The sequence below is a fragment of the Pantherophis guttatus genome, chromosome 2 (assembly GCF_059756535.1).
Source record: "Pantherophis guttatus breed Tessera chromosome 2, ASM5975653v1, whole genome shotgun sequence".
Lineage (NCBI taxonomy): Eukaryota > Metazoa > Chordata > Lepidosauria > Squamata > Colubridae > Pantherophis > Pantherophis guttatus.
The window spans coordinates 174,069,488-174,186,893 of record NC_142064.1 but is presented as its reverse complement, the minus strand read 5'-3'; the positions used below and the strand labels follow the sequence as shown (position 1 = coordinate 174,186,893).

General features: G+C 38.6%; 3 protein-coding genes across 8 annotated transcripts; 1 reads left to right on the top strand and 2 right to left on the bottom strand.

Annotated features, from left to right (window-relative positions):
- Positions 1 to 225: 225 nt before the first annotated feature.
- On the bottom strand, positions 226 to 29,863 carry LOC117658903 (CD209 antigen-like protein A). 2 transcript variants are annotated; one of them, XM_060688607.2, is made up of 10 exons: positions 29,694 to 29,863; positions 24,210 to 24,260; positions 20,435 to 20,524; positions 19,660 to 19,785; positions 17,347 to 17,409; positions 16,955 to 17,017; positions 14,473 to 14,562; positions 13,224 to 13,399; positions 11,056 to 11,159; positions 226 to 3,260 (listed from the first exon to the last, which is right to left on the bottom strand). In XM_060688607.2, the coding sequence occupies exons 1-10, from the start codon at positions 29,761 to 29,763 to the stop codon at positions 3,128 to 3,130; spliced, it is 966 nt and encodes a 321-aa protein (XP_060544590.2). In that variant the 5' UTR covers positions 29,764 to 29,863; the 3' UTR covers positions 226 to 3,127. The 2 variants fall into 2 exon arrangements, with proteins under 2 accessions (XP_060544590.2, XP_060544591.2); XM_060688608.2 differs by lacking the exon at positions 29,694 to 29,863 and adding an exon at positions 27,865 to 28,109.
- Positions 29,864 to 32,746: 2,883 nt separating this feature from the next.
- Positions 32,747 to 59,569, bottom strand: LOC117658893 (C-type lectin domain family 4 member E-like). 3 transcript variants are annotated; one of them, XM_087887343.1, is made up of 9 exons: positions 59,472 to 59,569; positions 57,923 to 58,081; positions 46,097 to 46,204; positions 43,750 to 43,803; positions 40,422 to 40,502; positions 38,662 to 38,787; positions 36,172 to 36,323; positions 35,134 to 35,243; positions 32,747 to 33,803 (listed from the first exon to the last, which is right to left on the bottom strand). In XM_087887343.1, the coding sequence occupies exons 2-9, from the start codon at positions 57,969 to 57,971 to the stop codon at positions 33,674 to 33,676; spliced, it is 810 nt and encodes a 269-aa protein (XP_087743469.1). In that variant the 5' UTR covers positions 57,972 to 58,081; positions 59,472 to 59,569; the 3' UTR covers positions 32,747 to 33,673. The 3 variants fall into 3 exon arrangements, with proteins under 3 accessions (XP_087743469.1, XP_087743470.1, XP_034262904.2); XM_087887344.1 differs by lacking the exon at positions 59,472 to 59,569 and having other exon boundaries at positions 57,923 to 58,089; XM_034407013.3 differs by lacking the exons at positions 57,923 to 58,081; positions 59,472 to 59,569 and adding an exon at positions 46,870 to 47,021.
- Positions 59,570 to 62,454: 2,885 nt separating this feature from the next.
- EVI5L (ecotropic viral integration site 5 like) lies at positions 62,455 to 113,931 on the top strand. 3 transcript variants are annotated; one of them, XM_034407050.3, is made up of 20 exons: positions 62,455 to 62,809; positions 74,075 to 74,301; positions 79,849 to 80,038; positions 80,640 to 80,864; positions 83,878 to 83,952; positions 86,838 to 86,963; positions 87,210 to 87,353; positions 87,925 to 88,014; positions 92,594 to 92,691; positions 93,033 to 93,093; positions 93,501 to 93,554; positions 94,504 to 94,536; positions 104,500 to 104,640; positions 106,289 to 106,417; positions 106,959 to 107,099; positions 107,692 to 107,850; positions 108,388 to 108,534; positions 108,900 to 108,995; positions 109,610 to 109,705; positions 110,305 to 113,931. In XM_034407050.3, the coding sequence occupies exons 2-20, from the start codon at positions 74,120 to 74,122 to the stop codon at positions 110,617 to 110,619; spliced, it is 2,502 nt and encodes an 833-aa protein (XP_034262941.1). In that variant the 5' UTR covers positions 62,455 to 62,809; positions 74,075 to 74,119; the 3' UTR covers positions 110,620 to 113,931. The 3 variants fall into 3 exon arrangements, with proteins under 3 accessions (XP_034262941.1, XP_034262948.1, XP_034262957.1); XM_034407057.3 differs by lacking the exon at positions 94,504 to 94,536; XM_034407066.3 differs by lacking the exons at positions 93,501 to 93,554; positions 94,504 to 94,536.
- Positions 113,932 to 117,406: the final 3,475 nt, after the last annotated feature.

The following is a 117,406-nucleotide window of genomic DNA, read 5'->3' as shown; positions in this document are numbered from 1 at the left end:
GATAGATAGATAGATAGATAGATAGATAGATAGAATGAATTAGACATGTGAGCAAAATAACAAAGATAAGCAAGTGAGAGTGAATGTTGGAAGGGACAGAGTGAAAAAGCAAGTGACAGAGATAGTCTGCCGGTTATCCTTGGGATCAGTGGTTGCTTCTTGGTAAAATAGAAGAGATTTGTTGGGAAGAATTTGTTCCTTAGGTTGGAGTAATGAAACCCACACTTTTTGTTTGGAGTAAAATCTTACTTTATTAAATGCACAGTATTGGAGGCAAGCAACAACTCAACCTACCTAGTTGAAAATGAAAGCTTAACATGCATACAGAGTCAAGTTGCAAATTCATGATATATGAAGGAACGTTTTACAAAGGTTGAGTGTTCTACAAAGGCTAATATAATTCATTTTACTAGCTTATCACTAATTCTTGCTTCTATCCATTGTCTAGCTAGCTTATCATACATCCTTGTTTGTTCCCAGTTCAAGCAACTGCAACTGGACTTTGAGAGTTGGGGAAGCACAGCTTTGCTCAGGCTAATTGTAACCATTCTTCCTTCATATTTTTTACTATGCTTTATAGGTAAGCCTCCACTTACCACAACCATGGGTCTAGCCATCTATAAAAACCCACCTCTTACCCTAGTCATCCCACAATAGGGAGAACAATTGGTGAATATTGTCAACCTGGCAGAAAATCTATCACTCACCGTACCTTATCGTATCCTGCAGTAAACTGTCAGGATGTCACACACGACCCTCATTACCAAAGGTACAGTAGGAATTGACTATTAGGACAGAGCAAATTATGCTGGCATTGATCCATGCAGTTCAGAGACTAGAAGGAAATATATTAAACTGGACAACTTGAAATGCCCAGAAACTGGTGCAGCTTTTAGCTCTAGTAGGTTACAAGATATTTAAACATATCAAATTATTGATCATGATACCTGATTTATCTAGAGTTTGGTAACAGATAATGGAACTATTACCAAGTTTGTTTCTTGAAGTGCTTCCTGGAGATACCTGGTTTTTAATTAAGGATATTATCTAGAGAACCTCTTTAGAGTAGGAAAGTTATCTAAAACTACATTCCAGAGACTTGGTTGTGGAACCAACAAGAATGGTTTTGATTAACTAATATGCATGTTCTAATGTGGTGAATCCCTATATTCTGATTCAGATCAGGAGTGAACTTAGAACACCTGATAAATTCATCCTGTGCCTGGAAGCCTGGAAGTGTCAACTGTTATATTTTGTTTTTCAATATACATTCAAACGTTAAATACTTCTTTATGGTATGTTACAGTTACAGTACTTATTTAGGTTATGTGGAATAAAAATGCAATTAACTAAAATCTTCATGTTCCATAAAACTGGAATGGAACTTTGGGGAGCATAATTATATTGTTCTATGACAGAGCTGTTAAACACTCTAGTTTTATAGCACAGTCTCTCCCAATACTGCTTATTTCCAAATAAATAGAACACTTTTACTTAGGTGTTCGCTCTATTGAAGTAAGATTTAGTTCTAAGTAAATATATGTGAGAATACATTGATTTGGCATGAACCTTTGTTACATAAAGATACATACTCTTTAAATCAACTCACAGGTTATTTGAATGCCCTTTTTTGTCAAATGTGAAGTAAAAACTAAAAGATTAATTTAAAAATACTACCAAAGAATATCAAAGAATGAACTACTCTATTAAACTATTGAGAAAGAAATAGTTTCAGAATATGCATAGGAAAGCATAAGGAGAGCAAACCCTGACTATAAAAAAATCAAGTGACTTGCATATTTCCCATGCAAAATTATGAAAACATTCATACAGTGGGTATTTTGAAAGTAAATTTGCTTCCCCCCCCTCAAAATCAACAGCAATGTATCTTACTGCTGAACTGCTATCTATGCAGAGAGAAAAACATAATAGCATATTTAAACTAATATAATTACTCCCTTTCAATATTATTATTGTTTTGATTTGCATTGTTTTCTAAAGACCTCCTAAAAAAAGAATAGACTGATGATTACTGGCATTTGAGAGTAGATTAGAGCAGAGAGTAACAAGTTTAGTTCTGTACAACCTCCTTTCTTTTGGGTTTGCCTTGACATCAATCTTCCCCCAAGTGTGTCGTTTCTTGAATTCCCCAGTCTGCAAGACCACTGCAGAGAATTTTGGAAGCTAAAGTCTACAGATCTGCAAGCACCCAAGTTGGCAACTAGTGCTTCACAGTGTTGCTGCTTCTTTTTCTGTCTTGATAATATATTTAAACATGCACCTCCAAAAACTGCATCTTGCATTCCCCACTCCACTTTCACTACCACCTTGCAATTGAGCTTGAGAAGCAGCTTAATGAGTGCTTGTGCATGTGAGGTGGAAGAAGCGGGATATGTAAATGGTAGGGGAATGCTAGGGCAGTTCTCAAGAATGGAACATGTGTGTGACCCTAGAGGCTAAAAGTTATATAATTAAGGAAGGGGCGGGGGGGAAACCTGCGCTTCTTAAAATCTTTAATATTTCACATACAACTAAAACTCAAGCTGATGAGTGGCTTTTTGGGCAGCCTGACCACTTCAAGTTCTAAAAGTTTTCTCCTGGTTTTTATACAAGGAATCATACTTTCTGAGTTTTGTTTGGGGAATTTTCCTGAAACTAATGTGTTCATTGCCTTGACTATTATCATGCGACATTCATGAATAATTAGGATTGTAGCCGCACCATTTTAAAAACACTGGGTATATGCTCTTTGTCAGAGTGCCCCATTATTATAGGCGACTGGAGGGCAGGAATTGACAATGTTTCTATGGACCAAAGTGCCTACTATATTAGTTCATTAATTTAACGTGTCTAATTTTTTGTTATTTATGAAGAAACTACAGGAAAGTATACCTGTTGCTCTGCCCCAAGTTTTATTATGCGAACTATGAGAAATATGGATCAGCTGCAGAGAAGGAACTATTTAATCATACAATTATCTATACATTTTGATATGGGCAAATATGGAATTGTGCATCACAATATGAATGATAAGAATATGCTAACTTCTGTCTGGTTACTAAGCATCTTCAGTACATAACTGATTATATAAATCCTGTATCAGGAGCACACAACTAAAAGAATTGTTTCAGCAGATCAATTTCTTTTTGCAAATCCACCTATTTTGAGCAGAACACACAGCAGATGCCCATGTTCCATTGGGATACATGATCCCACAGTCCTTGTTCTCATCCTTGCTTGGCTCTCCTCGATTCCAAAAACTAGAAAGAAAATAACAGAATATTTAATATTAACATGTAATTATCTATATTCTTATGAATATGCTATATTATTCATGCATTCTACCTTGAGATTATGACCTAGTGTTTCTCCTGCAGGGCGCCCACGGCAGTCATGCCTGGGTAGTGACACGGCTGTTATCCAATGACCGAGTCTTCTGGAATCTTTAGCACCGCCCCTTCCTGCTATGACCCAGTTTTTCGACTCGGTCTGTTCCATAACAGTCGTGTCTGTAGCTTCTCCAAAGCCTCTGCAAAAATTTTGTTCTAATTTCACCACCTGGATTGAGATCGCAATAGCGGAGCTGCCTTTGAAACTGCCGGGTTTCCACCCACGCGCACGAGCTCGCCTAGCTTGCTCCGCCGCGTTGCTGCCCCTTTCGGCTTGGAAACGGGGGCTGGAGCGCTCAGCAGCAGCGCCTCTTCTATCGGCCTGGATCGGCGCGCCCTTTGAAATTCCCGCCGATTCGAACAGCTGAGAGGCGCGAGAAGGGATTCCGCGCCGCTTTTTTTCGCCGCTTCGGAGCCGGCTACCTTCTTATCCCCGGGGCGATCTCCACCTCAGCGGACAGGCGCGGCTTGCTTTTTCGCGCCTTTTTGCCTCAACCAGGCAGCCACCTCGCCTTCCAACAGCGGCATCCAGGTACTGACGGCCCTATCTTCCGCCTGTGGTCCTGGTTAGCGCGAAGTTACATTCCGCGCCTAATAGTTCTCGCGCACAAGCCGTAAGGCTAGCGAGAAGAAGGGTTATTCCCTTGGGGCTTAGAACTCATTGGGCGCCATTTTAAGAGAGATTTGGGACGAGATGGCTGACAGACCCAAATCTAAGGGCAGAGGAAAACGCTGCCAGCAGGAGGACCCTGGGGAGGGTACCTCCACGGGCCACAGAAGCAAGATCAGGGCCCCAGCCCCCCAATCCTCGGCCCCCCATAAATCCTCTGCCAGCTCCAGAGACGAGGACAGGTGCCACAAGGCCATGGAGAAGGCCTTCGAGAGGGCTCATTCCAAGGCCGTTCAAGGCTCCTCTACAGCTCCTCCTTCTGATCACCCTGAACAATCTGGAATTTCTAGGGCCTTGTCTCCTGACAGGTCTGTCCAAGGTGATGTCATAGATACAGCTGAGGTGGCTTCGGTTTTTCCTTCTGACACTGGGCACAACCAAGACCAGGCCCAGTGCTCCCCAGATCCTGTTCAGGTCCCTCCTGCCTCACCTTCTCCTTCTACTGGACCTCAGGTTTCTCTTGGGCCTCACGATTTGCCCCCGGATATGCGGTCATCCCTGGCCGATCTTATCTCGGAAGCCATTCGCCAGGGCATTGCTCAAGGCCTCCAGCAACATCCTGCTCTGGCTCAGGTTTCGGCGGCTCCTAAGAGATCGGATAGGGCCATCTCTCGGTCTCCTGCCCCCCATTCTAATGAGGAATCTGTCGCTGAGGTCTCTGATCACGACTCCGCTAGTCAGGATTCGGTGTCAGAAGAAGGGGAATTGCCTGAGCAAGACCTGTCAGAGGACGAAGGGCTTGAGCCAGACCAGCCAGCCTTTGTGGGCCTCTTCAAGCCCCACATGTTTCGATCTTTACTGTACAAAGCCAAGACCACCACCCGACTCGGCATTGAGACTTCTTCTTCTTCCAACCCTCCTGGGCCAGCTGATCCTACATCTGTCCTTTTTCAGGAACCCAAGGTGCAATCGGATACTATTCCGGCTCCCAAACTTTTTTCGGAAGTCTTAAAACGCCAGTGGTCTTCTCCCAGCACCGGTCCGATTCCTAACAACTTGGACCGTAAGTTCTACAACATGGCTTCAGATTTTTCCGATCTGCTACAAGTTCCAGTTGTCGATACTCCAGTTGTGGCTTTATCTTCTACCTCTCTCCCAACGGGACCTTCGGAGGAATATTTGCGGCCTGAAGAGAAGAAGGCTGAAAGAACCCTCATCAAAGGCCACCAAGCATCTGCTTGGTCCATCCAAGCTTCCTCCGCTGCATCGTTCTTTAACAGGGCCTCTATCCTGTGGTTACGCCAGCTGCAAGACCGTCTTCCGGCTTCCGACCATCACGCCCATCAAGATATAAATAAAATAATTGCAGCAACCGAGTTCTCCGCAGATGCTACGCTTAATGCGGCCAGATTCTCAGCCAAGGCCATCGGCACCTCCATCACGTCGAGACGCCTCCTATGGCTCCGGAATTGGCAGGCGGACGCCAGGAATAAGTGGCGTCTCGCTTCGTCTCCTTATGCAGCCGACAAGTTATTCGGTTCCCCGCTGGATCCACTGTTAATCGAGACAAAGGACCACCGTAAGATCCTTCCTTCTGCGTCTCGTCGTTCTGAGACCCGACCTCAGGGCTCCTTTCGTCGTTCTTCCTTTCGAGGCTCCGATCCCAACTTCTTCCAGCACCGCTCTCACCGTTCCTTCTCCTCCAGACCTTCACAACCTTCCGGAGACCAGGTCAGACAGGGACCCCGGTTTACATCGAGGTCCTCATATCGTGGCGGGAGGGGTCGCCCCTTTAGAAGGTTCCGCTAGAGATCTACTAGCTTCCTCTATTGGAGGTAGATTATCCCATTTTTCCAACCAGTGGGATTTATCGGTTTCTGACTCCTGGGTCAGGGACACAGTTAAATTAGGCCTTAAGCTCGAATTTCAGTCTTCCCCTCCCAATCACTATTTCCGTTGCCCCGTATCTCTGGACCCTGTTAAAAGGGCTAGGTTTTCTCAGGCCATCCACCATCTTCTCGCCATCAAGGCCATTCAGCCTGTACCTTCCCACGAACGTGGCCGGGGTTTTTATTCCCGCCTATTTTTGGTCCCCAAAACATCAGGGGATTGGAGGGCTATCCTTGATTTGAAATCTCTCAATCGGCACATTAGATACCGCCGTTTTAAAATGCAGTCACTCCACACTATTCTGCTCTGTATTAGAAAGGATGACCTTATGTCCTCCATTGACTTAACGGAGGCCTACCTCCACATCCCCATTTTCCCGGCCCATCGCAAGTACCTCAGGTTTTCGTATAACGGTCAGCATTTTCAATATGCTGCCTTGCCCTTTGGCCTTTCCTCTGCCCCTAGGGTATTTACTAAGGTTATGGCAGCCCTAATGGCCCACATTAGTTCTATTCCCATTCGCATACTTTTTTACTTGGATGACATCCTCATCCTCTCTAAGTCTCTACCTTCGGCCCGAGAGGATGTTGCCTTGGTCGTCTCCACCTTACAAAAGCATGGCTTTTCCATTAATTGGTCCAAGAGCCATCTATCACCTTCTACATCCTTACAACACCTAGGGGCGGTTATTAATTCAACCTCTCTCCAAGTTACCCTGTCACCCGAGCGCCAGGCTAGTCTCTCCGTCATGGCTTCCAAGTTTCGGAGGCGGGGCTCCGCCTCTCTCCTGGACCTCTCTAGCCTCTTGGGTAAGATGGTTTCCACTTACGACATCGTGCCGTGGTCTCGCCTCCACAGCAGGGAGCTGCAGTGGCTGCTTCTTCCTTACCAAAGGCGCTTCACCAACACCTCGGCCTCCAGAATTGTCCTTCCTCCACTGGTTCTAGACTCTCTACGTTGGTGGACGTCGTCGGCCGTTTCCCTGGGCTCTTCGTTCGGAGACCAGCACAGGATTGTGGTCACTACAGATGCCAGCCTCTCGGGCTGGGGGGCTCATCTCGACTCGCACCTGGCTCAGGGTCTCTGGTCTCAAGCAGAACGAGCCATGAATATCAACCTTCTAGAATTGCGAGCTATTCGTCTAGCCCTCCTCGAATTCGAGCCTCATGTCCTGGGTCGGGACGTCCTCATCCTGACGGACAATGTCTCGGCCAAGGCTCATGTCAACCGACAAGGGGGGACTCGGTCTCGGTCCCTCATGGCGGAATCTCTTCGGCTGGGGCTCTGGGCGGAGACCCATCTGTCGTCGCTTCAGGCCGAGCATATATCCGGATCTGCCAACACTCAAGCGGACTCTCTCAGTCGCTCCCTCATCGATCCGGCCGAATGGAGCCTGCATCCCCTCCTGTTCGAAGATCTGTGCACCCGGTTCGGCCTCCCATCAGTGGACCTGTTTGCGGCCCCCGGCAACCAGCAGCTTCCCCGCTTCTTCTCTCGGTTTCCATGTCAGGGAGCGGAGGCGGTGGATGCACTCCGAAGTCCTTGGCCGCAGAATCAACTGCTCTACACTTTTCCTCCTCTACCCCTAATTTCCAAGGTCGTGCGAAAAATCGTAGCGGAGCGAGCGGAGATTCTCCTTTTGGCCCCACACTGGCCTCGCCAACCGTGGTTTGCCGATCTTCTGGGCCTGTCAGTAACTCCCCACTGGAGGATTCCCGACGATCGGATAACGCTCCACCAAGGCCCCCTGCTCCATCCGGATCCCCGGTCCTACCAACTGACCGCATGGCGGCTGAGCGGCTCCTCTTAGCGAAGGCCCAGGTTCCCCCGGACGCTATTCCCATCATCCAGGCCGCCCGCCGTCCATCGACGCTCCGGATCTACGGCTCCACCTGGCGCGTGTTTTCATCCTGGTGTCACAAGAAAGGGATCTCTCCTATGGACGTGACTATCCCTCATCTGCTGGACTTCCTTCACCAGGGCTACATTGCGGGTCTAGCTCCTAACACCCTACGGAGACAGGTGGCCGCCTTATCATCAATTCTGTCATGTTCGTCCTCCTCGCCCATTTCTGCTGATCCTCTCATTCGATCCTTTTTGAGAGGTGCTACCAATCTCCGTCCTCCCACGGTTCACCGGTTCCCTTCTTGGGATCTGAACAAAGTTCTTAGTGCCCTAACGGGTCCTCCGTTTGAACCCTTACGGGAAGTTGGTCTGAAGTTTTTGTCGTTCAAAGTTTCGTTCCTGGTTGCAGTAACCTCCGCTAGGCGGATTTCTGAACTCGCTGCTCTGTCAGTCCGCTCTGACCTCTGCATTTTCCATACAGACAGGGTAGTTCTTCGCCTCGACCCTGCGTTTGTGCCAAAGATCAACACCATTTTTCACCGGTCGCAAGAGCTTACACTTCCTAACTTCTGCCCTTCCCCTCGCCGTCCCCAGGAGTTCCTATGGCATAAGCTGGATGTCCGCAGGGCTCTCAAAATCTATGTGGCTCGTACGGCCACTTTCCGGAGGTCAGAGGCCCTCTTCCTCTCCTTTCAACCTGCAACTATGGGTTCCCGTGTCTCCTCTGTTACCATTGGACGGTGGATCAGAGCTACCATTGCGCTGGCCTACGAGGCACAGTCGCTGCCGGTACCTCCGAATATTACGGCTCACTCTACACGGAGCGCCTCCACCTCCGCTGCCTGGTCCACGCAGGCGCCTTTGGACGAGATTTGCCGGGCCGCTACTTGGTCGTCGGTCTCTCCTTTCATTCGGCACTACCGCCTGGATGTCTACGCCTCGGCAGACGCAGCATTCGGCAGGAGAGTTCTGCAGCAGGTCCGGCCTCTCCCTCCCTAGGAGACATCATGCTTTGGTATGTCCCAGGCATGACTGCCGTGGGCGCCCTGCAGGAGAATGGGCATTGTACTTACCTGATACGCCTCTTCTCTGTCCTGGCGCCCACGGCAGTCAGCCCCACCCGTTCCGGCCGTCCCTGGGTTCCGGGGGTGGGAATTTGTTACCTTTTTATTTTGTTTCTACAGACACTCCGGTCTTCTGGACAGCCTCGCCTCAAAACTGGATCATAGCAGGAAGGGGCAGTGCTAAAGATTCCAGAAGACTCGGTCATTGGATAACAGCCGTGTCACTACCCAGGCATGACTGCCGTGGGCGCCAGGACAGAGAAGAGGCATATCAGGTAAGTACAACGCCCATTTTAATCTTCCTCTTAAAATAATTATTAGCATGGTATTAATGACATATGGAATAGAATATAAGTTGTATCTTCTATATGGATGAGTTTGCTAATTATGTAGCTCATGTGGCCAGAGTCCCTCTTTCTGCTCTGCAGTTCTGGGGAGGAGAGGGGATATGCAGCAACTAAGAAGTATTGTCCACTTTTTTCTCAAGAGTTAAAGTGACAGAAGAGAAGTATGGACACAGACATCTGGCATTTACAAATTTTGACCTGGTTTCTAAAATCAAGCAAAAATGGTCAACACATGAGAAATTTGGTGAATGTGATGTACACAAACTTACTGAACCTCATCTAACTGAAAGATAGGGTTTATTTTACTGGGAAATGGATTTTATCAATTATGGGGAAGAATAGAATAGAAATAGGAATAGGAATGGAATGGAATGGAATGGAATGGAATGGAATGGAATGGAATGGAATGGAATGGAATGGAATGGAATGGAATGGAATAGAATAGAATAGAATAGAATAGAATAGAATAGAATAGAATAGAATAGAATAGCTTTATTGGCTAAGTGTGATTGGACACAAGGAATTTGTCTTTGGTGCATATGCTTTCAGTGCACATAAAAAGACAAGATACATTTGTCAAGAATCATAAGGTACAACACTTAATGATAGTCATAGGGTAAAAATAAGCAATCAAACCATACTAGGAAACAATATCTATATAAATCGTAAGGATATAAGCAACCAAGTTACAGTCATGCAGTCATAAGTGGGAGGAGATGGGTGATAGGAACAATGAGAAGACTAATAATAATAGTAATGCAGCCTTAGTGAATAGTTTGACAGTGTTGAGGGAATTATTTGTTTAGCAGAATTATGGCATTCGGGGAAAAACTGTGAGGGCATCCTAGACCAAGTCAAATCCAAAAACACTAGAGAAATATTGGAAGCTTGGCATTCAGACAAATCAGCTGTCAATAAACACATAGAAATAAAGGCACAATATAAAGCTAAGAAGGAAAAAAGGGGGGGGGGCAAACATATCCACTCCAGCAACCAACATCCACAAAAGCATGGATTAACACTGACAAACAAGCAGAAAACCATACCCTAATCAACCACACCCCACCAACACACACACACACACACACACACACACACACACACACACACAAGGAACAAGTCTCATTAGCACTGGATGATGTTTCCAGTTGGTTAATGAAATCTCTGCAAGCAAATAATCAAACTCAGAGAGCACCAATGAGTTCACCATGTTTGATCTGCAGTCATTTTGTGGTTTCTTTCTACTCTAAGATTGTTCAAACAGACTAGAGATGATGTTCATTTGAACCCAAAGATACAAACTCATTCAAAGGAAACAGATATTTTGGTATTCCCATTCCATTTCAGTCAGTCTCAATATTTCACCCGGACTTGTTATTTTGTCTTCACTGTTTCCTGGTGGAACACGTCTTTTCTGGGTCAAGAAGACTATACCAAATAGCTATGTCATCTTGCTACCTGTGGGCATTTTGCCATCTTTGCTGAGCAACTAGTATATTAATTATTTTCCTATTGTTTTGAATATTTCTAAAGGCCCACTTATTATAATTCTGGGCACTTGTCACCAACCAGGACTCATTCTGAGCTTTAGCTTTCACACACCATCTCTGCAGTTCCATATCACTCATATTCTCCCTTCCATCTCCTTTATATATCCTTTTTTTTAAAAAAAAATTGTGTAGCCCCAAGTTTTCTGCTGTCCTACATTTTTTCCTCATAGGAATTATGTGCAAATATATTTTCAAATTTTCTTTTTTTAGAAGCTCACACATATTTTGAGCTCTTTTTCTTCATAAATTTCCAAATCTGTGAAATCCTATTAATTTTTCCCCCTGAGCTTATTAAAATTTGTTTTCTGAAACATGGGGCTTAAAAAAGAAAGAAAAGAAAAACATCCAAAATATGCTCACCTTGTACTGATTAGCATACCACTGTCTTTCCACTTCCACGCTCCTTCTAAATCACTCATACCCAGCCAATAGTCAACTTCATTGAGGTTATTTGTCAGAAAACCCTGAAACAAAAAAGTATAGGCCAATCAGCTTGACATAAATACTTGGGAAAATTCAGGAAAAGGTAAATGTAGGATTTGTGAGTACCTAAAAATGAACAAAGTGATTACTATAAACCAGAATAAATTTGTCAAAAACAGATCATATCAGAGGCACCTTATATCCCTCTTTGATAAAGTGACTAAACATGTGGACATAGTAAGGCATTTGACAAAGTAGAACACAGATTATTTCTTGATAAGGTGGAAAAATATGGGATAGACAATACCACCACCAGATGTATTCACAATTGGCTGACCAACCACATCCAGCATTCCTTAATGGAATTACATCAACATGGAAGGAAACATGCAGTGGGGTACCTCAAGGTTCTGTCTTGGGCTCAGTGCTCTTCAACATCTTCATAAATGATCTGGACAAGGGGATAGAAGGGATCTCATCAGATTTGCAAATGCTACCAAGCTGGGGGGGGGGAATTGCTAACACTTTGGAAGACAGACTCAAGATTCAGAAAGATCTTGACAGACTTGAGCATTGGGTTCTATCCAACAAGATGCAGTTCAGTGGCTAGAGAGGTAAGTTCTGCACTTAGGCTGGAAAAACACCTGCCAAAAAGCCAATGCAATCCTGGGCTGCATCAACAGAGAGATAACATCAAGATCAGAGGTGGGTTTCAGCAGGTTCTGACCAGTTCTGGAGAACTAGTAGTGGAAATTTTGAGTAGTTCAGAGAACCGGTAGTGGAAAATTTGAGTAGTTCTGAGAACCGGTAAATACCACCTCTGACAGGCCCCATCCCCATCTATTCTCTGCCTCCTGAGTCCCAGCTGATTGGGAGGAAATGGAGATTTTGCAGTAACCTTCCCCTGGAGTGGGGAGGGAATGGAGATTTTACAATATCCTTCCCCTGCCACACCCACCAAGCCACGCCCACCAAGCCATGCCATGCTCACCAAGCCACACCCATAGAACCAGTAGTAAAAAATTTTGAAACTCACCACTGATCATGATCACCAGAAGTGATAATGGTGCTTTATACTGCAAGAGGGGATTGCAATATAGGGGATTGACTCCAAAGCACCAAAGGGCAGAACAAGAAGTAATGGATGGAAGCTTTTTAAAGAGAAGTAAGGATAAATTTTCTAACAGTGAGAACAATTAATGAATGGAATTAGCTAGCCTCCCTGAGTTCTGGGTGCTCTGTCACTGAAGTTTTCAAAACAGACTGGACAACCATTTTACCATGATGGTATAATCAGGGAGTTGCACTAGAAGAGTTCTGAAGTCCCTTCCACCCTATGGTTCACTGTTTTATGTTCTATTACTATATTGACCGAATAACAACAAAAAAATCCTAAGATTATTAAAATAAAAGAGAACTTGAAACAGAATAAAGCCAGCAACAGAATAAAGTAATATAAAACTGGGTAGCAGCAAATGAAGAACTTTAAGGAAAAAAAGGTTTTTCGGTGTCTATTAAAATGTCTACAAATAGGTGCCAAACATGACTCTTTGGATGCCACCTTTGTGAAAGCCTACTAAAAATTCACTCAGGGCATAAATGGATGCTTCTCAAAATGAATAGCAAGTATAGATGTTCGTATTAAAGATATATGGGAGATAGCAAATGAAACAACCCCAGAACATACCATACTGCTGGAACAAACCATATATGGATGAGACAAGAGAACCTGGAAATGATGGAATGCTACTAAAGTAGCAGACCTAATGAGAGAGGATAGATGAAATATATGAGAGAAGAACAACAGGAAGTGCAGCCAACAGCTGAAGCTGGAACATCACTACAACCCACTCCATTACAGAATCACAGAAGCTGGAGAAGTACCAGGGCCTGAAGAAGGAACTAGAGAGGATGTGGAAAGTAAAAAGCCAATGTGGTCCCAGTGTAATAGGAATGCTTGGGGCTGTGACTTCTAAATTCGGAGAATGGCTTCAGCAGAACCCAGGAACATCAGAGGTCTCTGTCCAGAAAAGTTCAGTGTTAGGAACTGCTAATTTTTTTTAAATCTGATTTCTTACCAGAATCAGCTATATAGGAGGACTTACCTGTTCATCATCAGATGAAATGCTAACCAGATATGCGTTACGATTAATACAATTCAACAAAGCATTAGTCCAGTTTGTCTTTTCAGTTGAAAAGTAATAACAATATTTCCTTTGATGCTTCCAACGGTAGGGGCATGAATGATCAATTGTGATTTTTCCCCAGCTGCAGACAGATTCTACAAGCAAATATGATAGAAGCCTCTATTAGTCTGCAATAGTGTTTAGAAATAGCTGAGATCACATAGGCATATGAAATTACAGTTTAAGTGGGCAGCACACATACAGTACTGTGCAAAAGTCTTAGGCCACTTCCCGTTTTGTCATTTTAGAAAAGTTTTAATGACTCTCCATGATTATTTTTTGGTCTTGAATACCACATCTTTAACATCCCATTTGTTTGTTGATTTCCTTTGAGAGTGGCCTTGCTGATGCAAAAGTATGCTTTTATGTCTGTCAAATTCTGTGATCTTTGATATTTTGACTGGAATGATATAATTGAAAATTGGTCTTATTAGCAAGCTTCCAATGTATTACAGTCGTACATCCTGTGTTTGTACTGTATGTAATGCTCAAGCACAAACCTGGTGTAATAGAACTTTTTGCACAGCAGTCATTTTGGCATCAAATAGTAGGATACATACTGGTGTTAACAATAATAGTACTTAGGGTTCCATTCCATTTATGTTTATGGGAGCCAGATGAGTGCTGTTGCTCAAGTGTAAGGGACGTCACACTAAATACTTGCCACTGTAGTCTATAGAAGCTGTTTTTCTGCTTTTTCCTGTTTTTGAATACTGTATACAAATTTCGTGCATTTCTGGTTGTGTTTTAATAAGGAAACTGAGACATGTACTTCTTTTTACAGCTTTGAAATACATCATGGACAGCATCATGTGGAAGCTTCAGTTTCCTGAAAAAGCCCAAACCCCTCCCCACAAAGGACCTATAAATAATGTATGAAAAGAGTAGTGCTAAGCAACTCTGCTCTCTATATTCCTAAAGGCCTTGTCTAGGAACCTTCACTTCCTCTAAGTGTAGATTTCAGATGTTCAGAACAGAACCTGGACAGGATGGTTCTTCCCCAATACAATGTTAAACAGCAAGGGAAACTTTGTGACTGAAAATATGTTTGTTATATGCATTTTCCTTGGCTTCCTGACTATTTCTGATATTCACATTTTCCAACCAGGATGACCCACTTGCCATTTAGAAGAATACAGATGTAGAACTTTTTTTAGAGGTGTCTTACCTAAAATGTCCTCAGTTTCAGTGAACCTGTTACTTGAATATTGTTCAGCCATCAACTGTGTTGTTTTAACATAATCCAGGTCTTTCATCACTAAAAGACAAATCAAAATGCTGTCGGATATGTCATGTCATGAGAATAAGTCATCTATTGCTCAGGTCTCTAACATGGTGGTCAAGAATTCCTGAGCTGCCTCCAATTCTGGGCTAAGCAAAATCAGATTGAAATCCCCCAACATAAGCCTGGGAAACTCCACCATCAGAATCAAGTATCTTTAGTAGGGAGATTGCTCAGTAGCAGAGAGTTTTATATATACAAGTAGCAATTCCATCTGATCTCTATGGCCCAACTTCCCAAACAGAGTTCTAAATCCAGTTATCTGTGAAACAGAGACCTGGAAGCCTCCAGAGTCTCCTGGATGACAGAGATCATACCCCTATTTCTACCTCAGAGTCTTGGCTAATGTCATACCTGAAAAGTGGGCCACATTTCTGAGAAGCCAGCTCCCTTCTGCATCCAGCCAGATCTCAGTGATATATTCCAAATTCACACTGTCATCCATGATTATATTGTATCATGGATAATGATAGCCTTATTACAGACCAACCTGACATCCAACAGTAGCCTGTGAAACCAGCGGCCACTAAAGCTATGAAGACCAGGCTTCAAGGACAGAATATATATGGTCTTTAGCAGCTGGGGTGTCAAGTTTCGAGGTTGTCTCAAATAAATTGCATTTCAAACAAAGTCTTTGAAGAAAAACTCCTATTTATTAAGCACGGCATTCTAAACCCGACTCCATCGAAGCCAACATTGACTTCCAGCCCCCAAACCCTCCCTTTCCGTTCCCCACTCCCCTGCACTCATTGGCCATCTTCCAAGTCATTCTACCCCTAATCTACTCCAGCTCAAAGGAATTTCCCCCCTCCCATCCCATCTCCTAGGGGATATTATCTCCAGGGAAAATAAGTAGGTGAAAAGTCAACGTCCCTTTCCAGACGCTTCTCCTTCTTATGTCAGCACTAGAGTAAATGCAGCTTGAAGTGCTGACATGGGGTCTATTAGCAATTTCACCCTAAAATTGCTGTCTAGTTTATCTTTGGTCTCCTTTACAAGATAATTAAAGATATAAATATTAAACAGATACAGTGAGCTACCTTTCATGAACTTCTTTGAGTAGTTTAGTTTAGGTTTTGGTTCTGTAGTTCCTCTAAAATTGCTAAGTCCAATGAAGAAAGATGAGACAAAATATGGACTAATGTCAATTATATTTTGTAGGCAATCTTTTATTATGATGACCATCCAAATTTGTGGTCCAAACACTGATGCAACAGAGGAAGTTGACCAGTTTTCTGGTCAAATTCAATTTGAAATTGACACGGTGTACTGCTTATGATTGGCACTGGAATGCCAAATTTGGAAATACTAAGGCGAAAAATGTAATTGAATTGTGTGATCTGGGAAACAAATGAAGGAGAAGAGCCACTTATCCATGTTTGCCAATCCAATGCTTTCTTCAATGCTAACACAGTTTTATTGTAACTGAAATGATGCCTATTTACATGGATATCACCAGATAGAAAACTCAAAAATCAAATTGACTACATTATTAATAAAAGAAAGTAGAAGAGCTTAATTATAACAACAAATATGTGGCTATACACTCCTGGGAACAGATCATGAACTGCTCTTGAGCAAGTTCCAATTCAAATTAAAGCAAAAGAACAAAGCCAATCAGTTTCCCCTATATGATCTGAAGCGTATTCCCATCATTTTCTAAGCAATCATCAGGAATCACTTTGAAGTCCTGAACCTAATTAATATGAAAGCAGAGTAAGTATGGAATGAAGTCAAAGATGTTGTTAAGGATGCACATGTAAAGAGACTGCCAAAGGTCACAAAACAAAATAAACTGGATGTCAGAACAAACAATAAAATTCGCCAAGAATAAAAGAGAAGCCAACCCCAAGAACTGCAAAGATCTCAGGAATGATCTATAAAGTCACCAAAGATGTAGAAAGACATGGGGAAACAAGCAAACCTGTCCCCCAAAAATCTACAAATTCAAAAGAAGGTTATGATTTCAAATTGGTATGTTAAAGAATATCATTGGACACAGAGTAACTAATTTAATCAAACAAAGAAGGAAGGATTATACTGTAAACTAGATATGTCAAAATCCAAGATATTTTAGTTTAGAAGATATTTCCTTCTTTTAAAAAAACTTCTAGTACTAGAAGATGAAAGTAGATCAGTGGTTATGCTTGATTATGCACACAAACAGCAACTAGAGACAGAACCATAGCAGAAAGAAGTTGAATATACTTATAGACCAAGAGTGACTATGGCCCTTAGCAGTTTGGGCCCTGCAGCTGATGAGATCCATTAGCAACTTCATATTAAAAGTGCCATCTAGTTTGGGTTTTGTGCCATTCACAAGATAATTAAAGACATACAGTATAAATATTTAAAGCAGAGTGCTTACTTTTTGCAAACTTCTCTGAGTTGTTTAGGTTTAAGTTCTCTATCTTCTCTGAAATTTCTGAGTCTGAAGAAGAAAATGAGACAAAATGTGGCATTTTTGTTTTTTACTGCAATCCAAAATAATCTTTGTTTAGAAATTGTGCAGCATTAAAAGGTAGATCAGTGGTTATGCTTGATTATGCACACAAATAGCAACTAGAGACAGAACCATAGCAAAAAGAAGTTGAATATACTTATAGACCAAGAGTGACTATGGCCCTTAGCAGTTTGGGCCCTGCAGCTGATGAGATCCATTAGCAACTTCATATTAAAAGTGCCATCTAGTTTGGGTTTTGTGCCATTCGCAAGATAATTAAAGACATACAGTATAAATATTTAAAGCAGAGTGCTTACTTTTTGCAAACTTCTCTGAGTTGCTTAGGTTTAAGTTCTCTATCTTCTCTGAAATTTCTGAGTCTGAAGAAGAAAATGAGACAAAATGTGGCATTTTTGTTTTTTACTGCAATCCAAAATAATCTTTGTTTAGAAATTGTGCAGCATTAAAATTATCATTATAGATGTTAAGCTAAGCCACACAATCCTATGAAAAACCACAGTTCCTTTTGAGAGCTGCAGACAGGTGCCACATTCATAGCCTTATATGCACTGAAGTACCATTTTGGATCTGAAACTAAAGCACCTCCCAATTTTATTTAATACTAACAAGATTTAATCAAAATTATATAAAACTTATAATAAATACAACAGATTTGCTTAAGAACTTTAAAATTAAGTAATTTCAGTACTGAACTTGATTAAGTTCTATTACAATCTTTGTTGTTCAGAATTCCTTTTAAATTTCTTTCAGCAACTCATCAAATTTTGACCATCAGATAATGCATTCCACGAAGATTTACATTACATAAGCTTTACTTCTTCTATATTGTATTGATAGATATATTATAACCTTTGATTGTAATGTTGTATTGTTCAATTTTTGAGACCTCTCTAATTCCTCATGACCCATTAATCAGAACTGTCTGTGAGTAATTGAGTTCTTGTAAGCTCATGTTTATGTCATCTGTAATAATTTCCAACCACCTTGTCTTCTGTTAGTTTTTTTTTCTATGGCATTCAATTTTTCTAAGCCTCGAGCCTCTACTCCAATTACTTAAGCTGTGCACGTCCAAATTAGGCTGTAGAATTTCCAATGAGCACTCTGATTTTACTTCGTCTAATATTAAATGATTTGTTCTTTTTGTGATACAAAGTGTTGTCAGCAATTTTCTCCATCCCCACAATTCAAAGGCAATTAGTTTTCTTTGTTCAGCCTTTATGGAGGTACAGCTTTCAGAACCATAAGTTCACCTGGAAAATCAAGGCCTTGAGAATATGAACGTTATTCGTCAGTATGGCGTCTCTGTCCTTTAAAACTATGTCTAATTCTCTCATAATCTTTCTCCTATGTAACAGATATCTCTCTATCCCAGGCTATAATTACCATCATTATCATTTTTTCAGTATAGGAAGATAAAATCTGTTAACTACCACAATTTCTTCTCCAAACTATTTGCATTGGATATTTTTATTGAGAAGTAGACTGGCTTTTGCATTATTTATTTCACCTTTATCCAAAGATACCTTAAGTTTTTCCTGTTTCTAATAATCATTCCCAAATTAAATTGTTATAATTTAATATAATGCCCCATATTCTGTTCCGAATAAACATGTTATTGTTACTTATTAGTCATCACACAAATTCTTCAGTAGCCAGATGAAGGGGCTTAGTATATCCATGTTTTAAGGACTAGCAACAATTGTTTATGGTCTGCACAGTTATAAGCCTCTGCTTAATTAATATGGCAAAAATTTGACAGCTTTTCCCCATCTCAGTTCTGACTATGCTGCCTCATAGTCAGGGAAGGGGAAGTGTTCTTCCTGAAGGCAGAAATAAAGAATACTGAGAGTGTATGTATTATACCTACATACTGAGTATTATACAAGCCTACATAGCATGTAGGTATATGTGAAGTCCCTGCCGGGTCACCCAAGGTTTCCAGTAAAACATCCAGGTATCCAGTTAAAACGAGCAGGCCATCTTGGGTAGGAGCAATATTGAAAATTGTGGGAGAAAGATAATCACTTTAGCAATGAGAAAAAGATATTTTATACTGTGCAGGAGATGTCAGTAGTAAACCACTCCTATACCTAACCAAGAAAAAAATGGACAGACAATGTAAACATAATAGTAGACCTGCAACTTCCCAAACAATGAGCTGACTGAGAATTCTGGGGAGCAAATGGCCGATATTAAGTGACTGGAATGGATGGAATACTTCTTACTGACTGGGAAGTATGCATTTTTGCCAGTAGAAAATATTTGTTTTTTCTCCAGTTGAAAACCAATGAGCCATTTTGAAAATCTACATTTTTAATCAAGTATTTTAAAAACAATTGAGACAGTTAAAGCTGGGGAATGAGCAGGTTAAAGTCAAGAATCAGTCACTAGTAGCAGTTTTAAGAACACCTGGTTAAGAGACCACCTGGCTGCCTGAGTATAAACATTTTATATCTCTTCCTATTGAGGAGATCCAATGGTCATTGCATAGAGAAGCTAATATGTACATTTATGGTAGCTCACTGTTCAAGGAATTCTTCACTGCTACAAGTTCTCAGTTCTCATCCTTGGAATTCCTAACAATACTATTGATACCAGGAATCACTTACATTTCTCCAGGACCAAGAAAAAGAAAGTAATCCATGTTGCAAAACCTATGGCTACTAGGACATAGAGAATGGGTATGTGAAGCTTTCTAGAGTTATTCTCTTTTGCAGGTTTACAGATGGAAGGAGCTGTGGAAGAGAAGATTAAAAACAAGGTTTACTTTACACCAATTAATTTTGTGGAGCACAAAGATGCAAATTTATGTAGACAAGCTTGTGCTTGTAACCTAAAATGGGACATGTTTCTTGAACTAAATAAAAGGTTGACTTTCTTTAGTAGAAGCAAAATATTAAAAAAAAATGTTTTACATTTGAAACTGACTCATAAAGGGATAAAGCCAAAGTAGGCATTTATAGACACACTACAAAAGAAACCTATAAGACATGAAGCTTTAGACTTAGGTAGAGCAGTGCAAAGCTATAGAAGCTACAGTAGTATTTGTCTGATTTTTATACAGGTGCTAGTTAAAAGAGAAAGAGATCCTTGAGATTTTCAATAATCATGAAAACTCTGTAAAATGGTAACATGGATTAGAATTCCTCTTCTGAAAAATGATTTTTTTTACAAGCCTCAGTACCCCTCCACATTATCTTTCTCTTCAAATCAGAAGTGTTAAACAGCCCTAAAAATAATTATTATCAGTAGCTATTTAGATATGATATCTAAATCATTCTGGAAACTCTAAAGTCTCTGAAGTATTTCACATCTAAAACTTACCAAATAAAACCCTCCTTTCTTTAACAAATATTACTATGGCTGCACTAAAAGAGACAATACCTTCTTTCTTTTCCATTGCTTTTGCCGGTAAAGATATTGTTACAGCACTACCATCATCATAATCATCATCATCCAAATGACTGGGTGAATCTAAACAGAAAAAAAGTGTTGGTTAACTCTTAATCTTTCTAAGTACAGTACAAAGTAATCCACAGCCAATCCAATATGATTTTATTGATTGTAAATGTATTAGAAAAGTTGAATCACCTTTAATTCAGTTTCTTGTTATTTTAATAAGCAAGTTTTAATGAAATTTGCAATCTAATTTTATTTAGTTGAAAAGACGTATTAGTGGTAGATACTTGTTTCATTGCTTCATGTTATTTTCATCTCATTGGCAATACCGCTACTTTGGGAATACAAACTGCTATGTCACCTCAATGTTGTCTCCTCCTTGGCAGCCTAGAATCTTCCTATGTTTTCTAATTTTCAACTTTCCACCCATTTCTCCACACAATTATACTGTATGCAGTTTTGTGGTTCAATCTTCTGGCTCCTACAAAATTTCATTCTTGCTCTAAAATGCTTACATTATCTTTAAGTTATGATCCATGAATATAAATGCTACAGTAAATATCTGTAATTGAAGATATAAATCAAATAGTTGTGCAAACACTAACATAGGGGAGTAACCAGAGTAGTTGGATGAAGCTTTATCACTGAATTTTGGATTTGGAGAAGAAAAGAATATAGTTGGCTAGGCATGCTACAGTATTTCCATATTCAACGCAAAGTAAATTTCAGATGCTTCCACTGCTGTATTGGGGGCAGGGAAGAGTATCACATGTAGCCATTTTAGACTCCTGTGGAAGAAGAATAGTAGGTGGGGGTTGGAATGTAATTTGGATTTCCAGAAGAGAGGGGAATTCCAAAGGACCAAGAGAGAGTGAAGTTTAGATAGTTTGTTTGGGAGAAAGAGGGTCAAGACAGCTTCTCCCTAGAACTTCTTAAAGTAAGAAGTAGTTGCTTTAGTTTGGCCAGATTTCTGTCTGTAGGTAAGGAATAATAAAGGAAACTGCTTGCAAGTGTCTCTCTTGGGTTTTGGGGTCTGCCAACACCTTGAGATTTGATCAGCAGTAATCCTCACAAGTTTCTGGCAGAGTAATTAACCAGGCCTGGTTAATCAACCAATTAACCAGGCCTGGCCTATCAATTAGGACTCAGCAAATATTCGAAACTTGGCCTGAGAAGTTGCTATTTTCTTCATCACATACTAATCCAAGTCAGTAAATAACAAAGAGAGGAAGAGATAGTACTATATATAGCCACTGTTTCAAGTTCTTTCTCAGTGTGAGATCTAATACTTCTGCCATCTATTCTTCATCCCCTTTGAATAATAGAAAAAAAATAAAAATATCCTGCCAAGCTAGAGCTGTTTTTTTTTGCTGAGGTTCATGTCCTTCTAACCATGGCATAAAGATATCCTGCTGCTTTTAAAGGACATATTCTCATGGCCTTATCCCATCCCACTTCAGAGGTAGTTTTAATTTGTATGTAGCTTTCCAAAATAGTGTTTCAGCTCTTCTCTTGATATATTTTGCTGTACAAATTATCTACTAGATTTCATTAAGCCTGTTAGTAGGCACAACCCTCCAGGGCCATTCTATGTTGGGTAGCACAGAAGTCTGGTTCTTTCAAACCTTGTTCACCAGGTCTCCAATCTCATGGATCAATTCATAGAGCCAGTGACCTGCTGAATAAAGAATTGAATCTATGAGTCTTCTCTTGCCCCCTTGCCCAGTCTTGGCAGTCTTAGATACCAACACTGAACAAGGAAGCAAATCAAGCAGAGCGGAGTTACTTGCCAAACCTATAAACTCATGGATCAGAGACCTGGAACCTAAAGAATTTGCTCATCGCCTATTTCTCTTGTACACCTTGCCTGGCTGACAGCTGATTACCTGGCTGCCAGGACTGGACAAAGTTGTTGGAAACTTCCCACTAGGCTGAAAGGACGGGCACTAAGCTTGGATTCATTGCACAGCTGTAAATTTGATCATGAGCTTGATCTCCTGCAAGATCCATTATCTGGTCTTTCCCAGTGGAATGCAAGCAGTCTGGGGAGATTCTTGTGACATAGGTAGAAGACATCTTAGCTATTTATAAGTGGCTCTGTTGCTCGCATCTGAGAAAGAACCTTTTAAATACAGATTTAACTATCGGCTAAAAGAGTACTAAGCTCATGTCAAAAGTAATCCCCCAAACAGCAGAAAAGCAGGGGGATAGTGTAATCAACAAGAAGGAATTCTAGTAGGGTCTGTGGCAATTTGCCACAGCCAACGTGCAACAGGCAACTAGCTTCAGCTAGCTCACCAAAGGACAATTCACCATGGCCAATCACGGGACAACTCACTGCAGGACAAGAGTTACACTAAGATTGAAGAAATAGTAGCATAGAATCATTAAAGGAAGGATGCTGAAGGAGGGACAAAATGAAATGTGAATGATAAAAATTAAAATAATGTTTAACTAGTTTAAATAATTAAATTGAATTGTTGAATTGTTCTTCAGCGATTTGTCTTGTGGCAATTTGGCTGTGGCAAGTTGTCCCATCCCAATTTCAGTGGGCTAAACAGTAGCTATTTTCCAGGCTACTTTTAATTTTGGGTTTAACAATCTTTCAAAACAGCTCCAAACCTGTCTTTAAAAATTATTTTAAAAAACAACTGACAGTGGGGAGATGTGGCAACTTGAAATTGGAAGATGTGTGACAGTCAAAGTTGCTACTGGAATGAGGAAATGAATTGCTGAAGCCACATGATATTGGTGGCATGACAATTAGGGACTGCATTAAACTTGAGTCAATTGGAATTAGGATGGATTTTCATCGCTTTGATATTTGTAATTGAAAGAAAGTCTTAATCTAAAGTTAAAAAATGAATTTTTTCCTTTATAATGCTTAAATAATTCCTAAAATTTGTAAAATATGATTGAAAGTGTGTTTGAAAATATCTATGTTAAGAGAAAGTTAAAGAAAAAGATGTATTAGCGTAAATAAAAATCTAGAGCTTTGAAAAGGATGTATACAACAAGAAGAAAAATTATTCTATGACGGTAACTTGGAGGAAATGATCTAAATTTAATGAATTTATTGGAATTAGTTGGAATTTTATTAGTCTGACAGTGAAGCATTAGAATGTTTTACTTTTAGAAATGTTATTAAAGAAAAGATTAATGCTTTAAAATAGATGAAAAAAATATTTTCCCTTTAAGAATCTGAATACAGTGAATTTTATTACTATAAATGGTGATAGTTTATAAAGATTATTAAGTGTAAATTGATCTGTTCAAAGAGGAAAATATATTTATGCTTTTTATTTGGATATCACTTCTGGATTTTGTGCTTGTAATGGAAAAAAGGAAACTGTGACTTTGGTTTTGCCGATTAGATGGATTTGTTGTTATACAAATGGCTAGTTATATACTACTGTGTAAAAGTAAAAAGTTGAAGTTGAGGTGGTACTGTACTAAAAAGAGTTGGAAGTCAACGCCTTTTTCTTTCTTCTCTGATACCTCATATTTTCTTTCCCCTTTTTTTCCTCCCTTAATTTCCTATTTTTATTTTTCTTTGTATTTTATGCATTGATAAAACAATAAAAGTTATAGACCATTTGAAGGGATTGCATTTTCCTGCAACCATCTGCCAAAGTCATGGTTCTCTTGGATGGAGAATGGATTAAAATTGACCTGTTAATCAGGAGGAAGAGGAAACAAAATTGAATTAATTAGCATATTCTCCAAGAATAGAGAAGTCAAAATAATCCTATTAACTCACCTTCTGGGGGAACAGGAAATGGTGTCAATGCTCCAGCAGACATATAAATCCCTACACAAAGAAAAAAATCCTATTTAGTATTTGGTATTCTCGGGGGTATGTGTTATGGCACCACAATCAGTACAGTAGAACCTCTGCAGTAGAATCAGTCACAACCATAATTTGTTCCATAACTTTGGTCGCAAACCAATTTGGTCGTGATCCAAACCTAATTTTGGAAATTTGGTGCTTACCAAAAAAATGGCACAAAAGGGGAAATTGGCCGCGGAAAAAAAATTGTGAATTTTTTGGTCGGAACCCGATTTGGTCTTGGTCAGAAGCGTTCGTGACCAGAGGTTCTACTGTTTAATCAGTATATATGTATGTCTGTGTGACTGTGTGTGCTCATGCATGATTGTGTTTAAAATATTGAATAGAGAGCTAATACATTTTGTCACAGGTCATATAGCCTTTCCATATATAATCAGGCACTTGGCCATCATAAAACTTTTTATTTAAGATGTAATCTTAGGTGGATTTACTGGAGAATATATCCCATTCACACAGCAGCATTTACTCAGAACTATTTTGGAACAGAACGGCATAGAAATACTATTAATAAAATAAACATGTAGAAATTCCATTTTAAATGTTCTCTAAAAAACAAGGCATGTACCTAAAAATTCAGATGATTTATTAGAAATAATCATAATTATTATAATCTCCCGGGGGGGGCAGTACCTTGATGTGATTGTGGATCTTGTGTGCTCTGAGGAAAATGAGAGCTATGCCCGAAGTTCAACCATACTGGACAGGTATCAACAGAAGAGCCAGACAAAGCATACCTCTCCCATAAACAATATGATGAAACATAATTTACAAAAACCCAAATTGGATTGGTCATCACCTGGATCAATAAGGACCACATTAAGTGTTGGAGTTTCTGAACATCTGGTGACAAATAGGCTACAGGACTCAGGAGTACTGGCTAAGCAATCAAGCCTAGCAGTTGCAGGACAACCAGAAGAAAAAATGTTTACCCGTTGCAAGTATACAAAGATTGAAAACAAAGAAATAATGATTTGTTATTAGAAATCAGTGTCAATGAGAAGAAGATATCTGAAAAGAATATACCAGTTCTGGAAAGAATAAGATCCAGAATTAAAAGTAAGAAATTAGAAAGAATAGAACAGAAGCTAGTAGATCAATGATTTTTATAATATAAAATAAAGGATTAAATAAATTAATTAAATAAATACATTTAATATTAAATACATAAAGAATCAAAGTTGCAGAGAACAGAAAAGATCTACCCAGGGCAAAGAAATTAAAGCCTTGCCAGAAGTAACTCAGGTTCTAGAGGCACACTGGGGTCTTGGTGATAGAGGAAGCTACTTTCATTGCCGAACAAGAAACAAGAAACCCTCTCAGAAACAACAAAGTCCTCTAACTAAAAAAACAAGAGGAACTGAAACAAAGAATAACTGAGAATCTCAAACAATAGAAAAACAACAGAATAGAATTGCTTGCATTGCAGCTTGCTCCAAAGAAACAGCTAATACAAGTACTAATAATACCAATACTGTTATATCAGATAAAAGCACCAGCTCACTGCAAGTAACTAATCAACCAATCTAAAGCCCAGCTGCAGTTATAACTGAATACCTTGGACTGATTTTGAATGCAAAATCAACAAATGGGTGGGTGGGGGAGCGCAACAGTGCACTAACAGAATTGAAGATCAGGTTAGAAAATAAGATCAGCATGCTAAGATCAGATGCAAGCAAGCCAGAACAAATGAAAGGAGGCTGAAGAACTTGAAGGCCAAAGAATGCCTAATCAAGAAATAACAACTGGAAACCAGGAAGATCAAGGAAGCACTGAAAATAATAAAGCAGTGAACAATAACTAATAACTAAAATAATAATTGGAAATTGAATAATATAACCAAGGAGATTAGCAGATATGAAACTTGAATTGCACACTGTAGTCAGACTCTCCAGCTTCAGTCAGATCAGTAATATTTTTCTACCAATCCATCAATTGAGAGATTCCAATGAACTAGTCAGCACCAAACAAAGAAGAAACAGTGTAATTCTGGATGCAGCTGCTGGACAACCCAAAGAAATACAACAAGAATGCAGCTTGTCTAAAAGAGGTGAACAAGAATAAAAAAGAAGCTGAAATGAAAGAACTTGTAATAACAACAGAAATGATAAAGAAAAGGGCAAGGAAGATGAAGTATTAGTCAGCCTCAGGTGAAGATGAAGTGCATGGTTTTTGGTTGAAACATCTGACTGCCTTCTACCCACTCACTGCCAAGCAATTTAACAGCATACTGCAAGAAGGTGAAATTGAAGATTGGTTAACATCTGGCAAACTCTGATAATGAAAGATCCAGCAAAAGGTCAATTAACCTGCTTACTAATAATTTTCAAACGGCTAACTGATGTCGTACCTGATGCAGTCCAACAGCATCTAGTTGAATAAAAGTTTTTTGTGCCTGAGCAGAAAAGAAACTGCCCAAACAGCAAAAGAACAAAACATCATCTCCTAATTGACAAAATGATTTTGGAAAACTGCAAGAGAAGAATGACCAGCTTGAATGTAGCTTGGATTGATTACAAGAAGGCATTCAACTTCCTGCCACATGATTGGATAATCAAGTATCTAGAAATACCAGGTATCAGTAGAAACATCAGAAACTCTGTGCAAAGATCAATGGCACAATGGAAGACACAGTTGCTGGTCAATGAGGATGGGAAAGGTTAATATCAAGAGAGGAATCTTTCAAGGAGACTCACTACCACCACTACTATTTCCTGTGTTGTCAGCAATACTGAATAAGTCAGGTCATGGCTATCAAACATCAAAAACATCTGCCAGGCTACTCCATCTCCTTACAAAGAGAATCTTCAGTTCAAATCCACCATCTAACATATGTCTATGGAGGAATGCCTCTTCTTTGTGCACATCTATTTGTAAATAAGCCCTTATTTATTTCACATATTTCCCCATCACAATTCAGAAAGACTCTTCATGGCTTGGATAGAATAGGTCATACAGTTAAAACATTCACAGTACAATCTAAAAACCTGAGAGTCATAAATAAGCGACAAAAACGATAAACAACGTACAGTAAGCAAAATCTCAGTAATACCAGAAAAATAGAAAATAAAAATGGTAAATCACTTAGATCCCCAGTATTTTCTCTTTGCAAAGATTAGTAAGTGATGACCTTGGGACATCTGACCAATTGGAAAATGGGGGGGGGATGCACCCCTTTGCAATATAGCTTTTTCATCAACGTAATCCTTATTCTCATAGAAGTTGCACCCGTGTAGTTACATCTAAGGATATATCCATATATATCCATAGGGATCTGTCACAAACTGTGATCTTGTTTCAAATACATATTGACACAATCTTTTGGCTGGTGTTCATCATCTTCAGCCTGACTAGGTGGCTCAGTGGCTAAAACACTGAGCTTGTCGATCAGAAAGGCCGGCAGTTCAGTGGTTCGAATCCCTAGTACAGGTCTCCTGCATGAGCAGGGGGTTGGACTAGATGACCTCCAAGGTCCCTTCCAACTCTGTTACTGTTACTATAGGAGCTTAGAAGGGAGAAGCTACAAATTTTAGTGATAAAAGCAACAGCTAGAAACCTGATCACTTACCTGAAATAGAGATGCCTTACTGAGTGAAAAAATAATAATTTCTTTGGAGAAGGAAGAAGATAAGAAATGAAAACACAACTTGGAAATTTCACAATTATTTTCCTTAGTTCTGCAATATGTCTGGCATTCCCCTTATTCAGCTCAGGCGTTGCTTCCAATGGTAAACCAAGTTCTTCCTCTTTGCAAATGATTATTAATGAGCTTTTAACACTGAGCGTCTTTGCGTTTGGATGAAAGAGTGAAGTAAAGCAGTCATGGGGCAGGCTGCCTTTTTATGGCCATGGAGTGCCACTTCTTGTGTAATATTGTGGTTTTCCAAGCAACAGAGCAAATACTTAGGAAAAACCTGTCAGTGTCATAAATGCTACTGAGATCACTACTGTAACATCCTGAACTCACAGCCGCCTACCTGATGGTGGGAAACATGGGAAAGAAGTCATGCTGGTTGGGGTCTTGGTATCGGTGACTGAAACAATAGCAATAGCAACAGCACTTATATACTGCTTCATAATGCTTTTTACAGCCCTCTCTAAGCGGTTTACAGAGTCATCATATTGCCCCCAGCAATCTGGGTCCTCATTTTATCCACCTCAGAAGGATGGAAGGCTGAGTCAACCTTGAGCTGGTGAGATTTGAACCGCTGAACTGCAGCTAGCAGTCAGCTGAAGTAGCCTGCAGTACTGCACTCTAACCACTGGGCCACCTCGGCTCAATATCCATCAGGTGTGACACAGTTCTCTGAGGGAAATTGAAACATGCTTTTAAGACACGTATAACTATCCATTTTCAGTATTAGATCTAGTGACATGCCACACCCATGCCCATGTAACACTAACACAACTGTCCCTTTAGGAAAGAAAAGTCATTTCCAATAAAAGCACAACAGAGCAAAAAGAGAAGAGAAGGATTAGATAGGCATTTTGCTTCCTGAAACCAGGATGGACATTTCCTCTGTTAGAAAAAGCACTGAGCAACTTTTTTATGAAGCTTGAAGGATAGAAAGTCAATTTATCTCTCCAAATGAAAATGATAAACAAATATATAGGTTGGGTTCACATACAAGTGTCAGTTTGGTGTAGTGGTAAAGATGCTGCCTAGAAATTGGAGATTGGGAGTTCTAGCTCTGCCTTCAGCATGAAAGGCAACTAGGTGACTTTCAGTCAACCACTCTCCATCCAACCCACCTCAGAGAGTTGTTGTGGGCAAAATAAGAGGAGGAAGCAGCATTAAGCATGTTGCCTTGAGTTACTTATAAAGTAATAGGCAGGATAAAAATCTAATTAATAAATAAGTTGCTTACCAAGCTACACAAACTAACAGGCTAAAATTCAATCAATTCATATAGCACGTGACAACATTTTGCAATCATATTGCAAAATCATTCAAGATGACTATAAATAACAAACTTAAGTGGTTTGTTTTCTGCAAAATTGTATATCCTGTCTCATAGTCCTTGATAGGTTTATCCCATTCTTAAAAAGGGACTAAGAGATATTTATCTGTCAAAGCATGATAAGAGATCATCACGATTTAGAACATATTTCCATTCTTGAAATGCCACAAGAGGTTATTCTTATTCTGGCACACGACAGGACCTTTTATTTTGATATGCATTCTAGTGTAAATAGTCATAATCAGATTTCACCAGTCTCACCACATATGCAAGATGCAGCTATTTAACTCTGTGGCTCTCCCAAGCAGCATGGTTATGAGAGTTCTAGGGATGGGTCACTGCATCTGGAGAAGGCTGATCTGGCATCCCACTTGTGGTAGGAATGCACTACCCGTAGCTTTCCCTTCCAGTCCTATCAGGTCCAGGTTGGTCCTACCTGTTGTCTGTGATGCTATATTTGGCAGTGGAGGTACCGGCCTCTTTGCATGTTGATTCTTTCTATCCATTCCTCCTGGCTGTGTGAATGTTAATCAAGAAACCTGTTTCCAAATCTTCTAGGTGCATTAAGCATTCTACTACTGTACCTTAGTTGTTACAGCTTCACTAAGGTTGAGTAAGCCTTACTTTCAGTTATTTCGTTTCAGCAAAGCTATTTTGAGTACCACTATGCAAATACTGTCAGATGTTTGAATATTTGGTAGTGTTAACAAGATGCTTCTTATTTACTTTGCAATTTTGCTATTTCTACAAAAGTTAACCTGTGGTAATATCTAAAAGGATGGAAATATGGCAAGTCAGAGTTTACAAACCACAGTAGCTCATTTATGCAGCTTGTAATTCAAAGACAAACAAATGATATTTTAGCTTGGCATGATATCTGAACCATAATTTTGACATTAATCTAGACAGATCAATTGTAGCTTTTGAATAATGAAATTGGATTATTAAATTGCATACATTGACTGCAACACACGTTTATACAATCATATCAGTCAACAGAAAAGATCAAGGACTGCTTCCATCAAGTGTAGCATAGAACTAGTGTGGAGAATGGTGAGACACATCCAGATACAAATCCTTATTTGGCTGTAAAATTTGTGGGGAGGCCAAGAACATAAGTTCCTATCTTATTGCCCAACCCATTTTAGAGTATAAAATAAGAATCAGGCAGAAAGCTTGAATTCTTAAACATAGGATGTAAATGTGATAAATATATATGTACTTTAAGAAATAGATTCCCACTCTCAAATTCCTGCCAGAAAACACACATCAATCTCTAACTATTGGAGCCACTCCGCCCAAGTTCTAAGCCAAAATACTCCGCTATTATCCTTCTCCATATGTACCAGGGGTGAAATCCAGCAGGTTCTGACAGGTTCTAGAGAACCAGAAGTGGAAACTTTGAGCAGTTCAGAGAACCGGTAGCGGAAATTTTGAGTAGTTCAGAGGCAAATACCACCTCTGGTTGGCCCAAGAGTGGGGAGGGAATGGGGATTTTGCAGTATCCTTACCAAGCCATGCCATGCCACACCCACACAACCGGTAGTAAAAAAAAATGGATTTCACCACTGCTATGAACTGTTCAACAAGAGTGGGTAATGGAACATTGTAATAAGTATCTCTATTTCTTTGCCCTTGTTGCATCTGCTGATAGTTGCCCAGTTGCCTTGTTTCGGGTGACTTGGTGGTCCCCCCTTGAAGTTCATCTGAATGGTTGCTGTGAGGAATATGCTGCACATCTGGCAGACAAAGTGACCCACATTTGCTCTACATTGGACTTCAGCTTTAAAGCAGAATCTGTGGTGGGGGGGGCTATTTTCTACCAGGTGACATGGGAAGAGTTTGAGCCATGGAATCTGAAGAAGTGGACAAGGCTTTCTCAGCTGCTAGTTTGGCCACTTGTGTATTAAATCCATGCCCTTCCTGGCTTATTAAAGTTGTGTGGGAAGGGACACAGGATTGGATCTTGATCAGTAGTGGGATTCAAAATTTTTACTACCGGTTCTGTGGGCATGGCTTGGTGGGCGTGGCAAGGGAAGGATACTGTAAAATCTCCATTCCCTCCCCATTCCAGGGGAAGGTTACTGCAAAATCCCCATTTCCTCCTGATTAGCTGGGGCTTCGGAGGCAGAGAATAGATGGGGGTGGGGCCAGTCAAAGGTGGTATTTACCAGTTCTCCAAACTACTCAAAATTTCCGCTACCGGTTCTCCAGAACTGGTCAGAACCTGCTGAAACCCACTTCTGATCATGATGGTAGTTAATTCCTACTTGAACGATAATGTGGTCCCATCAGTTCTTAAAGAGGTGGTGATGCACCCCTTCTTCAAAGGACAATTGCTCAACTCAACCAAGCTGGACAGTTTATGCCCAGTTTCTAATCTTCCCTTCTTAGGAAAGCTTGCTGAGAAAGTATGGCTGCTGCAAAGAATCCTGGATGAAGTTGATTATCTAGACCCCTTTCAGATGGTGTTCAGACCAGGGTCTGGGACTAAAACAACATTGATCACGCTATGGATGATGTCTGGTAGGAGCAGAATGGAGGTACTGGTTTTTCGTGACCCTCGCTGGCATAGGCCAGCTCCATGAATTGGGGTGAGTGGCATTGTGTTGTAGGAGAGCCTTTGAGTACCTTCCAGTAATGCGCCAGTTGTACCCATTCCTGGATTGGGAAGCCTTGCTCACCATCACTCATGCCCTTGTAACCTCTCACTTGGATTACTGCAAATGCTCTACATGGGGCTGTCCTGGAAGAGCATTTGAAAACTTCAACTGGCACAAAGTGCTGCTGCATGGGTAATAAATGGCAACAGCTACATGGCACATGTGAACTACACTGTGAACTACATTGTGAACTACACTGGCAGCCCGTGTTTCCAGATGCAACTCAAGGTGCTGGTTGTCACCTTTAAAGCCCTACATAGCTTGGGGCCAGGTTGCCTGAGGAAGCATTTTTTTCCCAAGAGTTTCTACCCATCCAACTCATTCCAACAGATTGACTTGCTGCAGATCCCATCAGCCAAAGAGTGTCAACTGGTGGGATATAAAAGATGGGCTTTCTCTGCAGTAGCCCCTGCCTTATGGAATAATCTCTCCCCAGAGATTAGAATGGCTCCAGCCCTGCTGGCCTTTCACAAGGCTTTAAAAACTTGACTATGTATCAGGGCCTGGGACTCAGAATGCATTAAGGATAACTTGCCTTTACTCTTAGAGGATTAATAATTATAACTGTGGTTTGTACTTATTTATTTTGTGGATGTTTTTATTTAAGCGTTTTTTTAATTGTTTTATAATTTAGAATTATAAACTGCCCACAAATGGGTTGCTATAGCAATTGAATAAATAAATAAAAAGAGCTGGTTGAATTGTTATTAATATGAGAGTTCTGTTAAGCCACAAGTTTCATCTATCACAAACTGGATTTACTTTGGCTAAGATAGTTAACATAACATTTATATTTTAATAAAAATAAAATATGATTTCCGAACAGTGTATTTGGTCAAATGTTTAATGCTTCCTTCTTGAGATAAAGTCTGTCATTCATTCATTAATGATTTTTCACCAACATGCATTCTCTGGTTTAATTGATTTATTGGTTTATACCCTTGTACATATTTTCTGAGTAAAACAAAAAATAATTCAGAGGAGAGTTGCCTGTGAAACTTGTTTGAGCATAATTGAGAACAAGCACAGTATCAGCAGCTAATGTCAAGATATTTGATTTACAACTATTGTGGAAAAATACTGATTAAAAATAGTTTTTCTTGAATGAAGCTGCTACTTAACTGCAGCAGAGGCTGAGGTGGGAAGCAGAGAGAAGAGACATGCAATCTTTAGGTGTAAGAGTTTTCTGTGGTTTTACCTCCAACAGCTTATTTTTCTCCATCTGTTGCTCCATCAGGATGACAGCAACACTGCTCACATATATGTGGAAGAAGGAAGTCTTAGCATCCCACCCCCAGATAACAAAATCATAATAGCATAAAAACACATTCTAACTTTTCATGTTAAGTAGCAAATATCCTCAGAGCAGTCATGTACAAGCAGCGCATTCAATTCCCTTGGGACACAGTAGCAAGCATGATCACAGATGCAGTTTAAAGTTCAAGCAGTTGCTCCCTTGCTTTGAAGGAAGGAAGACCTGTTTGCATACAGTTGTTTCTCTATGACTCAGTGTGTTTGTGAATCCCAAGAGAAACACAAAAGATGCAGTCAATATTCAAGATGAGAGTGCACAAAAGCTAGGGTGGGGGGGAGGAGGAGGAGGAGGAGGATGAAGGCCTTTGCTACTGCAAAGTCCTCAGCTTTAAGCCTTTTTAAAAAGGGTCATATAAACATGACTCTGGAGACCTCCAGGCTGATATAATAGCAGTGGTTCTTTCAAGTGTGCAAAGGGCTTCTGCGGACAGGAGCATGGCTAGCATTTCTTTTCACAGATCCAGTGTTCGTTTCCAGAGCAGGCGGCATCATTCCATTTCCCAGAGAAGCGCAGGGTAGCACAGTCCTCATCCGATCCAGCGTTATTGGGTTCACCTTTCCCCCAGAAGCTAATGGTGGAAGCAAAAAGGTTATTGCTCAGAAACTAGTCAGCAAGTATCATATGTCATTGTGTAAACTACATTCGGAATTGTGTGCAGAGTCCTTATTGCTCCATATCAAGCACGATAAGTAGGGCAGTCAACCCAAGAGTCTCCAGATGGGCTGCAACTACAATATGCAGAATTCTCAATGTTCTCAAAAAGGCAAAGAGGGAAGTTAACAAAGAGGAACCGCTTTTACTTCCAGGTACACACATTTATTAATTTGTACAATATATCTAACTTAGGCTCCAATAACTTTGAGGAGGAAATGAAAATAAGAAAAAAAGATAAAAAGCAAAACATGCTTCCTTCTGCAAAAATTTAAAAAAAAAATCCTTGACATCAGTATCTGAAAAAAAACATGCTGATATCAGGACAATTTTTTTCCTCAGAATTTATCATTGTTGAATACGTTTTTCTCCATAAAGTGAAAAATATGCTTACAAATGATTTTCATGCCAACCCCTTGGGTAATACCCAATCTCTTCCCCTTTTTGTAAACATTAGTCCTTAAATCTTGAATTAAAATAATCTATTTTTAAATAGGATATACCTAACAGAATAGCTCAAAAACCAATATCAGTATTGGTCTAAATATGCATGGCACTCCCTTTTTAATTTTTCCCTCCCCATTTGGCCTTCAGAGGGTTTAGAAGGCTCAAAAGAGACCTGTTATATACTAAAATGTTTATGAAAGCATGGTGGAATAAGAGAGGGTTTTTTTGAAGGGTATGTGTGCCTTCAAGTCCATTTTGACTTCTGGTGATTGCCTGGACAAACCCATGTACTTTTTTTGGCAAGATTCTGAGAAGTACTGTAGTTTGCCCTCCTCCTGGAGCTGAGAAAGAGAGAGTCATTTTGCTCAAGGTAACTCTATATGGCAGGGTGAGAACCCACTGTAGTACCCAGTAAGCAAAACAACTGGAGAGTAGGTACTTATGTGAACAATTCAGGCAGAATGGCTACCCACAAGCATTTACCATGAGATGCCTGCGGAACATGCAGGGGAGATAAGGAAAAAAAGAAGATACAAGACCAACTATATGGCATACCCTGCCATACATTTTGGATACTCCTGGTATAAGGTATAAGGAACTATATCATTTGTTGCTGCAGAATGCACCAATGGACAGTTGCACTATTTTTTTCATGAGCTTTTATGGCTTGCTGCATATTAGGGAGATACTTCTATTCTGGAATCTACAAATCTCAGTTTCCAAGAGATATTCTCTTCAGATTATCTATGCAAATCCTTAATTGACTTTACACCAAGTGGATTAGAATTAAATTTACTTACGACAATGATAAAGTTGTATTATCCACCCAGATCCACTGGTTTTCCTTGTCAGCATCACTCAAGCCTATCCAAAACACCTGTTCTTTTTCCATATGTTTTACCAAAAAGTTCTACCAGAAAGGGAAGAGAAAACGGTTATGGCTTTGTTCATAAAAAGTAGGAATACGTTCATCATGTACTAGACATTTTGATTTATTCACATAATCAGGGCATATAGAAAATAAATGTGAATAACAAGTCATTACATTTAGCACTTGTAAAATTTGTAACCCCTGTAACAGACCTAGTTAGGCATTCCATTGCCTATGCTCTGGTCTATCAGTGAAACCATTTAGACAGGCAATAAAAGCATGTCTATTCCACGTTTTTAAAAATGTGTAATTCAAGTTTTAACTCAGCTCCTTCTGATCTTAGGTTTTGGCAGTTTTGCTACTTTATAGATTTTGCTCTTTGAGGTCCAGGATGGGGAATTTATGACTATAGGCCCCAGCATACTGCTTATGGCCCCAAAATACCTGAGTACCCCTGCTAGAGCTATTTTTGTGTTTTGGGGAAGGAGGGAAAATTAAGATAAGAAAAGTGTGTTTTAAGCTCTGCAAAACTTAAAGCACCAATTTTACCCATTCCCCAAAGCACATCCAAAAAAGACAAAAATTTCAGCTCCACCCACTCCGGTAATAGCATAGCATCATTAATCATACTCCTTCTGGTTCTCAAGCTGGGTAGACAAATCACAGCGGATTCCCCCCAGGAAAAAATAAAACTTTCTCACTCCCCTTTTTCAGGGTTGCTTATGAGAACTGAAAAACTATATTAAAAGGGTTTAATAAAGCAATCTTGAAAAAATTCACATAAGTTGAATTGAATTTGAAATGAAAGCTACTTTCAGCATTTAAATAAGAACTGGGCATCTCTGATTAGGTTTACAGCCAGAGTTCTGTAGATATGAAATTATATTTCTCAAATATTGCCTTCGGGAACTCAGAAACATCCCCCCATATCTCCCTTTGTCTTGATAAAAACAGAATCAATGTGTACCTGTTCTATCCCATAGTTCACAATAACCAGGTGAGCATCTTCATTTTCACAAGACTGCTGAGCTGCCCTCCAGGGTTTGCTTGAGAAAGAAAATAAGTAGCAGCTGTTTTGAAAGTGCAGCCAGTGAGCTGGACAGGTTGTACAGAATACCTCTGAAATAGTCCAAAAAGGAGGGGGGGAGCAGAATTAGAGAAAACTGGAGTGCTTTGTAGGACTTCATAGCCCTCTCAATATGTTAGATTATGGCTCCAATTGACCCTGGCCAACCTGGAACTAGAGGATGGAGAGCAGAAGAGTTTTTATCTTGCAAGATGGAAGGTACCATGTTAAAGTTTCTTTGGTGGAATTTATTCATTGTGTCTCAGAAAGGAATTCTTTGGGTTCATCTATATCTTAACATTTTGTTATTGCGAAGATAAACATCAAACAGGAAAACTGGAACATGTGAAATAATCTTTATATGGGGCTTGTCTAGGACAAGTTTGGAAGTTTCCTTATGCTGCTTGAGTATTTAATTAATTTAATCTGTCCTCTGTTGAAATGTATAAAACTTACAAAAGATGCTAACTTATTATTTCATGGCTACAATGTGTATTACTATATCTGTGTCTATACAGGTAGTCCTTGATTTACGACTACAATTGAACCCAAAATTTCAGTTGCTAAGCAAGGCAGCTGTTAAGTGAATTTTATCCCCATTTTATGACCTTTCTTGCCACAGTTGTTAAATGAATCACCGCAATTGTTAAATTAGTAACCTGGTTGTTAAGTGAATCTGGTTTCTCTATTGATTTTGCTTGTCAGAAAGGTGCAAAATATGACCCCAGGACACTGCAACCGTCATAAATAGGAGTCAGTTGCCAAGCATCTGAATTTTGATTTCATGACCGTGGGGATGCTGTGGTCATACGTCTGAAAAATGGTCATAAGTCACTTTTTTCAATACCATTGTAATTTTGAGTGGTCACTAAACAAATTGTTGTAAATCGAGGACTACTTGTACGAAGTAATCCATACATAGCAACTCCTGTACTTTGCCATAGATTTGCAATAAGGCAATGTTATATGATCCTTAAAATAGAAGAAGAAGAACTTAATGAATGAATTCATAAAAGTGAACTCATGAGAGTTCACTGGATTTAGTATTGAGCAATTTACTAAAAGATATTTCATTCCTTCTTATTTATTTATTTATTTATTTATTGAATTTCTATACCGCCCTACTCCCGAAGGACTCAGGGCGGTGAACAGCCATGAAATAAAACACATACATATACAAAATTTAAAATCGAATAAAATGAATTAAATAAATTAGGCTGAATTGATACCCATAATTTAAAATACCCATATTTTAAAATACAGTAAAAAATTTAAAATTTACACTTAAAAGGGAGAAGATTTAGGCGAAGATTCTTGGCTCACCCTTAAATTTTCCTCAGCACTATTAGAAGATAGACATCTTTAACTTTTCTCTTTTCTCCATCAAAAACTTCTCAATTTTGGAAGTGTAGAAATGTGAAAATAATGGATAAAAACACTGAATTTCACTATTGTATCTGCAGACATTTGAAAGAATGTGGAGGTTGAAGTCATTAGTTAGCACAAAGCATCTGCTACTGTAATTGGGATGATTTTGATAGATGCTAGATCCACGACTTTAAGCATCATTCACAAGTTACTCTAAATTTTGCCCCTGCTTTGCCTGGTCAAAGCTATTGTGGGCTTGCCCAAGCAAAACAGGTATGAGTTTTGACATCTCTTTAGTTTTTCCTAGACAAGTCTGATCAGGTTATTATTATCCTGCTTTGTCGCGCAGTCAGTCAAATGTTTAGACTGGAAAACAGTGGTATTTTCATATCTGTGATGTGAAGGGGAGAGAAAGAAGGATATGCGCCTTGGAGCTCTGTGGCCACAGGTGTCCCAAGGGACAAACAGAAGTCAAACACCCAGGAGGAATAGCCAAAATCCTGATGAAGAAGAGGCCATGGAAAAAGAGGCAGCAGCTGGGAAAATGAGGTGAGACTTGGTGTGGGACAAAGGCTTCCTTAGATGAACTTTGCATGCAATGCACCTCTCACCATCAACTCTGGGAGAGTCACTGGAAAACAATACCTGGAATTTCCACTTAGTTCTCAAGACTACAAAATCTTCCTTCCCTTAATCTGATTAATTTCTTTTAAACAAATCAGCCAATAGCCATCACTATATCCATATCCTATATTAATAAAATGTGAAATGGTAAAATTAAAGGGCTGATAAGGAACAACACTAGTACTAGAATATATATTTCTTTTCTTTCAAACTGGGAGAAAAGAAGAGTGAGATAGAAATGCAATACAATCATAGTTGTAGTTGTAGAGAGCCACAGAGATTACCTTGCAAAAACTGCTTTGACATTGGCAACATTGTAGAAGCTATTTCCTCTTCTTGGTTTTCCTTAAAGGGCTGACAGCAGCCCACAACCCCATTCTGTGGCTATAAATCACTCACCCGTGAAGTTACGTACTGCACCCAGGATCTGCATCACATCCTCGGCAATTCTAGCATTTTCTCTTTTGAGCTCTGCCAGTGTTTCTAACACAGAAGGATTCAAACTGCAGTTCTTTGCCAAATCAGCTGTGAGAAACAGAGAAGACCCCCAGACTTAGCAAATAAATGTGAAAGTGACACTTTAGAAAATCCTTCCCTCACATAATCCTATGTTTTCCAGGTATATACACCTTTGTTAAAAAGAGCAATTTGTTGGAACAGATCAAATGTCCAGAGACTCTAGTCCAGTGGAGTGCCGAACAGGTACATGCTTTGCGTGCTTTGTGTGTGTGCATGCTATACACGCTAATATGCGGCCCCTCCCCCATGCACTGTACGTGCAACCACACCATCTGCAAATGCACACAGCTTTCACGCACTACACCATCTGTGCATGTGCGCAGGTTTCATGTGGCTCCCCCGTGTGCTGCGCATGTAACTGTACTGTCTGCATATGTGCATGGTTTTTGTGTGCGCAATGCCTAGGAGACCTCCGAAGACCAGCTGGGTCCCCTGAATTGTGCCCATGCGCACCGGAGGCCCAAACACCAGCTGGGGTGTGCACGCATGTGCAGCTGCAGGTAAGTTGGGCGACAGCTTGCGTGCATGGAAAGATGGCTCTGCATGCCACCTCGGGCATACATGCCATAGGTTCGCCATCACGGCTCTAGTCCAATATTTTGTCCTCACAGTGATTAGCCAAATGCATATAGGGAGCATGGCATGAGGATAATACACTCTTCATATTATAGTATATATTGCAAAGCTTGATATAGCACATCTAGCACTATCCCATAATAATGTTTTGATTACCAGTTGTTCAGAGTCTGTACATAAGTACATACACCAACACACACACACACACACACACACACTACGGTTGATCTTATTTAATGTATCTGTTACAAGCTTTATTATTTTTATGTAATTCCAGGAATTTCCACCAATTTCCTGGAATCACATAAAAATAATACACAATATAATAATGTCACATAAAATAAAGACAGCTCACAAAACGCTAAAGACAAATAATGGATGATGAAACTGATGAGTAAATTAAGAAAAAAAGTTAATTCTTGTAATAAAGAATTTATTATTATTATTTAATATTCATAAATATCCTGTTCAAAGTCCTTGAAAGAATAATGGCTGTTCTTTTACTTCTGGTCTGAATTCAAGATAGTTAGTGATACTTTTGAAGTCTGAATGGTTTTGTACCTAATAAATTAGTTGGCTGAATGGCTATAATTAAAGAGTGCTTGTTAATGGCTCTATCTCAGTTTGGAAGGAAGAATTGAATGCCATGTCACAGGACTCTCTCCTGGCTCCTGGACATTTTTATATTGCTATGATATGGTTGAAAGAGTTGAGGGGGCATTTGCACATTCATTCATTCATTCATTCATTTGATGGTTGCCCGTCTTTTCAGTTGTGACTCTGAATGGTACACATAAGATTTAAACCATCAGAAACAACAAAAAGAACAAAAAATAGCAATAATAGAGTAATAACATATTAATGCCTAAGGACAATTTTACAGATCTCTTAGGAGGTCCCTGATTTTGATTAAAAGCCTGCATACTTCTGGCAGTGATGTCAGCATGTGAATCCCCTTAAGTAGATGCTCAAGAATAGCATGCAAATACAATGCATAATCTGAGAGTGTAACTAAGAAGTCATTCACCTCAACCCCTAGCCCCATAACAAATGATATCCCTTACCTTTCAAAGTGCTTACATCTCCACACACTTGTTTGATATCGTTAGCAATTTCTATTTTGAATTCATCCAATTTTCCAGAATCTGAAATTCAGTTTTGTCATTACAAGAAATAAGAAGTAGAAGATGTCACTCTAATCAACAATGAATTTCATTATAACAGTTTCAAGTAGCTAAGCCTGCCACTCTATTTAACCTTCAAGGGTTGCTTGCACAATTTAGTACAAAATTTCATGTCCTAAACTACCGGTATCTTGTAAAGTGCATTAAAAAAACTAAAGCCAAACATTCTGGGAAATAAGATTAAATGAGATTTAGAAAATACTGTTAAAACAAAGCTTCAGAAGCCAATGAAATACTAGAAGCCCTATTTAAAATATTACAATCTTAATACATAACTTGCAATTTGAAAGCAAGTATGGAAAATGCAGCAATGGCCAAGCAATGGCCAAGTGGTTTTTTATTCCAGAATCAAAAAAACTGTAATACAAAAGATTGCTCATAATATCTAACTATTATATATTTGTTCACCTGCTAGAAAGATAATGGTTACATTTTTCCAATCCAAACTTCAACAGTAGATGGAATGCAAGTGACCAGGTATACACCTGGATTCAGAAAAGGTAGGAGTATCTAAAATCAAGCTTGTAGTGCAAAAAAATATTCATGACCATTTTAAAGATCAGCCGCAATTCCCAAACTGAGATATATTGAGATTACGATTCCTGGAGTTCTCAGTCATAATGCCTCAGAATTTTAAGATTTCTCCTCCAAAACATATCTGAGGCCCTTGATTGTGAAGGTCTATCCTCACTTACTGGAATATTCTGATCCATCATTTGTGATGACTCCCAAAACAGATTGTTATGAAGATAACAGTACTGTACAAATACATTTGAAGATCTGTTCCCTATTACCCTAAGATAGTTCTCCTTACCTTGGAGAGCCTGGATAGCTCTGCAGACAAGGCACTGTAATTTAACACCAGCTGTCTGCAATTAAAGTAAGTTCGAATCTTGCCAGGCTCAAGGTTGACTCAGCCTTCCATCCTTTCTAAGGTAGGTAAATTGAGGACCCAGTTTGTGGGGGGCAATAAGCTGACTTTGTATAAAATATACAAAAGTATGAAGGCTATTGCTTAACGCACTGTAAGCTGCCCTGAGTCTCCAGAGAAGGGCGGCATATAAATCAAATAAAAAATAAATAAAATAAATAATTAACTTGTTATTTTTGAGATGTTTTAAATTACAATTTCATATCACTCTTTCGCTGTCTAAGAGTGATAATAATTGCCCAGCGAGATGTTTGCATACAGAGATAAAAGAATTTTAAAATTTCTACAGTGGAAGAATGGACAGTGAAGCTAATGGAATTGGCTGAGATGGCAAAAGTGACTATTGTAATTTTAAAAAATGCATTGTCTAATTTTGTTTCTACTTGGAAACAAACTATTGGACTTCTTGCTAGAAATGGAATGAAATTAATATTTAATTTTGGGATTTTTCAATTTTTGAGTAAGAAGTTAACGTATTTATATCTGTATCTGTACCAAACAAAATAGGAAAATGTTCTTCTTTTCCCCCTGCTTTTTTTCTTCTTTTCCCCTCCATTTTCTTCTTTTTCTTTCTTTTGCAGGTCTTTTTACTTTTTTCTTTAACCTTATTTTCTCTAACTCCTTTTTTTTGTTTTTGTATTATGTCATTTGTTGAAACTTAATAAAAAAAATTGAACCTAAGCTCATGACTTTGTCTACTAATAAACAATGGTAAAAAGGGGTGTTTTCATGCTTGTCACAGCCAAATGCCACTTGTCGTGTCTAACAACTCTACATTTTGTTATTTATTTCCGCATTAGAGACTGTAAGGCAGGGCTTTCTGAGAAAGGCTAATGATTCCTTCCTACATCCTTTCAGGAATGAAGCAAGATTCGAATGAGGAGCCTCCCAATTAGTAGCTCAGCATTAAACAAGATCTTCACTGATGCATATGGAGTTATTCACTAACACTGAGGCAGTAGGGAATCTGATTTGTTACTATAATATTGACACCACAATGTCTGGGTGGCTCTAGAAAATGCTACAGGTCATAAGTGGGGGAATGGGCTGAGTCACTCCAGTACACAAGCACTTGTTTTTTTTTTGTCTAGTTTTCCTTCGTTTTCATGTAACTGCACACTGGATTCATAGAATTAGAGGAGGGTAGAAATGCTGTTCAACCCAGATTATGATTCAGAAAAGGACTTGCTCCTTTGACTGAGATATACATGGAGTATCCACTCCTAACTTTATATATTCCAAATTATATGGGAATCAGTTAAAAGGGGGCACCATACAGCAATAGCAAAAGCACTTAGACCAGTGGTGGGATTCAAAAAATTTTACTACCAGTTCTGTGGGTGTGGCTTGTTGGGCGTGGCTTGGTAGGCATAGCAGGGGAAGGATACTGTAAAATCTTCATTCCCTCCCCCACTCCAGGGGAAGGATACTGCAAAATCCCCATTTCCTCCCGATCAGCTGGGACTCGGGATGGGGGCGGGGCCAGTCAGAGGTGGTATTTACCGGTTCTCCGAACTACTCAAAATTTCTGCTACCAGTTCTCCAAAACTGGTCAGAACTTGCTGAATACCACTTCTGACTTAGACTTATATACCACTTCACAGTTCTTTACAGCCCTCTCTAAGCAGTTTACTGAGTCAGTATATTGCCCCCAACAATCTGGGTACAGTGGTGGGTTTCAAAAATTTTTACTACCAGTTCTGTGGACGTGGCTTGATGGGCATGGCAGGGGAAGGATACTGTAAAATATCCATTTCTTCCCAATCAGCTGGGACTTGGGAGGCAGAGAATAGATGGGAGAGGGGCCAGTCAGAATTTTTACTACCGGTTCTCTGAACTACTCAAAATTTCCGCTACCGGTTCTCCAGAATTGGTCAGAATCTGCTGAAACCCACCTCTGTCTGGGTCCTCATTTTACTCACCTCGGAAGATGGACGGCTGAGTCAACCTTGAGCCTGGTGAAATTCGATCTGCCAAACTGCTGGCAGCCGGTGATCAGCAGAAATAGCCTGCAGTACTACATTCTAACCACTATGTCACCGCAGCTCATATATAATTGTGGGCCGCTAATCCCTGCAGATCAAAGATCTCCATCTTGTAAACCTTTCAATGATCCTGCTTGCTAGTGTTTTTTTCAAAATCCATGCTGTTAACTTTATTTATATATGTATTTTGAAATGTAATACGGTATCTAATACTACAAGATTCTTCACAACAAAAAGGGGAAAGGGAATTGCATCAAACAATTTGTTCAAGAGATATAAGAGAATGACTTACTATTACATGATACTTTTCTGTTCTGCTTGTTGATATCTTTGGAGATTTCTGAGTCTAGACAGAAGGAAAATCTATTAGTTTGAATATTGAGTCTTTTCTCCACTTTGCACAGTTCTAGCAAGGGGTACTCAAATTTAGCCATAAAAATGGCCTTAAAATGAAATGAATGAGCCATCACTGATTACTCCACATTCTTCAACAGTTTCTTCCAGAAGGGAGGTATGTTTCTACAGAACTAAGATTTTGAGAAGGAGCTTTCAAATGAACAAATAACAAAATAAACAGAATATGCTTGAGCGTTTTTAATGACAAAAAGTTTTTTTCAGCCTTCTACCTTAGAGATCTTTCATAATGGAGATCACAGCTGATGGGTTTTTGAAACACCTGTCTTTGGAAATGTCCATTCAGCATCATAGACAATTTTGGGAAATAAAAAAACAGTTTATTTAAATAAAACAATTGGGACAAGATTGTGCAAGAAACTCTCATGTTTTGGCTTCAGTTTTTAATTCAGATCAGTATGGATTTGGTATACTGAGTAAACAAATTCATATGTAATTTTGATGCAACTACAGGGCTGTCTAACTATTGGAGTGCAAATCACACAGCATCAGATTTACAAGTCGTGTATTTTTCCCATTAGTAGTCATAATGAGAAAGTCATGATCTTTACTTTATGTACCAAGCTGTGCAGTCTTGTGTGTGTTTACACACTCTCAGAGACAGTTTCTTGTCTGGCAATAGCTTCTAGGGTCTGTATTGAGCTTTACTGTATGCTCTGATAGCTGTCTGGATTAAAAAATATTTGTCAGTTTCATCTACTGGCTGGAAAAGCAAGGAATTTCTGTTCTAGATCCAGGAGATTAACAGTCTTGTCTGAATCTTGGTCATCCATTCATTTATGGATAGATAGATAGATGAATAAATGAAATAGTTAATCCTTCTTGTACAGCAAATCTCAGGCTTTTGTATATTTGATTGATTACATAATATAATAAATAATAATAAGAGACATAAAGGCTAATTAATTAGAACTAAACTGCAAACAAACATCAGTCATCAATTTTTAAAAAAAATGTATGAACAGAAGAAATGTTGGCATTAAAAACAAAGCAACATTTAATTCCATTATTTAATTTCTTATTACACAATAATTACCAAATTGTTTTAAAGATGGCCAAAATTAAAATAGCATTGAAATAATTAAAATATACAGTGTAGGGGTATGTGATACAAAATATATCATGAGAAGTTATTCTTGGTCTCCTTTGTTCTCCAATTAAATAATAAGAACAATTAGTTATTTTCATAAGCATTTTGTATGAAGGCAAAGATAAGGGATAGCTCAGTCTTTTATCTTAACATACACCAACATATTTTAACATGAACTAATTATGCAATTACTATTATGTGAATATAATTCCCTATCCACAATCAGTATCAATTTCCAGAAGGAATAACTGTGTTAAATGGTTGCAACAAGAGTAGCATTTTGTGACATCTTGAATACTTACTAAAGCCAGAGACATAAATGTTTCAATAAAGGAGAATATCTGTAGCTCAGAATTGAAATGAGGGGCTCTTGGTGCAGTCTGAGCTTAGTTGTTTGTTACAGGTGTTTCATTACCCAAACTAGGTAACATCATCACAAAGCTCAGAGAGCACCAAGGACCCCTCACATAAATATTTATTGACATGGTTATTTACGGGACCGCCTACTACCACCAATAGCCTCCCACCGGCCAGTACGCTCTCATAGAGAGGGACTCCTCCGGGTGCCATCAGCCAAACAGTGTCGGCTGGTGGCCCCTAGGGGGAGAGCCTTCTCTGTGGGGGCACCTACCGTCTGGAATGAGCTCCCCCCAGAGATACGGAGGATCCCGGATCTGCGCACCTTCCGCCGCGCTGTGAAGACCTTTTTATTCCATCAAGCGGGCTTGGCCTAATCTCCTCCCTCTTTTAATATGTAAATTTTAATCTGTTTTTAAATTATTGGGGTGTTTTAATCTGTCCGGGCCAAAATGATTTAATTTGATTTTATCTGGTTTTTAAATTTTGTGTATTTATGTATTTTATTGCTTGGCTGTTCACCGCCCTGAGTCCTTCGGGAGTAGGGCGGTATACAAATCAAATAAACTAAACTAAACTAAACTAAAACATAATATGTGGTAGTTTTTAAGATGCTTCAAAAAATTGTCTAGAAATAAACTTTACACATTTAAATAGAAGTTTCTCACATCAATAGCCTATTTTCTATTGTTGCTATCTCTAATCCTAGAATGCACCAGGATATACAAAATGGATAATATCTTCTAATGGAAAATTGCTTCTTTCTTATCAAACTTACCATTTCTGAGGCTCTGGGACAAAAGAGCTAGGAATAGCACAAAGGCAATGCCCATTGTGGCCCATAATAGAATATACTTCCTATTCATGAACCAAACAATATGACGATCTAAGAAATAATCAATTGGGAAAGATGAGAATTAGTAATAGACAAAGTTGATCAAAAGGAGAGATAGGGAAAAGGCAGCCATGGCTATCAAAAACTTAATCTATTCTAAAGATTAGAGTGTTTATTCAAATAAAACTATTTAGTTTGTTCAAAAGTTGACCATGAGTTACACTTAACTTTAGTATTTATAAACTATGTAGATTTTATACAATTTTATCTCTCTTGGATTGAAAACCCCATCTAGGTAACCATCAAATTAGAAATTTCCAAGCAAAAAATATATTTCCCTTTCCCAAATGTGCAGCTGTTTCTTAAAATGTATAGATCTTAGCATTTGATGACCATACACATAAAGAACACAAAATACAAATTTCTATGATTCTAAGAAACACAAAATTAAATAATACTAACTTCTCAAATAAAATGAACATTTGTTGTTTTTTGAGGAACAAAGATAGGTCTGACTATCGGAATTGTATGCTAATTTTTTTCTCCATCAGTTGGCTCAGAATCAATTACCAAAATATTGTATTTCCTATGACACCAGCATAAATGGTCTTCATTTTTTCTATTTTACTAATTATGTTAAAATTAGCTCCAATAGAGGCTAAACAAAAAAATAATTAATCTCTTCCTAGATACGTGTATCTTCTTCCCCTCCGTACCTCTTCTTTTAGGTGTCTGAAATTCTTCCTCCATTGTTAATCTTCTTGTCCTGAATGATCGACAAGAAATTTCTACTTTTTTGTTTCTGCAAGAAATTGCTGTAATATATTGCATTCTTGCATAAACGTCTTCTAAGAAGCATTTTTATGAAAGCGGATCAGTGCAAAAATTAATGACTCATCATCTAAGCATATTGACCATGTTCTGCTTTGTAAGGTGAAGTGTTAAAGCTGGTCATTTCACAGGACAGCCTACAGTAGCCATTTCAGGCAGCTGATTTTGGGTACCATGAAAGGGCAAATAAGTATGACTTATTTATTTTCATAACAATGGAGCTTAATTTTGAAGGATGAGTAATGAAAGACTTCTGTTGGAAAAAGACCTGGAACTTTCTGAAGTAAAAGGTGTTTGCTTGTTTGTTTGTTTGTTTGTTTATTTGTTGAGGGAGGTCTGCTACATGTGAAAAACTATTACAAAACAGACAAAATAGAGACAGCAGAGAGGCATCACACTAAAAATAAAGGTACATATTGTCAAGTTGTGACATAGCGCTACAAAAGTTAGACCATGAGAAAAGCTGAAAATTGATGCCTTTCAATTATGCTGGATATCATGGTTGAAACACCATGAACTGCAAGAACAAATTAATTTAGTACTAGACAAAGTAAAATGCAGTTGCTCGCTGGAAGCACATGGATAAAACTTCACTGGAGAGGACCTTGATGCTTGGAAAAATTTAAGGCAATTGAAAAAGAAGTCACCAAGGCACAAGATGATTCATTAGTCTCACTGATGATACAAGTATGTGCTTGCAAGCATTCAAGAAGCAATTATTTAAAAGACTGTAATCTAGAGAGGACTACATTTTTAGGTAGAAGAAAGATTAACAAACCTTGCGAACAGCAAACCTGTTAGAACTTTCAAAAAATTCTAACAGTGAAAATACTGAAGACTTTTGAAGAATGGAATCAAAAAATATTAGCCACAGTAACAACTATATCTTCCCTTGAGTCTTCGATTGGCCCCGGACCTTCGTACCTTCTGCCGCGAGCTTAAGACATGGCTGTTTAAACACCCTAGCCTGGACTGATGGGGTCTACTGTTTTAAATTGGTTTTAAATTGGTTTTAGTCTGTTTTAGTCTGTTTTAATGTGTATTTATTGGGATTGTTTTGCTGATGTGAGCCGCCCTGAGTCCTTTGGAGAGAGGGCGGCATATAAGTCCAATAAATAATAATAATAATAATAATAATAATAATAATAATAATAATAATAATAATAATAATATCATCAGTAATGTTATCTGTTTCTATAGGTAAACTTTGTCCAAAATATGTTACTGAAGCAATGATGCAGAACTAATTTTAACTGACAAGATAGAGATGATATTGAAGATGGATGTATAACTAACAGGCCAAGAAAATGATTTGAAAAAAGGTTGCTTTACTGGATCTAGAAAAGAAATTTAATGCAACTGACAAACCAGTGTGATCTGGATAATTTTTCCTACTGTATTTTACAAAAGAGGCTTGTTAAACTCTTGAAGAATTCTATGTGATGGAATAAAGAAGAGATGAAGACAAATCAAATCTTACAGCAATATTTTAATGAAGTGAAATTTAAAATTGTTAGAAGCAAAAGGGAGGAATATAACATTGATTTATTAAATCAAGATTAAACAAGATATTTTGTTACCTCTAGCAACCCTTTACAGACTTTCTTCTGATATCAGGACTGAAAAGGTGATGTTTTATGATTTTGTTGGGTGAAGAGATAGATTTTTATAAAGCATCTCTTAAATTTGTAAAGGGTGCTTTTAGTGAAAAATTAAAGAGATGCTTTACATCTCTTTGTAACCTTAGAGGAGAATGAAGAATAACTAAATTTGTTTATACTTGTGATGAAGATTGGAAATTACCTCTTTATGTATTTATTTTCTATGTCCTTAATTATATTCCTACTCTCTTTTTCTTCTCACTTTCTCTCTCCCTTTCTCTTTCTTTCTGCATGTTTTACTTTTTTCTATTCTCTTTTCCTTAAGCTTAGTTTGCATTAGATTTTATTATTACAATCAAAATTCTTATGTATGCCCTGAAGAATTCTGAATACTGAATGATTGAATAACTACATTAAGAAATTATTTTTACTGGGACAAATGTGACTTTAAAATAATCAATAAATATACCTATATTAATGTTTCCCTTAGAAGTACCTTTAGGCTGCATGGAATATTCCTATTCCCTTAAACTGCATGAAATATTCCTTTTCATATTAAAATAAAAGAGTCACCACCCAATCTGGGAAATGTAATTGGTAAAGGGAGCTTTTAGTGAAAAATTAAAGAGATGCTTTACATTGATTAAATTTAAATACATTTAATCCTTCATAACTAATGAACTAATTATAAATAAGATTCAATGAGTGGGAAATATTCTACTGGAAAAGTTCAGAGTGTTGGTTTCAAGCATGATGTGTTACTAGCCTTGATCAATCTATTGCCTGTTTCTCTCTTGAATTCTCTCTGTTTGACATTAGATTTTGTTTAGACTGTGATTCCCCCGAACATGTACAATTTTATTTTAATCTGGGCAGGAGTATGAAGCTAGAATCATATTACTACTACAGATCGTGTTTACTTGCCTCCTATTTGTCCAAGGAATTCCACTAGAAAAGGGAATGACAAAGACTGCAACTGTTTCCAGGGGGAAATCTTGTCTTCTTTCTTTTGTTTTCTGCAGAAAACAGAAGCACAGCTAAAGGATTGAGGAACTCTATACTAAGGTCAACATTCCTCCTTCCCAAACCGTTTCTGCTACTTGCATTCATCTGCTTGCTTAGGTATACCACTTCCTCTTTAGTATTACTGTATGGTGCAGAAGAAGGGATTGGAATCATCCTCATTATTATTATATTTCCCCAGAGAGGAAAATATATTTTCTGTCTCAAGTACAAAAGTAACTTGGGTCAGTCAGCAAAATTTCTTGCATTGGTTCTCACCGGCTAGAAATTTCTGTGTTTATTACACAAGAAAGATTCTGCAGAATCATTGAAATGGTATATTAATAGATAGACCAAAGGAATATGAAAAACGGATAGAAATCCTTATAGGTACGAAAGAGAGAACAGAAAACAATTTTTAATACATTTTGGCTCATTTGGTTTAGTAAAGGAGTCTCATCTCAGTGGAATGTTTCAATATTCTATGATTTGATATTTGATTACTCTTGAAATAAAATTAGAATAGTGAGGTTTGGATTCCATGTCATGCTGTGAGCAAAGCAATCAGAAAAAGAAGAGACTTTCAAACTGTTTTCCCTAAGCTGGTGCCATCCAGATGTACCCCATTTGCCAACTTCCAAGTAACACTAAATGAAATTTGAGGAAACTTTTCTAATCATCAGAATGCTCTGCTTTGAGAGCTTTTTTTCTGAAGTATGTTTTTAATCACTAATAGTTGATTTCAAATTTTAATTAGATGCTATTATGACCATCTAGATCAGTGATGGCTAACTTTTTCCGGACCAAGTGCCCAAAGCATGCATGTGCACCCGCGAATGCGCGTGCATGCCTAAACCCCCAAAATGCAAAGTGTGTCTGGCCTGTGCATGCGCCCACCCCCACGCATGCGCACACAGCCCCCTGCATGAGCCCAGCCCCCGTGAATGTGCACACGGCCCCCTACACGCGTCCCACCCCCGTGCATGCGCTGTCAGACTGCGATGCTATCTCAAAATTAAATGAATTTGCAAACTGCCAATCTTTAAGGAAATCTTTCTTTAATTGAGCACAGCCACCGGATCATGACTCCGCGCGGACAAGACTGACCTTTTGCCTCCCAATCCCTCCCTTTCCGATCCCCAAATCTCTGCTTCTCATTGGCTGTCTTCCAAGTCATTCTTCAGATTTCTTTTCCTCGTCATTTCCCAGGAATATGCCCCCTCCCCTCATTTCCATGACAACCTGACTTCAAAGGGATTTAGCAGGCAAAAGTTTCAGAGTTTATCTCTCGCTCTCCTCTGCTCTCTATGCCAGCGTTGAAACGCTGACATCCGGCCCCTCTCCCTTCACTCTCCCAGCGGGGCCTGCGTGAAATAAATAACAAGTTTAGTACCTCACCCCCTCCGAGGGGTTACCCCACCCCCTCCTGGCTTGTCTGGGTGATCTGCATGGAATTTAGCTATGAGGCGGTCAGCTTGGATGTTTGTGCTCTTCACCCAGGAAGCTTCTGACAAGGGGTAGCCCTTCCACTTAATTAAGTACTGGAGGCACCCCCCTGGACGCATGCGCTGACATGCGCATGCGTCCCATGCACACCCACACCCCCCGCGCATGCAGAGCAGAGACCCAAAGACCAGCCGGCTGGCTGGCTGGTGCTGGCTGGTGCTGGCGCAGCAGAGCTGAACTGGGATGACAGCTCACGTGCCTACAGAGAGGGCAGTGTGTGCCACCTCTGACATGTGAGCCATAGGTTTGCCATCATGGATCTAGATGAAGCAGAAGGAAAGAAACAGTGATATGTTTTGGATATTTTTAACTGATACAGCCTCTTTTGCAGAATACAATTTGGTGCAGTAACAAGACCACCTAAGAGATTGTCTCTTTCCCATTCACATCTTTATTGTCCTGTATGTATATTTGTTATTCTTCATTTTTATTTATAGTTATAAATTATGCTGGTATAATCCCAATGATGAAATGGATCTACAGCACTAATGTATCTTATTGGAGCTTAGGATCAGGGGTGAAATGCTCCCATTTCGGACCGGATCGCCTGATCCGGTAGCGATGGCAGCGGGTGGTTCGGAGAACTGGTAGCAAAAATCCCTGCGCCCCCCCCATGCCCAGCTGAGCCGCATGATCATCAGAGGCTTTTTTTTTTAACTTTTAAAAGCATTTTTTCTACAACCTCTTCCGATGAAAAAATGCTTTTAAAAGTAAAAAAAAAAAAGCCTCTGATGATCGCGCGGCTCAGCTGGGATCATCAAAGGCTTTTCGAAGCATTTTTTTCTGCAACCTCTTGGCCGAAGAGGTGGTTAAAAAAATGCTTTGAAAAGTCTCTAACGATCCCAGCTGAGTTCCTGATCGGCAGAGAGGCTTTTCAAAGCATTAGAAAAAATGCTTTGAAAAGTTATTTTTTAAAAAAAGTTGGCCACGCTCACCCAGTCACATTACCCCCCCCACCAAGCCACACCCACAGAACCAGTAGTAACAGATTTTACATTTCACCCCTGCTTAGGATATATTGCTGCAAAGCCATTTTCAGAATCTTAAGCCACTCCCACCAACACAAATTTGAAAATAGTGTCAGATTTGGAGTCTATTCCTGGAATGACTATTTTCACAGATGAAAAAATAAGTTTATAAATAATAGAGTAAATAAAATACAAATTGTGCCGAAAGCTATGGCTTACTCCCAAGAATATTATAGCCTGGTTTTAAAGAAGATGGGTATACCAATACTGAGTTTTTAATGTAATTTGTGAATGTAACATCCATAGTTACTGCTATGCAGAAAGAGATGGCAAACCCATCTGCTGTACAACTTCACAGTATGCAGAATACACTACAATAGCCTGCTCAAAACCTACAGGAAATGGAAACTTAAAGGGGAGACTTCTCAAATGTGCTTTTTCAAGGGCAACTGGACTTCCTTGTTTTTCTTTCAAGGCATTACACTTCTCATCCAAGAAGCTTCTTCAGCTCTGGCTGGTTGGTGTGGAATGGAAGGGTTTATATTCCTTGCAGACAGCTTGGTCATTTGCATTCTTATAGAGAGTTGTTGAGGCCACTTGGAGGTTTATCTGTGTCCTTGGGGTCACCTGAGTGGTGCAAATGGGTCTGGAGGCTTCTTGGAACTGCTGAAAGGACTGTGTTGTAGACTGGAGATAGATGATGTCATATACTTCCCCCTTCGTTGAGAGAGAGCTGTTCAATTTTGACATAGATGGCCTCTTTGATCCCTCTTTCAAACCAGTGGTCCTGTCTATCCAAACCAGCAGTCCATCTGCATTTAAAAGACAATGGCCACTTTTTTGAAGACAGCAAAGTCCATATTTTAGACAGAGAGGACCACTCCTCTCTTAACAGAGGGGGGGGGATAGAACATCATCTATCTCCAGTCTACAACATAGTCTTTTCAGCAGTTCCAAGATGGTTTCATACCCATTTGCACCACTCAGGTGACCCTGAAGACACAGATAAACCTCTAAGTTTACAAACTGAAGCCAAAAGATGCAAATGATCAGCTGTCTGCAAAGAATATAAATCCTTCCATTCCGCACCATCCAGTCAGAGCTGAAGAAGCTTCTTGGATGTGAAGAAAAACAGGAAAGTCCAGTTGCCTCTTGAAAAAGTGCCTTTGGGACAACCATGACCTGGATCACTGAGAATCTTTATAGACATTAAAGGGAAAACAGAAGTTGTGAGTCAAAATACAGTATCTATGCAAATCTGTTGATAACACCTTTTATTTGCTCAGCAAACCATTTAGCATTTGTACTATTTTAGCACTAATGATAAAGGGGAAGACTGAAAGTTATTAAAATACAAAAGGACCAGCAAGATTTTTTTTTTATTTTAAAACTAGCTGTTGTGCTGGCATATATGTATACTTCAGTGCTTGAACTTTGCACATATAAATTTAACTTTATTTTGTATAGATATATATTATACTAAGGATGTATAAAGTTTGATGTCAGTCAGCCCCACTAAGCAGACTTGACCAAGAAATCAACTGCATAAGAAGCTAAAACTACTTTTATTGGGATTGGCTATAGTAACAGAATTTTGAAAGATGAAACATACTGTATCTCCTCCTTCTTCCTATAGTTCAGCAAATTAGGAAAATGTCTGCCTTAGCCACTTCCAAATGTTATCTTGTTGCCTTACAATTTTTAAAAAATCGTTTGCCTAGGTAATGTTTCTTGCATATTTTTGTGAAGATCATATTTCTTATTCTCTACAGTATGTATATCTCTATCTATTAACTAATAAATGATGGAATTGTGTTGATTGGGATTAGTGAATATCTTGTAAAAATATCAACATTACACATGAATGTACTGATCTGCTACAATGGAATGGAGGAAGACACCAAAGAATGCCATGGCAAACTGTAAAATGAGCTAGATGGCACATCAAGAAGAAAATGTTATTTGGAAATACAGAAATTGAAGCAATGATAGAAACTGGAACGATAGCAAGGTTTGGATTGGATAAGCACAGTCATGAAGAAGAAAAAGCAAACTATTTGTTCATTGGCTACCTTTCTTCAATATAAATTACAGATTCAGTACATAGGCGCATCATCTGATAACAGAATCAAGCAAACTACATAATAGGAAACAGGAGATAAAGGGTTGTAAGCCAGTCAAGGCACTTCTAGCTGCAATAGTGGAATAGATTATGAACATCTGCCAGTAAATTATAAACAAGCAAATATACAGTCACAATATAAGTCCATTTTAAGGAACAGATTCTGTATGATGAATCTATGAGGGAGTGGATCTGAAGAGCAATAGTTAAGACATGAAACATGTAAAATTGAAGTAAAAAGCAAGCAAAGAGGGGAGCAACAATGTAATTAAGAAGTTCTAGCATCTGATGATGGAGCCCTATTATGATGTGAGTCTATGTTACTGTTGAAAAAGGTACTGGTAACTGCTAACCCATATTTTGTCAACCTCTTATCCACAAAACTCAAAGCCTGGATCTCAATCCTTGAAACAGTGTCACGGTGGCACAGTGGTTAGAGTGCAGTACTGCAGGCTACTTCTGCTCACTGCTGGCAGCCTGCAATTTGGCAGTTTGAATCTCACCAGGCTCAAAGTCAACTCAGCCTTCCATCCTTCCAAGGTCGGTAAAATGAGGACTCAGATTGTTGGGGGCAATATGCTGACTCTGTAAACTGCTTAGAAAGGGCTGTACAGCAGTGGTGGGTTTCAAAATTTTTTACTACCGGTTCTGTGGGCATGGCTTGGTGGGCGTGGCTTGGTGGGCATGGCAAGGGAAGGATACTGCAAAATCCCCATTTCCTCCCAATCAGCTGGGACTTGGGAGGCAGAGAATAGATGGGGGCGGGGCCAGGCAGAATTTTTACTACCGGTTCTCCGAACTACTCAAAATTTCTGCTACCGGTTCTCTAGAACTGGTCAGAACCTGCTGAAACCCACCTCTGCTGTAGCACTATGAAGCGGTATATAAGTCTAAGTACTATTGCTCTTGCTACTAACCATTCCTGTCTTAGAATCTTTAGAAAAGTGTCTCCTTTGCAAGAAGCTCACAGATCATAATATTATAATCTCTCTCTCTTAAATATATCTACATATCACAAACCCTATCAGACTTTCCTATATGTAGTTTATATGCTGGCAGTCATATGCTGGAATTGAATGTTGACTTATTCCTTATTATATGCTCTGTCATGATAATATGTCTGGATACTCCCTGGGGTAGAGGTGTTGTTTTATTGAAATCAATGGGAAGAAAACTACAGCTTGGCTCTGAATTAAAGGAGTACAAACTATGCCATAAGTATGTTCTACCCTCTGTGTCCCTGTCTCAGCTCCGTTGGGGATACACATAGTGAGTTCCTAAAAGGAAGATGAGATGTGAATGGATAACTGAATGAAAGAAAAGGATTTTGTGTGACTTTCAGCCAGTGGTGGGATTCAACTAATTTAACAACTGGTTCTCTGCTGTAATGATTTCTTCCAACAACCAGTTCACCAAATTGCTCAGAAAGTTAACAACCGGTTCTCCCAAAGTGGTGCAAACTGGCGGAATCCCACCACTACTCTCAGCCATGTCTCAAGTATGGAACAGCACCTTTACTTAGAAATCATAGCTGAGGCAGGATGCCCAACACTGACTTGAAATATTTTCCAGGGTCATTCAAGTATTGTTGTGCTGAAATCAGAATATGGATGCAAGGCTTTACAATGCATCAACAATGGCTGGGTGATGCTAAGAAGTTTCTAATGGAGTCTCTGCGAAAGTCAGTGTTGCCTTACAGGCAGTGGTGGGTTCCTCCCGGTTCGGCCTGGTTCTCCCGAACCGGTAGCAGTGACGATATGACGTCACTGAACTGGTTCTGCCCACCCCACCCCATGCGCCCCCCTACCCCCCACGTTTTATTTGGCCCCACCCCCAATCTATTGCTGCCTCCTGAGCCCTAGCTGATGGCTAGAGGGAAAAAAACTGTTTAAACTGTGGCCTTAGGACTTCAAAGGGCCGCCCTACAGCTGATCAGTGTTAAAAGAAAACAAATGAGTAGAGCGATGCCTGCAAAAATACATGAGTAGATCAGTGCCTGAAAAAATAAATGGGTAGATCAATGCCTGCAAAAAATAAATGGGTAGATTGGTACAGCTCTGCAAGCAGTTAAGACCAGTACCTCTGCTAAATCCTAAATAATTGTCACATGACCATCAAGCCACGTCCACAAAATAAGCCACACCTACAGGACCGGTAGTAAAAAATTTTAGAACCCATCCCTGCTTACAGGGGAATGTAGTAAATTGTCTTTGAAAGTTTACAGGCCTTCTATAGAAAGAAGATAACAAAACTTATGGGTAGACTGCTCAATCTGATATTGAAAAGGTTAAATTATTGCTTATAAAAGTAATGATAGTACATATAAAGAAGATAATAAAAAGGCTCTCTTTTATCCACTGTAAATACGAAAACATCAAGACTTAAACTGATTTGGAAAAAGGGTTGTAGTCCCTAGTATCTGTAGACGGCTTGCTGAAATTATTAGTTTTTCTCTGATTTGAGACAGAGAGTAAGAATTTGCTTAAAGCCTCACAATCAATCCATGCCAAGATAGGAGTCAAATACGAATCTTCAAGTCCAACTTGGTCCTAATTGGTTTGGCAGAGATTATCAGAAAGGTATCAGAATAACTGAACTAAATTTCTCTGCCTGAGCTACAGCTATTAGAAAGTGTGGTGCACCATCTACAGGGTAATGATAGCTAGTTACATTTGAGTGACTTGATTCTGATAAAATTCTTCAATGTTATCATATTAGTTTATTTTAATTTCCCACAAGTCTCTTGTATAAAGACATTACTAAGGGTAGCAGTTGAGAAGATGCATGTTGTTGCTCCTAACAGCTGTCATTTCACAGCTGCCCATTGTTAAGTGCAAGAATGTGATTGGCCAGCTCTATTCTGTAATACTTCAGGAATGCCTCCCTAGGAAACAAACTGTGACTTAACAGTGTTGCGTCAGAAAAGCCATTGCTTGAATAGTATCCAAAGTAGATATTTCTATTCCACCAAATGGCTTTTTCTTCTACCTAGTAAATTTGCATCAATTTCTATATCTATGTTTAAAATTGGTTCTCCTCCAGAAGTAAAACAAGACCAGCTTCCAACAGTGGGCACAAGGGAGCTTTTTCAAAAGCAAGTTGTCCTTGGTGAAGAACCTTCAATCTATAGCTGACTAACAGGCCATCTTCTTTTGCAGACATAATCCCTAGCATCTTCAGTTAAAATCAGTTGATGGAGAAAATTATTCCATCTGAGATCCTAGATTGCAAGTGTCCATTGCAGAAAACAATATTAGCTATGGGAACAAAAAGCTTTACTAAGTATGTGCAGCTTCTTATGTTCCATAAATTTGATTAAAAGAACTATAACCATTTTGCTGGTATGGAATGTATCAGAAATAGTCATAACTACTCCTGATTATCCTTGTTCACTGGTGCAATCTCATATGCATGTTTTTTGTTTTAAATCAGTGAGAATGCTGGATACAACATGCTACATTTAGAGGCAGTCCACTATAAACAAAATCTGTGCATGCTGTTCTCCAGTTACAAAAACCTGCAATAGTAAATTATAAATACCTTTTCATACACCACTTCTATCCAAAGTTGTAAAAATAAGAAATTCTGTTCCATTATGATCCATTTTCTTTTCTGAAATTTAAACCTACCCAGCTGTATATTCACATTTCTTGAAAATCCCTTAGGCTTTTCTCTGAATCCCCACTGACTTATTTCTAGCAATTCGAAAGCATGCAAATGCAAGTAGATAAATAGGTACCATTTCGGTGGGAAGGTAAGACTGGCCCATGACATCCTGCTGGCTGCATGACTGTGGAAACATCTTTGGACAGTGCTGGCTCAATGGCCTTGAAATGGAGATGAACATTGCCCCTTTTAGTCGGTTATGACTAGCAGAGTAAAATCTGCAGACTCCTTCCTTTATGATAGTAGAGGAAACAAAAAAAGATAGTTTTATACAGTATATGAAGAAATGGGATAATGGGCCAAAATATGAAAAGAGGTGGCATTACAGTCTATATTTTAAAAGGAGGAGATGCCTGCAGAATGAAGAGGAAAAAGATTCTAGATTTCATCTCCTTGGTCAAAATGTCCTCTCTGTTCCTATCTTCTCCATTGGATATTGTCCTTGTCTGTGGGGGAGCAACAAAGCAATAAGAAATCGTACAAGAGATGGAAGTTAACTTGGATACACCAGAAAGATGTTTAAGACACTTTCTTCTTTTCTTCTCCCATTCTTCTTTCTTTAAATTGGTATTGGTATGCTCTGTAATCACTTTTATATGTTCAATTAATTACCATTAATTTAAAAAGCAGAATACAAACATCTTCCTCACAGTGAGAACAATCAACCAGTGGAACGACTTGCCTTCAGGGGTTGTGGGTGCTTCATCACTGAAGGCTTTTAACAAGAGACTGGACATCCATTTGTTTGAAATAGTATAGGGTGGGTCTCTTGCTTGAGCAGGGGGTTGGACTAGAACACCTCCAAGGTCCAATTCTGATGATGATGAATTTTAATTTGAGGTGTAGTTCTCAGATCAGGAAATGGATACAAATACCTGCATCCAAAGGTATTATATTTGGAAGTACTGTTTGCAAAATTATGTTTGCTGTAATAAAATAAATAAAATTTGAAGTAAAGATTTTTTTTAACTTTGTAAACCTAATAAATGTAGTGGAACTACTATAAAATGTCACAAGGATCCAAATGAGATGACAAAATCCAAATATTCTAATTATTTTCCAAAACTATTAAGTTACTGTGAACCTCAGATGAGCCAATAACAAAAATCTCAGTCTTACATAGATATTCTAGAGAAAATAAATGGTCAAAAACAACTCAAGTGTGTGCACTGCTAGTAAAACACCATACTCCAACCATACTGATATAATTACAAAATAAGGAAAAGGAGATAGGTAGAAAAGGAAGGGGGTATCCTTCGTATTTTGAAAACATTATAATAACATTATTTGAAATGCAATTGACAATTTTCATCTACAGGAGGCGCAAGGCATTAATCGTTCTCCTTACACAGTTTAAATTAACTACAAAATTAACCACAAAAAAGGGGAAGATGAGACATTTACACATCCTTGGGTGTGGTATTTCTCATAAAAGACATATATTTCTTTTAAAACATAGGGCAATTAACAAGACATCTACAGGGCAGTTGAAATATAGAAATATGTCCATTTAGAAAAAATGATCAAAACAGAGGTCCTGCATGTGTGAATTTGCAGATTCAAACATTTGAAATACTCTAAGAACAGTTAGAGGACCTTGTGTATATAAATAAAATGCTTACTTAATTTAACAATATTTTACAGGACTTGGAAAATACATCCACACCTCTTCCTTTTGGAATCCTAATGACATCTTTTCTATTATTCCTGTATGTGGAGAAAAGGCATCCTATTTTGTCATACAGACGCAAATACTCTTGCTTGGAGGTTTTGCTAGATTTTTAAGTGTTTAAAAAGTGAGGTTTGATGAAGCTGGTGTTGATACAGGCCCTGCTGCAATTGAGAGCTTAATGACTTTCCTTGTCTCCTAGGTGTCCTTGCAAGGAGAAGATATATGGAGCACAAGCAGATGATCTCTCATACTGACCTTGGCTGCAGAGATTCCATTGGTCCAGGTTCACCACCAGGTCATCAGTCTTGGCTGAAGTGCATTTTTCCTTCAGAGATGTGTTAGCTCGCCATTCCTTACCCGGAAGTCAATATTTTAGTAGTGAGAATTTCTCCCTCTCTGAGATGCATGGTTCAAAAATATGTAAAATAAATAAATAAATGCTAACATTTGGCTCCAACCTTTCCCTCATGGCAATGTTTTCATGCCTACGCATCTATACTCACAACCTTGCAGAAATGCTTGTTAACATCAAAATTTACATTAGTGCCTTATGTAACCCAATTAATTATCCTGCTAAAAGCTGTTCTGATAAAATCTGTTCTGGTAACCAACAATGTCCGAAGCGTGTAATTTTATTGCATTTAGCAAAACAAAGAGAGTGTAGCCAGATAGTTTGGAATGAGCTGTTCTACAATTTTCCCAACCTGGTGACCTCCAGATGGGTTGAGCATCACTCCACCATTCTCAGCCAACATAGCCACTGGTTGCATTGCTGGGGGAGGATGAAGTCATAGTCCAGTTGAGCTGGAAAGCAGAAAACTGGAGAATCTGTTTTGAATTGCTACTCTGTGGTAATATGGTTGGGCATATATTTGTAAATAAACCAGATTGTGGCACCTAAGTATGCGTCAACACACTGTATATGCCAGTTTACCAGAACAGTGAGTATGTTGGGAATAAAGCTGCTGTAGTTGAGCCTGTGCAGTGCCATATTGGGCAAAGTGTGCTAAAAAGGGATATACAATCCTTATCATTAGCAGGAAACGTTTCACACAACACACAACACAACAGATTGGTAACTAAGTTTATAGTTTCTAGATTAAAAAGTATAAGAAAATCTCAACTAAGGTATGCTCAGAGCCTTAAGGTAAAGGTAAAGGTTCCCCTCACACATATGTGCTAGTCGTTCCTGACTCTAGGGGGCGGTGCTCATCTCCGTTTCAAAGCCAAAGAGCCAGCGTTGTCTGAAGACATCTCCATGGTCATGTGGCTGGCATGACTAAACGCCAAAGGCACACGGCACACTGTTACCTTCCCACCAAAGGTGGTCCCTATTTTTCTACTTGCATTTTTTACATGCTTTTGAACTGCTAGGTTGGCAGAAGCTGGGACAAGTAACGGGAGCTCACCCCGTTACGCGACACTAGGGATTCAAACCACTGAACTGCCGACCTTTCGATCGACAAGCTCAACGTCTTAGCCACTGAGCCAATGGCTAAGACGCTCGGAGCCTTACAAATGTAATTAAAAGGAATAAAACATAATCAAATAAAAACCATCAAATCAAACTTTTGAGGGTTGTATATTCATTAAGAAGATGAGATATTTTAAATATACCAAATAAGTAAAGTATTTCAAAAGCGCTGGGAAAGAAAAAGTGTTAGTTTGGTGTCTGAAGTAGCGATTGGTTTTTGGAGATAAAAATACATAAAACTAGTTTAGCAATTGAAAAGACTCTTGTGGAAATTTATAGATACGGTATCTTAGTACCTTGAACTAGGCACAGAAGTGTGATCCCAGGGGGAAAAAATTCTGCAGTTTCCCAGCTGCATACTCCTTGCTAGAGACACCAAAGCACTGAACTTTTTAGTCCATCGACAACCTGGTGGCAGCAGTGGCCAAACTCTCTCTAAAGAGAGCGTTGAACAGCGTTAGAGAACATCCTTCGCGTGTGCAGAAGCTCCTCGTTTCCGTCCCAGCATCATATACAATGCATATATTATACTGGTCGGCGAAGGAAAGAAAAAAAACCCCACGTTGGAATACAATACCCCATCTATGCTACAAAAACCGGAAAGGCAGCAGATACAGAATGCAGCTCCTTGCCGTGACTAAATACCGTTTACATTTGTGCAGATGTGTTACTACAATACATTGCAGGAATATTATATGTATCCTAGTGCACTGATATAGGAAGCTATTTCCCGCTTCCTTCTTAAAAGAGTTTATAATCTGTGGATTTCGATATTAATGGAAATATTGTTATTTATCTCCTGCAAGGAACAGCCGCACACAGAGACTCGACGCAGAGAGAAGGGCGGGGTAATTTTGCAATTTGAGATGTTGGTTTCCTGAAAGAAGCGCCCGTTACTAAATCTCATTGGCTGGTCGCCTTGTCATTCCCGTAAATTCTTGCAGACGTTGGTAAATCTCACAGCTGGAGTCTCGGGAAACGGGAGTATTTTCCTCCCTTTCCACGTCCCGTCTCCGGAATGCTCTCTCTTCCTTACACTTCGAAATCTGTATCGTCCGAGTTTTTCAGATATTCCCACCCCGCTACCCAAAAAAATTCCCCTTTTATTTTTCTCTCAAAGCCGATAGATCCTGAGCTTTTTTTAATCCCCTCTCAGACGCTCCGCGTTCCCGCGCCCGTTATTATTTCTGAGCTCAAGGGGGCTAATAACTTTCCCCCGCCCCATTTGCCTTACAAATCCAAGATAGGTGGAAAGAACTGTCTATTGCTGCTTCCCGAGGCCCTATTGGTGGAAGTCTTAGAGGTGGGGTTAATATTCCCGCCCCTCTCAGGTTTTCCTTCCTCAATCGCCGAGCCTGGGCGCCGCGGGTGGCTTCATCTCCTTCGCTTTGCTCTATGAACGGAGGCATCTAAAGGGGCGGGACCAGGATCCGGTGCCTTGGCGAAAGCTGGATCCTTATTGGAGAATGTGGCCAGGTAGGAGGGAACCGAGAGGCCGGGGCCCGGATCCTAATTGGCCAGACGGAGCAAAGGATGCGGAGCAGAGGGCGGAGTTCGCTGCCCATCAATCGGGGAGTGAATTGGGATTGCCGCGGGAGGCGGCGGCGGCGGCGGCGGCGGTTCCGGTGGTTGGTCGTTTTTCCGCCGCTGTCCGCAGCAGCTCCGGCTCCTCCATGGCCGCTGCGGTCCCTGGTGCGGTTGTCCCTGCCGTTCCGGTAGTGAGGGAGGCGGTGGCCGTGGAGGTCAGGCCCGGAGGCTTAGGACCCCCGCCTCCTTGAGCAGAAGGAGCCGAAATGGCAACGCCGGCCGCGCAGGTAGGAAGGCGAGGGCGCCCGGCTCCCCCCCCCTCTTTTTTTCCCCTCCATCCCCCCCCCCCCACGCTTCTGCTGGCTGAGTAGCTGCAGAGGAATGAATCCCTTGCTGCAAAGGGGGCGAAAGGCTTTCCTCCTTCAGCCGCCGTTTGCTCTCCATCCCTTCTCTCCCCGTGGAGAAAACCTCCTTCGGGGGAGCCGCTTCTCCTCCTGCCCCTTCACTCTCGCCCTCCTTCCATGCCTCCGAGGGTAAGGCCTCCGTTTGTCTCCGAGATGGGGTGGGGGGTACTTGGCCTGCCCGGATTGGGACCTCCCGATTTCCTCTGCAGCTTTCCACGCCTTGCTTGGGAGTTTTCCGTGGGGTGGGGGGTGGGAAAAAGCCAGGCTTTTCTCCCAGTGTATCATTTTCTCACTCCGAAGGAGGACAAGCAAGCCATGCTCTACTGAACCCAGTAATTCCCCTAGTCCTCAAAAAAAAAGGGGGGGACCGCATCGACCACCCCTAAAAGGAGAGATTTCTCATTTCCTGCTCTCCGCCAACTCGGGAATGAGAGCCTTTTTTTACCCCCGCTAGTTAGGTCAGTAATTATGATAATCATCAAGCACTCTGAATGTAAACTGTGTTGCTCCTCCACCATGTTCAGTTACTTCGTGCATATATCATGAAAGCTCTTTTCTAAACGAACATTGTTTGGGGCTAAGAAAACGTTGGAGGTGGATAAGGTGGGCCCTATTGATCTGAGGTTTGCTGGAAAAGGACCTAGTCTTTCCAATATTAGAGATAACATACTAAGATGTTATCTCTAATATTGGAAAGACTAGGTCCTTCAATACCACTTGTTAGGAAGCATAAGCAAAAAGGTGCTATTATGCTCATATCTTGCTTGGGATAGATATGCCATTGGTCTCTAAATAACCTTTGTTTGGATCTAACATGAAGGTTTTTTACATTCCTCCATGAATGACCTGTGTGGATCCACACAGGTTCAGTTGCATTTAGAACCTTTTTTTTTTTAAAACCTAAAATGTTCTCCCTCCTACTGTCACTGATATACTTTGGACAACAATGCAATTGGCATTTACAATTCCTTTATATTTAGTATTTCTATTTTAATTCATTTTGTTTTCCTTTGAAATAAGTGGACAGAGGAATCTATTCTCTCCTAAGAATAGTTAAAACCTATCTTCTTTACTTATTAAGATTTTATTCTTGAAAACTTTTAGGAAATATTATTGGGTTCATGTGGGTAAGGTTTAGACTTTCTATTAAATTCAGTCTCAAAGATTTTACGAACACTAATTTTAGGTACATTTTTTCATGGTCTAATTGTTGAACACCCAAAGTAGATGCTTACATTGTCTAATTGTTAATATTCAGATTGTTTTTACTTTTGTAAAAACTTCTGACATTTGTTCTCTTGATACAACTTTTGCACAACATGTTACCAACTGCTTTTTGTTGAAAGATTACCACACATATTTGACTTTAGTGTTAAGGTCAATAATTTGTGCAAAATGATCAATACAGAGAAGTTTATTTGCTATAATTATTTCTTTTCAAAGGAGAAATCATAGTTTGAAAAAGTATGATTGAATCTTTTTAAAGGATGGTTAGAAATTGGGTTCAGGAATTGGCGGTATGTTATTGAACTTGGTTGGCGAAAGGATTGGCCTGGTTAAATACTTGAATTGGATATGTAATAGGCTAAGAAGTTTTTTAAAAAACCCAGAGATGAAGGCTCAATGTTTCTCTTGGTTTGACATAAGACTGTTCACAAAACATCTGTAATATGTCAAACTGTAACCACATTTTATTGTTGAGTATGCCTTTGATTCTGGAGAGTTTCATTTGGGAATAATAATAATAGCACAAGAGGACCAAATTTAAGCATAAAATAATTCTACCTTATATTTTACTGTTGTTAGTTCTTGCTGTTTCTTGCTACAAGTGACAACATGGCTAATTTACAGTTAAGCATTTGTCCAAACACTGAAGTACTACGTCTGGCCATTTTTAACCATAGTATGTTATGATGACCTCTGCATTTTGTAATGGTTGAAAGCAGTGTTTATAAACCATGCTATTTCATGTTTTGCTAAGTGAAGACGATTGGTAATATATCTTAAGTTAATTTATAAAAAAGTTCAACCTCAATTGAAATAAATGGTGTTGTACATGCATGGTCTAATATATGAATATTCATTTAAATAGAGATACATATAAAAATGAAACCTATTACATTGTATCTAAATACTAGCAATTGGTTTTGGAAATGTTAAATTGTAATATCTTCTATTCAATCTTTATATAAAGATTCAAGCAGCCTGCCTGGCTGAAAAAATAGGATGGTTACAGCATCATTTGGTTGTGGATTATCTTGTTCTTGTACTAGTTCATTCCTCAGAGATTCTTTATCCACAACCAGATCTATTGAATATAGATTTGTAGCTTTAGATGGAAAATCATAAACAAGTTGTAAACTGAACTTGAAAAGAGCAAACCACTCTTACATTAAAAGCATAATCATGCCCAAAGAGTTACAGAAGTTGAGTGTAAACTGAAGGATACTTAAACTTTTTAACAGAAATTGAACATTGGGGTAGCCTATATACCATCAAGGACCAGTGGAAATCTTTCTAATATTAATAGACATTTGATTTTAGCTAGTTGAAGCCCAATGTTTTAGCTTAAACAAAGGGGAATTGTTTCCAAGCAATGTCTGTCAAAAGAAAGAAGAATTAATCTATTCATGGGTATAGACTTTTGTTCAGTGGCATACACTGAAAAAACAACTATTGAAAAGAATTGTAATTCTGGTTGTTGGACATGGTTAACTATCTGTAAAAATCTTGGACAGATGGCTACCAATATAGTGGATGATTATTGAAAACAATCCTAGATCAGGATGTCTTTCTTCTTCAGCTCTATTTTATTTAGAAATCCTTAGCTTGATTTTTTTAAATGGTAGAATTGTCTTATATCTGAGCTAGTTATGATGTAAACCAGAGTTTCTTAATCTTTCTGTGTTCACAATCCTTCTGAGTATCTAATGAAAGTTGTGGACACACACATCTTCAGGAAAATATAAATAAATTTATATGCACAATTTATGTTAAAATGTAAATAAATTGTAAATAAATTAAGGTTCCTTGTCACCTTAATATCAAGTGCTCATAAGTTAAATATGATATTTGTTGGGCATTAAAAAAATCAGTGAACTTTTGAAAAATTTACAGTTTTACTTCATTCACATTGACTTGATTGAGTAACAAATGTTCTTAATGGCCGGGTACTTTTTTTTAACTTTTATCAACAAGAAAGAGTTTAAGACATCATAACATGGCAGTAATAATTATATATCTAGTACAGGGGTGTCAAACTCGCATCGTCACGATGTCGTAACGTGAAGTATTGGGACTTTTTCCCCCTTTCCTAAACTGGGTGTGGACATAGCTGGCGCGTGATGCATCCAGCCGAGGGGCTGGAGTTTGATAGCCCTGATCTAGTATATTCTATATTTTGGAGTAAAACAAAGTATAGAATATACTGCCTTAATAATTTAATTAGATATAAATACAAAATTTCCCCAAATATGTTTTTCAAAGTAATAGGAAAGAAATTGGAGAAATAATGAATGGTTTTGTTTTCTTGCTATTGTTTTGTGTCTCGTTCATAACCTCTTTGAGGATCATTCATGGTTTCCCAATAGTCCATGCACCAAATTTGAGAACTGCTGCTGTAAAAAAACATTGCTTTCTAGTCTCTTCTAACATTGATGAATTATAGCAGAGGTTAGAAAGCTAAGAGTGAATGATTACTTGGAATCTGTCTTCAGATATACTTAAAATTTAATATTTAAATTAAATATTATTACTGTTTATTACTGAGTTTTAGAATCATGGCTCAAGTTGAACTGGAAATGGGATCAGAGATCTTTTATGATGTATGATTTGTCTCTGGTAAACAAGCATTTTAGAAAAAAAAATTTCAAATACCACAATATAAAATGTGAGGTTTTATTTCCAGTATTGGTCATATGCTTCCTATATTGTCGTTCATGTTTTCTGTTACTTGTCTGAAGTCTCATCAGCTAAGTAGAAATTGGTTCCAGTTCATCTCTATATTATTATTAGGTCTTTATCCCACCTTTTTATATATAGCCCAACGTAGTGAACATAGTAAGCACTCCTGCATCTTGTTTCCCTATAGAAACAACACTTTGAGGTAGGTTGGACTGAGAGAGAGTGACTGGCCCAAAGTCACCCAGCTGGCTTCGTAGTCTTTATGAATTAAGAAGAAAATTCTTGCTTTTCAATAATTTTTAGAGAAATGTTTTATTTGGTGGTCCACCATAGTCATAATTGTTATATGACTATTTATAATTAAATAGTATTAATATTTGAATTGGAGTGCCTTCTCTTATAAAATAACTAATATTACAGCTTTGGGGTATGATTATGTAGTCTATTACAACAAAATTAATATTGTTTAATACTATTATTTAAATTATGCTTAATTGGAACATAAAAGGCAAAGCAAATTCCCACATGTTCTAATTGCTTAATAATGGCAAAACAAAAACCAAACCCACAGGCTCAAAACCCACATTCAGAATCCATTGTGTAATATTGTAGACCTTGTTTATGATTCTCAAGTGCTTCACTGAAGTCTGCTGAAGACAGGGTTATAAGAGGATGAGATCTTATGCATATGAAATTTGTCTTTCTCAATCCTAGCCCCTTCATACTATTACTTTTTCATCCTGTGTTTTTTCACTGGACTTGCTCTTAATTGAGCAGTACGGTTGAGCAAACTATTGGATCTTGGATTTGCTTTGTAAATTTTACTTTCTGGATTTCACACAAATACCGTGACAAACAGCAAACAGTTTTGTTGTGTCATCATTAGATCAGAAAGGATTGACTAATGTTAATGAAATTTTTCTCTATTAGTCAGACTTCTTGTCTGGCTACAAATGATTTTATTGTTTGGGAGCCAACAAGCCCGTTCTGGTTTCTCCTGGATGCTCCAAGAAAATGTAGATGTATATTAAAGATTGAAATATATAAAAGGAAATGTAGTAAAAGCCTGATAAGGATATTTTTCCTTATTCCTCTAATGAAATATGATCAGACTCTGTTCTAGGATTAATAATACACAAAAATTAAGTATACAAATGCTTCTAAGAGCACCCGCCCTCACATACTTTACTTTTTACTTCCTTGATGTAATAGAAAAGAACCTCTCTGTCTAGGAGACAGTTTTAAGGAATATAAACATCTGACTCTAATGGCTAGTTTATAACACTCTTCTAATGTGAAAGAATGTCAGTGGTATGTACTGATTTTTGTCTTCTGGAAGTGATTGTATCAAAAGAATTTTAGAGAGAAATTCAAGGTTTTGTCAGCAGTAATAAAATGGCTACAGATAGTTTGTTGGTGTTTTAAAAATATTGTTTTCTAGTCCACATTTTATGGCTCAAAATCTACAAACTGGGAACAACTATTGTGAAATGAAACCGTATTAAAACTGAATAGGTAGATTTCTTGAATAAAGGTCACTAAGGCACGTATAGAGAGATAAATATATACATTTCTTGGTTTTAACACAAAGAGGCCCTTGAACAAAATGTTCCAAAATAGAGCCCTTATAGTCAGGTTTATATATATTGGAACAATGGTAAGTTTTTTTGGCATTTGATCTGTCAGCCGATCATTTTTTTCTTTTTCTTTTTTTCAAGTGCAGGGTTTGTTTTGGAGGGGATCAACCGAATATTCATTCATTCATTGGTTGTACAGGATTGTTGCCCAAGACTGATGTCATAGGCTGAGTGAAAGTGACTGGCCTAAGGTCACCCTGCCAGTTTTCATGCTTAAGGCAGGACTAGAACTCAATCTCCTGGTTTCTAGCCTTAATTACTAGACTAAACTAGCTCTCTAGATTATAAATTACATTAAATTAAGACTTACGCATTATTAACATTAAAATGTGGATTCAGTTAACTAAATTCAATCAAATATATAGAAGATAAAAAGAGTGCTTAAAGGTATAAGAGTAAGCTTTGAAATGGAAAAAGAGAAAGGAGTTGGAAAATAGACAATCATGAAGTTAAATCTAAACATAGATGCATACTTGTGTAGCATCTCTAACATTATTTGTGACCTAATATCCAAGTTTCACAGACAGATTTGTCACCTTAAATCTAAGATAATTAACATAAAAAGTTTCTACATGTGTATTTCGTTAGAAAGAGGTGTTGTGAGTAAATATGGGAGTCCTTGCATAGTACACACACCATTAGCAGATCAAGAAAAACATGGACATGTCTCATAGGACGCTATCAAATTTACCTTGCATAATTGCAGAGGGTAAGACATTCAAACAGATTAAAGAAAAGTCACTTTGGTGCCTTGAGAACAAATCATTAAAAATAGGATGGGATGAAAATTTTAGTTGAATTTCTGATTGCACAAGAGTTCTGCTAATGTAATTGTTTATCAGTATCCTGCGGACATGTGTTATAAAGTCTTTGACTTTTGTATATGTAACAGATGCCATAAGAAATGAAAAAGGCTGCAACCTTTGATTTTGATTCCAAGAAAATCGTATGCCTGGAGTGATGTTGATCAAACAGAGCTAAGGGGGTTAGACCTTATGGACAATATATCAGCATAAGTCAATCAGATAATCTGCTTTGTAAGATTGTTACTTCTAGGGGGAAAAAAGACTTTATAATAAAGAAATCTTTCACTTATTTTCAGAGATGTTTTGTGTCAAATGTCCTTGGGCATTTCAACCGACCTTGACAAAACTGTTTTTATGTAGTTTTCATATCTGAAAATAAAGCTTTTAATCTAGGACTGAAATTTCTAGCTTCTTCCAAAGTCTGTCATTTGGGATACACTCAAAGACAAATTCAAGATCAATAAAGGCAGCATGAAGGGCACCATAAAGGTTGCCACAGTATTTTTCTGCCAGCTGTTGAAATTTAGGCAGTGGTCAGTTTTAGACTTGCCAGTTGTAACACTAGTGTGTTCATGGGTTTTTCTTAGACCCCCTAGCCAATTGCAAAACAAACATTTATTGAATGTAGTTTGCTGGTTACATGCAGCAGATTAATGGAATGATCATTGCTAAAGTCTTCACAGAAACCGTTATTATACACGGGAACTGGGAATTATAATTGTGAGTCTCTTGAAATTACAGCAGGGAATCAATGGCAAAAAAAAAGGGCTGCTAAAATTTGTGCCCATCAGTGAATATTAATTTTGAAAAGTTCTACAGGGATATATCATCCTATCCCATAGCTTTGTCTAATTAAACCCGTGCTTCTAATTCAGAGGTGTCAAACTCAAGGCCCAGGGGCCGGATTCGGCTTGCGGGGTGATTAGATTTGACCAGTGGAGCCACCCTCGAAACAGTGAAGGGCCGGCCCACAGTGCCTCTGCCAGCAAAAATGGAGCTCACGAAGGGTGCGGATGGCTCTCCCAAGCTCCGTTTTCACTGGCAGAGGTTACAGGAGGCTGTCGCAGGCAAAAATGGATCTCAGGAGCCCATTTTCGCTGGCAAAGCGCTCGGACCACCACAGGCACACCCGACATGAATGATGTTGAACTGGCCATGCCCACCTCGGCCCCCCGCGGTCAAACACAACTCTGATGCAACCCTCAATGAAATTGAGTTTGACACCCCTGCTCTAATTTCTTAAAACTATCATAATGCAGGCCAAACTGGGTGATTAAGAGGTACAAGGTTCTAGGGTAAGACGTACTTCTGAAACTAAAAGGGTTTGAAACTGCATTTGCCAATTCACTGGAGGAAAATGATAGATTTAACCAAGGAGCTTTGTTTTTTGTCTTTTTGCTACAGTCTGTCAAAAATTAACTGCATTTCTCAGTTGTCACTGTCCTTCATTTGACTTTTATTTACATGATTTGTACCCTGTCCCTTTGCCCCTAAACATTCTTTATAGTAAAAACAGAACAAAATAAGACAGGAGGGTGGAATTAGGTTGATCTGACATACCTTATAAAAGTGTAAGTACTGCAGAAAGGCAGATTAATGAGATCCTATAAACTATACAGCGGTTTAGCAGACTCAGTAAAACTATTGACTCTATATTTTAAAATTATTTGAAATTTTTCCTCAAGCGTTTGCCTTGTACCACAATTAACTGAGTTTAGTAATGCAAAATTTCACTATATATCTATTCATTGTATAATTACAAAGGAAGAAATCATAAAGAACAATGTAAACTAATAAACATTAAAAATAACAAACCAATAAACAATTCTCTAGTCTAGTGTCACATATATTTTTTATGTTTTCAGCTTTTCCTCCAGACCATAGCAATTTTACCTATATCTCTGTACTGGCAAGAGTATATCTCAAGTTGTTAACATTCAGAAATCTGTACTCAAAAGCAATATGAATCACAGGACAACAGTTCTCAGTTTGGGAGCCACAATGGTTTTTTTCCAAAGGAGATTTAATTACTGCCTGTCTCAAAACACCTAGCATAATGATACAGGAAATTTATGTTTTCCTGAATCCCCCTGCCAATCCCTTTTTGGTACCTAAAGTCAGATAAAACAGATTGTATATTGAGATTATAAACTATGAAATGTATTGATTCAAGCATTTTGTTCTGTTTATAGATTGCAGCAACTGTAGCTGATCACCAAAATCCTGATTTGGTGGTACTCTAGATATTTCTTTTGATATTGTGAAAAGTATAGAATAGAAATAGAAATACAATATAATACAATACTATGTTCATTGGCCAAGTGTTATTGGACACACAAGGAATTTGTCTCTGGTGCATAAGCTCTCTGTACATATTGTACACAATGTGTGTACATTATGTGTGTATATTTGTGTGTGTGATATGTTATATGTACAATGTTGTAATATAACATATCACACACACAAATATATATAATTTTATTATTATTTATTTTATTTATATATTTCCAGTTCCAATATGCTCAGCCACTTGAAACAGTTCTCTTGGATGATGCCTTAAGAGCGTGATGATGAACCTATAGCATGCGTGCCACAGGTGGCACACGTAGCCATATCAGTGGGCACGTGAGCTCAGCTCCAGTGCGCGCCAACTGATTTTCGGGCCTTCTTGGCTCACCAGAAGTAGAGGAACAGGCTGTCTCCTGCCTCCAGAGGGCCTCGAGGGGTGGTGGGGAACGCCGTTTTTGCCCTCCCCAGACTTCTAGAGAGGCTCTGGAGGCTGGGGACAGCAAAAAACGGGCCTTCCGGTCTCACCGGAAGTTGGCAAACGGGCTGTTTCTGACCTGTGGAGGACCTCCGCGGGGGTAGGGAAGGCCGTTTTCGCTCTCCCCAGACTGCTAGAAAGGCTCTGGAGCCAGGTAAGAGAGAAAAACGGGACTACAGGGCCATCGCGTGCCAGGAGCGGGATGAGCGGGAGGGGGGTTGCATGCACAGGGGTGGGGCACATAGAATTATGGGTGTGGGCATGTGTGCGCACGCGCGACCCCTCCTCCCTCCTGGTATGTGATGGCAAAAAGGTTATCCATCACTGCCTTAAAGGGTACAAGGAGATGGTAATAGTAGCCTTTCAGTAATTCTCTATAAATCCATTTAGTTAGTTGTTAGATGCTATTGAATCATGGGCCACCATCTGTTTGCATAGACAAAAATTTACCATCTCAGCCTAGCAACAATTGGTAAATCTTCCAATCTTCTCCATCTATCATGTTTGTAATCTTTTCCCTTCTTCCATCAATCCTGCCAAGTGTAATTATTTTTTTCTAGTCCATTATCTTTTTGCATCACATGCCCCATATATGTGAGTTTCTCCTTGCTGATCATTGTCTCAAGGGGGCAATTTTTATTTCCTCCAGGACCTGTTGATTCTTGTAGTCCATGATACTTTTAATAGTTATCGCCAAATGCATAGTTAAGAGATACCTTTTTTCTCTTGCTTGTTTCTCAATATCAGATATTTAAGGCAATACATTATTACACTGAAAACAATTGCTTTAAATAGTCTGATTTTGGTTGCATTTAGAATACCTGATAGGTCTTGTCTAGGTTTATAATTGCCTTTCTCTTAAAGTTTAATCAGTTTTCTGTTTGACCTCAACACTTTTTATCTGTTCTTGTACTCCCCGCCCAAAAATTATCTAGTAACATCTATTTATTTATTTATTAGAATTTGTCAAACACAAACGAGAACAAGAATAAAAGAATAAAAATACAATGACAGGGACGATAGGCACATTAGTGCACTTATGCACACCCCCTCTACTGACCACTTAAGTATGAGTTATGACTGGGAGACCAGCCCCATGCAACCTTTAGATCATGAAGATTCACTGTGAATTAGGAGGCTGGTCCATGAGGAAGGCACCCTGACAGAGAAGGCATGCTTCCTGGGGTCCACCAGGTGACACTGCTTCACCAGTGGGATCTGGACGATATCTAGTCTGCCCTATCTGGTAGGGTGAGCAGAAACCATCTGGGAGAAATGGTTCCACAAATTAGTGCTTGGCAGACTTCTTAACAAGCATTCTACATCAAAACTCCACAATAGAAGTTTTTTTCAGTCTGATTAAAGTCAGAGAATGAAACAGAGCTGTGAAAGAGAAATGTAATCTACATTTATGATGTGGTCCCTTAGCTGTCTTAGTTCCAAGCAGCAGCAGCACCTCCAAATTGCTCCCGTAGTTTTTGTATAATTTTTCAAATTAATTATATTAATCTATGGTAGTATGAATTATATTGATTTAGTTACTCTCTAAGAGAAACCAGTTTTTACTTGTGTTATTTTTTTAGTTTAATGCTACAAGCAGAAAGTGTAACTATGTGGATGGTTTTTTGAAGAAGGCTTTAGAATATTCATAATATTAATTCTGCTGTAAAATACAATGACCTGTCCTGAGTGTTTGGTAAGGATAAAATTTGTGACTTACATTCAAATTATAGTGGCTTGTCTTTGGAAAAGCAATTCACATCCTCTGAATATTTTACAATTTTTGCAGTCAAATGTTCCTAAGGATTATTGGGAAAATCCAAATGATTATCTGAAAAGAAATGCTTCTTCACAAAATAAATGTAGAAAGAAAGAACCCTTGGTTATCTGTTATACTGTTTCTTATTTGGTCTGTAGTAGCAATTTAGTCTTGAACTAGAACAATTATGTTCCAATCTTGTGAACATCTTATTTTGGCATCAATTATAAAGAAGGGAGAAAACCACTGCTGTTTTAAGTACTATGTTGTCTTTTACAGGTTATTCCTTAACTTTCCTGATCACTGTCTCCAAATACTTTCTAAATGAACATTCCTGTTACTCTCAAATTGCTGGAGATGGCAAGTCCAGCCGTCAGCCCTGACTCTTCTTCCCATGAAGCACTTTCTTCTGTCAACTCTATGCCTGCATGTTCCCCTACTTCCGATTCTGAGAACCTGAGCCCAGATGAGTTGGAGCTCTTAGCCAAGTTGGAAGAACAAAACAGGTAGGACATTCTGAAGGTCCAGTACTGCTCTGATACTAATTGAAAGCCAGAGGATGTAAATAGTTTGATGTTTAAATATTTGTCAAACATTCCAGTTTTACCAGATGGCTCCTGTAAACACAACAGTTTAAATACAGTATTTCTTGAAGCATTAATGTACAAATACTAATGTTGGAGATGTGATTGCTTAGATGCTACATATTATCATATATGGTGGACATGCAAGAAAGCAAAGGCTTTTTGGATAAAAATTTGGTGGGTTATGCAAAATGTTTTAAAGAAAAAAATTCAATTTTCTCCTCAATTGTTTTTACTGTGTATAGTTAAGGGTTTTTCAGTGGGTGAAACAAAATTGATATTGTATATGGTAACAGCAGTGAGATTGTTGATAGGTCAATATTGGAAAAATGAAGCTATGCCCACTATTGAAGAATGGACTTTGAAGATGGCTAATTTTGCAGAGATGGCGAAGATTTCAGCATATCTAAAAGATTGGACACAAGAGACTTATGTATGGGAGTGGAAAAAGTGGATAGATTATGTGCAGAATAAATATCAAACTAGGAAATATCAGATAGCTTTTAACTGAATGTATTATACAGGGATAGAATAACTGAATCTTGTGAAGATTTGAATAATATACAGGGGGTGGAGGGGTTCAAGTTTTATAAAATGTGGCCTTGATTTGGATTATATCTTGTGGAAGTCCTGGGGGGAGGGGAGGGTTAGGGGGGGAAATTGGGGTGAAAATGTATTTGTAAAACTTTTTCAATAAAAAAAAAAAGTAGAAATACTAAATAGATCTTATGGCAACACTTGTAGAGGGGTAGAGCATTCTCTGTGGGCACTCCTGCCCTCTGGAATGAGTTACCCACCGAGCTTCGGACGGCGCCTGACCTCCGCTCCTTCCATCGAGATCTAAAGACTTGGCTGTTTCTACAAATGGGTTGATTCTGATTCCTTGGGTTTTATTATTTATTGTCGCTGTTTTTAAATTGATTTTAATTATGTTTTCTTTTATTATTGTATGTTTTTAACCTGTGTTCACCGCCCTGAGTCCTTAGGGAGAAGGGCGGCATATAAATTTGTGTAAATAAATAAATAAATAAATAAATAAATAAATAATAAATAAATAAATAAATAAATAAATAAATAAATAAATAAATAAATAAATAAATAAATAAATAAATAAACAAACACTTGTATAGCCTGCACCAGAGATATATAACTGCAAAGCATAAATTCCGAGGATACTTCACCCCATGGCAATAGATAATTTCACTTAGTGGCTTCATGTAAATGATGAATAGGAACAGGGAGAACTAAGCCCTGTGGCACCTCACAAATCAAAGGTCTAGGGCTAGACCTCTTCTTTTCCCATCTATACCACCTGGGACTAGCCTCCAAAGGAAAACCACTGCAGAACTCTGCCCCACTCTTCCCAATTTCCTGAGCCTGTGCAGAGTAATACCCCAATCAATGCCGTTGTCAATATTTAAAGCTTCCAAAAGAATCAGGATGGATCCACCACTCTATTATTAGCCATCTAGTATGATCAGTGCCATCTGAGTAATACAGCCTGACCTGAAATCCAACTGGATACGTCCAGGTACTCTACTTCCTAAAAAGGGAAGGTTGGAAACTGGACAAAAACTATCCAGTATAGTTGGCTACAAGGAGGGCTTCTTCAGGAAGACATAAATCACCGCTTCTTTCAGAACAAATGGAACCATCCCTTCCCATGCCTCTGTCAGTTCCATAGGACTTTTCCAGCCAGAGTTCATCTCTAAGCAAATTTGAGTAACTTGATCTGTCAGATGTCTAGAATAATCCTCAAGTTATCTCACAAGGGCTCCCCTGCCCACTCCTTACCAATAAGGAAACTTGTTATCCAAAAGGGCTGCTGCTCAGCTCTCTACAGATTCAATAAGAGCAAAGAAGTAAAGTTTTTCAACTTTTACCTTGGTACAAGGTAAACCATGTTCTCATCTGCTTGGTTTGGATCACACTTTGTTTTCCTCCAGTGGTGCTCAAGGTATATCTTGTATCCTTTCATTTCCTGGGGTACTTGTGAAAACCAAGGAGTATTTCAAGGTCCAAAATCACAGGGTCTGCACAGATGAGATCCAATTTAAGACTGTTGTTGCTCATTCACTCCAGGCTACATCTAAGGCCATGCAACCAAGCTTCAACAAAACCATGAAGTTCCCTCTGGAATGCTTTCATATTAATCAGTTGCCTGGAACAGATCAAATCAGATCAGGCAAAATCCTTTTGCACAGTGGTGAATAGCTGCAGAGAATCCCCAAGGCTAAAGGAGAGTTGTAGATAGTAAGGAAGATGACCTTGATGCAGGTATGCAGGAATCATTAGTTAGGCAAAATGGGCGGAAACATTTTAAGTTCAGAGCAACAAGATCAGTGGTGAAATGTAAAATTTGTTACTACAGGTACTGTGGGCGTGGCTGGGGTGGTGGTAATATGACTGAGTGGGCGTGGCCAACTTGTTTTTTTTTTACTTTTAAAACCATTTTTTCTACAACCTCTTCTGCTGAAGAGGTAAAAAAATGCTTTTAAAGCCTCTGACGATCCCAGCTGACTTGCCTGATCAGCAGAGGCTTTTTTTCCTTTTAAAAACATTTTTTCTACAACCTCTTCGGCCGAAGAGGTTGTAGAAAAAATGCTTTTAAAAGCTTCTGATGATCCCAGCTGAGCCGCACGATCATCAGAGGCTTTTTTTTTAACTTTTAAAAGCATTTTTTCGACCAAAGAGGCTGTAGAAAACATGCTTTTAAAAATTAAAAAAATGGATGATTGCGCGGCTCAGCTGGGCAATGGGAGGGGGGCAGAGATTTTTGCTACTGGTTCTCCAAACCACCCTCCTCCATCGCTACCGGATCAGGCGATCCGGTCCGAACCGGGAGCATTTCACCCCTGAACAAGATACTATTTGGAAGTGGCTAAGGCAGACATTTTCCTAATTTAGGGTTCAGCACATTCAGACTTGGAAGATTCTATTATTATATCCCGTCTCAGTAATAGTTCTAGCCTTCCTGGGAAGTTGTTTTCTTGGTCTGAGCTACCTAGTGGGGCTGACAGGAGTGATTTATCCATGATCTTGATATCAACATCCCACAATATCCGATCAGATTACCATTGCTATGGGCCAAAAACTGGACTTTATATGTATGCTGCCAGAGATTCAGTAGCTGTGCCTCAACCTATCTCTGGAATCATAGTTGGTGCTATACCTGCAACCTAGAATGGCATATTTCAGAGAGGGAACTCCCCCACCCCCCACCCACTGATATTCAGCTAAGTTTTAGTCATATCAGGTCAGCCCTCCCATTTATAACCAGCATTTTCATTTAGTAATTAACTTTAATCATATGGAACAATCTCTATAGAGAATGAACACTCTTATTAATGATTAAAAGTCATTTTATAGTCTCCTTGAGCATTCTATAGTGTTCAGCTTCAATTCCTCCAGAATATCAAAAGATAGCCAGAGGTACAATTTGATAATATTTTAGTAAGGATTGACTACTTCTCATTCACAAAATCAAATGATACTTGTTCTAAAGAAATTAAATGTTTTCTCTTGTATTAATTATTGTATTTCCCATGAGATAGATGTTAAAGCATAAATGCTAAATCAGACATGGAAGGAATGGGGATGGATGAATAGCTACCTATTTATTAATATTTTATTAATATTTTGTATATTAGTGTTGCTCAAGCACCATCCAAACTAAGAATAGAATTTGATTTAGGTAGATCCAGATCCAGTACTGAGCCAGCTATTAGTGGGAATCCTAGTTTGAGTTTGCCTTCATTTAATTGGTATGCCTGGATTTGACAGTTGCTTAAAACATGTAAGAGTATACAGCCCTTTGGTTAGCTTATTTCTATTAATATCTTATTTGATTGTATATGATCATGTTGTGACAATGTAACATCAAATGCTTTATTGTAGTGAAAAATTTTATATAATTAAAGTAGTGAGAATCTGAATAAACAAATTTATGTTGCTCTATGCCCGTGATGGTGAACCTATGGCACGCGTGCCACAGGTGGCACGCAGAGCCATATTAGTGGGCATGCCAGCTCAACTCTGGGGCGCATGTGCGCGCTGGCCAGCTGATTTTCAGGCCTTCTGGGCCTACCAGAAGTAGGGAAACAGGCTGTTTCCTGCTTCTGGAGGGCCTGGGGGCGGGGTGGGGAAGGCCCGTTCTTCTTTCTTACCTGGCTCCAGATCCTGTCTGTGTATCTGGGAAGGGCGAAAACAGCCTTTCCCACTCCCTTGGAGGCCCTATGGAGGCTGAAAGGGCCCATTTCCCGACTCCCGGTGGGACAGGAAGTGACGTTTTTTCCTGTCCCCAGCCTCCAGAGACTCCTAGAGAGGCTCCTAGAGACTCGTAGAGAGGTTCTGGAGGATGGGGACAGCAAAAAATGTCACTTCCTGTCCCACCGAGAGTTGGGAAATGGGCCCTTTCAGCCTCCGTAGGGCCCCCCAAGGGAGTGGGAAAGGCTGTTTTCGCCCTTCCCAGATACACATAGAGGATCTGGAACCAGGTAACAAAGAAAAACGGGCCTACCAGGCCATCATGTGCCAGGAGCGAGGGGGGAGGGGGTTGCGCACGCATGCGCGTGGGCACGTGCGCATGTGACCCTCCCCGCCACCCCTCTCCTGGCACGCGATAGCAAAAAGGTCAGCCATCACTGCTCTATGCTGTGAATAAGATTACTTATTGAAGTATAGTACTGTACAGACTGCTCTTGACTATAAATGTACAAAATTTGGCTTAAAGGTGAAAGAATGGTACATGATACAACCTTGTACAAAATGAAATTGAAAATGATTTGTAAAAAATAACTGAATTCTGTTTGTTTTAATTTTATTTATTCAATTTCTTTCACTGTCTATCTCAGCCAAGTGACTCTGGATGACTTAGAATTCTGAAGACAGTTAGAATTATAAAACTGATAAAACAATAAAAAACAATAAAATAATAAAAATATTCAAAATAAATACATACAACAACCAAGATAGTTAATCAACTAACAATAAAGTAAAAAAGTGGGTCCTTAATTTTCTTGTTTTGTCACAGAATATAGTTTTCATTCATTTTAAACTGGTAAAGCCAGATGCAGTCTAAAGATTGAAATGTTTCTCTATAGCTTTGATTTTAAATATATATTAAAATTCTTTTACAACTAAGAAGTATGCCATGTTCTGTCATATTCTCTCTATCCTGCTCCTCAAACAGAATAATTTGCACAAATTTATGCATGTATCCTTCCATTCCTCTTCAGAGATGGAAGAGTTTCTGATGAATATTCAACATTACAAGAGAATTTTCAACATGTTGATTGGCAATCCTAACCTCTACAAGTGTCATAATGCCACTTAGTTGAAATGTTTGAAGAAACTTGTTTATGTGGAAGTTTCATAATGCTCTAGACTAGAGCATTTGTTGCATTCTAACCTAGTTATGTAACTGGTAAGGAGACAAATACTTTTTTTTTTTTTTTTACATTTTTCAAGACTTTTGGAAGCTGATTCAAAGTCATTACGCTCTATGAATGGCTCACGAAGGAATAGTGGGTCATCTTTGGTATCCAGTTCTTCTGCATCATCCAATCTGAGCCATCTTGAAGAAGATACCTGGATCTTGTGGGGAAGGATTGTCAATGAATGGGAAGAATGGCGGAAAAGAAAAGAGAAGTTACTCAAGGTGAGGAAAGTAATTGCCTTTCTAGTGGTAGACGTATTTTATAAGACTTGTAAATAATAGACATGTTTATATTTGTTATATATGTTATACTTGCATCTTATCCAATAATTCCTTTTTTGATTGTGTATTTCTGAATTATATTTATGGACTTGGACAAATAAGGCAGTGAGAAACAACATTCTTTTTATGTAAGAATAAACTGTATTACATGAATACTGGCTCTTTGCAACAAATGCATGTAAAAGGGTGATGCAAGAACTCTGTAAAGCCAAGGGCAGGAACCAGAGGAGAAACAAATTGTTTTCTAAAAGCCAGTTGGTTAAGGTATTGAATGTTTATTTTATGGATTCAGATATTCTAGAAGAACCTCAGGATAAGTATGAAAACCTTAATTTAGAGACTCTTTATTAAGATAACATCTTGATGTGTTGTAATTTTGGATGCAATGACAGCATTGTACCCAGTATTCCTCTTAGTTTATGTCAAGGGTTTAAAATTGACCATATCCCTTTATAGAAATTTGGAAAATACATGAAGTGTGAACCAACTTTGCATAATATCACTTAGAGTATCTTGTAGTCTTTTTTTCTCCTTTGCTTAGGAACTCATAAGGAAAGGAATCCCTCACCATTTCCGAGCAATTGTTTGGCAGCTTTTGTGCAGTGCCACAGACATGCCTGTGAAGAATCAATATTCAGAGTTGTTGAAAATGTCTTCTCCTTGTGAAAAGTTAATCAGAAGAGACATTGCCAGAACATACCCCGAACATGAGTTTTTCAAGGGGCAAGACAGTCTGGGCCAGGAGGTTCTCTTCAATGTTATGAAGGCAAGTTTAAGACAACACTTTTTTGTCAAAATTACATACAATGTATATATCTTTATATGGAATAGAGGTTTATTTCATGAAATTAACGTCAGCATCTCAACTTAAACAAGTTTTTGTTATTTAGAATGTCAGCTTTCTTCATTTGGCATCTCCTTGATAGATGTTTATAATATTTCTAGGTCGATAATTATCCTCGCAGATCATACTAAAACTGCTTTGCATGTTAATTGTATTGGAATTTAATTGGAAAAAAATTGTCTTATTCTAATAAATTATTTTTTCGTGTAAGACTGTATATGCAGCAAAGATCAAATACAGAGATTGGTTTAGAAAATGAATTGTTGTGTAATAAGTACAAATGAGGCAGTTTCATCTCTTCGATATTTCTGACATACTATAAAATTAGTCTTTTCAAAAATAAGGCCCTCCAGGAGTGCTGGAATTTAAATTCCCAGAATCCTCTCTCAGTATGTCCTTGGCTTTTTTTTAACTAATAAGCCTGATGAAAATTTCTGAAGGCCTATCACTTTCTCATTTCATTTTGGTTTTATATATTCACAGTTACATAATTAACAAATTGACTAGTTTCTATAGATGAAATCACTCTTCTCTGATTTTTCTGTGAGGTAGTCTGGGTTAAGAGAGTGCAGGTGGCCCAAAATCACCCATTGGCCTTCTGTGATGGGAGACACATACATGCAAACTGTCCTATTTGTTTTAGTAAAACTCTTTCTATGGTATCTGTTTCCTTTTTACCAATTCCCCTTCCCTGTGCGATTCTTGAATTTTTATGGCAATATTTCATTTACACCTCAGTGTATAACTAATTCCATGTGGTTCAACAACATTCACACTCTATAATTGGTGTCAGGTACCATTAAGGATTAAGTTACCTCCCCTTTGATTACAGTTATTTAGAACATCCAGAATTTTTCCTTCTTTCTTGTGAGTAATATATGTATATATCCAATCTATCTGTGAATCTTTACAGTCTCCTGTATTACCAAGTATTTTTTCTTTCACTCTTCTCTTTATCCTTGTCTCTCATGAGCAATAGTACTATTGTAGGTTTTTCATACTAAATCAATATCTGTAGTCTTGGAAATACTTTTTATGTAATAAATATGTAATTGGAAGAGAGAAGTCTTCATTTTTTAAATGATAACAATAGTATTGAACGGGTTTTTTTAAAAAAACAAAAGAATATAAACTAAACTCAGAAAGGAAAAGAAAACATAGAAAGTAAAAGAAAAGAGGGGGAAAGAAGAGGAAAAGAAATGACTTCTGATCTTCATCATAATACAAATTTAGTAATTCTTCATCCTCTACAAGACTACATGCAAGTTTCTCATCTTCCTATAAACCATCCCTTATCCATATGAAAATCCACAAATTGTTAACATTTCAGTCCTGGTGTCAGCAAAAGTCCATAAAGGGTTCCCGGAACTTTATAGGAACCCTGGTGGCTCAGTGGCTAGAATGCAGTATTGCAGGCAAACTATGCCCACAGCCTGGAATTTGATCCTGATGGGGCTCAAGGTAGACTCAGCCTTCTGTCCTTCCAAGGTACATAAAATGAGGGCCTAGATTGTTGGGGGCAATATGCTGACAATATAAACCACCCAGAGAGTGCTATAAAGCACTATGGGATGGTAGATAACTGTAAGTGCTATTGCTATTGTTATTATAGAAATGTGTCTGTACTTAGAGCAGAGGAACATGTACAAGAAAATTAAAATATCACATTCTGTATTTATCATTACTGTTGGTTACATTAAAAAAGTGGTTTTTTGAATTATAATGGAAGCCTGGCCCTCAGACAATTTGGCCATCAGCAGGAACATAGACATAAACAACATCTACATACCATTCAAAAGAGACAATCAAACAGCCAAAAAGGAAATAAAAAGACCAAAACACCTCCTTATCAGCAATCAATACCCAGATGAGCAGAGATTAACACCAAGATTAAAATTAGACCAACAATCAAGAAACAAACAATAACCCAATCAAGGAACTGCCAAAGAAGCTAATAGTAAGCAGCCCAATCAAGGAACCACCATCACTCCACCAACACTGACAGGGCAGGCCTCTAGTATATAAAATGAGAGCAAACTTTATTCCCTGCTAGGACTGATGATATTACCTAGTTTGAAAATGAAATGTCTGCAAGAAAACAACCAAGCTCAGAGAGCACCAAACATCCCACAGTTCAACCCTGAGCTACAAATATTCTCCTCTTTTGGATTTATCTTAGATTTCAAGAATGAAATGGGAAACATTCAGAGACTCTAAAACAAAGGGCATGATAAAGACATAAGGAAAATAAATTTAAGTGGGATAACTAATTGCTGTTAAACCCTATAAAATCAAAGCATGTTTTTAAACTTTTGCATCTTTTATTACAATTTTGACAATATAGTCTTGTTCCTTATATATCCTATTCATGTGGTCACTAGAAGTGAAGTCTGACTTGAATGCACCAGAAACAGCTACCTTGCATTGCTTAATTCCTCAGAGTGTCTCACATTCAAAGAACACGCAAATTCTTAAATTCCCCAAGAGTTGCCTGAAATGCATCCCTCAGTTAATATATGTGGCACCTTATTTAAGTTAAACCTGCTACTTAATTCCACAATATTTTGCATTTATTATCTTTGTTTTCTAAAATGTTGATTTTAATTCCTCCCTACCATATCACCACTCACCTATCTTCATATTATATCAAATTTCCAGGATAATCAAGTTCCAGATTCATTACTTTCCTATAGTTAATATCTGAAAAGTTGTCATGGTGAGAAAAATTCTATGGCTAAGTTTATACATCTTATAAAAAGAACTGTGATTCGTGAAGCCTTGTTCAATAATACATTGACTAAACTTCAAGACATCACAAAATTTTTTGCATATTTTAAAATATAGTTGTGTACATCTTGCTCTATCTCTTTCAGATAAATTAATGGCTAAATTGTGAGCTATAAATTTTTTCTGGCTTAAAATTCTTATCTTTCAGGCTTATTCGCTAGTAGACCGTGAGGTTGGGTACTGCCAAGGTAGTGCATTCATCGTGGGACTGCTACTCATGCAGGTTTGTGTGGTTTGTTCATTAGAAATCTCAAAGAGCAGGTGGCAGTCATGGTGAGGAGGCTCTTTGTGTAACTGCAAATTGTGCCCCAGTTATGCCAATTCCTGGACCAATGTGTCCTCTTCATCCATGCCCTGGTCATCTCCAGTTTGGGCTACTGTAATGTGCTCTATATGGAGCTGCCCTTGAAGAGTCTATGGAAACTCCAGTTGGTTCAAAATGCAATGGCTTGCATATGTCGGCACAAGTCAAAATTTACACATTTGTCACATCTTTCACGGGAGCTACATTGGTTACTTATTTTCTTCTGGGTACAATTCATGGTGCTGGCTGTCACCTTTCACTAGGGCCAAGTTATTGGAAGGACTGTTTCCTCAGCTACCTCTACCCAGCCCACCAGAGTGGGAAGGCAAGTATATTGGGGGTCCCAACAAGTAGGAAAATTCATCTAGTGAGACAGGGGGAAAGGGCCTTCTCTGTGATGGCTCCCTCCCTTCGGAACACCATTCCCCTCAATATAAGATTGGCCCTTACCTTAATTTTTCCGGAAGGCCATGAAGACATAGTTCTGCTTGTCACCTGGGGCCTCCAGGTTAATACAGTCAAGGTGGCTATGTGATTGTGTGATTACTGCTGCTGGGGATGGAGAGAGATTTATGGGTTGTAAATTTTTAATGTTGTATGCCACCCAGAGTCACCTTACATGAGTTGGGGAGGGAGGGAGGAAGACGTTAGGAATGTTTAGATCAGTTCATTATCTTACAAAATATTACAGGCCTGTAATCTGTAATTTATTTTTATGCAATTGTTTTATTAATCCCACATTTCTTTCAGAAACTCAGAGCAGAATACCTAATCACACGCTGCTCCAATTAGTCCCCAAAACAACTACCTTGTAAAGGCTGGGGAGTAACTGGCCCACTATCACCTGCTCAGTTTCTGTGGCTAAAAGTGGATGACTTTGGTTCTCACCTAGTTTCTCAAACTATAATATTAGCATGAATTTATTATTTAAAAATAGGAACCAAGCTTAATTCTTGTTTTATATAGAAATAAATTTTTGTCAGTATAAACTTACTTAAAAGCTTTTCATTATTCAAAAAGTTTGCTTAGAAGCAGGTCCCTGAGTACTCTGCTTTTCAAGGAATTTAAATAGTCAATCTCTACAGATTATACTCAGTTCGCATTGCACATTTAATATATGCTATTTTAATGAACTGTTGAGGCCAAGCTGGTTCAATTTTATATGTGTGTTTCACACTTATTTTTACTGGCTTGAAATGAAATAGGGCAACAGCTTATTCTAACCTTTAGAAGAGGTTGATTGGTTTGTTCTGCAGCCTTGTTTTGAAAGGAAGGCTTTAGACCTTCCCTCATAGTGAAATGCCATTTTGAAGATTACAAATCCTTGATAGTCAGTTTGTAATAGGTGACATCTATTTTTTTCAGTCTATACTAGAAAAAGTATAACCTAGAATGCAGGGACGGATTTCAAAACCCGTCGCTACCGGTTCGCTCATGGGTGCACACGATGCTTCTGCACATGCACAGAAGCGGGTGGGTGGAGCCTCTCACCACTGCTGCTACCGGTTCGCCTGATCCGGGGTGAACTGGTAGCAACCCACCACTGCTAGAATGAACTGTAATATAATTGCCTGCTTAAGAGCTGGACTTTCAGGTCACCTTATCAATAAATTGGGAACTACAAAAACTTTCCTGACAAAGGCAGTGGGAAGACATTTTACTACTGTTGCCAAGAAACTGTGTGGTTATGTATTCATGTAGTCATCAAGGAAGAGAGGGTAGGTGCTGAAAACTGAGAGAAAAAAGCCAAAGTGCCCTTGTAGAAAATTATTCAGGTCTGCTATGTTTTGGATGTGTATCTTTTTCAAGGATAGTATAAAAAAAAAGACATATAACCATAATACATGGTGTAAACATTGCAGTGTTGTATATGCAGTAAATAGGTCAAATCAGTCACTTTATTTTAATACAATGACTTAAAAGCATTGCATTGATTGCAACGAGTTATTACATTATTATATAACATGAATGTAGCATTAATAAAAATATTATAAAAACAGTCACATATATTGCTTCCTTAATCTCCATCCTATTTAAGACATGTGGTTGTGTTAAATAAGTTCCAATGTATATTTATGCTTATTATTTTCAAAACCATTCATATTAAATAATCATATTGCTTTAAAAAATTTTGGGTTATTATACATTGGAGCTGAACAATGGAGGCAACAGTTTTGTTAGTTTTGATAAACTGCTTCCTTTTAAAGCAGCAGTCCCCAACCTTTGTGGCTTGACGGTCTGGCTTGGAAGGGAACTGGGCCATGCAAATGCACACACAGTTCTTACACAAGTGGTGGGCCGGCATGCACACATGCGGCTCAATTTGTATAAGCAGCCGGCTGGAATGCTTTGCGCGAGTGCCTGCCATCCAGCCATATATGCTCCATCCAGCCACTCAGGCCTAATTCTGAATAGGCCAAGGCCTGGTAGTAGGCCACACCCCAGGGGTTGGGGACCCCTGTTTCAAAGGACATAGCACAGACCCAGTTAAAGAAGCCCTATATGAAAAACATATTTTTAATTATTTATTTATTAGATTTATATTGCCGCCTATTTGCCCATGGCGACTCAAGGCAGCTTTATTTTTATTTTATTTTATAGTTTTATTATTAATTTTTGAGAATTTGAATTATTAAAGTTTTCTCCTTGTGTTCTATTTTGCCTTTTATTTACTTCCCTTTTTAAAAATGGAATCCATAATTAGTAAGACAAATCCAGGCTTTGCGTGCTGCTTAATGAAAAGAATGTTTTTGTCCTTCATTAAGTTTGACAGAGACTCATGTACATGCACTGTCTGCTTCTAGATGCCAGAAGAGGAGGCCTTCTGTGTATTTGTACGGCTGATGCAAGAGTATAGACTACGGGAATTATTCAAACCCACTATGGCCGAGTTAGGACTTTGTATCTATCAGTTTGAATACATGCTGCAGGTAAATAAATTTCCAAATATTGGATTTTAAATACGCACTACTTTCTTTTTAGATGAATTCCTAAAATCATCAGAGGTCTGAAGTACCAAAGCTTACTAACTTAGCAAATAATTAGGAATGTTTGTTGCTGTATCTGTTACTTTTAACTTTGAGAATCCTGCTGAGAAATCTCTTAATGTCTGTGTAGCAATTAATGTTAACTGGAGTTTCTAATAATTTAAGACTTACGTTTTATATTTCTATCAGGAACAACTACCTGAGCTGAATATCCACTTCCGCTCCCAAAGCTTTCTCACCTCTATGTATGCATCATCTTGGTTTCTTACACTCTTCCTCACTACTTTTCCTCTGTCTGTGGCCACACGAGTATTTGACATCTTCATGTATGAGGTAAAACATGTAATTAAAAATACAGAAGGGAAAGAAATTGAGTGGTCTGCATTTGATAGTTAAAATTTTCACAGGAAAAATAGGATATAAGGGCAACAGCTTTTTTTATCTTGCTGCACCCTGGCAATAAAACTCTTATTTCTACTTCTAGGCGGGGGCAGCGGGGGAAGGAGAGACAATCATAGGTAGTAGTCATTGCTATTCTTATTGTCCATGGATTCGTCTATTTCCAATAATTATATCTGAATAAATAGTTCAGATTGATTTGTCACAGAATGTTCTAGCAATACTGTGAGTTCTAGTTCTGCCTTATGTATGAAACCAGCTTGGTGAGATATAAATAAATATTTGCTTCTGTAAATTTAATTTAGAATTCTTGTTATAACTTGGTTAAAGGAGAAACAGGGACATTTTAAATGGTGTATGCAAGTGGATAGTTGAGTCCGGGGGGGGAGGGGGGAACTAAAGCATTAGATTCCCTTCACATAGGAAGGAGTGTTTGACCTTTATTATAAACCATAGGAAATTCAATTACGGGTGGAGTCTCTCTAAATTCTGTAACGTCTTTTAGGGATTGGAAATAATCTTCCGTGTAGGAATGGCTCTTCTTCAATTCAACCAAGCTGAACTGATGCAATTGGACATGGAAGGAATGTCACAGGTCAGTTCTATCATGCATTGTGGGACTAGAAGAAAGATTGTTCGATGTTGATACAACAAACTCAGCTGTCCGCAATTCCATATTTAGGCTTGTACGAATGAAGAGATTTACAGGATTGAGGATAATTTGAAATAAAGAACTGATTCCAATAATATGCTAAAGGTTCCAAAGTGTAAAAACTCAAGTCAGTTTTCAAAGAAGAAAAACTTAAGTGACTCAAACCCTGGCTGTTTTCTGAACTGATATTCAATGTTGTTGCATGTGATGAGGCAGAATCAGCTATTTTAATATCTGGCTATGAAGACCTAGAAAGTAGTTTCAGAGTTATATCCAGAATGACCAGAGCAAGAGGGCCTGGTGGCTCAGCAGACTGATAGCATTGTGATTAACATTCAGCTGCCTGCAATTACTGTAAGTTCGAATCTCACCAGGCTCAAGGTTGACTCAGCCTTCCATCCTTTCTAAGGTAGGTGAAATGAGGACCCAGATTGTGGGGGCAATAAGCTGACTTTGTATAAATATACAAAAGTATGAACGCTATTGCTTAACGCATTGTAAGCCGCCCTGAGTCTCCGGAGAAGGGCAGCATATAAATCAAATTTAAAAAAAAAAAAAGAGATGGAGAAGCAATGACTCATCTGCCGCTTGCCTGTATGTTTTATTCTTCCTTCTATTTAGAAAAAGTCTCTTATGTCTTTTCCATCTTTTTGTGGCAGTATATCAATATGCCAAATATTGAGAACATTCATTAACTGCCTACAGGTAATCTTTGACTTAGGGGTACAGTTAGGACCGGAATTTCTCTCATAAATTGTGGTGATCATAAAATGAGTCACCATGCAATCAAACCTGATTTTACTACCATTTTTACCATGGTTGTTAAGTGAACCCAGCTTTCCTAGTTGATGTTTTTTGTCAGAAACCAGCTAAGAAGGTTGTAAATCACAATCATTTGATAGCAGGATGATGTAACTGGTCGTAAATATGAGCCAGGGCCAAGTGCCCAAATTCCAATCACATGACCATAGAGCAGGGGTGAAATGCTTCCGGTTCGGACCAGATCACCTGATTCGGTAGTGATTGAGGTGGGTGGTTCGGAGAACCGGTAGCAAAAATCCCTGCCCCCCCCCATACCCAGCTGAGCCGCACAATCATCAGAGGCTTTTTTTTACTTTTAAAAGCATTATTTTCTACAACCTCTTTAGCCAAAAAAATGCTTTTAAAAATTAAAAAAAAAAAAAGCCTCTGACAATCCCAGCTGAGTTGACTGATCGTCAGAGGCATTTAAAAGAAAAAAAACCTCTGCTGATCAGGCAACTCAGCTGGAATTGTCAGAGCCTTTTGAAAGCATTTTTTTACAACCTCTTCGCCAAAGAGGTTGTAGAAAAAATGGTTTTAAAAGTGAAAAAAAAAATGGCCACGCCCACCCAGTCACATTACCCCCACCAAGCCATGCCCACAGAATCGGTAGTAACAAATTTTAGATTTCACCACTGCCATGGAGGTGGTGTGATGATTGTAAGGACAGGTGTAAATCAGTTTTTTTTTTCTGAAGCCATCATAACTTTGAACAATCATTAAATGAACGATTGCAAGTCAAGGATTATCTATACTAGATACCAGGCAGAGATTCCTGAGAATCATATGGGTTTAGATCCACTGAGTTGCAGATAGGGAGAGAGCTATGAGTTCTCTCCTCTTGATGGTTTCAATATTAGTTATCAAATATAGTGTTTCTCCATTGCCTTTTGTAAGCTGACATGGAAGCTTAGCCCATGCACTGTGCCAAGCCATAATTCAATTTGTGTGGCTTTAACCTAGTCTTTTTTTTTTCAAAATTCAGTCACATCTTTCATCAATCAGTTAAAACAAACCATGGCCTAGAATGAAGTATGTTTGTAATCTCCCTATAGTAGTACTCTTGCCACAACAATAAAAACTTATCTTGGCTACATTAGGAGTCCATGGGAATGGTATATTGTTAAGGTATCTTTCAAAGATCTATACACTGCCATCTGCTAAGAGCAGCTTCATAGGATTCCTGGTTCCTGACTACTTTTTGTTGCCCAGTGATGATCTACTGGTCAGTGAAGAGCATGAGACTCTCTAATAGTCAGTGGGCAGACCCAAGCCTCTGGTGAATGAAATCAAGTATGGGAAGGAATATTCTAACTTTCACACACACACTGCACCCACTCATTTATATCCCACTGTAATCATATACAAGTCCTTGGCAGCTCGTGATAATTAAAAAAAACCCCAGAAACAATCAAATTGAATATATAAAAAGCCCAACAGCCAAAATAAACAAACCTACATTTCATAAAACATCTGGTGTCAGCCCTTAAATGCACTTCTCATGGGAGGCCATCCAGAAGGCCTGGCCAACTACAAAGCATGTCTCTTCCCCACCCCACCACCCACCCACCTCGCCATAACCTCCCCAAAATGGTGGGATGACAAGCTGCCTCTCCTAGTGTGATCAAAAGGGTTGGGAGGATTCCAGTGGGATTCCACATATTCCATATGTGTATGTAAAAAATAGATGTAAGTGTGATTGTATAGTAAATATGCTGTCATTCTGGTAATATAAACAGCTATTGTGTCTACATCCTTTAAAATAGTTCTAAAGAATTGACAGAATATTTGAAATACCCATGAATATTTCCTTTTTCTGAAATGCTACAGAGATGTGTTTCTCCAGCTATAAAAAACAGCTCAGTACTTGGGTGGATATTTGAGAGTAAAGTGAGAGGTTACCTAGTGGCAAGTATTATGGGCTGGCTTTTGCATATTACTCACCTACATACTCACCTAAGTCCCCAATCTTTTTGGCACCAGGGACCAGTTTCGTAGAAGACAATTTTTCCATGTACTGGGACTGGGGTGGGGGAAGGGAGGGGAGGAAGAGTGTGTAACCTAGATCCCTCAGATGTTCAGTTTACAGCAGGGTTTGGGCTCCTATGAGAATCTAATGCCTAATCGTCTGAGGGTGGAGCTGAACGGTGATGTTAGTGCTGGGGCTGCAAATACAGATGAAGCTTCGCTTGCTTGCCTGCTGCTCACCTCCAGCAGTGCAGCCTGGTTCCTAACAGACTATGAACCAGTGTCAATCTGTGCCCCTGGAATTGGAGATCCCTGAGCTAGATGACTGGCAATTTACAAATTGAACAAGTACATTTCAAAGCTTCAGGCCCATGGAGTTAATAACTGCAAAACATTTCCATTTGTGATATTGACAGATGGGTTTGTTTATGCTTAACAGGTGAACACTTTGAGCTAAATCAAGTCTGTATATATCAGATTTAATCTCTGGGAAAGCTTTTCTTCAAAAATATAGAATTACTTCAAACAAGTATGATACTTCTAAGCTACCTTCCTTCCCTTCCTACAATATGGTAGATTTATTTTTTCATTATACAACTCAATAAACTGGCTGTGAAAAAATGTTTTATTCATTGCAACATAGAATTAGAGAATGAAGAAAAAACTGAAATCTAATTAAGCTATTTCTTCCTAATTTATGAAATTGGAATATTGAACATTTCTACATTGTATGAAGAATTATTTGGGTAGAGAAAAGATTTATGATTTTTATTGTATTAATAGCTGAGATTATCTTCATCTAAATAAGTTCTAATTTGTATGGTTAAAAACACTGCATTCTATCAGGCTCTGGCTTCATAAGCAAATGCACAACATATATTAGCCAAGACTTGTTCTACCCAAGTATTAGCAATATGCTAGAAGTTTTCCTTGAAGCTGGGAGTTATCCTATAGGCATGATTTAAGATTGTAACTAGTAAAAAGCTTTGTTCTGAAAAATCTTGTTCTCTGTGTATTTGTGCTCATGTAAGCATCTGGACTTAGAATATTTTAATGAGCTATAATAATATATGTGGTCAGTAATACCTCTACACCTATTCTATTCTAAAATAGAATAGTGTTCTATCATAGTGTTAAGACTTGAATTTTAATTCACAATCATTGAATATTTGAATTCAGTGCATTCAATTTTAGTTTAAGGCAAATGGGCCATATTTGGAAAAATCTTTTCACAAGAAGCATTCCAGAGATTAACCATCCCTCTGTTGTCCAATGTAATAAACTGAGAAAGAGGTAATCCTGGATTTACAACCACAATTGAGCCCAAAATTTATCTTGCCAAGCAAGGCAGTTGTTATGTGAGTTTTGCTCCATTTTGTGACCTTTCTTGCCACAATTATTAAGCAGTTATTTAGTGAATCATGCAATCATTAAGTGAATTTGGCTTCCCTCACTGACTTTGCTTGTAAGAAGTTGGATGGGAAGGTTACAAATGGTGATCGCATGACCCCAGAACAGTGCACCTGTCATAAATACATGTCAGTTGCTAAGAGCCCAAGTTTTATTCACTGACTATGGGGGTACTGCAGCGGTTGTAAGTGTGAAAATAGGTCATAAGATATGTTGTAACTTCTTCACTAAATGAATGGCTGTAAATTGAGGATTACCTGTCCAATAAAAATGTCAGAAATTGCATTCGATAATAAGACTATATGATCTTGATGAATATTCATTTGAGAATTGTCTACTGCAGTATTTTCAGAAGGTGATTCCTCATCAGTTTGACAGCTGTCCTGATAAGCTGATCTTAAAGGCCTATCAAGTCAAATACAACCCTAAGAAAATGAAACGGTATGTTTTCAATTTTTATTCCTCATATATAGCTTAAAGAATATAGGATTTAGGCAAAACTCATGAGGTAGACCAGTTCACAATGTTTGTGTTCCAAGTCTATATATAAAAGAGATCATAGTTATCCCTTCTATTTTGACCCATTTCCCGGAACAAAAACTGAACATCAAATGTGTTAGGAAAAATATGCTCAATCTGCAGTTTTGTGCTGACTTTCTAAATACAAGTGATAATCTTAAAATGGAGGTTATTAGAAAAAGGGCATTTTTCCATCATTACCATACTTTTTCTGCCACCATATTATGTTTGATGCAGAATGAACCCTATTCTCTATTTTCTAGACTGGAGAAAGAGTATACGGCAATCAAAAACCGGGAAATGGAAGAACAGATTGAAATCAAGGTAAGACCCCTCTTGTCTGTGTCTTGCAATACTGTCATCAAAATGAAGGGTTGGTGTAATGTGTTATCAGAAAAATAATCTTTCTTAAATAATTCTCAGGTCACATTATTTCCATATCATTCTGGACATCTTGATTAGTAGTTTTGTTATTTATAGTGGGCATGTATTTTAAGCGTTCGACTTATTTCTGTTGGGGTAATATGTGTGAAATTAAAGAATTCCCTTTTTTGAACTTTAGATCCATCAATCTGGATGTGGCGTGACTTTTCCTCTACTAGTTATTTATGACGCTTGGCTTTAGTTCAGGAGTCAAGATTTCAGCATAATATTTTGATATGCTGGTTTTCACTTGACAAAAGCTCATGCTCACACAGCAGAGCACATGCTGATTCTAATCTTGCTTGCAGAGGCTCCGTACTGAGAACCGCCTTCTGAAACAGCGAATTGAAACCCTGGAGAAGGTGAGAAGTGTACCCAGCCGCATGAGAATCCACTTCCTCCGCTTCCAGACTAGCTTGGCCACCAAAAATGAGGCCTTACACAGCTCTCTGTCTCAGTTGACTGTAGACAATACACAGAATGCCAGCCATTAGTCTTTGTGCATCCTCTCAGGGACTACCCTGCACATGTATTTCTGGAATCATTCTTAATGTAAGCACCCAAGAGAGTATTTCTCACCCTATCACTACTGGAAATAATTAAAAAGTGATCTGCTGCCAGGATTCCTTAAGATTAAAAAAAAAACCTAATCTGTAAAGATGTTAGATGTAGTTTCTCTGCCAATCCAAAAAACTTTGATCAAAATGGTAAAATGAACCCAAAGTAATTTATTTGTCTTGTGGTTGATAATGACTGTTTTTCAGCCGTCTTGTGCCATATTCTTATACTGATCTTGTTTTTGTGTTTAAATATTAAACGCTTTCATGAAAAATGTAAAAACTCCTTGGATGTTTTTTATTGTAGCATAAATACGCTAATAGTTAACTTGAGGACATCTTGGTTAATTGCCCAACAAAAGCATAACCATTTAAAAAACGTCCTTGTTACTTATAGCTTCTTTGAATTTCTGGACAAAGGAAGTGTGACTTCTGAAATGCAATGAGATTCTTGTCCATTGGTGAAATAGGCAAATTACGAATCCTGATAGTTCTTGCAGTGTTGGGGCAAAATTAATATGCGAAGCTGCTTCTGAGAGTTATCTGTCATTCCTTATGCAGAGGAACATTCTTATGATCTGCATGATGGAAATGACATGCTGCAAATTTAAGACAATTCTGGAAGTTCCTTTTCTTGGGGTCTTTTGGGCTCTTTATCTTTTTTCCTGTGTGCTTGTGTGACCCTGCTGTTGTATCTTTTTTCTTTTCTTCATCTTTCCTTCCTTGTCTGGATCTTCCTCTTCTGGGTCTGTAGGAGAGTGCTGCCTTGGCAGATAGATTGATCCAGGTACAGTAAAATATATTTTTTTAAATTCCCAACTCTCCTTTTAGTTTTCCATTTCATTTCACTTGAAAAATAGTGTCTGCAACATTTAATGTTATTGGTAGCTCACATTTAATAAAATTCAGACTAACAATTCTATTTTGGTTGTTTAATTTTCTGCAATATTATTCAGCTGTTTTTTATACAAAACAGATGATTTTGAAATGTTGACTTAACACATCACTGTTTATTTTAGCATGAGGCTAATTAATTATGCTGCTTATACACAAGCCAATATTTATGGCTCAGAGCAGGTTAAATATTTTATTCTGGCAAATTATGGCAAACCTACTTGGTGAATATTTGTTTTAGTATTAAATGTTATAGAAAGTTCAAATCTCTGAATTGTCCTGCTGTCTGAATTATAATTGGGGATTACAGAGAAAGAAGAAGAATGCCACTGGGGCATTTTTCCCGGTGAAAATCACTATAGAAAGGGAAACATTTTGCATTCTTAGAAATTAAACAAGTCTAATTTCTTATACTGGAGCTCCCACATTTTTACAGCAGTTTTACTACTAGAAACTCATTGTACATCATCAGTATGAATGCCATCCTTTTAATTCAGCATAAACCTGCAAGGAAAACCAAGGCACAATTAAAACTGTGTAGCTACATCATGGGAATTGTTGGAAGATGTGAAAGTGTCCCAGTGGGACTGAAAACTAATCTGCAATTTCCGTTTTATATTTTAAGCATAAATTTTCTTTTAAAACACTATAAAGAACTATAAACATTTCTAAATTTTATGGGGGAGATCAGGCCCTTTATGGAAGATTACAAAAAGTAAGACTGGGTACATAATACTCCTTCCTCCTCCTATTTTCCCCCACAACAACAACCCTGTGAGATTAATTGGGCTGAGACAGAGCGATTGGCTCAAAATCACTCAGATGACTTTTATGCCTAAAATGGGAATAGAACTCATACTCACCTGATTTCTAGACCTGCAACTTAATCACTACCCAAAATTGATATTTATGCTTAAAAAGTAGTTTTTTATGGAGAAAATATATTGTGGGAATGGCCTTGGCAATTTGCTAAAAGACCTGTGACTTTCTGGTGCCATCCAATGCTTGCAATCACCACTTTTCTTAAACAAGTACCTGCAACAATAACAAGTAGGAAGATGAAGACATAGTCCTTCCCATCAGTCTCAATTGCCTGGAAATTCTGCCATTATCTGCGATTACATTAGAATGAGGAAAAAGAATTTGCCATTGGGAATTTCATGTGATACTTATATACACTGATTACATGCTTCTGTGTGTAGAACAGTAGGATAGATCATGCTGAACAATAACAACTTGGCTTTCAGCTTGGCTTTCAAACAACCTAATTTGTGTTCTGTGTTGCTTCAGATTCTGTAAGCAGAGAAGCAGTGCATGAATTCTGTTGAAAGCTCCTGCTCTTTATTAAAAAGAAGCGTGAAGCTTAGAATTTGTCCTGAATATAGGAAGCATCCTTACAGAACGTAATAGTGCAGCTATGGTCTGGCATATGATGATGGTTAAAGTAGCATAACAACCAAATGAACATAATGTTTAAGGTCACGCCATAGAAAAGCTTTGAATTGAGTACTTGTTGTTTGAAAAAGCTATATGAAAATATCTCAATGAATTTGCATAAGGTTGTTATGTAGACAGATGCTACATTCACACTCCTGTGTGTTCTATAGTGCTTTTTTGGAGACTGAATACAGATGCATGAATATATTGCATAGATCTAATATTTACATACTCTCTTACACATTAATTTACAGCTACAGGCAACTCCAATGCACATTGATACCACACAGCAAGCAGATGCTTTTCCAGTTGTTTATTTATGCACAAATATGGAACAAGCATAGATTTTAAACTTTGAATATGGAAGCAGCAGGGGAATTAGACATTTTATTTATCTATCAAGGGATATAAACATGAAGATTATCAAAGAAGAGTATCTTATCAGAATCTACGAATATGGCTGAATTTACTAATAAAGTATTGGTATTCAGTAGCCTTTTCTCAAATCTCTCTAATCACTTAATCCTGTTTAGGTGTGTGATAAGTAAATTGCTGCATTTTAAGTAGGTATTTCATTAGAGTAATTATTGTTTTTCACCTAACAATCATGATTAATTACTTTTTTGTTTGCCTTTTCCTATGTTCTCTGACAATTCATAAAGGAATCTACTGAGTAGCTTAAGTGTTAAGTCTGAAATATTGAATAATGGGATCAAAATATCCATTTGCAACATCTTATAGCAATTACCTGAATGTAAGAAGGACATTTTATCTCTAGTTCCTCTTCTCATGCAATCCTGTGTGCAAGTAAATAAAGACTAGTATAAGTGTCTGAAAAGCACCACGGTGTTCCCTTGTGAAATGAACCTTTAAAAAAAAGTTCCCAAAGGGAAAAAATTGCTATGCCACTGTGGTCAGGCCTTGCTGTTTCCAATTATTGGTGTATACAATGCTAAGAGGATGCTAAGTGAGCAGATATTTTGAAAGAGAAAAACTATTCCCCTCATCTCACATCCTGTGGTGAAGTTTACTAAATCAAAATATTTCTGTATAGGATGAGATATGTCATAGGCAGCAACTTTTATGAAGCTGTAGGCCGTTCTGTGAATTCATTGTGGGTAGCAAAGGGGGTGGAGGGTGGTGTAAAGATGCCAGAAAAGTAGGCAGAGCTTTTACTGGACTGAGTGTCTGAAAATGCTTTGTGAGTAGGGTTTTAAGTATGCTAAGCCTTTGAGTATTTCATTTATTTGTAATGGTGTTTAATTTAGATTTGTGTATTGTATGAATCCGGTTAGCTATGGCTTATTCAATACCTCAGGGTTAAATTCATTGCATGAATTTAGCCATAGTAAAAATAAGGTTGTGAATAAAAGAAGGCTCATTAACTGAAAGCTAAAGAGTACAGAGTTTGGGAACACTTATTGTGTTTAGAGTTGGTTGATAATTGTAATTACTATTGAAACAAGGGAGATAGCAGCTGACTTACAGTTGGTGAGATTACAGTTGCAAGACAAAACATAGGCATTCTGATCAGATTGTACGTTTCAATGAACAGAAGTTGATATAATTTTATAAAGTTAAACATGACATTTTCTGCAAATTTGCATGCATAATATTTAAATATACTTGTTTACAGATTCAGATATTTGAGGTGTAAAATTTTGGACCCTTTCAATTCAGTACTAGTTACTTTTTTAACATTTACATAGCTTTATTGGTTTTCAAAAAAAAATTACAAAGATAAAAGATAAACAAAAGGTTTTAAAAAATCAAAAGGCTTGGGGAAGAATAAAGGAAAGTGCAAAAAAGGCAGAAAAAAGAAAAATACAAAAAGAATGACTTCTGACTTCTTTTGGTACAAAATATAAATTAACATTAAATACATCAAACTATGATTAGCATTTGACTGCTTTATTTCCATAATTCATCAGATCCCAAAGTCAACTTTTCATTTATTTTAGTTTCTTGCAAAAAAGTCCAAAAATGGTTTCGAAGAAAAAATAAAATTTGTCAAAGTCATTTTTTTATCAAGGCTGTCAGCTTCATCCTTTCTGCCAATTCTACTAGCTTCACCATTCTTCCATTATAGGCATTTGTTTTAACATTAATGTTGTTAGGATTGCGGCTTTGTTAGGCTTGCATTTAACAAATTGAACAAATATTCTAACCCTTCTAACATCTCAGATTATGATAGTTGTTCTGTGTCTTCACCAATCCTTTGGCTCCTCTAAACAGCTTTTGAAAATGAAAATATCTTTTACAAAACAGGAAAAGGATATTTTTAAAATCTCTGAACTCTTCCAACTAGGAATTTCAATTCAATTGGAAGTTTCATGAAACTGTTGATGTAGTAGGAATATTTAGAAGAAAAAATGTCTGTTAGAATTATCCAAACACTGGTACAATATGTGAACCAGAACCCACAGTTTATTGAAAATTATCTACTAAAAAGTTTAACTGACACTGGAGTAGTCTATCCACAGGTGTGCAATATATGTTATGTATACTGCAGTGGTCTGTATAGTTAAGATGCCAGCTTGAAATCTTTTCTCTGACATAACCCCCAACTACTAAAATATACAAAATAAGATACTGATAAGTCAGAAAACATTTTGGAACAAAGTAGTTTGAACTAATGAAATCAAAACTGAACTCTGGCCATTTGGAGATAAAAGGGTGAAAGCATTGTGGGGCGGAATAGTTTAGCAACTATTAACGGGTTATCCTTTCAGATTTTGTGGAAGACAATTTCACAGGCAATATTGTGCAAATAGAAGGAAGAAAGGATTCAACATTATCTAAATACCAACATTATCTAGAAGCGAATGTCCCATAGTCAGTGAAGAAACTGCAGCTGAGAAAAAGCTTGTTGTCTTGCTAAAATATCCAATCTGAAACATAAACCCCAAATCAATGATAAAATACTTAAAAGAAAAGTCTGGGAATCTCTTTCATCATTGTAGAACTGAATATTACTGAAAATCTGCAGGAGATCTCACACTTGCAAAAAAAAAAAAATCACTAAATCAGAGATGAAAGAGTTCGGAAAGGAAGAGAGAGAGAGGAAAGTTTTTTGAAATCAAGATTAGAAAAACTTAACCAGATAGAGGAAACTTTTGGAAGCTGTTATTTCTGCCAAAGGGGACACTGAAATGATGCCTAAACGTCTGCACCAGCTATAATGTAGTTACTGTTTCTGTAATCTGTTAAAAAAAACATCTTCACATTCATTATGCATTCAAATGTGTTAAACGTTACTGTGTTAATATAGCTGTATCAACTTTTACTTATTTGGAGATTCCTTGAAAGATGCAGGTCATAGCCTTTTGCGAGTTCCCCAGATTTGACTTAAGTCCCAGCACATCAGATATTGCTCTATTTTTTTTTCTCTTAATTCAGCAAGCAGACACAAGCCTCTAGTTTCAGTCTGAGGCAGTATTTCTTTCTCCTCCCTCTCCTTTACTGATTAGCCAATGAGAAATGGTTGTAGAGTTACAAATCAGTAGAGGCTTACTAATAAATGAATAAATTATATTACTAAGCCAAGAACTTCTTTATCAATTAAAGTAGTTTCCCGCTCCTGGCAAGCTTCATCTTGTTATGTGTTAGAGGGTTGTCTCTCTATTGAATACTACGGTACTATTTTGGTATTCCTATTCCTACTTCCTATTATGGGGTGCAGTGGCTCAGTGGTTAAAGACATTGAGCTTGTCCATTGGAAAGCTGACAGCCTGGGTTCACGACCTGAGCGCCGTGTGATGGGGTGAGCTCCCATTATTTTCCTCAGCTCCTGCCCACTTAGCAGTTTGAAAGCCTGCCAGTGCGAGTAGATAAATAAGTATCACTTTAGTGGGAAGGTAACAGCATTCTGTGCACATAGACATATAGTCAGGCTGGCCACCTGATCATGGAAATGTCTTCAGACAGCGCTGGCTCTCTTGGCTAAGAAACTGAGATGAGCACCATCCCCTAGAGAGGGACATGACTGGACAGAAGAAACTTTTACTTTACCTATTCCTGCGTAGAGGGAAATTATGCTACGTGACATTGTTTCCTTCTGTTTAAAAATTACATTCTCACTTCTGGTAGGGTATCCCCTTCCACATCTTCCTCAGTTTCCCGCACACCATTTTTAGAATTGTCCCACAAAGATTCCTCCTATTCTTCAGGTTACACCCTGCTCCACTTCTAAGAATCTTAGCCCAACCTTTCTTTGAACTAACAACAGTCCTTCAGTAGCCAATACTGTATAGATCCATCTTGTTTCTGCCAGACCTTACACCTCCCACCTCCTTTCCCTTTTTTCCAATGTTCCTTTTGTTTTTAAGGCTCCACCTTTCTCTTCCCTCTGCTACCCTAGCAGAAACACACACACACACACACACACACACACACACACACACACTACTGACTACAAAGACTGGAAGCTTTCAAGAAGAGACTGGAGTGCCATTTGTCAGAAATGGTGTAGGGTCTCCTCTTTGGGCAGTGGGGTTGGACTAGAAGGTCTACAAGGTCCCTTCCAACTCTGTTAATCTGTTAATAAGGGATTAAGAGAGATCTAAAGAATCTGTTGTTAAATCCGTATAGTTTGAGATCAAAACTGATTAAAAATGAATCTAGCATGATGCAGTTCATTAATTTTATCCAGTGTACAGAATATTCCTACTCAGGTGTGGGGCAGATGTCCTTTTTAAATAACACTGTTTATTACTTCAAATGTGGTGAATTAATCCACTGAAAAATCCATTTCTCCATTCCTCAGATGGGAAATAGTACAGTTATAACAAAAAGAGACCTCCATCCACAACATTTTTGTTACGCTTCACTGAGTGTTCTTTGGAGGAACAATAATTTAAATTCCCAATTCTCTTTTTACCATTGTTTCTATGCTTAACGTCAATAGTAACAAAAATGGTTTTCATTTCTTGATACCTTGTTCAATCTTCTATTATAAAATTAAATGTATTAAGAGGTATAAGCTGGAGGGAACATAAACTCCTGGTTTTCCTTCAGCTAAATATCAGTTAAAATGAGGATCTTCTTAACTTATAGTAGAATTGATTCTTAGCTGGGCAGTTATTTTTAGGAGCCACAACCAAGCCACCTTTGATTTTGAATAAATGATATGGGTGATGGAAGGATAATGGGATGTGAAAATAGGTCTTTCTAACAATTCATGCAAATACCTACACAAACTTATTTTGTTTTATTTTGCAATGGAAATCTTCTGGAATGTTTGATTCTGGAGAGGAGCTTTTTGGTTGAAGGCTAGTTCTGAAAAAGAAGGAGGAATCACTGCACGTGGCAACTGCTGTGAGTTAATGCACAGTAAATTGTTGGTTTTAATGTGATGAAAGAATGCCATCCCTACATTGAAGTTTGCTGTAGTTAGGCCATCTGCCCAGGACCAAGCCTGAAATAAGCCTGTTGCTTTTTAAGACTAATGTTCCTGATGATAATAGTGCAGTGAGAGTTAATCATCAATCAAGACGTAAGCAATTTTGCCTTTCTGCTATATATGAAGAACATATTTTGCTGACATATCTCAAAAATGGTATTGGAAACAAGGCTACAAGCTTTTAAAATATCCAAATAATGCATTATTTCAGTCATATTTTGATGATAAAAATATGCCTCCCCCCTCCCCCCGATATCTACCCGTGTTTCTCTTGATGTGATGTGGCAGGTCACATATTTAGGTTTAGAAAAGTATTTGGTAAAGCTTGTACAAAATGCCTTCCAATGTTGAAACGACGGTGCTGTTGGCAAATTACCATTATTTACTCTACTAAAACTGATCTACTTTAAAATTTTCTTTTAATTTTGGTATAGAAGTGAACTATGATCATTACAAGTTATATTACCAAGTCACTGGGTGCCTTGGGTGAATTACATTAGGCTGAAATATTCTCAAGTATTATGGCTATAAGCCTAAATTTTTGTTTTCAGCTCATTAGAAAAATAACAGTGTAATACATTTAAAGATCTGCATATAAAAATTTAATATCCAGTGCATTTGAATAAGGAATAAGATATGCTTCTAGGAGACCCAGATCTTTCATGCATTCACTACAGTCATTTTTTTTCAAAAGTAACCTCCTTTTTATTCATCAATCCATCAAGTGGCACAATTTAACTATCTCTTTAGACATTTCACTTAGCAAAGTCCTTAACAATTTTGCCATGTTTCTCTGAAATGTTTGTGATGTGTGATTTTTCCTTTGATTTCATTTCTTTGAAAGGCAGAGATTAGAGAGCTTGGTGCCATCACTTCCAACTATAAATAAAGCCTAGGATGTGTTAACATCTCTATAAATCTATTGCATTGATTTTTTTTCTTGCAGAAATACATCTGCACATGAAGACCGAGTTACTAGGAGCAGAGTATTTATTTGTTTATTTTATTTATTTATGTAATTTATATGCCGCCCTTCTCCCAAAGGACTCAGGGTGGCTTACAAGAAGGAAAAAAAATTACATAACAACAAAGTCAATTTAAAATTTGTTAAAATAAATTAAAATTTTAATTAAAATTATTAAAAATCACCCCTATGGATTCAGCCCATTTGATGAAAAAAACCACGTCTTCAATTCGCGGCAGAAGGAGAGGAGGTCAGGGGCTGTCCTGAGGCCGATGGGCAGCCCATTCCAGAGGGTCAGCGCTCCCACAGAGAACGCTCTCCCCCTGGGAGCCGCCAGCCTACACTGTCTGGCTGACGGCACCCTGAGGAGGCCCGCTCTGTGTGAGTGCACCAGACGATGGGAGGATGGCAGGAGTATTAGTCTTAAAGCTGAGTATTGCTCTAACACAGCTTTCCTTAGTCTGAATGCCCTCCAGATCAGTCACAAATCCCAGAATTCTTCTGCCAGCAATTTGACTGGGGATGGCTGCCATATTATTAGAATAACCAACCCAAACATAATTGGTTTTCTGCTGTGCTACTGAATCTATTTGGCTTTTTGCAGATTACTTTTGTAATCCAGACAACATGTCTGAGAATAAGTTCTATTTAAAAGGCTCTTTGTAAAGAAGAATATCTTGAATAATATTTTCATACTTGACTTAAAAAAGAGAAATCCTGAATGGTAGCCTCTGATTCACAATTAGCCATGCTTGCTGGAGCAATAGGAATTTGAGTACAACAACAAAAGTGCAACAGATTTCCTGTGCTTTAGAAAATATATTAGTATTTGAAGAACACTAGTATCTACATGAATTTATAAGAATTTGAAGCATACTAGTATGAATTACTGTTTTAAACTGATACAAGCTACTTAATATTTCAAATTAATGTGGGAGTCTCTTCAGATCTTGATTATTTGTCCTTGTTTTGTTCTTTAATCCTTGTCATGCAAACAATCTCTGTTTCTCCAAAGCTAGAGCAAGGTTTTTCAAGCTGGGTTCCCTGACCACTAGGGTCCAATGGAAACTTGATGAAGTTTTGTGAGAGCAAGGACAAAATGTCAAATGACTTTAATGCATGAATAAACTAATTATTACAAATGCATGCTTTGGCTCACTGCCAGTTTTCTAATCTCTAAAACTTTGCCTCTTGATCAAAGGAATCAGGTTTTTTTAAACTAACAGATTTTGTGGCTGAAAAATAACCTGTGGTAGAATCTTAAATTTCAACTAAAGACTAAATTCTCGTTGAGCTTGTGGGCTGGGAGTTGTACTTATTGGGAATTTGCAAATTTGGGGATGCTAGGGATGGTGCAGAAATCAAGCTAAAGATGGACGATATGGGCTTCCAGTTATCATAGAAGAGAATGGGTCAGGCAGGAGAGCAGTCCAAATGCCCTCTATATAATCTTCTCACCCTTCACTTTTCACAGTGAAACTTCTTCAGAGGATTGAAAAGTTAGTCTCCCTTTTTAAGGCATTGTTTTGCCTTAAGAGTGAAGGCTTAGGATACTTTCAAATGGATAATATTAATCATTTTGAGCTTGGGCCGCTTTCAGATTAGTCAGAACAGCTTTGGGACAATTTTTTTCCAAGCCCAAGCAGGGTGTTTTGAACTCAGATATTTTGACTTTGAAATCCTTTGAGCACATATCAGCAATAATCACTCTTACCTGCTTTATGATATGGTTCTGATTTTGAATATAACTCATTACTCATTCTGAAAAGTCTTGAGTCAAACTTATTATATAATATAATAGTATTATATATATTATAATAGTAAAACTATTTTAAGGTGTATGAGCAGTGGAAATGTCTTCTTGCATTATACTAGAGTGACACTTCAGAATGCTGAAGTTTAGTGAGGATGCGAAAGTCTTATTTTAAATCTAACTGTATTCATCTTACTATCATCAAACAAATACTTCCTTTGTTTTGCTGTTCATAAAGAAACCCCACATGAATGTCACTGTCTTGAAAGAAAAAAACAGCTTTGAGTCTTCTCTTCTTTAGGGCCAAGTTACCCGTGCACAGGAGGCTGAAGAGAATTACATTATCAAGCGGGAGCTGGCAGTTGTGAAGCAACAATGCTGCTCTGCCACAGAGAATTTGCAGAAGGCGCGAAGCACCATTCAGCAACTTCAGGACCAACAAGTAACTATAAGAGTGGAAGATACAAGAGTGAAAGGGGATGTATGATGTATGATGGAGGGGGGGGTACATAGAGGTGAAATTACATACAAGTGCCCAGTTGGTTAAACCACAGGGTTTTTAAATTCATGTGACTTGTTTTGTGGGGGACGCCTGGAACGGACAAGTCTAGAGATTACCATTCCCATGTCAATTTGTTAGAACAGGCTATATACAAAACTATATATTTTACTGGGGTGATTTTCTCAGGTTTCTTTCTTGAGATCAGTCACACCAGTGCAGGGCAGAGGTGGGTTTCAGCAGGTTCTGGAGAACTGGTAGCGGAAATTTTGATTAGTTTGGAGAACCGGTAAATACCACCTCTGACTGGCCCTGCCCCCATCTATTCGCTGCTTCCCTAGTCCCAGCTGATAGGGAAGAAATGGGGATTTTGCAGTAACCTTCCCCTGGAGTGGGAAGGGAATGGAGATTTTACAGTATCCTTCCCCTGCCACGTCCACCAAGCCATGCCATGCCCATCAGGCCACACCCACAGTACCGGAAGTACAAAATTTTGAAAACCACCACTGATGCAGGGCTTTCTTTTGCTCTTTTCTCAGTATTAGATTTAGGGAAGATTGTATCTACTCCAAGTCTTGCTTGAATATCTACCCTACTTTAGTCTTTTCTTTAACCTGGTGCATCTGAATGTGTCGAAAATATTTATTTATTTATTTATTAGTTTGATTTATATGCCGCCCTTCTCCGGAGACTCAGGGCGGCTTACAATGCTTTTAAGCAATAGCCTTCATACTTTTGTATATACCTGCTTAGTAGGGCTTTTGGCCCCCCCTAAGCAGTGTTCTATTTTATACAAAGTCAGCTTATTTCCCCCACAAACCGGGTCCTCATTTTACCTACCTCGGAAGGATGGAAGGCTGAGTCAACGTTGAGCCTGGTGAGAATTGAACTCGCAGTAATTGCAGGCAGCTGACAGCTAAATACTACTTTAACAGTAGGTTAGTCCACTGCGCCACCAGGCTCCTTAATAAACTCCTAGCCCCAGCTTTTATGCCCATTAGAGAGCTTGGCTGCTAATACTACTTATCGTATGAAACATCCTGAGAGCACCAAATTGAGGAAGTCCCATCTAGAAAAAAAATTACACCTGGCTATTCCTAATAATTATAACCTATGACTGAAGGCCAAATTTGAGAATTCTATACATAAGTCTCCTGAAATGAAAAAAAGGAACAACTGAACTGTAATCCACAAGGAGTCCATGGTTTTTAATAGAGCAGAGTAATTTTATCCTCTTTTTCTATGGACTATAATTTAGTTTGCAGTCAAAGTCATCCTCCCTGCACTGCTTTTTTCTGTCAAAAAGATAGAGCAACTAAAATAGGGCAAGGATATATGGTAGTTTGTTTAGAAGAACGGCTTTCAGGAAAAGTCTTAAGCATCTCTTTCCTTTGCTCTCCGTATTGGCATCCCTTTAAAATAACCCATTCAGAGTATTTATAAGTTACCTACCTTCCAACTTATGCGTTTCTGGCTTCTGATTGTAGAAATTAGAGTTAGTTGATTACAATTAAAACTATAGGAACGTTAGAGACAGCACTCATTCATTCATGGTTTCCGTTGATTTACTAACATTTCTTTTACTCTGTAGGGAAATCCCCGCTACTCTGAGGAATTTGTGAGCCACCTAGAAACAGAATTGGAGCAATCCCGCTTAAGGGAATCTGAGACTCTGGGTGCTCTTAAAGAAATGCAGGATAAAGTTCTGGACATGGAAAAGGTATCTTTTCTTTCAAAGACTATACAGAAGCATACAAGTATTAGAAAGTAACCACGGCAGGATCCCAGATAGTAGGATTTGAATTAGCTGAAGTTTAAGAATAGATGCTTTGATAGAGTCTTTTCTGCATCATGAATTTTGGTGAAGATTGCAACAAAAGCTTAGATTTTTTTCGTTCCAACAAGTGAAAGTTCCAGGACTGCTTTTTCCTTCCTCACTGTTCTTTTAGGACAGGGCTGTCAAATTCATCTCAAGATTTTGTGTTGGGAAGGCAAACAAAGACCACCTCTGGGTGCAGATCTGACATCGCAGGTCCTTTGGTAGAATGCCTAGAACCATCTTTAACCATTCGATGCTACTGGACAGTTTTTGGGCCCAAAGCAGTGACACTGCTGCAAGGAAATATGAGGAAGGAGGGGCAGACTTGCTTGAGGTGCCAAGAGCTGCATAGGGAGACCTAACAGGCCAAAGGTTCTTCTGTCTGTGCTATGGCATACCTAAAGAGGTATATAGTGTTAATACTAAATCATCTCCTTTTCAGAAAAACAGCTTGCTTCCAGATGAAAACAATGTGGCCCGTCTACAGGAAGAACTGAAGGCTATGAAGTTGCGGGAGTCTGAGGCAATGAAATCCTTCAGAGAGCTGCAACAGCAAGTGAAGGAGCTCAATGACAATTGGCAGGTATACTATAGTTGAAGGATGCTACACCTGACAACACCTCACTTGTTGGGCCTTGTTGCCCAGGTTCATGGTTTTAATGTAAATCTTTGTATAGAAGGCTACAAAGACTGATCCTGTAAGTCCTTTGATCTTTAGCAGTTAATAAGTACTTTTGCGGTTGCAAATGTTTGGATAACCACTAGATGGCAATACGTGACTAGAAATTCTTGTATCTCCTTGCTACCATCTACTGGTGAGCAGGGTTTTGTAGCCTAAATTTGGGAACTCCAGGAGTTTAATAAAATCTGATTTGATGCATAAATCACTTTAAGGAACAAGGTCCTAAATATTTGATAAAGCAGAAATGTGTTTATGGTTACAGGTGAGAGAACCTTGTATAGCACATAATTTTTTATGTTGTAGATTGTTCCCAATTTCTTCATATAGGATTGAAAAAGTCTCTCTGAGATCTTGGAAGCAAATGGCTTGTCGCTGTACATGGTGGACCAACAGATATTAAGCATGTGTTGAGGAAACTGGTACCTTGGAACCCCTGGATCCCATATACCTGTGCCTAGATTTGCAGATAATTGTTTGGCTGCCTTTACTTTAGGCCCATCTGAGCAGGACCGGAGGGCGGTGGAAGGACTCTCCACGAAAGAACACAATAAATGATCTCCAAGATGAATTGATGACTCTCCGCCTGCGTGAGACACAGGCTCAGGGTGAAGTCCGGGAGTTGCGTCAAAGAGTGGTAGAGCTTGAAACCCAGGTGAGGGTATGACAATTGTGGTAGTTCTCTCCATTAAGAGTATTTCTGAGTCTAGACAGTTATGGCTAGACTTTATAAGATCTTTCTATCTGTAATTTCTTTCTTTCCTAACTATTTCATAGTTATAGCAATCCTTCCTTTTTTAAAAAACGTGCAGTTTTATATTGAATGTGGAAGTGCAAAGTTTTTCATGCATAAGGAATTATCTATGCATGTCTATATGAGTGTGCACACACATTGGGCAACAAATTCAATAATGTAGTTATTTATTTGAGCTTTATCATGCCTTTATTGCTTTATAAGTAACTCAAGGCAGCAAACATACAAAATATTACTTTCTCCTCCTATTTTCCCAAGAACAGTAACCCTTGGGGGGGGGGGGGTTTGGGCTGAGAGAGAGTAACTGGCCCAGCCAGCTTTCATGGCTAAGGTGGAACTAGAACTCACAGTTTCCTAGTTTCTAGGCCAGCACCTTAACCCACCAAACTGGCTCAATAGGTGTCAGAGTATCAATGGCCCCTAATTCTCCTTTTCTAGGATCAGATTCACAGCAACCTTCTCAATCGGATGGAACAGGAGTGTTCTGGGCTGCACGAAAAGGTGCATTATCTCACCGCCCAAAACAAAGGGTTGCAGACGCAGTTGAGTGAGACCAAGCGCAAACATGCTGAATCCGAGTGCAAGGTGAGTTTGCCCATTCAACAGTACCAAGGCATGTGGCTTTCCCACAGAAAACGAGTCAGGCTTGCTCAGTTGCTTCTCAAAGGTAAGGAGCTGCAAGCAGATTTCTGAGTTGTAAAACTAAGCTTGTTTTTAGCTTTGGGATGTTGGAATTACCCGGCACTAGTGCACCACAGTGTGCAAACCTTCTTACTGTCAAAATGACCCAAATCATGACTTTCAGGTAATTTAGTGACTCGGCATGGGTTTAAATGGCATCTGTAGCTGCCATGAGGAATTCTAGGAATTCAGACTTTTTTTCTGCTCCACCTGTCATGCAGATTTCAATCTTATGGGCTTCTGCCATTGGTTTGTATTCTCTCTTACAGAGCAAAGAAGAAGTTATGGCTGTTCGCCTGAGAGAAGCTGATAGCATGGCTGCTGTTGCAGAGATGCGGCAGAGGGTTGCTGAACTGGAAATTCAGGTTCGGGGAGAGTAACCAATGGGTGTCCTTTTCAGCCACAAGTGAAACAAAGGCCAACAGCGAGTTGCATCTGAAAAGAAAAAGCAAATGTTCTTGCACTAAGCTACTGAATGATCTCCTGAACTAACTTCTCTGTGTAACTGTTGAAAGGTCTGATAATAATATGTTTAGACTACAGAAAAGACTGAGAGATATCAGATACCTGAAGAGTTATCACACAATGGTTGTTTGCCTTTGCCTGAGTTCTTCAAACTCATTGGCTGAAAAGTAATCTCCCATATTGCCCCAGTACACAGGTATCAAACTCGTAGCATCACATTGCCAATCGTCACTTGACGATTCGCGATGTATTTTCCCTTTGCGGAGCTGGGGTGGGCATGGCCTGTGTGTGACGCATCCGGCCCACAGGCCGCCAGTTTGATACCCCTGCTCTAGTGGATCCTGCACTGGGAAGCAGGAAAAACAGCGGACTAGATGCTCTCTAAAATCCTTTCAACAATGGTTTAGTTATTTATGCAGGTTGTGAAATAATATATGGGCTGGGCTAAGGTCTGAAGCACCTGGCCCTCTTCTCCTGGCAATTATCATTTTTATCCCTCTCTTTTCACATGCAGAGAGAAGAAGGAATGATCCAAGGTGAACTCAACAATTCTGATGCCTCGCAATACATCCGTGAACTCAAGGAGCAGATTGATGAACTCAAGGCAGAGGTAAGCCCAACCTAGTGGGAGAAAGCAGACAAAACCATGGAGGAGTTTCTGATAGACTGTGTTATCATCCTTTAGTAAGTCACAGCTATTGTTTCTACACGAAATACAGGCGCTATGAGCAATGCAACTATGAATTCTCAGACTTTGTCAAGCACAGATCAGTTTTCTATTGAAAAAGAAACCCCACATAAACAAACCCCTTCTTTCACTTGTGGCTGAAAATGTCATGTTAGAAGACACAAAGTTCAAAGGCCCCATGTCATGGGATTTAAACATCTGTTCTGATTTAAGAGTGTATCTCTTTAGGTTTGTAAAATAACCTAGAGAGAAATGAAGTAGGTTGCTACTGTTACCCTTTTATGCTTGCAGTGTCTTGCCAGTCCAAGGAAAAAGAGGATATCTCTATACAACCTTACACTTCTAGTAAGTCTTAAGCCAAGGCATAGCTTCTGTTACATCAAAGCAGGAATTTTTCTTTTGTCCATTGTAGATTATTTTTTTCCTAAATCCAAGCTATTCCAGCACTTAAGCGGGTTTCATAGTGCTGAATGCCAAGCCATCGTGGCTGCCCCAGTGTCTTTTCTTTCTCTCTCCTGCAGATTCGGCTAATGAAAGGACAGAAGCCTTTTGAGGACTCTATGGGTTTTGATGGTATACATATCGTGAGTCATCTGGCAGTGGACGATGACTCGCTACATTCTTCAGATGAGGAATTGCTGACCAGCCCTATGGTAGTGGGTGCCCTGCAGGATGTTTTGTATCCACTGTCTCCTCACAACACACACTTTCTGCATGGGGCTGAAAGCTCTGGTAAGGAGAGTGATGGCACCACAGATAGCGATCCAGATGATCCTACCTCTGCCAATGGTGAGGCCAATGGTGAGATCATCTTTGCAGAGGCCCTGGGCAAATGAGGAGTGATGCTGCCGTCCCAGCTCAGTCAATTGAGCCATTGGCCACGTTATACTGAGAAGTCAGGGATCAGATGTAACTGAGTCTTCGGCCCAGTGAGTGTCCATGTCCTGGCTCAGATGCAGCATGGAGTGCCCCACATGAACAGTATGGATTGTTATCAGCACTGCCTTTTTTTCAGCTTTGCCACTGGGAGTTAAAATCCAAATCCAGGTATTGGCCTCATCCACGTCCTGCTTTCCACACATTTTTTTTCCTTCTCTACACAAAGATTTGCACAGATGAGGACTGTGAAGGGGCAGCAGAAGCAATCAATCCACTGTTTCCCTAAAATGCAGCCTAGCTGTGTTCCATCTCTGTCTCCTTGCTGTGCTTGGAGAAGGGAAAGGGGTTGGTCTTCCCTTTATTTATATTTGTCTCCTAGCATGCTGCTCTGCATCCAGAGGAGAAAATGGAGTGCCTGCATACTTGTTTGTAATTTTCCACCCTGGAAAAGGACAGGAAGGAGAAATGAGCTTCTGAAGAGGTTATTTGTTTTGGTGAGGGAGATAATATTTTTGTTCCTGTTTATTATTTATTTTTAGAGTGCAATTACTAATCCAGATCTTTGAAAAGTTCAATGATTTTGAGGGCTTTTATATGGAGGAGCCAAAACTGCTTCTGTACGTAATCATACAACATTTTCTATTTAATTACGTAAAGGGATATGCTTTACTAACTCCACTTTTATATCATATTTTCAAACTCTGTTTTTTGCAGCATTCTGGCTCGGTGCCTAATTGGCTCGGATAGGAAGACAGTCCATCAGTGCACGTGCACATGTGTGCACACATACACACTTATATAATTTGGGGGGTGGGGAGAGATGTTAGTAAGCTGCTACTTGATTCATGAGATCAGTATTAATTGCTAAACTATCAGGCAGCTGAGAATTCAACAAAGTTACTGTGTGGCAAGAGACGAATACTATGGAATGTCTAGATAGCTGATTCTGCCAAGATAACAAAAATGAAGGCCCTTGAAGGTTCAAATTTGAATTACATATTAAGTAAAAATCAATTTCCTAATACTACATTTGCCTCCAAACGTTATTAGGGTAGGGATAGCAAGGGAGAACCAGCAGGAAAGTTCCACTTAACCCTTGTGCATTTATTGATGATTCTGTGCAAATGCTCCTTGGTTCCATTAAGCATTGGGAGTATTGGGTTGTATTAAATGTAGTTCTGCTCCAAGGAGCAATTCCTAGCAGAAACAAGCCTCCTCTTGAAGTGTGTGTGTGTTTGTGGGGGAGGTTGTGGGCAAGGCAAGGCAGAGGAGAAAAGAACATGTTTTCCTAACAGAATTAGCTTCTAACAGCGAAAGGATTGCTGACGGCCCACTTAATGACAGTTGGCAAAGAAAGAACCCATAATTTATGCGGGGATTCTGATGAAGAATGGTTTAAATAAAACTGTAAAGTGATGCGTATTTCAGTTGGAAATACTACAGTCATTACAACGCTATTTGTAATTCAGTACATACTCGGTTTGCTGCAAAAAGTCTTGTTTTTCACAAAAGGGGGGTGGGGTGGGCATCAGTAGTTGAGAAACATCAGTGGAGTATTACTTAGGAGCACTGCATGTTTTTTGAGGCTACAAATAATGCTGCAGTTGGGACCGCCTCTTCATTTTTGAAGTATAGAACTGAAGAGGGTAGTTTAATTTTGTCCCCTTTCCTTAATAGAGTCCATGTTTAAGAGTATTAAAGCTACTATGCCACAGCATGATTTTGGGGATTGGTGTAGCACTCAGACATCACTGCAAGTAAGATTCCAGACTCTACCCCACCCCCACCCCCAAAAAAAGTTAGGGCAGGACAGAAAATGCCTTTGAAAGATATGCAGCACTGTTTCTTCCCATTTAAATTAAGAAATTGTGCGGGTTTTGAAATACTTAGTATTGCAAGGTATCTGAATAAAGGTATTGTTGCCACTGATGATGTTGCAGCTGAAAATAAAGATCACCTGACAACTAGAAGATGGAAAGGGTTTCACAGAAGGTCTATGAAAAAGACTGGGGAAGTGCAGAACGTGGAAGATGTGAGGCTTTGACCCTGCCAAGAAGGTAGGCGATGTTGTTAAGCAAGATCTCTGGTTGTGGATGGCCATCGACTAACAGGTTTTTGGAACTGGGGAATGAAATATTCCGCCTCTCAGGGAAGGAGGCCATTTCTTGCTACGGATGTGTTTTCTTCATCCTCGGCTCAATTTTCTTTCCTTTCTCATCTGTAGTGAACCAATCTGCCTTTTAAGTTTACCTAAAATTGTAAAGCTTGCAACTTTATTAATAACCGACCGTGTTCTGTATCAGACACATAGGCCTCTCTTTTTGGAAGAGTTCTCCATGACCCCTTCCTTGGCATGGGTTTGGAAGGGATTGGCAAGGGAGAAGCTGCTTGGATTTTCCAAGGGCTTTTTTAGCTCCGAATCAGTGAGGGTAAACCAGCATTTGTGAAACGGGAAACAAACCTGCAACTGCCTAGCCACTTACCATGTGGCTGGCCCCTGAACTAGTGAACAGAAATAAACACACACACACATATACACACACATGTACAGATAAGTATTTATATAGTTATGCCTAGTGAAAGGCACCAGTTTGGCATAATCTTGCATATTTTATATATACATTTTACACACATACCGATACATCCACAGTATGCTGTAATACTAAAATTTTGTAATTTATCCTTTCATTATTCAGTCTCACATAGAGAGAGTCGGAATAATACGTGGTCTGGATGAGTTCAGTTTGCATTGTTGTTTTGATCTGCTTGCATTGGTCTGAAGCTCCCCTTCCCCCTGCTAGCAGTGGGCACATGTTTGCAATGTTGGATGGCTTGTGAAACTGTTTGCCAGTTGTGCATAATACCTAGCAGTTGTGGATATTTGTTTTGTGTAGTGCTATCTGAATGCTTACTGCCTCCAAAATTACAAGTTAGGAAGACCTTTAACATGTTATTTTTTTTAAATATAAAGTAAATCCATTGACTTTAGGGTTTTGCAATTGCACTGGAGTAAACAAAAGGAGATGGTTCAAACCATATCCAATTTTTTTTCAATCTTGAAATAACAATTTTCAAAATTGTTGTTGTTAAATTTAGACTTGATTCATTTGGCTGATTTGTCCTTTAAACTTCATTATGGCACAACCTTGATGAAAGTAAAGACTATTAATCTATTCTATACAAATTATTCATGGTAGTGCAGTTTTTTTCCGGTGTTTAGATCACAGCTGTAGAGCCTTATAATACAGCTCATTAAATGATGCCACAAACTCCGACTTCCCACTCTTTACTGCGTCTACTGTATAAAAACTTGAAGAAAATGATAACTTTCTTTTTCTTCCATGCTAGTAAATACCAGGAACTACAGGATATATTAGGAGTGTTTTGGTCTAATTTCTCAGAGATCCATGCAACATCAGAGAATAAGAGTTAAATCTTCCTTGTGCAGAAGAAGATTATACCATACCAGGAAATAGTATAGTATCCTTTTGGAGCTCTGGATAATAAACATAAAACCATGTGATAAATATTATATCGAATAACTTGCAATGAAACCTGTAGAAAATTAATAAAATAAATATTAGGAGCAAGAGATGGGAAATTAATTTCATCACAGCAAAGTGCAGAAAACTCACTTGTTCAAGTTGCATAATGTGTTGTTTTTGGTTGAGTTTGGTTAGATACCAAATGTCATGTAGTGAATTACATTAGGCCTTGAAAAACATAGCCTCAATTTTAGCGGAATGAGCTTGATTTACCAAGTGTCTAGTTCTTCTTAAAGAATCCATTTATATCAAGCTATCCACAACCCTCAGCCCACCCCATTCCTCTGCTGGGTATAAATTATAATATCTCCAAGGAATTTTATTTTTTCTTTTTCAAAGTACAGGCCTATTAAAAACCATCAATCCATAGAATACATAGCAAGCCCATTAGAAGAAAAGTGCACCGAGCCAATCTTGGTAACCAAGAATCAAATACCTTTGCTTTTTATCTGTATTTTCCAGCAAAAGTAACTGCCTAATTGGGGGGGAGGGATGTTGTATTTGTAGGAACTATTCTGAACATAGTTGTGAGTTTCCAAGCCAAGTTATTTGTGAGCCAGTCATTTGCTGCTTTTAAAATTTTCTATTTCCTTTAACAAGAAGTATTACAAACAAAATTTAAAGGATGAAGCCAGTTCTTAATGCAGTGGTTCTTGTGTGCATTTTTTCCCTTGTATTTCCTTTTGTGGCTATTTTTCGGGCCTTTATTTATTTATTTTTCCCAGTGAAGGTGCCAAACCCACTCTGTCCTTTGACCAATGGGGCAGCCATATATACCGGGAGGAAGCAAAACACCATTTTGAGGTGCATTTTTGTTTCTGTCATGAGTATCCACAGGTATCTCTTCTCTTACTGTATCTTCCGTGGCCTACCCTGTATATCCCTCCCCCAAATATTTATATGAACACAATATCATGAGGAATCTTGTGGTAGGCCTCACATTCTTTTGCTGAGAAAGAGGACCTACTTATAAAGTAGTTTAACACACCTAGTATCTTAAAGCAGATTGTTATGCTGCCCCAGCAGATTATTTTGGACAGGCTGAAGTTGGTGCTCATGGTAGCTACCAGCATACTTCAATTTGCACTTTTGTGGGGGTTTTCTTTAGATTTTCTTCTACACAGAAGGAAATCAACATGGTGCTCTGTTAGGACTGGGATTGGGATTATTACTTCTGTTCTCCGCCCAGGATTGACACTAGAATTTGAGTTATAGGTAGTCCTCGATTTACCCTTGTTACTTTGAACGGTCACTAAATGAACTGTTGTAAGTGGAGAACTACCTCTACTCGCTTGAATGCATCTCTTTTGGGTGCCATTGTCCCATCCTGTTTAAGCAGGATGCATTGAATTTACTTAGCTTCTAACTTTCCTAACTTTGGACGCCATATTGTAAATTACATTAAAGAGGTACCTCTCTTCCCCACTCTTATCTTGGGCTGTAATGCAACCTAAAAAACAATGTGTTTTAGGGAACTGGGTGGAATTAAAATTAGAGGAAGGGGAAACTGGTCTGTATTTCCAAGGTCCTAGTTTATTTAGCTTTTATCACAGAAACCACATCATTTTAAGAGTATTGGAGCCAAATTGAGGTCATGGTGCTTTCTACCAAGAAAAGGTACATTTCCTATCTGGGACTAAATTCTGTGAATCTACTCTGGTTATTTGAGGCGTGTACTGGTTAGTATCTGTGAAATTGCCAGCACACACGGTTAAAAACTATGCTTTTGTTTTTAATGGGCAAGAATAAGAGTGTGAATGCTCTTGTTCTGTATTGTTGTAAATTAATTTTATGTAACAGGTCAAAATCTCACTATGAATGCCTGTAAAATGTTTTGTTAGTCTTTACCTCAAATTGTTAAACACTACTGTTAAAAGACATAAGTTTTTTTTTCATTACATCCATTTTTTTATTATTTTCTTAAGAAAATATAATGAGGAAAACCATCTAATCCCTGTGGGATTTGTTTCCCCCAAAATGGTTTATTATTCTGTTGGGATACATTGTCCTCTCTGTATTTCTCCTCCTCACATACAAACACACTTTTGTATTGTGAAGAGAGAATTTTTAAACGGTACCAAAATTAAGCTTGATCAGAATGACTTTGCAACAGATTTCAATAAAGCAAGAGCTTTGGGTTATAAAAATGTATGTTCAGGCAAAATAATGATAGAAAGGAAGAAATAATAATAATCTGAGATGGTAGCCCAGATTAAGAATTTTATTTAATCAGGATCGACAATAGGAGATCACGTTTTGGATTGTGAATAATCTGGCATTCTTGCATTTGATTATGCAAATTGCTTAAGCAGATATGATATTGACGTGAGGAAAAAAAAGACAGCTTCTCTCTTTGGCTATGAAATTATTGCCTAGAGAATCCTGAGGAACCATTGTTTCGAAGAACATGTTCTGCCATGTGTATGTAAAAATATTCTTGCTATGTGTGTGGTAGTTTCTGAAATGCACAAAATTCGAGTGGGATCAGCTTGCCTGCTGCTATAAATTAAATTGGCCACATTGCATTGAAGTTAGCAATGCAAATTCACCATATCTTTGTTGTGTTTCTTGTTCTCATGTTTGAAAGTGAAAGAGCTAGTGAAGCCAATGATATGCTCTATCATACTGGGGCTGTGCACAGTGCTCTTCCCTGCCCACATTTTATCTTCATATACTGACTTTCTCCTATCCTGTACAGCTAGACCACTGAACGCTAGCAAGCTGCTGAATATCCAGAAGCAGCCTGCCCGTAACAGTGTGTGCTTGCTTTCCGGTTAGAATGTATTGTTCTCTCATACCCCCCCAAACGGTTCCAAAAATCATGTGTTTAGTGTAAGTACGTACCAGTGTTCCTTCTCTGCTACTCAGAATATAACTTCCATTCTTTCCAGCCAATTCCCATTTTAAAACAAATATTGTTGTACAAAGTACCTGTACTAAAAAAAAATAATAATAAACTATTTACACGGTCTTTAACTTTGTGTCTCAAGCCTTTTTGGACTACAATACTCATTATTGGGAAAAAGTACTTAATGTACCTAGGGGGTGTCAACATCTGCCTTACAATTGTTCCAAAATTGGGAAGTTTTTAGCTTTTTCAAGAAAACATTGTGGGTTGTAATCACAACTGGAAGGCCTATCTTACCATTCTTACTACTCATAAAAGTCCCACATCATATCCTAAATTCTGCTAGGCAAA

Coding starts and splice junctions, on each gene's coding strand:
- LOC117658903 (XM_060688607.2), bottom strand. CDS start 29,763: ATGGATAGAAAGAATCAACATGCAAAGAGGCCGGTACCTCCACTGCCA. Junction 24,261..29,693: donor TATAGCATCACAGACAACAG/GTAGGACCAACC, acceptor TTCTTTGTGTAG/GGATTTATATGTCTGCTGGA. Junction 14,563..16,954: donor CTCAGAGAAGTTTGCAAAAA/GTAAGCACTCTG, acceptor TTTGTCTTTTAG/TGATGAAAGACCTGGATTAT.
- LOC117658893 (XM_034407013.3), bottom strand. CDS start 46,984: ATGCAATATATTACAGCAATTTCTTGCAGAAACAAAAAAGTAGAAATT. Junction 46,205..46,869: donor TCAGACACCTAAAAGAAGAG/GTACGGAGGGGA, acceptor ATTATTTCTTAG/ATCGTCATATTGTTTGGTTC. Junction 40,503..43,749: donor CAGAAAAGTATCATGTAATA/GTAAGTCATTCT, acceptor ACTGAATTTCAG/ATTCTGGAAAATTGGATGAA.
- EVI5L (XM_034407050.3), top strand. CDS start 74,120: ATGAACATTCCTGTTACTCTCAAATTGCTGGAGATGGCAAGTCCAGCC. Junction 92,692..93,032: donor AACCCTAAGAAAATGAAACG/GTATGTTTTCAA, acceptor TCTATTTTCTAG/ACTGGAGAAAGAGTATACGG. Junction 107,851..108,387: donor TGGTAGAGCTTGAAACCCAG/GTGAGGGTATGA, acceptor CTCCTTTTCTAG/GATCAGATTCACAGCAACCT.